This window comes from Xyrauchen texanus, chromosome 46 (genome assembly GCF_025860055.1).
Source record: "Xyrauchen texanus isolate HMW12.3.18 chromosome 46, RBS_HiC_50CHRs, whole genome shotgun sequence".
In the NCBI taxonomy this organism is placed as follows: domain Eukaryota; kingdom Metazoa; phylum Chordata; class Actinopteri; order Cypriniformes; family Catostomidae; genus Xyrauchen; species Xyrauchen texanus.
This window is the reverse complement of record NC_068321.1, coordinates 24,654,259-24,798,437: the sequence shown is the minus strand read 5'-3', so window position 1 is coordinate 24,798,437 and position 144,179 is coordinate 24,654,259. Positions and strand designations below refer to the sequence as shown.

The following is a 144,179-nucleotide window of genomic DNA, read 5'->3' as shown; positions in this document are numbered from 1 at the left end:
AATGTCAGTTTTAAGACACTTGTGCAGAGAGAGAGAGAGACAAAGAGAGGGAGAGACAGATAGCGTTACTTGAACCCCAGCAGTCACTTTAGGACAACGGTTTACATGACGTCATGTGTGTGAACGTGTGCTCGGGGGCCAGAGGCTTACAGAGGACTTGAATGTTGTCTTTTAAAAGTTACATATTACAATTTGGTGTTGTTCTTCGCAGTGCAGATGACTTTTTTTTTTTTTTACACATTATGCCATTCACTGTCAGGGTAGACATATGTGTCACGAATACTTTGTCGACTTGGTCTCAGAATCGCGTTACTGTACATACATTATTGCAAAATGATTTTTCACGTTACTTGTTGTACGTATTGCGGCAGTTTCCTGGTGAAATGAACACAAGAACCGCTACAACAACAATTACTTTCATTCACTTTCATAAAAATTGGTTTATCAGTTCATGAATGCATATTTTTTGCCATCATACAATCATGTCTTATGACATCATAAACACTTTTACTATAGCCTTTGTATTATATAATCAACTACAAGCTTTAGTGTGATCAAATAGCGAGCACGTGAGTCAACATGTGAGTCGAAGGTGTCATAGAAGCACCACAAAATGAAATGGTTGTGTTTTACATCTCACATTTTCTTTTTTCGACTCTACTGTTTAGGTTAAGGTTTAAGGTTTAGGGTAGGGTGTAGGGCTGGGTGTTGATACAGGCAGATTCACAAGCTCTCGATTCGGTTCATATTCATTTGGTACATTTCTGTACATAATGTCCATTTTGCTTACGTATAAAAGAAATGATCTCTCAGCTAATGCTCTTAATTATAAAGGAACCTTCTAGGCAACCCTTCTAGGTACAATTCGAAAATATTAATTTTACAAATTAGCTTTTCATCAAACTGGTCTCATTTTAGCTTTAGAAAATTCCATTAATTAAAGGGATAGCGCACCCAAAAATGAAAATTCTCTCATCATTTACTCGTCCTTATGACATCACAGGTGTGACCGGAAGTACTTTGGAAGTTTGAACTATTTACATGTATTAACATTGATATATAGAACATGTACTTAATCAATAGTGTCTTTTTAAGACTAACGGCATCAGCCTGTAAGCGCGTATAATGAGAGAAGACATGCATGGTTTCGTTAGCCCATCCATGTGTGATTAGAATTAAACGTCTATTTTTGTGTTGTTTTTAATCAACAACTGACTGTAAAATACAGATACATTATGCAATAACATATGGATCCATGAATCTCATCTTTGGACACACAGAACGAGTTAAACCAAACTTTCAATCTCATTACTCACACAACACCTTTGTGCTAATAACCTCTCTACTATACTACTCAATCACATGTGAGTGAAATCTGAACATATACAAGGCAGTGGCTAATCATAGACATTTTTAGTCACATAGTGTGAGATTTGGTTGCAGATGCGAGTGATTTGCATTATAGAGGGTTGCAAATCGAACTTGTACGACTAAAAGACGTTAGTCTGAATGAATACCTCAGTCATAATTCACTTTGACTGGATCTTTTTTCCACACAATGAAAGCAGGGGCGGTTCTAGGGTCAGTGAATATTCAGGACTGGGCTCAGAACTGTAAGAATTTAAATTTTTGTGTGAACTATCACTTTAAATCAGGTGAAGTATGAATTTATGAATCATCATTGTTGACCTGAAATCGCTCTCTGTGGTGTGAGGGTGGAGTTCGACTCGTGAAATGTTAAGCTCTCTCTCGTTGCGAGCTGTCGACATGTTGCGAAGCGTTTGGAGTAAATGTCAGGCATGAATAACTCATGTGCACAGCTCGACTTTCACAAAGACACCCACGGAGCGAATGCCCCACGCTTCTGTTAGATCTCCCTCCATCCAACAGGAAGAGAGGAAAAGAGTGTGAAGAAGACTTCCTGGTGAGATAGAGACAGGCATAGAGAGATAGACTGTAACAAAGAGAGAGAGAGAGAGAGAGAGAGAGATAGCTAATTGGAGGATGAGCAGGGATGATGGGGGTGTTGGAGAATGTAACGCTGATATCTGATCCCGTAAAGCAGCTGATAAGAACATGTGCTCATTTAGAGGTAATGATTAGCTCTGGTCACTTAACTTGAGAGACTCCAACAGGGTGATGATCCCCTATCTCTCTATCTCCCTCTGTCTCTGAATTAAATTTGAGTTTAGTGGGCTTTTTTGGCAGATAAAAACCTGTCTTAGTATTGCCAAAAATAGGTAACAACCTGCCCTATCATGACATAAGAACACTATTCAACTTTTAAAATCTAGCTTCATTTTATAGTTGACCCTTGCTTTGATTTATGTCAGAGTGGTTTTATTGTGTTTTATTGTGTTCACTTGTACACTCAACAGCTATCACATTATATGATAATATTGGAGTTTTGATACAGAGCATAGAATTCTACACAGTAATAAAATACTACTCATCAAGGGCACTGCAACACTGCTGCTATCCCAAACGAATGATTCTTGAGTTGGTTCTTTTGAATCTATATTGAAAAACATACAGCGTGACCAGTGTAGTCAGATTCCCAAATGAATGATTCTTGAGTTGGTTCTTTTGAATCTACAGCAAAAAACATACAGCGTGACCAGTGTAGTCAGATTCCCAAATGAATGATTCTTGAGTCGGTTCTTTTGAATCTACATTGAAAAACATACAGTGTGACCAGTGTAGTCTGATTCCCAAATGAATGATTCTTTAGTCAGTTCTTTTGAATCTACATTGAAAAACATACAGTGTGACCAGTGTAGTCTGATTCCCAAATGAATGATTCTTGAGTTGGTTCTTTTGAATCTATATTGAAAAACATACAGTGTGACCAGTGTAGTCTGATTCCCAAATGAATGATTCTTTAGTCAGTTCTTTTGAATCTACATTGAAAAACATACAGTGTGACCAGTGTAGTCTGATTCCCAAATGAATGATTCTTTAGTCAGTTCTTTTGAATCTACATTGAAAAACATACAGTGTGACCAGTGTAGTCTGATTCCCAAATGAATGATTCTTGAGTTGGTTCTTTTGAATCTATATTGAAAAACATACAGCGTGACCAGTGTAGTCAGATTCCCAAATGAATGATTCTTGAGTTGGTTCTTTTGAATCTACATTGAAAAACATACAGTGTGACCAGTGTAGTCCGATTCCCAAATGAATGATTGTTGAGTCGGTTCTTTTGAATCTACATAAAAAAACATACAGTGTGACCAGTGTAGTCCGATTCACAAACTAATGATTCTTGAGTCGGTTCTTTTGAATCTACAGCAAAAAACATACAGAGTGACCAGTGTAGTCAGATTCCCAAACGAATGATTCTTGAGTCGGTTCTTTTGAATCTACATTGAAAAACATACAGTGTGACCAGTGTAGTCTGATTCCCAAATGAATGATTCTTGAGTCGGTTCTTTTGAATCTACATAAAAAAACATACAGAGTGACCAGTGTAGTCTGATTCCCAAATGAATGATTCTTGAGTCGGTTCTTTTGAATCTACATTGAAAAACATACAGTGTGACCAGTGTAGTCTGATTCCCAAATGAATGATTCTTGAGTCGGTTCTTTTGAATCTACAGCAAAAAACATACAGTGTGACCAGTGTAGTCTGATTCCCAAATGAATGATTCTTGAGTCGGTTCTTTTGAATCTACATAAAAAAACATACAGTGTGACCAGTGTAGTCCGATTCACAAACTAATGATTCTTGAGTCGGTTCTTTTGAATCTACATAAAAAAACATACAGTGTGACCAGTGTAGTCCGATTCCCAAACAAATGATTCTTGAGTCGGTTCTTTTGAATCTACAGCAAAAAACATACAGAGTGACCAGTGTAGTCCGATTCCCAAACGAATGATTCTTGAGTCGGTTCTTTTGAATCTACAGCAAAAAACATACAGAGTGACCAGTGTAGTCTGATTCCCAAACAAATGATTCTTGAGTCGGTTCTTTTGAATCTACAGCAAAAAACAAACAGCGTGACCAGTGTAGTCCGATTCCCAAACGAATGATTCTTGAGTCGGTTCTTTTGAATCTACATTGAAAAACATACAGTGTGACCAGTGTAGTCCGATTCACAAACTAATGATTCTTGAGTCGGTTCTTTTGAATCTACATTGAAAAACATACAGTGTGACCAGTGTAGTCTGATTCCCAAATGAATGCTTCTTGAGTCAAATCTTTTGAATCTACATTGACAAACATACAGTGTGACCAGTGTAGTCCGATTCACAAACTAATGATTCTTGAGTCGGTTCTTTTGAATCTACAGCAAAAAACATACAGAGTGACCAGTGTAGTCCGATTCCCAAATGAATGCTTCTTGAGTCAAATCTTTTGAATCCACATTGACAAACATACAGTGTGACCAGTGTAGTCCGATTCACGAATGAATGACTCATGAGTCGGTCCTGTTGAATCTTCACAGCAAATCATATAGAGCTATATCCTGAATGAATGACACTTATCAGCAGATTCTTTTTAGTGAACAGCTTTTAGAACAGCTAGTCATGATCATTTCACGACCTGAAATGACCCAAGAATTGTTACTGTGTATAAAATATCTTAATTACTCTGTGTAAACACCTTTGCAAAAATTTGTTCTGATAAAAATATCAAAACATCTCATTATTTGGTAATTGCCAAATATCTATTTCCAAATATAAATGGAACCATTAAGGAGCCAGAATCATTAAATTCCTTACGATTCCCATGGATTCATCATCACCATGACAACATTCCATTCATCCATTGCATTACTGCTTATGCAACCTTTTTAAACATAACATTGTGACCTTGTTATCAGTATTCTCATGGCCGAGCCATAACCAGAAAACTGTAAACATACTTAAATGCAAAAAAAAATGTTTCCTAGAGAGAATCGCCTTTGATAAAGCCGTTTACCCTTGAACTCAACTTAATATGGCTGTAAAACTACTTTTATAGCTTATAGGTGACTCTGAGGGGCTAAACATCACAAATTAGATCTATTTAATGTTTAAATTATTTCTCCTAGACAGCAAGAAGATTAAACGAAGAGCAAAGGCTTCTCAGACCTTTTCTAGAGTTTCAGGAGATCTCAACAACATCTGAAACTATACTCCGATTCGCCAAGATACCGAAGTCTGCGATTTAAAGTTTATTATATGAACACTCAATACTCTTACTGTATGTCAACAACTGTCTTATTAAGGAATTTTAGGAGAAACATCTTAAAGACAAAGTCGATACTTACGATGAAACATAATGAAATCTCTTGAGGTATGAAAGAGAAACCTCTGAGCAATAAAATCTGGGTGAAAAACAAATACGTTGAGTTGTTTTGTCTCAGCTAAAGCGAAGTCAGTAGTGGTTCTAGCTTGTTTGGCGTCCAGGGCGAAACCCGCATCAACACGCCCCCAAAGTTGTTGACCGGGAGGGGGGTGGGCCCCCACAAGATGGCTCCACAAGATGGCTTAGATGTCAAAATCCGCCACTGTGTGAAGTCGATGGTTTTCTGAAACATGCAACACAAAACTGATTTATAGTGCTGTTGTAAAACACACAGTTATATGATATTGAAGTCACAGATGGGGGAAGAAGGCTTTTAGTGAGTGTAACACAGTTTGATCTTTGACCTCAGATAAAAGTGACAGGTGAATCACAATTCCAGCCTGTCAGAACATTTCCTGTTTGCAAGTCCGTCAGTGCGCAGCGTTGCTGCTGAGAGAGACCATGGAGGTTTTTAACACAGATGTATAGACAAGACTTTAATTCCTCTTCGGTTTGAAGGGTAAGACAAAGAGTTTTTACCACTGAAGTAGCAAGTTTAAGGTTGTAAAATCATGGATTCTCTTTAGACTTTGAATCTTAAACCACATTGAACTGGCTTGTTTAGTGCTGCCTTTTGCTACCTGTATTGAAGCGTTGTTTGTTTTTGATATTTATAATGTTTACGTTGACTGGTATTTCATGTTTTCTTCTGTTTGTATGCATGAAACTTTTCTCTCAAGTGACCTAGCCTGTCCTCTAACGCCAAAATGTGGCACTACTCAGGTTAGTGCGTGTGAATCTGTTGTTTGTGTCTGTTTGTTTGTAATGTTTGTCTACACGTTCAATGTAAGACTTAATTTTATATCTTCTTCGTGAAAATATGGACGCTTGGATATAATGACATAACTCAGACCACATCCACTAAACTCAGTTTTCAGTTTCCTTATGTCATTGTTTTCCAAAGTACACGTTAATGGAGAGCGTTTTCGGAAGTCTCCAAACTATGTAATCAGTACATTTTCCAACGAAAACGTGTTCTTGTGGACGTGGCCTTAGGAACGTTAAAACGTTTGAGCTCTGTAAGTGCGTCCTGTGTGTTCATGTTTCTTTCCCACGCCATTTACAATTTGTTTTTTGTTTTGTTTCTCAGAACAACGCAAGAAATACTCAAACTCAAATGTCATCATGCAAGAGACGTCACAGTACCATGTTCAGGTAAGTTGATGCAGAAGTCTTTAAATTATTTTTCATCGCTCTCTGATTAGCTGATTCTTACTGGCATGCATGTGGTTTAATATTTAACATGATTCATCTGATGACTTGATATTGTAATAAAGCAATCAGGTCACTTGATCACAGCAGAGATTTATCAAGGCAGGAGTTTGCCAGCGACTCCATTGGAATGGTTATTTAACTGAGATAACACAATCTGTGTGCTACAACCTGTATTAGCTCAATGGTCCTTCTGAATGGAGAAATAAACGTTTACTCATTGCAACCCAAACAGAACTTATTTAGGCACGTGAAAGTATGTCATTTCTACATTAGCTTCAAATCTGACAGCACTTTGATCCACTCTTGACTCGAGTCTAATCTAGATCCATAATTTTCCTCCCTCTTTTTCTGACTATCACATTTCACTTATTGTAAAGACTATATTGTCTCTTATCTCGCTCTCTCATACTCTTGCATACATCAAATTGATAATACACTCACGCCAGCTGCAGTTGTATCAGGTCTCGAATACTTACACCGACTCTAGGTCATGGCCTAATGCCATGTGTGCCATGCATGTAAGACTTGATAATACCAAATAAATTTAATTTAATTTATTTGCATTTTTAATGCATTTTTGCTTTAATCAGCCCAGATAAAAAAAGCGCCAACCCCCAAGTCCCTATGATCTTATTGGGGGTCCCTTTAAACATTAATAATTATGTTATGGCTTTCAATGTTTTTTTTGGTTCAGCAATGTGTTTTAAGGAACCCAGAAACCACATTTCTTATCTGAAGAACCTTATATCAGCTTTATATTAATCTCCGAAGATCCATATAGCAATTCAAGAACCCATCCTGGTTTTGGCAAGGCGAAATGAACACTAGAGGCGCTACAACAACAATGGCTTTTATTCACTTTCACACAAATCACAAGTAAAACTGCACATTTATAAACACTTTCTTTGCGCCCTGTTCCTCATCTTATGACATCTAAACCCTTTCACTATAGCAAATTACATATTTTAACATTTGCATTACATACCCAACTACATTGACAAGCTTGCTTAAGTGTGATGAAATTGTGCGGTAGCTCGACTGATAGTAAGTCGACACGTGAGCCGAAAGCGTCATAGAAGCACCAGAAAATGATGTGATTGTGTTTTTCATCTCACATTTGCTTCTTCTGACACTATCGGTTAGGTTTAGGTTAAACCTTTAGGTTAAAAGGTTAGGGAGATCAGTTTTGTTGATTTAAAACTTCTAGAAAGCTTCAAATAATATATTTTCTGTCTCATTCTATGAACACAATCCACAAACGATCAGAAAAGGACGTGGTTGTGTTCACTCTGTGGGGTTTTGAAGTTTGGAGCAGCAGAAATAGTTAACTTTGTGTAAATTGTCATGTGAGCATTTAGCTTTATGCTAAGCCAAAATGCTATTTCTTGCCTTTACATGCAGCTGTTACCAGGCGTGATTATATTTTATAATGAATTATGTTAAGAAAATTCCCTTTAGAGCATCTTACCATTTCTCTGGCAAAACCTTTGATATTAGAGCAAATATGTACTGCAAAAAATTTATTCGTAATGAGAATTTAAATATTGTCTTTCTGGAAAAAATATAAAAAACAAGATCAATTTACTTGAGTAGCAAAACTGCATTAGATATTTAAGCTTTTTTTCAGAGAATGTATTTTTACTTTATAGTCAAAACAAGTGAAAATATCTGGCAGTGCTGAAAAACATCAAAAGTATTTAAGAGTAATCTAACGTAATATATTGCAAATTATGTATATGTATTCTGTAATCTATAGCGAAATACTTTATTAAAGTAACCCTCCCAACCCTGTGTGTATACTGTATGTATATATATATAATTTCATTAAGAAAGCCTATTTTAGTAGGACCAGTAAGATTTTATTCATAACAATTGCATCCAAATGTTTTACTTTTGAGTTTTTCAGTAAATTAGTTTCTCTAATTATTCTCAATAGTGATTCTCATTAGATTCTTATTTATTTCTTACAGTATTTTTCATAAATACTTTAATACAACATTTTTGGGTGTAGATCAGCATAAATGTACAACAAAGAGTACCATTATGTACACACAAGTAATATATCATAATCATTTCACATTACAGTAATGATAATTAGATGTTTATGAATTATGCTTAAATATTATGAGAATCTTAATGACCCTAAAAATGTGCTTAATTTTCAAAATGCAAAAATAAAAAAAACATGTTTTGGCAGGTTTCATGAGATTGAACTCTGATCAGACGTGTCAATAAACGTGTTTGTGGTTGGATTATGCGTTTAATCCACAGCGCCCATGCTGAGATCACCTACCTTTATACAATCTGTCACATCTTAATCTGCTTATGAATCATGCATGATGCTCTAAATAATATGTCTCTTTGATGCGTGTAAATTTGTATTGGGGATCACTCTTTGACACATAGTATTGTGTGTGTTATGACACTAACCAATACACACACACACACACACACACACACACACACACACACACACACACACACACACACATAAACACACAAGGACTGAAGTGGATATAAAAATATTATAGGGAGGTGTGTGCCTGGATTACTCATTGTTTTAAAATGACAATCATTCATTTAAGATGTTGGTACAGAGTTGCAACATCTTTGTCTCTATATACAAAAAAACAATGGAGAAAATACAAAGGTGTGTTTCAGAAAATGAGAACATTTGTGTGCTGTCCTATAGGGCAATTTACCATACAATGGCCTGCTTTGACATCTTAGTTTCCACCACAGAAAAATATCTCGATAATCTCAATATTAACTCCTAGACCTGCATCTTATTTCCTGACCACCTGCAATTTAGTTTAAGCATGCACACTGAGCTCCGTGTCTTTAAAAAGTATTTAAAATACCTTGCCTGATCTGCATAATGCCTTTAGTAAACCGGGTGCAGACAGGCACATAAAAAGGTGCTTTTACAAGGCGCAGTTAACTCTTAGTGAAGTATTTGTGTGTTTGCAGCATCTCTCCACATTCATCATGGATAAGACAGAATCCATCGCGACGGTGGACGATGCCATTAAGAAACTAATCCTGCTCGACTCCAAAGACAAAATCTGGACGCAGGATATGCTGCTGCAGGTGACGGACAAATCCATCAAACTGCTCGACTGTGAGACCAAGGTGAGTGCGCACGAGATAAACAAAATATCAAACCAAAGTCTCATCTGCAAACAAATGATGCATGCTTTTTATTTTTAGAACTAACTTCACTTTTCCAGCCATTTTTGTTGATAAAGGACAGACTTATTAGTCGTTTTGTCTACTCGAGTAATCAGTCCACCACTTTTGTGGGCTGTCTGATGAATTAGACTTTTTCACGTTTGTGTATAGTTGGTACTGCATTGCGATCGGCACGAAACGTTTAGAAGTTCAAAAAGAGTCTTGCCACACAATTATTGTGATTTCTTGATACTCAAGATAATTTTGAGTGATTGTAAGACGTCAGTTCCCCTCAAGTTCACACATGTTTCTTAGCAGATTGGTACATTTTCCAATTCCATAGAGAGCTAAAATGCACCACAGATTGTGAAAACATGAGTGACATACATATGCATGTTCCACACCTTTGTCCAAATAACAAAGCCTGCTTTGACCCAGATGATTAATGCATTCTGATCTGCCGGAATAACTGGATGGGGAGAGTTCCATATGTGTGAATCATTGCATTACTCAAATTGAATAAATGGTTTGTATATCAAATTTGGCAAAGAAGTTTATCTCTTTTTATTGAATTAATGTTCCTCGGTTCATCGATCACACATCTTTTTTCCAATCAGGTTTGTTTATGTGTTTCCAGACTAGAGTAGCATTCATTTTTAAGGACATTATAATCGATGTGAAACGGCATTCGCAAACCCAGAAATGTCCCGTACTTCTGAAACAAAATATTTAACGAGACAAAAACTTTTATCTATTGTCAAGTCATTTGTCAAGTCATTTTTATTTGTATAGGGCCTTTCACAACACACATTGTTTCAAAGCAGCTTTACAGAAGATTATGCATTAACAGAAGATAAAAATGTAATATCTATAATGTCTTAGAGTCATCATTGTGTAGTTTGATAAAATACGATTGCGAATAGTGTTTAAAAATAAGCAATTAAATAATAATTAGAATAAATATAAATCTAAATGTATAATCTAGAATAACTGCAGAAGTTCACATAGATGCATTTGTCTTTGTTAGTTGGCTGATGAACTGTTTTGTTGGGAATTAATTGATAGTCTATATATTCCATTTCAAGAGTGTAGTCCATCATTAGACCGACGTGATGCAGGCAGAGATCAGTGAGGTGCAGTTCAATCTGGACAGTATTTGTGGTGAGGTCTGTCCTAAGTCCAAGGTTCAGGCAGTGGCATATGAAGTATCCCTTGTCTTATGGTTGGAGTTGGCATCAGTCCATCCTCTGAAGTCCATCGTAATAGACTGAAGTGATGTTTGGCTAGCACCGGCTGCTATTAGTCGTCATCATTCAGAGACATGTAGCCTCGGAGTCTGACACGAAGCAGGAATAGAGCTGGACCAGCCGGTTCTGGTGACCTCAGGATAGGAGTCCCGAGGTTGAGACAGGGAAACAAATAGCATAATATCAGCAAAAATGCTATTCATTTTATTGCATAAATAAATGACTGTTTCTGGCTCCAGCAGACCTAAATAAAGCAGCCTAATTGTGGGTTGATGGATAAATTAGGTGTATGCCTTGCTAAATAAATGAGTCTGTAGTCTAGACTTAAACTGAGTGAGTGTGTCTGCATCTAGAACAGTGTAAGGGAGACTATTCCATAGTTTAGGAGCAAAATAGGTAAAGGATCTACCTCCTTTTGTGGATTTTGATATTCTAGGAACTATTAACAGACCAGAATTTTGCGATCAAATTGAACGTGATGGAATATAGTGTGGTAGAAGGTCACTTAAGTACTGCAGAGCTAGACCATTCAAAGCTTTGTAAGTAGATTACAGAATTAAAAAAATCATATGAAATTTAACAGGTAGCCAATGTAACAATGATAAAATGGGGCTAATATGATCTTGAGAATTGGGAATCTAATGCAGTGTGAAAGTCCATACTGGAGCCTGACCTGAATGCAAGTAGGCACCCATTGGTTGAAACTTAAAGGGATAGTTCACCCAAAAATGTAATTCCTGTCATCATGACATACCAAACCTACACAAGAGTGAACGGTGAATGAAGGTGTCAGTTCCTAACATTCTGCTCAACAGCTCATTTTGTGTGCAAGTCTTATATAAGGATGAGTAAACAATGACAACATTTCCATATTTGGGTGAACTATCCTTTTCAGCCACCACGGTGTGACATCAGCCATAAAGAAAAGTCATTTCAGGGGTTATTACATTTAGCGTTTGTTATTCTTTGTAAAAATGTGCACTGATTAATCGTTTGCACAAAGACCAGGAAGGTGTAGGAAGATAAAGTACTGTAGCATCTGCTAGATATTGTTTCTGTCTATTTGTATTATACTATATTGTATTTGTTTCAGAATCCTCTTGATCACTGTTTCTCTCTCTTTCTCTCAGGAGGATCTTGAGGTGTTTCCGGTGAATACAGTCCAGCACTGTCAGACGCTGCTGAATCAGACGCGATACCCCTCCGTCCTGCTGCTCGTTTGTCAAGACAATGAACAGCACAAGCCAGACATTCACTTCTTTTACTGCGACGAGGTGGAGGTGAGATACACGCACAGTACCAGCATACTGCTTACAGCATACTGTGTGTGTACTGTCTACTATTATTAAAAATAGTAAACAGATTTGATTTTTAAAGAAATAGTTTGGGTTCAATACATGTTAAGCTCAATCGACAGCATTTGTGGCATATTGTTTATTACCACAAAAAAAAAAATTTCAACTCGTCCTTCCTTTTCTTTAAAAAAGCTTAAAATGAGGTTAGCGTAAGGCACTTAAAATGGAAGTCAATGGGGCCAATTTCTGGAGGGTTTAAAAGCAGAAATGTGAAACTTATAATTTTTATAAAAGCACTTGCATCAATTCTTCTGTAAAGTCTGACATATGAAAGAATTGTCAGAAAATGCAAATGATTTGACATTAAGCTGTTTTAGTACCATAAGATAAACTACATATGATATTATATGTATCATATTTAAAGGTGATTATCCCAGTAATTAATTTGTGTGTAGGACATTTGTTATTGAAGTTTTTGTACAGTGGTAAATCTTGGGGTATTGTCAGAGGACTCTCTGGGCTTTTCAGAGATACCAAATTTTTGAGAGTTTGACAACTTCCTTTCCGTAGTCTATAAATATGGATTAAAATGTATCACAGTTCAATTCAGGACATGAAATAAAATATGAATAATAATGAATGTATAAGAATAAGCAGAGCTAAACAGACTAGCAAGCTACAAACACTCGTGATAAACACAATCATGAGTTGCCTTCTGTCTGTGTTTTTGTGTGTTTAGGCAGAGATGGTGCACGCTGACATTGATAGCGCTCTGGGAGACAATAAACGCGGCAAGAAAACGCGACCACAGACGCTAAAGTGAGTTCCAGCCCTGAGAGACACAAAAAAGCTTCATCACTACTGTAACTGTTTTTAAAGGGATAGTTTGCTCCAAAATTTAAATTCAGTCATCATAAAACAAAATACATGTTGTTCAAAAGCTGTATGACACAGAAAAGGAGAAGCTTAGCATAATGTTGATTATGTCAACATGTCAGGACGTGTCAATCCAGGTTTGGCATCAAATGGCATTAAAATGACATTATTCCTCGCATTTCTTGTGATCGTGGAAGATTATCAGTGAATAATGACATAAAATAAGTCTGTTCGTCAAACTATTAAAATCATATGGCTTCAAAAGTATAGGAATATAGCGCACAAGTTGTATGGAATACTTTTATGGTGCGTTTTTACCCTTTTTTTTAGCTTGACATCTGGTCACTGTGTACTTTCATTATAAGGAAAGGAGCTGTGTGAACATTCTGCAAAATCTCCTTTTGTTCTTCATTGAGGACATGAAGTCATACGTGTTTAGGACAACTTTAGGTTGAGTAAATGATGACAGAATTTTCTTCCCCCCTGTTTTGAACCTCTGTTACGACATCGAGCAGTCCTAACCACAAGTAACTGGATAAGTGGATAGTAAAGGCACATTTACCCTGAGGTTGCTCTGATCTTGTGTGTAATAGTTGTTCATTTATTTACGGATGCTATCGGTGCTTGGGTTGGGTTACATGCAGACTAGTGGTTTGGAACCAGTGTGATATTCTTCCTGAAAAACCAGTTACAGTGTCATCAGAGATAGTGCGCTGTACAGCTATTCGCACACCAGCACACTAAGGATGCCTTAAAACGTTGCCTACTTAGGCAGCTCACTTGTTTTTTGCCTTTCCTCCATCAGAATGAACCAAGAAAAGATGAGACGCCATAGAGAAACCATCATCCCGCCTTCTGAGCCTAAAAGCCCCAACAATGGGGTCAAAGGTCGTGTGGCAGCTACAGAAATAAAAGGTAATACACATATTGTGTGCACACTCTGTGTATTATCACTCTGAGTTACAGTAAAAGCATTGATACTTAATACTCTCTCTTTGTGTATGTGTCAAAGATGAGATATTGCCGCTGGATCCTGAGTCCAGTATTAAACTCGCCCAGCGCATTGAGAAGGATGTGGTGAGTGCTTATGTCTCGCCGTAACATTGGATATCACACAAACACACACATCTAAAACACACTGAAGCATTGAGTGTACCAGATAAGTGGTTTCATCAATCGAGACATAACTCAGGCCGTGTGTATTCACTCAGTGTGTGTTACTTGTTTACCTGGCTATAAATTGAGTTCAGATTTGCTCCCAGAAGTGAACTAAATCTGACAAAACTCTGGGGATATTCTTAATCTGACTCATAGGAAAGACAAAGCACAAATGAGAACATTAATATCGCAGTTGTTTCTTCTAGACAGCAACAAGTTTACATGTTGAAAAAACTGTGAAAAAACACCTGTCATTTCACACATCTTTGCTAAGAGTTTTAGAAGAGATCTCAACAATGTTTCAAACTGCGCTAAGATTCCCCAAGATACCAAAGTCTGCCATCAAATGTGAAAGACCTCAAAATGAACTCAAACATTTCTCACCAATTTCTTCCAAGACCAATTATCTTAGCTATGTTATCCACACAACACACTTACTTTATTTCAACAATTGAATTTTTATTTTCTATTTTTTATTTCTTGTAAGGCATTTTAGGAGAAACATCTGAGACAAAATCGATAATTTTTTTGTGGGGGTGAGGTTGGGGTGATTATTCATAAATAATAATTATAAATCATATTTAATTATAAGAATGATTATAAATATAATAAATATAATTATTACATTATAATAATGCAAATTATTATATATTACACACATACATAATTATATATATAATATCATATTATATATATATATATAAATGAATACTATTATATTATAAATACATAACTGTCTGTCTGTCATATATATATATTGTAATAATTATAAAAACATTATAATAATTAAATTATAATAATACCATTATTATCTATAAAGTATTTAAATATATATTACATATAATACTACGTGTGTATATATATATATAATTGATTTTAATCTATTATATTTATATTATCTAACTGTATATCTATCTTTAATATATAATTATAATTACTATAAATATTGTGTCTGTCTGTCTGTCTGTCTGTCTGTCTATCTATCTATCTATCGAGAAGTTTTCTATTAAGAATAGGGTTAACCTGTAGTAAATATGGTTAGTTTTATATACAAACAATAGACATCTGTGGTTTATCCTCATTTAGATAGCAAAGTAAATGTGTTTGTGTCCCTTAGCAAATCCTGAACTGTTCTTTGGATGACATTGAGCTTTTCGTGTCACGTCTTCATAAAGCAGCTGAAGCTTTCGCTCAACTCAACCAGCGCAACAGGAGCAAGAAAAACAAGAAGAGAGGACCAGCAGGTACAGCACATATTCACTGGCTGCTAAGAAAGGGATGAACTATGATCATTTACCACCCCCTCATTTTGGTCCAAACTTTTCTGTGGAACACAAATGGAGATGTTAGGCAGAATGTTTGTCTCAGTCACCATTCACTTTCATTGCATCTCTTTTCCATACAATGAAAGTGAATGGTGACTAAGGATAAGCATCTGCCAAATCACATTCATGCACTTAAGCTCTTATTTTATTGGAAGAAGTCTGATGGTATATTTATACATTTAAATGCTTTGATACTCAAACATGATTCTCATGAGGCTTGTGTGTTTCAGAGGGGATGTTGACTCTACGAGCCAAGCCTCCTTCAGAAGCCGAGTTTATTGACTGTCTTCAGAAGCTGAAACTTTCTTTCAACCTGCTGGTGGGTTTATAATTTCACTCACTAATATCCCACTCTGTCCCTAAACTTAAAACTAAATTATTTTCATTTTAGTTTTAGTTTTTTTGCAACAAACATTGATTTGGTCTAAGTGGTTTGAAATTAAATTTAACAAAATTAACAAAAATAATTTTGTTGACTTTGTGCGCCCTCTACAGGCCAAACTGAAGAAGCACATTCAGAACCCCACTGCTTCAGAGCTTGTACACTTCCTGTTTGGACCCCTTGAAATGGTGAGGAAATGTAGAAATAAATACATTTCACCTGCCACTCTGCTGATTGTGTGAAGAGCACAAAAAATAACTTCAACAAGTTTACCTTTACAGTCATTTAGCAGATGCTTTTATCCAAAGCGACTGCAGTATAGGACTGGCAAGTTCTCACAGTGGCTGATGTAGTAAAGATGCTCGCACAGAAGAAAGACAGACAAGGATTTATTTTATTTATTTTTTTTTTACATTAAGTGCATGTTAAGTGCATGTTAAGTGCAGTGGTAAGTGCATTTAGTGTGGATTGGTTAAGTGCTCATTGAACAGATGTGTTTTCAGCTGGTTCTTGAATGTAGAGAAGGTAACAGCAGACTGTGTGGAGGTTGGAAGTTCATTCCATCACAGAGGAGCAGAGAAAGTGAACGATTGTGACAGAGACTTTGAGGCTCTATGTGATGGGACCACTAGGCGTCACTTGTTTGTAGAGCGCAGAGAGCAAGTTGGAGCATAGACCAGAAGAATTGGATTGAAGCAAGAGAGTGCTTCTCCGGGCTGTTCTGGTTGGTGTTAGTGTAGTTGAACCAAGATGAATAAGTGAGGTTGTGGTCAACAGATGGGTTGGCTGGGATCATGAGGAGTTCTGTCTTGGCAAGGTTGAGCTGAAGGTGTCGTTCCTTCATCCAGGACGAAATGTCTGAGAGGCAGGCAGAGATACGAGCTGAGACAGTAGGGTAAATAGGCTGGAACGACAGTTAGAGCTGCGTATCATCTGTGTAGCAGTGGTAGGAGAAGCCATGTGCTTCAATGGCTGGTCCGAGTGATGTTGTGTACGTCGAGAAGAGGAGGGGTCCAAACACTGATCCTTGAGGTACCCCAGTGATCAGCTGGTGTGTCTTGGACACCACTACTCTCCAGGAGACCTTGAACGATCTACAAGTGAGAGATTACTCAAACCATCCAAGCGTAATTTCTGTGATGCCCAGGTCAGAGAGGGTGAACAGGAGGATCTTGTGGTTCACTGTGTCGAAGGCAGCAGACAAGTCAAGGAGGATGAGGGCGGATGATTTGGAGTTAGCTATCGTCAGTCGCAGGGTTTCAGCTACAGACAAGAGGGCAGTCTCTAGACAAGTTGACCAGTTATATAAGTGGTGAAAATGTATTATGTGTGTTGTGTTTGTGAATTCAGATCCTGCAGAATTGCGGCAGTCCCGATCTTATGCGTGCAGTCATCTCTCCTCATCTATCCCGGGACACAGTGGACTTCCTGAGAGGACATCTGACTCCTAAAGAAATTACCATTTTTGAGCTGCTCGGAGATGGATGGACACGACCCAGGTACTGTTGTGAATTTTTGTTTATTTTATTAATTTGCTTGTTGGTCATTATTCAATTTATTTTCAGGGTATATTGTGTTTGGAGTAAATATTGTTTGAATAATATATCACACAACTAGTGAAAAATGCTTTTTTACAATTTTGCTTGCATTTCATTAGTGATATTACTTATACAAAAGCTCAGTTGTATGTCTAATTCTGTTTGGAGTATTATTCGGATTTGGAGTATAATGTTCCCTTCTGTGCCTTAGAGCCGACTGGCCGAAAGATCAGTGCGCTCCTCTCTATGTCCCAAAGTTCCGGAACGGTTGGGAGCCGCCAGTGGAACTGTTCCGCACGTCACCATGGGAGACGGAATGCATGGGGATGCCGAGGTCCCCAGTGCAATCAGAATACAGGAAAGAAGAGGTGAGAGAGAGACATGTGTGTTTGTTGATTTATGTCACTGTACATAATTTATTATTCTGTAAACCACACATTCATGGACATCACATTTTTCCCTCTTTTTTCTCTGTCAGTTCTTTGGATCACAACCATCACCCTTGTCAAACGGGTGAGCTTGTCCTACTCTCCTGACAAAGAAGGACCTTGAAAATCCCAATAAGAACCACTAAACCAAAAATAAGATTTGGTCTATAGCACAGGACTTTTAACTGTAAAAAAGCCTGAAATACCAGGGACTCTTATTTTGAAAAGTCTGCCAGCTCAGGCAAAAACATAAAGGAAACAAAACACTCACTCTTAAATCATCTACAATGTATTACAATATAAACACTATAAAGTAAACATGAATATGTTGGCTAATAATGAATGTATGAGCAGTAATTCATCAATAGTAGATTATCAGCAGAAAATATTTATTTATTTTCTCTATGGACACCGTCAGTCAAAATAACATGGACTTTTAACATGAACTTATGATTAATATATATATCTACTTAACAACAAAACCTATTCAGAGTGCTCGTTTATTATAATCTTATAAAAGGAATAATAATAAAATATATATATATATATATATATATAAGTTACTATTGGCTTAATCAAGATAATCAATAGTACTAAAAATAACCATCGGCCCCGATATATTGCTAATATCGGTCGACCTGTAGTTAAGACGTTAGCGGGATTGCCATTGGATAATAACCACAAATATAGTGTAAACTAAGTGTTAATTTACTCATTCACTCTCAGTAAATTGTATTCAATCATATACACTGAGATTATATCAGCAATTGGCAACCCTGTTCTTTAAATATTGTCATTGGCCATTGGAAATCCTATATTGGTATAAAATGTGTAAAATTGTTATAAAAATTGCTTATTCATAAAACTGATCCTGGAAGCTGACTGGTTGATACAACACTTCATTGTTCAATATTAATAAATTACATATCATTTTAATGACAATTTGTTTTTGAATATGCCTATAATGTATTATTAATAGGGCTGTCTTACTGAATTAATTACCTGACATGGCGATAATTAGATGAATTAATTGCAATTCATTGCATATAATTTATTTTTATAAGAAAGGCCCTTAGATAACAATAATTATGTAATGATTCAGTACTGTAATTATAAATATATCATATATGTTATAAAATAATTATTCAGATAATTAAAATGCATAGAAGTCAACTTATTATTTATTTTCATAAGATTAAGCATAAGACAATCATTGGCCTACAATCCACAGCAATCCATTTTGTAATGGAATTCATCAATCTGTCCGAGATAGATTTATATAAGGGCTTTTCTACTGTTGCATCAATACACATGTGTCATACGGATGCATCTCACTTTTGCTGCATCATAAACACAACGTTTTTAGGTCACTGAGTCAAGTTAAACTTAGTTTGAAACTTAGAAAAACACATTTGGAGATCCCTGCATTCAGAATTAAGCTCTGCCCAGTGTGTTGCGTGTACAGCTGGAGTTTCGCTTACTGCCCCCTGATGAAAACAGGTGGTACTTCAAGCTTGAATTTTTTTCTGATGGTAGGAATATTCCTTATAAATTAATTGCATACATTTTTTTAATGCATAATGAAAAAAAAAAATGATATGTATATAAATATCGCAATTAATTAATACATTAAATGGAGTAAATTAAATAAAAAAAAAAGTAATGCATAATTTTAAAAATATATAAGTATATGTGTGTATATTTATATATATCACAATTAATTAATGCATTAAATCGACATCCCTAATTATTAAACATTAAATAAAATATTTGATTATGTTGTAACCATTTCTAAAAGCAGTCAATTTGATATGTGAATATATTTACAATATTAGACGGCCTCAAGTGCCTTGTTGCTTAAATATGATCTAAAGATTTCTCCCTGACCGGCTCTCACTTTTTCAGTTCTTACTCATCGACTCCTGCTGCTCGCAAGTACGCAAAGATCCGCTACCACTTTGTGGCACGTAACGCCAACGAGCTTTCAGTGCTACAGGAAGAAATTCTAGAGGTATGATGATTGTGATTTACAGTATGTGCTGTTTTTACCTATGCTGAAGCTGTGTGCTGTCTTACGAAAGATGTAATAATGTGTATCTTTGTGTTAAGGTGTTGGAGGATGATAAACAGTGGTGGAAGTTGCGGAACAGAAGCGGTCAGTCGGGTTACGTGCCCTATAACATCCTGGATGTTGTGAAACTAGAGGATCCTCAAGCAATGGATGACCCTCCCTACAGTCCGGTAACAGCTGCACAGATACACACACTAAAACGGCAGAGAGTTTGATTAAAAGGAACATTATCCATCCCTGCAAATGCTTATTTATTTTTCTCTCTTGTTGTCACACAGTCATACAGAGGACAGTCACCCTCAAGTTCACTGGGTAGTGAGAAAGACGGTGAGTTATTAACATAATTCATCATTTTTCACAACAAACATGGAAAGAGCTTTATCGAAATGGTAAAATCTAATCCAATCTGACGGGCTTTACGCTGTTTTTACAAGCTCCCAAGAATTTGTTTGGGAAGTTCATGGTGTTAAATGTGGTTTTGAGGAATATAGTTGCAAACAAAGGAGCACGACGATGTATTCTGCATTGTTTTTGGAAGTATATGCAATTTCAGATTTACCCTATTGTGTCACGTCAACAGTGTTCATTTTTACACCGTTTTTTGTTTGAGTCGTACTTTTAGTATTTTGACAAAAATGCCCTTCAGAATTTTGTCATATTCATTAACTTAAGTCAGTTTTACTCTGATTAAAATTACATATAATTTTAGTCAATGAAAAAAGTAATTTTGTAACAGACCAACCAGTTTTTTATTTGATCAAACATATAAAGATACAAAAACACACAACTGTCCTTGTTGTGAAAACCTGAGCTCTTGAAATAAAATTATTCAGGCTTTAGAGGCCGTGTAATATTAAGCCAATTTTGGAAATTGCATTGCGTGTGGCAGGTTTTAAATGAAATTCACAATGCAAGTTCAACTTAGTTCAAGTTCACCCATTCATTCGCTTCATTGTCTGTGCAGATGTAAGTTGTAATATACCTTATACAGTACTGTGCAAAAGTCTTAAACACATAAGATGTTTCACAAAAGCATTTGTCTTAAGATGGATATTTATATCTTCAGTTTTAGTGTGTCAAAAGGAAATATAAATGTTAGACTCTCAAACATGACTTTTGCAAATAGAAATGATTAGAATAGAAGAACAGGGAGCCCTGCAACAGATGTCATGACCCCCACAGAGACCCCCACTGGACATCGAGTCAGTCTCAGATTACATAAAGAGACAGAAGCAATTGAGACAGCCGAAATAGACAGAAGAACTGTGATGAATTCTCCAAGAAGCTTGAAACAACCAAGATAAACTGTGTCCAGGTGTAAGTAGGGGAATTGGGGCTGTTAAAGGCAAAAGTGGCCACACCGAATATTGATTTAGCTTTTTTATGTTTACTAGACTTTGTTTGATGTTAACTGATAGATGAAGACTATTTATGTCATTATTTTTGAAGACGTCCTCAATATGCAACATTTTTCACAAGTGCCTCAAACCTTTGCTCAGTGCTGTATGAGCCAAAACATTATGACCACCTGCTTAATATGCTGTCGGTCCTCCGAGTGCCCCCAAACAAGTTCATATTTTGCATTTAAGTTAAAATGATCGTCATGATGCGTATTTTTTGTTTCGTCTTCATTAGCATTGATAAAATAAAAAAACACTTTGTCTGTGTAAGTGGGCAGTTTTTGGTCAGAATAAGCTGCAAAGTCATTCAGACTTTATGTTGAATGTCAAAAGTCTGGCTACATGAGCATTATTGTTCTGTCTCAGGTCACACTCACCAGATGGATAAAGTCAATGATGAGCTGCTAATGTTGATCACCAGCAACAAGGTTAATCCGGCCACGAGGAACTTCAAGGTGGAGCGACAATCTAGCTCCTCCATCCCGCTGTCCTTCGACTCCAGTCCCGACCAGGTCACCACCTGGCTCAATTCCAAGGGCTTCTCAAAACCGTAAGTCTTAATAAAACGTGCGGTTATGTGTGGAGGTTTAATCAGCTTTACTCATGAGACAAAATTGTTTCTAGAAGTTAGTCATATCTGACCAAACCTCCGCTTGGGGATATTCTGGTAAATAAAAAGATATTTATAAATGAACAAAGTAATGTTTTTATTTGATTTAATTCAGGGTTAATGTGTTGGCATTATATTTAGCCTTATATATTATTCACTGTCACTCTCTGTTAGTACGGTGGACCGTCTGGGCATTCTGACAGGTGCTCAGATCTTCTCTCTGAATAAAGATCATCTGAAGGCCGTCTGTGGAGATGAAGGCTCTCGAGTCTACAGTCAGATCACTGTACAGAAAGCACAACTAGAGGTCAGCAACACAAACCAAAATATCAGCTTTAATACATTTTCGAAGCGAAGCAAAAATGCAACACTGGGCAATATGTTTTCCTAGATTTACACAATGGAGACTAGTAATCATAGTTGTTTACTGTACTCATGGTAGACTTAGTCAACTATATGACACAGAGATGGGTGTTTTTTTATTATTTTGATTATACCAGCAAATATACAGTGTCATCAATATCAATAGTCCTTATTAGTTTTAGCCTGTTTAACTCTGCGAGTCCAAAAGGGGGCGCTATGTCAAAAAGTTTACGCTTAAAATGTTCAAGTCTGGCATATGTGGTATCGTTTGAAAGATTAGAATCTGACATTTTCAGAGATAACAATCACTTCTGCATTCATGTTATATAAAATAACAAAATAAGGCCTGAAAACAGTTGTGTCGCAAATCAGCGCCACCTAGAGGTCATGTGGTAGAAATATTAATATAAATGTAAAAGTCTTTCAGATAGCACAACAAATCGTATATCTAACGAAAGCTTTCATTGTCAGGAGTGCGACTGTTCTGTTTATTTTGTTGCCCGAATACCACAGTTTGAAAGATGATATCTCCAAGTCATCAAAAACAAACATCACTGAAAAAACAACCCCGATCACTGCTTCTGTAAGCCCCAAAGAGCCAAACACTTTCAATTTACTTTTTAATTTTGGAATGCCCAATTCCCACTACATACTAGGTCCTCGTGGTGGCGCGGTTACTCACTGTGGACAAGTCTCGGTTGCCTCCGCTTCTGAGGCCGTCAATCCGCACATCTTATCACGTGACTCATTGTGCATGACATCGCAGAGACTCACAGCATGTGGAGGCTCATGCTACTCTCCACGATCCACGCACAACTCACCACACGCCCCATTGAGAGCGAGAACCACTAATCACCACCACAAGGAGGTTGCCCCATGCGACTCTACCTACCCTAGCAACCGGGCCAATTTGGTTGCTCAGGAGACCTGGCTGGAGTCACTCAGCACACCCTGGATTTGAACTCGTGACTCCAGGGGTGGTAGTCAGCATCAATACTCGCTGAGTTACCCAGGCCCCACCTTAGACAGTTTTCTAAACAAATTGCCATTTTTTTATTGTCCAGAACAAAATATGCAGCCAGCAAGACAAGCTTGCTAAACAAGTCATTGAAAACATGTTATCGACTATTGATGATAAAAGGGGAGGATCTCAGCTTTTTAATGACAGTTAGATTGAGCTTCTAGTCCACTCAGAGGCCGAGATATTCAATAAAATTGAAACGGAAAATTAGACCAAATGTCTACTGATGTGGGGGCTAAAATCCACCTACATTTCAGATCCTCATTTTGTGAATGGAAGGTGATAAAGGAGAAATATTTTTTTCTAGTACTTACCTTTTGGCAGTTAGTCCACAGTATGTCTGAACGTTGAGCTTTTAAATTTGAGTGTGAAAAATTGCAGACGGCAGCCCAAAAATGCCCCAGGAAGAGGTTAAACAGTCAAAATTTGCTTCCATTTTGCTTCCTGCTTGTAATAAATTATTTTACACATACTTTTGTTGAATTAGGTTGTGAATTAAAAACTCACGGTCTAACAGTGGTGAATTTTTGACCAGCATAGAAATTTTGCTAAATTTTTCCGAAATTCACCCCAAAACAAAATATGCATAAAAATCATTGGCTGTGACCATGGAAATGTCCTAATATCTTTTCTTTGCCTTCTTTATCTCCATCAGAAGAGTCGAGGAGACTCAGAATTGCAGGAAATCATGAAGAAACGGCAAGAGAAAATCGAATCTTCCGCCAACTGAGTGCGCTCACGAGGATTGTCAGTCCAATATTCACCTGGTAACAGTAACGACTAGACCCTCTGAAAATAATGAACTTAGATGACATGCTGTAGATTCAGCCACGCTGCCGACCAAATGCTGACCTAATCCAATATATTTATACAATTGTATATTTTTTGTTGCCGTTTTTTATTATCAGTGTATGTACGGACCTTACTGTAATTTATCCACAGAAATTATTGCATTTTATTCATGCTGGAAAACTCTTGTAAGCTTATCAACTCTTTTATCGTATGAAAGCAAAGTATGGGTGAATCTCGTCATCTCAGCCAAAAAAAACAAATTTTTTGATGACATTATTTTCATTGCAATTAAGCAATTGTGCGTCATTCCTGTAATATACAATGATTTGACTTGATATATCATATTTGTTTTCAAAGTTCTGAGATTTTGGTGAGAAATGTGCTTAATTGTCATGAAAATGTCACAATGCAAACAAAATTAATGGTTCTAAAAAACTTTAATCAAAATATAATTAAATTGTTTTTCCTTTTGAGGTTTGGGGTGAAATATGATCTGGACGTGTTCTTGACAGGTTCACAAACCTGCAAAACACACAGAATTTGTGTCCATAAGGGGAGAGTGAATGTTGTATAGGGGTTTTGATGCATGTGTCTCTTTCCAAAAGAAATATGTCGCACTGCATATGTAAATAACATGCTTAATCTAGTCTTTACATGCATGTTCTAATGCTGATCATTATCACAAATGAATGACGCGAGAACAGTAAATTTATCTACTGGATTTGTGTGCATCTTTTTTCCTCTTGAAAATGAGTTTTTAATCTGTTTTATAAAGAGCAAACAACAACGGCAAAACAACAAAACATTTTGTAATCTTTATTTTTGTCATGTTTTCCAGTGAAGCTTATAAGCTTGGATGGGCCCTACGGCGGGGCGGGCCCGCGAGACAAAGATGAATTATCAAACTATTACTACAGTCTTGATGAACACAAAATAGGTGTTGTTTGAAAGTTTAGAAGCTCTTCTTTCCAATGCATGTAAGCATTATGACCAAAACTGAACAAGTGCTTTAAAATGGTCCGTTTTTATCATTTATTTAAAAGAAATTGCTCTGCACATTTTATTGTAATCTGTAAAAACATCAGACTGATCAAAAAGCCATGTGTCATATGTTGTTAGAAAGCTCTCGAAGAGTAGAATACAACCAGCCTATTTGTTTACCCACAGACAAAAACACACTTGAGTAATAGCTAAGTATGTCTTTGACACACGTTACATGTAAACATGTGTTGCTAATTTGCTGCGTTTTCGCTTATAACTTTACGAAACAGATCTTAAAATCACAATTATTTAGAGGAGGTGATTATCTTTAAAACGAGATGTAATTGGATGCATAGATCATTAGAGAATCCACACGAAGCACAGTTTGCACACATGCACATAATATGCTATCTGGCTATAAACACGTTAACATTCCTGGATCAAATAACTTAATCGGAAATGATGTAGTATTTTGTCTAGCATCATGGAACACTAAACCAATCGTATTAGGATTCAGATTGCTGCAAACAGACTTGGAAGTCATCCAGATATGGGCAGAGAGGATCGCTCACTGTAATTACATATGGTCACCACTAGATGGCGCCACTTACATGATATAGACTCAATGATGACTCAAATGACACAGAATGATACTCATTCTGTGAAATCTCATTAAAATCATGTCCGAATTCTTTTGAGAGAGAGCAAACCTTTAGTTATTGTTGTATTTGCATGTGTAATTACTTCTTATGTACAAGTTTTGGGTTTATTTGTTTGGATAGGCATTTTGATTGCTTTGTCGTATCAACACAAAATTGATACTCATGTACAGGTGACATGATTGGGAACAAAACAAAAGCAGTTTTTTCGGAGCCACCTTATTTACACCCTGAGATTTCAGAAAAATATGGGGAAAAAAAAGGTAAATTTTTGGCTCAGTTTTTTTTTGTTGTTGTTGTGATTTTTCAGTAGTTTCTTAGGCTGAGAGTCTGAGAATGTATAATCTGTATCACTAAAAAATGTGAAAAGTTTTCTTTACAACAATACCAAACACTTAAACCTCCTAGTTTTCTTTTACATTTACGCATTTGGCAGACGCTTTTATCCAAAGTGACTTACAGAGCCCTTATTACAGGGACAATCCCCCCGGAGCAACCTGGAGTTAAGTGCCTTGCTCAAGGACACAATGGTGGTGGCTGTGGGGATCAAACCAGCAACCTTCTGATTACCAGTTTACCAGTTATGTGGTTTAGACCACTACACCACCACCACTCATTGTTGTTGTTTTTTTGTCGAGTTATACGCCTTTAATTTTGGGTATCCCACAGAAACTGGAAATCTTTAAAAACCTTCAGAGCTTAAAGGGTTAAAATAAGATATATTATCTTGAAGCAATATTAAGATAACATTTTTTGGTTTTTAATTTTTTTAAGCATAGACCTCACTAATTTGTTAAATTCTTACAAATTTTAAATATGGTATGAGAAAAGCTTAATTCGAGACAAATTCTCTGAAAACAAGTCTTCTATCTTGAATTAGGTTTATTGTACTTACCTCTTTGGCAAATTGTATTTTCTTTTTTTAACATACGCCTCACAAATGTCTTTTTAATCAAATTTATGCTTAAAAAATGTCCGGTGTGCTAGACAAAATGTACTTAATTCAAGATACATTCTCTGAAAACAAGTCTTAATGTTAGCAAGTTAATTCATCTTGTTTTATTGATGTATTTTATTGGAAAACATGACAAACAACACTATGGTAATGATGGTCAGTACATTTATGGAGAATAGATATTTGGTTGCACAAAATAGTTAACTTTCACGAGGTTAATCAGAACGGAGATGCTTTTAAAAAAAGAGACTTGGGGCGAGTTCAGCGTTAATGCACAGATTAGATTTAATCAGAAATCCTCTCAAGTAGCGAGAAGTCATTAATATTCACATTAAACCTAAAGTACAATTAGAGGAAAGTTTAGTAGTTTTTGTCAAAAATGTTTGTTTTTTTCCAAAAAAATCATTGTATTGCAAATTTGAGAAATACTCAATTACTACTGACTAAAAGCCAAAAAAATTATACAAAATATTCAGTGTATCTACTGTAGCAACTACACAAATATATAATGCAGCAATTGTAATCCAGTAATCACGTGACTTTCGTGGACCTTCGCATACACGTACATTTAACCAAGCTTTATCAAGAATGATGCACATCTCTGATTACTCCCAAGAAACACATTCAAAGTGCCACAATTGCGCTTCAATCTCAGACTTCAAATAAGGTGCTAACAATCATTTTAGAGAACCGATTGACTCTTTTAGTACGATAATTCCTGATGTCTAGTGAACTAACCAATCACAGCCAGTCTCCTCGAAACGCCTCTGAAATGCTCACTCTGATTGGTGGATAACCTTCTGCTTCTAACTAGAGGAAGATGTTTTAATATGAAAGTGAGATGTTATTTGTGGAGGTAAGCGTCCAGCCAAAGCTCTCCGGATTTCTCCAGTGACCTGCCAAGAGAAGAACGGTTAGTTAGAGTTAGTGGAGAAGCATCTGCCGAATCTTATGCATTTAATTATTCATTTTGACTGTATATGTATCAGTTTGAAATTTCAGGCATGCGTCAATACCTGACAACATCTGCAAAGGCCCGGAACAAGGTCTTCTCCTGGTACTTAACGCCATATTTGTCACATAAAGCACGTACGTGAGGTGCGGCACGCCAGTAATTGTGCCGGGGCATTGTGGGGAAGAGACTGGTGGGAGAAAACAGGCCACAGTTCACAAAATTGCATAGCACAAATACTCACAGAACATCTACACCATTAAGGCCTGTTCACATACAGTAGATCTCAAATAATTGCCATGACGACATGCTAAAATGAAAGCGGGAAAAGTTGCCCTACAATGATGCAACGTTATTTTAGACACAAATTTAAAATTTTTTCTTTCTCTCGCCAACCAATAAGATATAAGGGTCATTGATAAATAAGGTTGTCGAGATGATAAAAATCTAGTTTAAAACACACGTGTCAAGTTCATAGATTTTTGTTTATATATTTGCTTCCATGTTGGTTTCATACATTTAAAAAATTGAATGACTTAATGACTAAATTGATTTTAAAATGTGGTGTAACCACCAAGTATGAGGTATTAAAATACTCACCTTGATCCTTAAATACACATGTATTGTACATCTTAATCATTTAGTAAAAAAAAAAAGATTTCAAACACATTCTTCTATATATATATATATACACACACACACACACACACACACACACACACACACACACACACACACACAGTGGCAGGAATTAGCTGGTTTTCTGCATTAATTGCTCATAAAATGTGATCACACAAGTATAGACAACCCCAATGTGCTTATGCTAACAACACACAAGCAATTATATTTCATATCTTATTAGAACACATCCCGTTAAACATTCATAGTGCTGTGGAAAAAGTAAGTGAACCCCATAGGCTAAAGAAAACAACTAAAGCTAATTAGAGTCAGGAGTTGGCAAACCTGGCATCCAATTAAGGAACGAGACTGGAGGTGTGGGTTTGAGCTACTTTGACATATAAAAAGCACTCAAACATTTTGAGTTTGCTATTCACTAAAAGCATTTTCTGACGTGGACCATGCCTCTCTCAAAAAGATCTCAGAAGACCTACAATCAAGATTTGTCGCTTTGCATAAGGTGGAAAGGGTTACAAAGTTATCTTGAAGAGATTAGATATTCATCTGTCCACAGTTACACAAACTGTCTATAAATGGAGACGATTTAGTACTATAGGTGCTCTCACTAGAAGTGGCCGTGTAGCCAAGATGACTTAAAGGGCACAACGCAGAATGATCAGTGAGGTAAAAACCCAAGAGTGACAGATAAAGACTTGAAGGAGTTAACATCTCTGTTCATGAGTCTACTATACAGAAAACATGAAACAGGCATGGTGTCCATGGCAGGACATCACGAAGGAAGCCGCTGCTGTCCAACAAAATCATTGCGGCACACCTGAAGTTTGACAAAGACCATCTTGACACTCCACAACGCTACTGGGAAAATGTTTGTGGACTGATGAAACAGGTCGAATTGTTTTGGAAGAACATGCAGCACTACGTATAGCATAAAAAGGGCACCGCATACCAACGTGAAAACATCATCCCAATGGTGAAGTACGGTGGAAGGAGCATCATGATTTGGGGCTGCTTTACTGCTTCAGGACCTGGATCGCTTGCCATCATCGAGGGAAAAATGAATTCCCAAGTTTATCAAGATATCCTACAGAATAATGTCAGGGTGGCTGTGCGCCAGCTGAAGTTCAGTAAAAGTTGTGTCATGCAGCAGGACAGTGAATCTAAACATCAAATAAATCCACAACAGAATGACTTTTGGAGTGTCTCATTCAGAGCCCAGACCTTAACCCAATATAGATGCTGTGGAATGACCTCAAGAGAGCCGTTCACACCAGATGTCCTAAAAATATGATTCCTTCTGAACATTGAGCAGGTTTAATCCGCAGCTACCGGAAACACTTGCCTGAGGTTATTGCTGCCAAACGAGGATCGACCAGTTATTAGATTCATGGGTTCACTTACTTTTTCCACAGCACTGTGAATGTTTAATGGGATGTGATCAATAAAGACATGAAAGATTATAATTGTTTGTGTGTTGTTAGCTTAAGCACATCTTGTTTGTCTATACGTGTGACTTTGAAACGGCTAATTCCAAAGGGTTCACATAATTTTTCCTTTATTTTTTGCTTTGCTTTTTTGGAAACATGACAACAGAATGGCAGAATGTGCCTGTGCTTTACATCAACTGACTTTGATTTAGGTGACAAATGTTTTTTTGCTTTACTTACTGGTGCTCGATCTGATAGTTGAGGTGTCCGCTGAACCAGTCGTTAAAGAAGGACGGTTCAATGTTGCAGGTCGCTTCCAGCTGAACGAAAGAAAACAAGTTACTGTAAAGCACACCAGAGCCATTTTTGGGTGAAATATCCCTTTAAGTGTTTGATCAAGGGCACATTGTTCACAGTTCATTGATTGTCCCTTTCAATTACCGGTCCGGACCTTTTTATAAATATTAGTGAGGAAGTACCTGCATATTCAACCAGTCGTGGTGTTTCTCGTAGTCGATGTTCATGGGGATGTGGCTCATCTGGGTCACCCACACAAACCAGTGACTCTCCAAGAACCTGCAGGACAAAGCAAACACAGGAAATATTCAGCTGATGGCTGTCATGTGGACTTTGTCCAAGCAACATCATGGTAATACTATGGCACCTTTTGTAAGTGAGTGAGTATATTTGCATATCAAGTGAATGAGGGGTGGTACAGCGATGTATCAGATGCTATGGCACATGTTCGGAAAAACAAAAAACATGGTATTACCTCCCTTCCACATCACACACACACACACACACACACACACACACACACACACACACACACACACACACACACACACACACAAAGACAAAGATCCCCCATTTAGCCTTAACAGACTGTAGGGGCAAGTGCTGTTAGCGAGCACCTATGAAGGCCGGAACGGTACACAAGGGGGTGGCCAGCACCACACCCGACCACCTTTGTCTCCCCAGTGGCGATGTTTTACACACCGCACCAGGTACTCATTTTAGGCTGAGTCAACCAAGGGGAGGCCCGGGACCGGTTCAGATAATCGTCACTGGTGCTGGCCATGAGCGGGAATCGAACTCGGGTTGCCAGGTTCGCACTAACCGCTACACTACTGCCACACACACACACACACACACACACACACACACACACACACACACACACACACACACACACACACACACACACACACACACACACACACACACACACACACACACACACACACACACACACACACACACACATATGTTGTGTTTCCATGTTTTATGGGGACTTTCCATAGACATAATGGTTTTTATACTGTACAAACTTTATATTCTATCCCCTAAACCTAACCCAACCCCTAAACCTAACCCTCACAGAAAACATTCTGCATTTTTACATTTTCAAAAACATAATTTAGTATGATTTATAAGCTGTTTTCCTCATGGGGACCGACAAAATGTCCCCACAAGGTCAAAAATTTCGGGTTTTACTATCCTTATGGGGACATTTGGTCCCCACAAAGTGATAAATACACGCTCACACACACACACACACACACACACACACACACACACACACACACACACACACACACACGCTCACACACATACATACACACACACACACACACACACACACACACACACACACACACACACACACACACACACACACACACACACAACAGGGTATTAGCATGGTAAATGCCTGAATAAAATATGGTATTACAGCAGTAAATGTCCTAAAAAAACATGGCATTTGCATGGTAAAAGCCCCAAAACCATGCAAAACGTCCAAAAACAAATGGTGTACACAACAACAACAACATGGTTTTACCATGGTAAATACCCCCTCTGCCACTACATGCCCAAAACAACATGTCAGAACAAAACCCCCATAGTATTACAATGGTAAATGCCCAAAAAACATGGTACATATCTGAATATAAACACATGGTATTACCACAGTAATTACCTAAAAACATGGTATTACCTTCCCTCCACACACACACACACACACACACACACACACACACACACACACACACACACACAACATGGTAAATGCCCCCAAAACACTAAACATGTCCAGAAAAAAGCATGGTACATGTCTGAATAAAACATCCATATTACCATGGAAAATGCCCTAAGCAAACATGGTATTACTACAGTAAATACCCCAACCCCCCAACCCACCCACACACACACACACAAACAACATTTCAAATATTTCCAAAAAATAATAATATTACCATGATATCAAGTATATCTGGAAAATAAATTGTATTATCACAGTAAATGTTCTTATAATGTCTCAAAGGATTACATGAAACACAGTACATGTCCAAAAAGTCATGGTAATACTATGGGATTTTTATAAGTGTAAAGATGTTTTTTCCCCAACAAATGAATAAAATGTCCTTGAAATGAAGCGATATATCTGTAATATCACATCTACAATAAAAAAACAATGTAGTAAATGATCTTTTGTACCTGATGGCATTAAACAGCAGCACTGCTCCAAACAACCCATAAAACTGTGTGAAACACAGCAGGTATCGAATGTAATAACTAACACACCACAAAAAGTCCTAAAAAAAGACAAAAGAAAGGAAAAAGTTAGAAAAACATTTACACCCATTATAGAGCCCACACCTCTCATTTCAACGTCACGGCAACCTACCACCCAAAGACCATGTGCGATCATATTTTGAATTATCTGGAATTGGAAATAGACCGGAATAAGGAGAGGTGGTCCGACTGAGAGAGAGAGAGAGAGAGAGAGGCGTTCAACATCAACACAACACATGTACATTTTGACCAATAGCAGCCGCTGTCACATGTACCGACTTACTGAAGAAGAAGTATTTGTGCTGATAATTGTAGGGCAGATTCTTGATCTTTTTAATCCCGTACTGTGATAAAGAAAGAGAGATGAATGTGTCATGTCAGATTAGAGAAAGAGTTTCTTTCTATCTGAATGGTCTGTCATTACCTCCACAGGCTGCACATCTCCCAAAACAAATGCATTGAGCATGTTGACGTCTGGGTCTTTTTTGAACACGTTTGGTTTAGCGTGATGCTGGAAGTGACGATGGTTCCACCAGCCCGCCGACGCGCCCTGTGAACAAACACACAAAAGCATGTTTGAAACATATACCAGTTGAACTGACTACTGAACTACAGTACTGTCATTTACTTGGTGGGTTATTTATATATTAGTAAAGCATCACTCTTACTATTGCTCATATGTGGTATAAACACTGTAACAGTTTCTAGTGGCTGATTGCTGTTAATGCATTGGATATTGCAGAAGAAAGACTGAAGTATATGTTTGTTGGTACCTTCAGGTGTCCGATGACAAATTTGTGCACCAGGTGATTCCATCGAGAGGTTTTAAACACAGAGAGATGACCAAAGTCATGCTGCAACCATCCAGCCTGGGACTAGAGAGAGAATAAAGAAAATAACATCTATTTTCATATTTTTTTATAAATATTTTTAACAGTATAAAATAATTATATATATATATATATAAATGATATGTTCATATTTATTTAGCTCATATATATAGTTCAAAATAATGTACAAATTTTTTGGATAAAAACAATATTATTTTTAAATATATATATATATATAATTAAAATTGTACAAACATAATTTAACTTTTTATAAATATAAATTTGTATTTATATCGTTTGTGTATATAGTTAATATTTTTAATAATAATAATATTTTTTAAATATATATTTTAATATAAATTGGTAAATAATTGATATTATTTTTAACTATGTATATATATTTAAAAAATATATTTGTAATTTAAAAACTTTTATATATATGTACACTGGCAGCCAAAAGTTTGGAATAATGGACAGATTTTGCTCTTATGGAAATAAATGGGTACTTTTATTCACCAAAGTGGCCTTCAACTGATCACAATGTTTGTCAGGACATTAATAACATGAAAAATTACTTTTATAATTTGAACAAAATGTTCAGATCTTCTTAAACTACTTCAAAGAGTTCTCATCAAAAATCCTCCATGTGCAGCAATGACAGATTTGCAGATCTTTTGTCATTCTAGCTGTCAGTTTGTCCAGATACTCAGGTGACCTTTCACCCCACACTTCCTGTAGCACTTGACCTTTCACCCCACACTTCCTGTAGCACTTGACCTTTCACCCCACACTTCCTGTAGCACTTGACCTTTCACCCCACACTTCCTGCAGCACTTGTCATAGATGTGACTGTCCTGTCGGGCACTTCTCACGCACCTTACAGTCTAGCTGATCCCACAGAAGCTCAATGAGGTTCAGATCCATAACACTCTTTTCCAATTATCTGTTGTCCAATGTCTGTGTTTCTGTGTCCTCAAAACAACGATTAACTGACGAGTTTCTAGAGAAAGCTGTTTCTGTTTTTGCCTTTTTTGACCTATTATTGACCTTAAGACATGCCAGTCTATTGCATACTGTGGCAACACAAAGACGATATTAAGCTTCATTTAACGATGCGGAGGGGCGTTCTGTTCTGTACTTTTCCACCACCTTAGTTATCGGTATAGTCAAAATACACTATCTGTTGAATATATACAGTATAGTTAAAAAGTGTGCTGCTCTTTTCATCAGGACTTAATGATAAATGATTATATCAAACCAAAGTGAGTCTGTGATACTGTACCTGTGCGGTGGCCAGTAAAACAGCAACAATGGCAGTGTTCATCCAACCGGTTCCCAGGTACCACACCATCAGCAGAGCAACAGCCTCCAGGAGCAGGATGTGAGCCAGGTGTAAGATGAAAAATAGAGGTTGTGTTTTGAAACAGCCCTCAGCCTCCATACGCTCACGCAGGGCTCGGAAATCCTCCACAAGGGCAGCCTGAGAGAGAGACACATGGGTTTAAATAATGAGCGGTTTGCTTCCACTTTATACCCCTTTCATAGCCCTGAAAACATAACAGATGCTTGTAAGTGTGTTTTTGCTGAGGATCAGGGTCAGGGGTCACACTCACATTTTTCTGCCGGTCTTGACTGGGTTCAGACGCCTCCAGCTCCCCGATTAACAACGGCTTCATGTATTTCCTCACCAGCTGAAGGTCTGGATGAAATGCAGTATACGCCTCCTATCACACAAGATTAAACACACATAAACTCTATTTTATTCTTATCTGAATCTATTACAATCACATTGTTTTTAAACTCTTTCGATGCATCTCATAACCTAGTAAGCTGCCAACCTAGACAGGAATTTTGGGCATCATATCATTGTGCAGGATTTACATAATGCCCAAAAATGCTGTACAATATGCATTATATTAGATATATTCTTCCCAATGCGCTCTAAGTCCTCATGGTGGAGTAGAGCTCAATCCGGGTATCGGAGGACGAATCTTAGTTACTCCGCGTCTGAGACCGGCAATCCGCGCATCTTATCACGTGACTTGTTGAGCGCGTTACCGCTGAGACGTAGCGTGTGTGGAGGCTTCACGCTATTCTCCGCGGCATCCACGCACAACTCACCACACGCCCCACTGAGAGCGAGAGCCACATTATAGCGACCACGAGGAGGTTACCCCATGTGACTCTACCCTCCCTAGCAACCAGACCAACTTGGTTGCTTAGGAGACCTGACTGGAGTCACTCAGCACGCCCTTGATTCAAACTCGCGACTCCAGGTGTGGTAGTCAGCATCAATACTCGCTAAGCTACCCAGACCCCCAATTTGATATTTTCTTTTTTATAACATACAGTATGTTACCTAATGATGCTGTCTAGGTAGGCAGCTCATTCAGTTTGGAGACACAGCCTTTGCATTATGTTATTCTATACAGTCTATATAATATTTATAGTGTTGCATTTTTATACCACAAAACAAAGTCTGTGCCTCAAAACCAAGTAAGTAGTTATGCCATTATTATGTGTCATTGCCCCCAAATAATGTAATAATATGGGCTAAATCTTATATAGACTATATTTCTGCAAAGGTTGCATCTAAAACCTAGTGAACTTCCTACCTAGACAGCATTCTTAAAGGGACAGTTCACCCAAAAGTGAAAATTCTCTCATCATTTACTCACCCTCATGCCATCTCTGAACACAAACAACGATTTTTATACTATTCCAGCTCTGTTGGTCCATACAATGCAAGTGAATGGTGGTCAGAAATTTGAAGCTAAAAAAAAAGAAAGAAAAGCACATAAAGGCATCTTAAAAGTAATCCAAAAGTGATTTAATCCATGTCTTCAGACAAGATATGATAGGTGTGGGTGAGAAACAGATCAATATTTATATCTATATATTTTTTATACCATAAATGTGAAAGTGAAAGTGGAGATTTATAGTAAAACAACACTTCAATATTGATCTGTTTCTCAACCACACCTATCATGTTACTTCTGAAGACATGGATGAAACAACTTGAGTCATATGGATTACTTGTATGCTGCCTTTATGTGCTTTTTTAAGCTTCAAAGTTCTGACCATCATTCACTTGAATTGCATGGACCAACAGAGCTGAGATATTCTTTTGTGTTCTACTGATACACATCTGGAGTAGGATGAGGGAATTTTCATTTTTGGGTGAAATATCCCTTTAAGCATGATGATGCCCAGCGATGCTGTCTAGGTAGGCAGGTCACTAGGGTTTGAGACACAGCCTTTGTTTTGCGGTAGACTGTAAAAGTTATTCCAGATTCGGTGTTTTACCGTCGCATCTTCTCCAGCATAGTGTCCGATGATCCTCAATCCTCCGGGATGTCGTTTCACCCACTGGCTCACATTATAAACCTTCCTGTCCACCACGATCCACTGATCGCCGTTCTTCGTGTGTTTCTGCACCTCCTCCCAGGTGTAAGTGCCGAACCTCCGATCGGTACCGGAGATTTGCTCCGTCTGCTGTCCTCCGCCGCCCATCACGGATCAAACTCTGGCTGCAAGCGTTTATTCCACTGCAAGACCTTTAATAACACCACACCTTAAAATAACAATAAAATAACAATTCTCAATATTTAATATAAATTCACATATTTTAGAAAAGTTGCAACTATGTAATTCAATTTTCATTCCTGCCCTTAAATATAGTCTTTCAAATATATTTAACTATAAAACTGTGCAATCATGATAGATAAAGATGCATACTATAGGCCTAATAATTTAAATTACATTTAGATAAATATAATAAATCAACCAGATTACAGTAGACTATTTTCATGCTCAAGCAATCTTTGTCTAGGAATGAGACAATGCACGCTTACGTAATCTCATTAATTATGCACAAGAAACCCGTATGAACTCGGCTCGTGCTGAAGTACACCTACTGAAAGATATTTCCTTATTTTGCATTTGTCACATCAGTCATCAGTTTTTACTTTGCATGACAAAATAACATGCATACAGGGATGCAGGCCCTAGTTTGCTTCTTTTTTTACATTCCAAATGAACAATAGTCGAGTAATACAATTAAATATTCGACAAAACTTTACATAAAATCAGATATATTTTTACTATTTAATTAAAATAACTTTAGTGATGTCAATACGCATCCTTTGTGTCACATTAGGCTATTATTAAGTAGAATACAAAGTGCACCTAGTTTGATGTTAAATAATTCACTCACCCTCTCGGCAGGTGTTTTAATCACACATACATTCAGTTTGTGTGAGATGAGAAAGAGAAGCTGAAAACAGGCGCAAACTGTCTTATACAGTCTCTCTTCATCACTTGTACTGCTGCTGAATTCCGAACAGATCATTCGAGCGCCACCGGCCAATCAGAGTGAACTCCGCGTCACTCTCAGGAACGACCAGCCAATGGGAAGCGAGAACGAAGTTTGGTGGGCGGGGCATAGATGGAGTTACTCTAGTTCGAGCCGGCAAACCACAATCAGGCTGTTACATATTTACGGGAAACAATAATGCTACGATATAATAAAATGCAACAATTAAGTATGAATTATTTTTAAAGTGACAATATAGGTTATATTTAACAAGTAAAAAGTACTCACATTAAATATTGCTAAAAGTGTTTTTGTATTAAATATGAGTCATAATTGACTGGGAAAATCTGCAAAAAAAAAAAAAAAAAAAAAAACAGTAATGCATTCACTTTTTCAGTAAAATAGTTACATTTGTTTTTAAAAATGTGTAAGTAAATAATATAGCCTACCTTATAATTTATGGTGACACCCCAAGTCCTGATACACGACACCATGAATTCTCAGTACACATTTCCAGCAATATTATGCAAAATTTCACAGGAAAAGAATCTGTTACTAGTTTATTTTTAATCAAAACATTTAAAAGTTCAGAAGGGAATCACTAGGCTGCTGACTTGACTGATAAACAACATATAAGATAAAGAAAAATACGAACTTTGGACTTTTCTTTGCAAAGAAAACTCAACAGAGATTTTGGATTTGAGATTATTTCTATAGCTGCTTTTTTGTCATCCGTATAATTACAATACACTATAATGTGTATTGTAATTTTTTTTTCTTTCTCTGATAAAGCTCATAATTGCAAATGATAAGACAATTAGATGCTCATAAATGTAGATGAAGGTACAAAGATAAAGCACATTATTTATTGTAGCTGGATCATTAATTCACAGTTTATTAAATGTGGAAAATTAGCAAAAATTAAAACTAGCTATACTTTAAAATATAATAATGATCTGGGAAATTCAAAATAATAAACATGTGCTCTTACTCATACTGTTGTAGCTTTTAAAATAATAATTTAGGACACAGTCATATAGCTCGCATTTGAACAGAAATAATAATAAAAAATAATGAATTCATTAACATTTTCAATAAACATGTCATCCTGACCTGAAACAGATTTCATAAAGACTCTGGCCTTCATCAGAGATGTGTAATGATCTGAAAACATTATACATCTTATCTATTTGGCTTATGAATATTAAATAGATCATAAATGTTTTGCTAAACAGCAGAAAAGCGGGAATAACCGGAAACTAATCATGATGTTTAGGGAGGCAAATCTTTTTTTTTTATTATTATTATTTATTTTTTTTTTTTTGGGATATTCAGTTAGTGCTACTGGATGAGCGTTGCGTCACTCAATTAATATTCATGAGCAAGCCTATTATTTGACGGTTGGTATCCCTGAAAGAACGTGATATGGACTGAAAGTAAACTACATTTTGGCTTCTAAAACCTCACGAAAGTTAACCCAGTGAAGTCTTCAGTCCTTTTGACTAATAAATCAGTAAATACCCAGATGTCTGCGCCTGTCTACTCACACGTGATCAACGGGTCTATGACGTCAACTGGCCGCTAGATGGGGCGTTTTGCTGTGACACCGTGGAACACAAACACTGAACTTTGATGCATCACACAAACTGCAGAGTTTGCAATACTTATCAGCGCGTGAAGATCTTACAGATATGTACTTAGTATTTTAAGAGGTTAAAGCATTTATAATATTTTTTATTTATCAATAAACATTATATAACCCAGATGAACAGAAAATTATTACATAATAATAATAATAACAATCATCATCATCACTATTCTCTGCATGTTGGTCCATAATGTTTTTAATGGTAATTTCAGAGCAGAACAGCTAAGAGTGGATAAATGTGGCCTACACCTTTAAATTATATATTTTTTATGAATTAATGTAATCTTTTTTTTTTTTTAAGTTTGTTAAAAAAAACATTCACTTGATTTGCTAACTCCAACAACTGTTTTTACTACAGTATTTCTACACTATATTATTTTATTGTCTTTTAAATTACACTACATTTGCAATCTCTTTATTTCAGATGTTTCTTTTTGCACTTTTTCACATTCATCCATTAAAAATAAAAATCGCATATCAAATTATTTTACACATTTGATCTCCCTTTATTATTTCTATCAGGTATACCATACATAAATGTGATATGTGGCCATACATGAATATGTATAAAAGTACATATATTTACATATTTAACATATATTTACATAATACATTTTCACAAGTATTTGAAAAAAAAAGTTTCAGGACAATTATTGAAGTATTCTGAAATATGCCAGTTTTTATATTAGTGAAAATCATATATGAACATACAGTATATATAAAATATATGTTTTAATATATTGCCATGCATCACATTTTTTAATGAGGAATAATTTAAGTTTATTTATATTTAATTCAATTGATACGCAAATTAAATAATTAATATTTAATATATTTATTGAAAAAACATAATTAAAAAATGAAAGTACATATATTTACATATTAAACATACATTTACATATTCAAATTCCAAAAGTATTTGAAATAAAATCTATGTTACACAGTCAATTTATATCTATTTTGAAATATGCCACTTTTTATATGAGTGAAAATCATATATGAACATGTGCTTTGAATATATTGCCATGCATCATATTTTTAATGAGGAATTATTTAAGTATATTCATATTTAATACATTGATACACATATTAAATAATTCATAGTTCATATATTTATTGATACAACAATTTAATGACGTTTTTCATGTAAAAAAAAAAATTTAAGTACCTATATTTACATATTTAACATATATTTATATATTCAACTTTCACAAGTATTTGAAAAATATTATGTTACATGGCCATTATTGAAGTATTCTGAAATATATCACTTTTTAATATTAGTGAAAATCATATATAAAATATAGTACATTTAAAATTATAATTGATATTTAATATACTTATTGAAACAACATCATTTAAATATATATATTTTTTTCCACTGCAAAAGAAGAACTTGGTATTTTGGAACTTGACCCCCCCTCTCTCTCTCTCTCTCTCTCTCTCTCTCTCTCTCTCTCTCTCTCTCTCTCTCTCTCTCTCTCTCTCTCTCTCCCAGACCACGTGATAAGAGTGTGCAACTCTAATGTCCTGTTTCGGTTACTAGGGAGGAGAGACGGTCCATGGCAACGATTCACTCAAACTCCAACCGAGCACGAGAGAGAAACGCGAGACGAGGTTTGATCGCACAACGGTGGAAAAAACGAGATACGAGTCAAGAAACCGAACCGAACACTGCTGGAAACTTTAAACAGATGTATCTGAGGCTTTTCCCCGCCTGATTGAGGACTGCGCGTTTCATGCAAGCCGGAGTTATGACAGTTTGACATCATCGGTTCGGTTCACATTGCCGCCGGCCAGGTCACTGCGAGAGAGTATGCGACCGGGATTCACAGACCGCGCGGGCGGGACAAGCGCTTCGTGTGTCCGCAGAAAGACGCCCAACACCAGCGTTCACACATTGGGACCACAGGCTGTTTCTGAAACGCTCCGGGAAAGTTTGTGACTGTGATACGAGTCCCCAAAGGCTTTACAAAAATAATATACTTAAATTATTAACTATTAAGAGGGAAGCAAATTATATTGGAAGCTATTCAGACAACCATTTTTTTTACTTCTAGTCTAGATTACTAAGAATTAAGATTTATTCCTGTAATAATTCTAACTATTTCTACAAATACTATTACTTATATTACTATTATTATTACAACCTGTTCCAAAGCTTGTAATTTTTAAAAGATATTCTGAACCATTTCAGTTGAATTAAGCTAAAGTCTCACAATGCCTCTTTGCTGGCATCACCACCATATTTGCTGACATTGGACCTTGTATTGGAACTGAAAAGAAGCTGTCTCGTAGTCAGAGCACCATGTGTTGCTATACTGGCTCTGTTACAGCCGGGTCAATCTTACAGAGTGAAACTGACACGGGGAGAGAAGGCCAACCCCACAGAACGCCTTACCGTCTGACCCCGTCCTGAAACACACACTCTTGGTGCAAGCGGCGGGCTAGGCGGTGGAGGGTATGGGCAACTCGTCTCGAAAAGAGGGAGAAGAAGAAGGCGGCGAGGAAAAGGAAAACGAAAAGGGAGATGAGGAGGAAGTAGCCGAGACAGAGGAGGAAGAAGAGGTGGTCGTTGAGGATGAAGAGCTGCCGCTCGGAGTTGACGAACTCTTGGCAAGTGGAGACCCGGTGTTGGACTTGAGTTACTACAAGTTCCGCCGGCTTCCTCGTCAAGTCCTGGATCTGCATCATCTGGAGAAGCTCTACCTATGTGGAAACCGCCTTCGGGACGTCCCCAAACGTATCGTGCAGCTGCAGGGATTGCGTACCCTGGCACTCGATTTCAACAAGCTTTGTGACCTCCCGTTGTCGGTGTGCAAGCTGACCAATATCACCTGTCTCTACCTGGGCAGCAACCGGTTGATGGGTTTGCCTCCAGAAATTAGTAACCTTCATAGCTTACGCTGCCTTTGGGTTGAGAGCAACTACTTCCATCGATTCCCCAAGCAGTTATATGACCTTCCCCGTCTACGCTCATTGCAAATTGGGGACAACCGTCTACGCACCCTGCCTTCGGACTTATGGCGCATGGAGTCCCTGCGAGGACTCTGGCTCTACGGAAACCGCTTCCAGGAGTTTCCACGTGTTCTCCTCAAGATGGAGCAACTTGAGATCCTGGATTTGGACCGTAATCGGATATCAGATTTCCCCAACTTGCATCATCTTCCGGCGCTGCAGCTCTTCTCCTACGACCACAACCCTGTCAAGGAGCCGCCACGTGTTGGGAAGGAGGTGTTTCTTGTTGGCGAAGGCGCTGAGGAGGTCCTGCAGACTAGAGAAAGAAGGAAAGAGGCGAAAGAGCGTGCGGAGAAGGAAGCGGAGGAGGCGGCAGCCGCGGCTGAAGCAGCGGCTAACCCCGTTATTCACGGAATACTCAAGAAACTTCGAATGAGCTCCGCTCTTAACCTGGCAGCCGCCAAGGAGAAAGCAACAAACGGTGGAGTTCCATCATCAGCCACAGAGGGCGATGAAGATGAACCACAAAGTAAAGATGAAGAGGTGGATTCTGAGAGACAAGGTGTGGAGCTTGATGAGGCAGAGCTTGAGTATGAGGATGAGGATCTAGGGTATGAAAGGGAGGAGCTAATATATGAGGGGGAAGACTATGAAGGGTACGGAGGGGCGGGATTGGAGTATGAAAGAGCGGAAATGGACTATGAATATGAAGGGGAGGAGCTGGAGGAAAATGCGCAAGGGGGAGGAGCTTGATATTTGCACGCCTTCAATGGATTATTACAGTTTACTGTTTAGCAATCTGGACTGTTAGCGCAAAGGTTGCAGGTTCAACCCCAAGTTGAGATGAACTGGAGAGTGGCACTTAAAAGAATAGTTCACCCAGTTTTTTTGCACTAAATTCAACACAATGTGACAAGTTTTGCCTCTAAATTTGGATGCTATGCATTTGAACGACTGTTTATTAGTAATATAACTTCTCAAATACTCATTAAGTCTGTAAGTTCTGAAATGGCATCACTCAAATCCCACAAATGAAAGATGAAGTGTGTAATTTCTACACCGCAAGCCACACCAAGTGAAATTGCAATCTGTTCGTTTGAGTGGGCCGACTGGGACAATCTGTTTTTCCCAACGATGGCAAACGAGGGAAATGTTTGAAAATCATTTGAAACAGTAAATATTATTGCAATTTTTTGGGTGCCACTTGTGAGGTAGAAATGATAAATTTCACCTTTAAATTTTGAGTTTGCTACAAAAATATGCAGCAGTTTTTGCTTCACAGAAGCCAGTGTGGCTATTATTAGAAAGCACTTATTGTTGGATAGACCCGGCTGTGATCCTCAAACACAGGGCTTTCTTCAGTAATTGCGGGGTTTAACGATTTAAGAATTCTCATTCTGAACAATCAACTGTGAAGACCTGTGAAACTGCACAACTTTGATGGATCAAAACTTTGTTACTGTGTGCCGTGTACTTCTATTTAAGAGCAGGGCTCTGACTTTTTTGTTTTTAAGCGTGTGTGTGTGTGTGTGTGTGTGTGTGTAACTCTACCCCTAAATTGGGTGTACTGTTTATCAGAAACTTGATACTGCAATTGCATCCATGTGTTTTGGTGAAACTAAATATTCTATTATTAAATAAGCAATGAGTTTGACAAACATGTTTCAATGATTCATGTCTTGTGAGAAGATTTGATACTGGCTTTGACAAAAGCTGAGCGATATAGCTAAAACAGTTACATTTCAATATTTTCCAGCCTTTCGAGAATATTCAATATAAACTGTAACTTGATATTTATGTATTTGTATTGAAATGGTTTGAAGGGGGATTTTGTTCAATCCGAGGAACCATCATTTTAACCAGACAGTTATTTTTGGTTAAAATCATGGTTCCTTGGATTGAACAAAATCACACTTTAAACCATTTCAATACAAATACTGTACATACACAGAGAGATATAAATATATATTTAATATGAAATTATTTAACTGTTATGAACAACTAAAACCATGTCCTCATTTGTTCATTCCTTCCTTCCAATATTAAAATTCCATTTAACTACTTTCTAATTCCAGTGAAATATGCCAGCTCTCTTACACTAGTCAAGAAGTGTTTTCATTGCCCTCTCCTTTTTCTTATTCTTCCTTCATCCATCATTGTGCTGTTTAAACTCTCTCTCCATCTTCTGTCAGCTCTCATCTCTCCCCGAAAGAGTCTCAAATCCCATCTGTTAAAATATTTACGTAACGTTACGAGCCTGTCATTAATGCTAGGAAGAATCTGAAATGAGCGATTTGGCAAAACCTGTGACAGGAAGTGGAGAGAAGTGTGTCTCCGCCCCAATGTCCATGCCAGAGTCAACACAACCCATTGAACGCAAACACACATGCAAATGTGCACGGCTCAGGTGTCTTTCAACTAGCCAAGTCTCAATTTCCCAAAATATTCCTTTATTCACATCTGCAAACTCTTGAGTTATCTTGCCTTGCTGAAACTGTGTATTACACGTGAGCCATCTAAATAACATACTTGGCTAATTATTGACCAGTTTTCAAATACTTGTTAGCAAATACAGTTAGTTCAGGTCCAGTATTTGGAAAGGACAAACAGTCTATCAGTCATCCAGCTAGGAATGCCCAAGCAAACTTGCCAGAATACCCTAGTAACCACCTAGCAAAACCCTAGCAACCAGCCTTATTGACTGTCTGACTGTAAAGCTCAAAACGTATTTACTTATGTAAGCATACGGTCCATTTGAACATGCTTAAAGGAATATTCTGTGTTCATGTTTTAACAGAAGAATTATTGTAAGTGTTTTTATAAAATTAAAAGCTTCACATTTCTGCATTTAAACCCTCCAAAAATGGTCCCATTCACTTCCATTGTAAAGGCCCGTGTAACCTCGATTTTTGCTTTTTTTTTTAAAGAAAACGAGAGATGAGTCGAAATTCATTTTTGTGGTAATCAATGTTATGCCACAAATGCTGTCGATTGAGCTTAACTAGCATGGAACCCAGAATATTCATTTAACGTGCGTTCTTGTGCTACTGTGGCGGTAACAAACCTCAGTACTCAAGGGGGCAATAGAGCTACCTTCAAATTCATAATCAATGTATGCATCTGGCCGGTCCATGTGTTTAAATGGTTTAAATGTTGCAAAGGTTTCAGGAACGTTTTTGCAGCTTAGTTAAATAAACAGTCGTTTTGAACTGGGCAGTGAGTTTTGAGTTCTGAAAGCTCAAGTGGTGGTGGGGTAGTGGGCTAAAGCGCTAAACTGTTAAGCAGAAGGTTGTCGGTTCGATCCCAACAGCCACCACCATTGTGTCCTTGAGCAAGACACTTAACTCCAGGTTGCTCTGGGGGATTATCCCTGTAATAAGTGCACTGTACGTCGCTTTGGATAAAAGCATCTGCCAAATGCGTAAATGTAAATGAAAGCTACAGTAATCTATGTTTACATTGTACCATCAACTCTTTTCTTTCTAAAAGATCCAAGAAAATGTAGATTTCTCATTATACAGTAAGTCTGCTGCTGGGAGAGATTTTGGCATAGCCGTCAGTCCTGGATTCTTAGGCGCCAAGTGTCGAGTATCTGTGGTGTGGCTGAGCATTCTGACATAGTCCAGGCCTGGTGAGGAGAACATAGACTCTGTCCTTAATCATTTAGAGTGCTTACTTCTAGTTTACACGAGCGCCATTCTCTCAAGGTCAGCCACATTGCAAGCTAGCACAAAGCCGTGAATGAGTAGTGGATTGAGTCTGCACTGCTCAAAACTTCATACTTTTCTTTAAGACTGCATTATATCAAAAATAGTGTTTCGCATCTTTTAGTGCACCATGACAAAATTCACTTCTAGCATATATCGGCGTTTCATCATCATCCAACACTTTTAACACGTGGACTTCTAGAAACTAAACTCTCGTTAAAATATTTTTGACACTCTCTCAAGTTTATTTATTTTATTGGTAACACTTTACAATAAGGTTCTATTAGTTGACGTTAGTTAATGCATTAGGTATCACTAAAAAAACAAGTAACAATATATTATTTACATCATTTATTAACCTTTGTTAATGTAGGTTAATAAAATACTTTTGTTCATTGTTATTGCATGTGAGTTCATAATGCCATTAAAGGTGCTATAAGCGATTTGTTAATTTGTTCCTACTGCCTGAAAGATATCACTGAAATAAGTGTCGTGAGATATCTCACCGGTCTCGGTGACAGCCCTAGACTCTGTAAACAGCAAACAAAAATGTGTCCACAGGACGCGGTCTCTGACACTTTCAACCTGTCAATCATTTTGCGTGTTCTCATAGTATTGTAGTTGCAGCGAATTATTGAGGATTACTGCCATTTTTATGCCATGTTGTTCATAACAGTTGTCGGTTGAGGGCGCTATTTTGCTGCTGTTGTTTTTCTGTCTCAATAAAGCTCATTTGGTATCTTTGATGTGCGGGTTTTGGAAAGAGGGGTGTGGCTAATCCAGCGGCTCAGTCTTGTGGAAGTAGAACAGCTAAAATCGCTTAAAGCACCTTTAACTAATGTCAACTAATACAGCTTTTGATTTAAAACATGTATAACAATAGCAATATTCGCTGAGCTACCCAGGCCCCAATAATTTGTATTTATATAATAGATTTTCAAAGTTTAATATTGAACAGTAAAATCTATACATAAAAGGCATTTGAAAAGTATAAAAAATAAATAATGAAGGTCTTCAGGTCAGTTTAAATGTGACGTCCGGATCACAAAAATAAAAAAGTTGAAATCAAGTTGCAAGTTTAACATGCAATTAATATCAACAAAGGACAGAAAACTATGCTTGTCAAGCAATTTCATGGGGTTTTTAAAGCCACTCACAGTAATATGTTTCTCACTGCCAGTTCTTAACAGAAGTGATCTGGTGTCTGAAATATCATCCAAGTCATTGTGAGAGGAGATCACGATCCAGTGCTTATGATTTTGCTCATGATAAGTAGGGCATGTTTGCATGCTTTATATGCCAGTTGGTGGTTTTGACACTGTAAGCCGGTAAAAGTGTTATCTCAAGGCTAGAAAACTGCAGTGTGAAAGCTAGATACATTTCTTAAGAAAATGTGGTGGATGCCAGTGCAAACTCACTGCCACAACGTTTACAGAACCATTGATTTAGGATCTTTTGGATTTTTAACAATGTTATTGGGACATTAATTAGCAAATTCATGTTCGTAGCACAACCGTGCAGGATTAGTTGCATGCCAAAGTTGAAATACTTTGGATTCGGGGTTTGTTCATTTCCCTAACCCCAAAAAAAAAAAAAAAAAAAAAATTCCCCCTGTAAAAATATCCAAACATTCTTAAAATAAGACAAATTTACATGAGAAGCTAAAAATATTTAATATTATGCTTAAAATAAGAAAAAACTATGTGACACATTATTAACCCTTGTGCTGTGTTCGTTTTGTGCTAACACATTTTGTGTTCCTGGACAAAAATGACCGGCGCCCTAAGATTATTTATAAATCTCATTTTGCATGTATGATAAGACATTGCATTACATCTTATCAACTACTTTTTTAGTAATTATGAAGGGTTTTTAACCTATTTTAAAATATATAATGTATGTTTCTTTATTGATAGAAGGTTTAATTGAAATGAGCTCATACTGGACTAGTGGCGGCATATGAAAAATATACAATAATTACATAATAAATTATTACCACTTGCATGATCTGAACAAAATAGGTGTAATTTTAAAGTTGATGAGATGTTCATCACACATAGAATTCCCACAGACACATAGAAATATAATAAAACAGTGTCTTTTTGTCACGTTTTTCCTTATTACGTCCTGAAACCTACATATGACATAGACAATTACATATTGTAACTTACAACAGACTATCCCGATTCAAAAATTAAGACTAGACCCTTCAAGACCCAGAACAAGACTAGACCCTTCAAGACCAAGACCTATCGGTTCAAGAACCAGACAGTACATTTTAACGAGCCAAGATGCTGAATTTATATTTGAAGAACCTTCTTTAAAGATTTCAAATGCAAATTTGACCACTGCAGGCCTTGACATTTTCCAGACAGCTATATATATAGAAAACAGTCCAGTTTTACAAGATGCCTTCGTAACCCAAATGCCCCAGGTGTCACAAAGCAGTTTATTCTTCTACCGTAATAAAATTAGGATAAAAAAGTGGCATACATAGCTCTGTATTACAGGAATCATTTTTAAAAAGAAGAAAAATATCCTAAAAGGAATGCTAATAGATTGTTAATGAAATAATAAAATGACAATTTACCCATTAGGATCTTAATATCTTCTTAGTGGATACTCATCTGATTGCTTAAGGAATGGTTAAAAATAATGAAGAATTCCTTCAAGACTTTTTTAATTATAAATGAACTCTCAAAACACAGATGGCTGATTCACATGCTAACATTAAATGCCAAATTCATCTTTGTTAATCAAAGTTTAACCAAGAGATGGAAACTTAATTGAAAACTATTGTTGGAAAATTAAACTAGTAAAACAACTATGCTTAAACAGAATGTTCTCCACTGACAATAACACTGATCATCTCTGGTCGAAATAAAGAAAGACAGATGCTGATGTAAAACAATCCCAAAAATTGAAAAGGACAGTTTGAAAGAATTGATTCACGGAAATAAGTCGGACTTCCCAAAACCATGGGTAACTGACCCATGTTTTATATGCATTATTAACATAACAAAATATATTATTTTATTTTTCAAATATCACAGACATATCTGTTGAGGGCATGAATGCAACGCGAATAATGTCATGGCCTCTACATGGCAGTTATAACCATAAATCACTAATGATTACTTTGTGTTGTTAGACCATAGCTCTTGCATTTACATCCATATGATAAGCTAGACTTGTTGAACCATGCATGATGACAGAGTTAGAAATACTTGCAAATTCTCTGTAATGGTGAAGTTGCCACGCTAACTAGTGGTTGAAATAATTATCACATTTAGTGCACTTGTAATGCAATGCTGTCTTGACTAAGACATAAGCCGAGACCCAGAGCCAGACCAAGACTTTATAGACCACAATCTCAAGACTACTCCAATTCTGTACCATATGTGAACAAAGTCAAGGAATTTTATTCCACTTGGATTACGAAAAAAAATTAAATAAAAAAAATCTTCGTCTGGGTCAAAATTACCAGAACACAACATAAGGGTTAAAAAGGGAAAACAAGTTTATTTGTCTTACCCATTGGCAAATAGATTTTCCTTTTTTTATGTATAAACCCCACCAAATTGTGACTTAATATCTTATGCCATTCCGCTTCAAGTATGTATGTTTATCTTGTTTTAAGGATGTTTAAGGTTCTTTAAACTGTCTGATGTACAGGAACACTTCAGCAACCATCGAACCACTTATGGACTTTTTTGAGCCATTATTGAATCGCAGCCACAACTGAAAGAGGTCTTGCTCATGTCTGCTACCGTTGCCAGTTTTAAGCACAGGATAAAAAGATCAATGGTTTTATTCCAAGAGAATGTCTCATTTATTCAAGCCTGTTCACCCTTTCGCATTAAAGATTAAGAATGATGAACTATCTGACTGTGTGGGAGAGGGAACTGTTGGAGATATAAGAGAGAGAAGCTCTCCTTCACACACATACACAAACCTAAGTGGGCACCATAACTGTGCCCATATGCCAACCAGCTGAGCATTCAGTTGGTGCCACTCCTCTCTCTGCATGCATAGAGGCTTTTGTACATATGTGCGCACATATGTGTGTACATGTTTTAAATGTGTAGTTCACCCAAAAATGAAAATTCTGTCATTATTTACTCACTATCATGTTGTTCCAAACCTGTACGACTTTCTTTTGACTGTGGAACACAAAAGGAGATGTCAAGCAGAATGACGTATGATGTAATATCTCCTTTTGCGTGTTTTTAATTTTAAATTTTAGGAAGAAAGACAGTCATATGGTTTTGAAAACACATGAGGGTGAGTAAAAGATGACAGAATATTCATTTGTTTGATGAGCTATCCCTTTAAAGCGTGCATGTATGAGTGTAAATCCCTCTCTCTGCACTATTTGGTGTTCATGTTTCATGTATAATGTATGAGGTGTTTAATTAACCGATCCCTGATCCATTACATTCTGCCTGAGGTCAATAATTCTGTTGCTCATCCCTTTTTAAATGGCTTACTGTTAAAATGCTTTTAAGCCATATTCAAAATCCAATCAAGAGTAATTAGCTTATGTAATGGATTGGTGATTACTAAGTCTTTAGAGTATTTTCCAACTACATTTTAAAATTTTCGGAGGCTTACAAGTTAGCTGTCTAAAATTATTCATTTAAGTTGAGTTGCATTAAAACTTAGATCAGTCTAATTTAAAGCCAAACTCCTAGGCAAAATTTTGTTTACATTCTATGTTGACATGGAAAATAACTGTCAGCTAAGCTAGAGGTTGAAGTTGAGACTTTGTAGAAGATAAAACCATGCACTGTGTCATAGTATGTACTGTATTTGATGAAGGACGCACTTCTCGTCCGGGAAAAACAGTTCATTCTGAAGGTATGCATGCAAATAGTATGAATAGATTTCAGACATACTTCATGCTGGGATATGGGTATTGACCCATGACCTGAATACATGATATAAGAACAACAACCACAGAAACATTCTGCTCTGGTTTTGATAAACAAGCACCATTTAAGGACAAGGAACAACTTTCTTTGTATACACCGATGAGCCAAAACATTATGACCACCTGCCTAATATGCTGTTGGTCCTCCATGTGCTGCCAAAACCGACCCACCGAGTCATGGACTCTACAAGACCTCTGAAGGTTCAAGCCCAGTAAGTTGCGAGCTGGAGCCACCATGGATCGGACTTGTTGATCCAGCACATTTCACAAATGCTCAATCAAATTGAGGTCTGGGGAATTTGGAGGCGAGGGCAACACCATGAACACTTCATCATGTTCCTCAAACCATTCCCGAACAATATGTGCAGTGTGGCAGGGCGCAATATCCTGCTGAATGAGGCCACTGCCATCAGGATATACCATTGCCATGAAGGGGTGTACCTGCTCTGTAATGATGTTTTTGGTAGGTGGGACGTGTCAAATTGACGTCCACATGAATGGCCGGACCCAGGGTTTACCAGCAGAACATTGCCCAGAGCATCACACAGCCTCCACTGGCTTGTCGTCTTCCCATAGTGCATCCTAGTGCCATCACTTCGCACACGTACACGGCCGTCCATGGGACTCATCTGACTATACAACCTTCTTCCACTGCTCCAAGATCCAGTTCTGACACTCGTGTGTCCATTGTAGGCACTTTCGATGGTAGACAGGGGTCATCATGGGCACTCTGACTGGTCTGCGGCTACGCAGCCCCATATGCAGCAGGGTGCGATGCACCGTGTGTTGTGACACATTCCTCCCGTAACCACCATTTCTGTGACTTGTGCCACAGTAGACCCTCTGTCAGTTCAGACCAGATGGAGGGACTTCATTGCCCTCACGCATTGATGACCCTTGGTAGCCCAACACCCTGTTGCCAGTTTGTGGACCACTGTCGGTTGGTACTCACCACTGCTGACTGGGAGCACCCCACAAGCCTTGCCGTTTCAGAGATGCTTTTGATCTTGTCAAAGTCCCTCAGGTCTTTACTCCTGCCCATTTCTCCTGCATTCAACACATTGACTACGAGAACTGATTTTTTGCTCACCATCTAATCTATCCAGACCTTGACATGTGGCCATGTGATTAAGATGATCAACGTTATTCGCTTCACCTGTGAGTGGTCATAATGTTTGGGTACATCACTTACAGTTGAAATGAGCCATCTGACTCGTGGTACACCAGCATATTTTAAAATCCAACGTTTTGAACATGACGTTGTTTTAGCACACGAGGGATTATGGGATCGTTAAGTGTCCAGTCGATCCGCACTTTAGAATCTCGTCGGAAATAGCAGGTCATCTGTGTATGTCTTGCTTAATGAATACTGAGGATTCGGATAGACTACTCCATTGACATACTATACCAGTAGTAGGGAAGTATGAATGTTAGGACACAGCGTATGATGATGGTATCGAAATTCCTTGTGTTTTTTACCATTCGCATTAAAATCACTAAAATTGCTCATTATAATTGATTTTGAAGCATTGTATTCTTCTAATATGCAAATATTTTCAATGAAGAAAACCTCTGTTGAGTGCCCGCTGTCACCCATCTTGTTTGAAGTTGTTCAGTGTCTTACTTTTCCCAAAACTTTCCCACAAAAGTCACAAGTCTGGTCGCATAGAAAAGTAATAGCTCTCCTCATCAAGTCAGACGATTTGAGGTATTCTTTCATTCATAGCACAAATGGCATGGGATAAATTACGCACCAAATTTTAATACCTAGTATGAGCAACAGTGCTCGCCCACTTTTTCAGCCATATTGGTTCTGGAAGTATTTTTTTTTAAATACATTTTTTCCATAGAGATTTCATAAAATCCTTTATAAAAGAGTTGTAATCCATGAACCAAACCAAACAGCTCTGAGGTGAATCACAACATTACAAACGTTGATTTGATGCCAAAAAAAAAAATCGGACAAAAAAGACACAAGACTGTGTACTTAACGTCTTTCATGAGGCAATGAACTACAGTCCCATGAAGCATCGTCAACTAATTAATCAAAATATTAAAATATTGATTTTAAGTTGTTGATTATTAGTAACAGTGTATTTAAATTATATTACAAAATATTCAGGTATATACAAGAAGTTTGAGAGTGTAGGGAGTGTGATTTGATTGCGTCATTCACAGTGCATCATGGAAGTGGGCGGTCACTGCAGAGCTCTTTTGGCGCACTTTGTTTGCCGCCATTCTCTGATTGGTGAATTGAGAAAATGAATGGGATTTTAACTTCCGGAACCAGACTGTTGGACTTTATATAGTGATGCTTGCCTTAGCAAACACAGCTAAATATATAAATACATAATTTAACCTGGAAATGATCAGGTTAGATTATGCAGAGAAACACAGCGGTATTAAAATTGAATAAATTTTCAGGTTTATTGTGAAGCCAAGATGTTATTTCAACTCAAAATTAACCTGTGTGAGAGAGACAGAAAGACTTTATTAACATGTGTTCAGATGTATGTCACTAACAGGTGTACATGTTTGTGTTTATGTGAGAGCATATGTACCTGTCTGTGTCTCGTCCACTGTAACCACTCTTTCTTTGTCTCTGTATGCCCCCTCTCACCCAGTTTGCTCTCTGCTGCTTACAAAATCTGAATGCAGCAATTATATAAGGCTGAAACTGTCTTTTATACCAATCAGAATACACACAAAGTTTCACTTGATCCTAACAAAACCTTGTGTCATTCATGTCTACATGGCACAAAAACACTAATTTTAAATAAAAGAGCAATCAATGTTACCAGTCAAGTACCAATACACACAGACAGACGTGACTCACTTGCTTTGGTAGTGTGTGAGGAAGTGTTGCGGATAGGCTGGCGTGTGTGAAAGGCTTGCAATGTTGGGGGCGTTCAGAATGAATCCTGATGAGCTCTGTTGAATACAGAATGCACAGTAGAGCAAAACATTCCAGAAATCCCTCTTAAAGCAGAGGCACATACAAAATATTTCATGGTTTGAATTCTATTTTGAGTGCCATTGTAACATTCACACGTCTCTTATATAGGAATGGAATTTTGCAATTTATAATAGCTACAGTACTATAAATAACTTGTTCTTCAAGGAGGGTACATCTTGGTTATTACCTAATGGATATTTGGCAAATGAGGAAATAATTGAAAATATAGTTTTATTTTACTGATTATGTTTTAACTGTAAAAAAAATACTTTTTGACATTATGTGCCATTTTTTAATGTACAGTATGCAAACGCAATTTAAATTTGAGAGCTACGGTGGAAGGGAAGATTTTCAGTCTGATTACATTTCAGTCTATTCCTGACTCAACGCTAGTGTATAACTTCAGAAGACTTGGCATATACCCCAAAATATGTATGGAGTATTTTTATTTTTTGTAATTGTTGGATTTGAAACAATGTCTGTAGAATATGGAGGAAAAATTTGATATGCAAAAAGTTGATGGAAAAATGCCGAACGATAATCCTATGATGACATCATCGTAGCGTGGACAATCAGAACCCCCACTGCCCAAATAAAGTTTACTAGAATAAAAAAGGACCATCTATACCAGAGATCACAAACATAGTTCTATTTTGTTCCAAATTGAGCATAGAATGCTTATAGTATGTACAGTTGTACCATTAGCTATGTAGCAGATATTACAATTTGAATTGTTTGTATTTTTTTGCAAAAAGCATATGAATATAAAGTTGATTTCACAATATTCTGGGATATCCTAAAATAACCTTTGTTGTAAAATATTTTATATTATCACTGTAATTCATGTTCGTATTAATGTATTCATTAAATGTGGGACTTTTATTTTGAAAAATTATGTCCAGTAGCTGAACTTGAGACTGAGAGGAATGATTTACTGGACAATACATTCATTGAAACCAATCCATTGATATATCCACGCAGACCACAGCAGCCAGTAAACAAGCCAAGTTTGAGTTTGTATACTAGCATCTGGTCTCATTATTATCTGCACACACAACTCAAGAGTGAAAGCACAGGACAGTGCCAGTTAGCTGCATATGCAAAATATTTGATATGCTTCATCATTTGAGTAAGCGCCTATACACACTGCATGCACACACACCAAGTGACAACTGTACACTCAGTCTATTCTCTGCTATCTGCATTGCCTTGAACGTTACTGTATTAAAATGATTACGTTATCGCAAGCTTTTGCGATATGCAAATCACGAAAGGGTACATTTCCGATAAATTTAAGACAACGTGCAGCCCAATTTGGAACTACATGATGACACTATTTTCATTTTTGGGTGAAATATCTCTTTAAATATACATTTAAATGTCACGTACAAACAAAATATTGATACTTCTGATACTAATGTTGTAACAAGGTGATCATTCCTCAAAAAAAACAAATAACAATAGACTAATAAAAGCTTTTCCTAAACTATTTTATTTAAAATTTTCAATGAAAATCACTGTTTCACAAGATTCAATGTAACAAAAAATTAAGTGAACTATACAAGCAAATAGTGTCATGATTGTATTTATTTCTTCGTCCGCTCATCTTAACAATGGAAATGCTGAATGACACAAGCAATCATTTATTGTATTGGTATCGGTATCAGCGATATTTGCCTTCACAGTAATTGGCATCGGATCGGAAAGAAAACAAGTGGTATCACCCATCCCTAGTATAAACAAAAAAGTACAGTTTTCATGGTTTACTAATCATGGGGTCAATGAAAGAAAAGTCAGTTTTACCGTCGGCCCAGCGGACCATCTAGCTACGGCAGGTCTGATCTTCAGTTTGCAGTCCTCATTTGAGTTACTCAGGACAGAGGCCTGTGGGCAGAACATAGAAATGCTGATCGCAGGTCAGACAACTTGCTGTAGTCTTAGTTTTAGAACACTGATCTTGACAGAAAGAGAGAGAGAGAGAGAGAGATACTCACTGAACTGGCCAGAGGCTTTTGTGTGTCTCTTGTGTAGCCAGTTTCTCGAAGTGCACGAGAAGCAAGTTTTGGTAATGCTCCATTGCCCTGATACACACAAAAACACATGCAAATGCCCATTAACCCATTTAACCCCATGTGCATGTGAAGTCTCAACCATTGTTTTAAAATACCACTCTTTTTCCCATAGATATTTTCAAAACAAGCGGTGTTCAAGAAGATATATTTTGAAAGAGCTTTTGACAACTTGATGGATAGTGTGTTATTCAGAGTGTTTAATTTTACTGCCATTTCTTTGTGTTTACTTAGAAATGTACTCGGCAGCTTAAGCTGTCAGAGGGAACACAACCAACTTTGCATAGACTTTTTATAGGAGATTCTATATAGGGGAAGAAGGGGAAAAAAAGAGCTATATCTCAGTAACGATAAGATTTTGAGTCAAAAGTCCAATTACACAAATGTGTGTTTCTCTAACATCTAGTTCAAAACTCTGTAAATTTAGAAAGATTTTTGTGAATTCTACCCTCCAAAAGTAAATTTTCACTATCATCATATTTTTTATTTAGCTTGAGTAAGACAAGAATCAACCATATTATGTAAGCAGATTTTTACTGACAGGTTTAAATGTGCTCTCAGGACAAATGTAATTTTAATTTTAATTGGGGTATGTTGTCACATGTGTTTTAAATCTCATAAATGTATGCAATTTATGAATTACAATATTTGTTGTCCAAATCTTTTCCAATCTTGTTGTATTAACAATTTTGTGCTTCATAATTGTTTTACTCTAACTTCTGCTGAAAAACTTTAGTGCATGTATAGATTGCAGGAGAGGTGTACATTTTGTTTTGGTGGTTATGATGGTGGGGACTTTCCCTGTAACCCCCCAATATTCACTTAAAACCTACACCTAAAGCTTTTATTTGTAGCCAAGACTTCAAGATATTTCAACTTATAATAAACCTACCCTGAGAAATATTCACAGGAGTAAAAAGTGTTACAACTTGCACCGTTCTCCCCTATAGATGTGTGCCCACCGGTCACTAAAACATGTACAAGTATCACGTGTTACGTTATCAGATTGCTTTTTCAATTAACGAGTAAAGTATAGCGATATCTTTTCTTTTAGACCATAATATCAGAGTTAATTTTTAAATAAAGTAACGTTGTTGCTTTTGTACACCTCTACTTTTCCTGTATTGTGAAAAATCAGGAGTAAATGTGTGCAAACTTGGGGGAGGGGACGAGGTGCATGATGGGCATTGTAGTTCTATAGAGTGTGAGGCCAGAGATTATTTAGCAGAGATGAGTCACTTCTATTTAAATGAATGGGAGAAATTGGAACGCTCAACCAAGAAGCTCTAGCACCCAACAGTCAATGGTTGTAGAAAGGAAGTCCCACCTTGCAGGTAAAAGAGTTAATCACATTTTAGATACAGACATCGCCTGTCCATCAACTCGCTAATGCACATAAGCAGTAGCTATACAAGCAGGGAAAATTGCGTGTTTTAGCATAAAATGAGGTAAACATTCGGTCGAGTGAAACGCGATTGATTCATATGTTAATACACACTGCATTAAAAAATGTGTAAATGCGTTTAAGCAGAGGGAATAAAAGAATAGTCTTCCACTGGCCATGACATGATACACAGGGTGAAATACTCGCTCAGTTCACTGACTTATGCAGCAGAACTGCTCCATGTTACAGCTCACCGTAACTGGGAGAATGGGATGAGAAAAGCTGATTCTGGATCAGAGGTTTTGTGCACATCGATTGTGCATGAATAGAAAATGTATTAGTTTCTATTTAATATTCTATTTTTGTTTTATAATAAACAAGTAATTTGGTTCATTAAACAAAACATTTTTATGACATTTTGGTAGCACTAAAAAGATTCCATTCAAGTTGTATCAACATATGCCTTTGAAATTATGGCGTCTGTTTTACCGTGGATCAACCCAAAACAAGCGAGCACTGAGATGACTTAAGTGAAAAATATTAATTTATTCATCAGACTTATTACTTGAACATGTTAGGCTGGCATTCCCCACTGAATTTTATCCTCACTTTTGAAAAACATCATAAGGTGACTCTGGCATTGTCGATGGGCACAGCACATGATGACAGATATGATACAGGTTCAAGTGTTGAACTTTGCTGCTTTAGGTAAGACAGTGGTTATTCTTCATTATTCATTTTGGCTGCCATGTTGATGGAAAAACAAATCATGCATATTCGTGTTATTGATTCTTTATTATAAATATGATGTGAAGCCCTACTTTCTAAATATCTATTTGTTTACTATGTTGTTTTGGCATGAGTGTTGTACAGTAGCTAGCATGTCCTGTAATGCCTCTTATATGCAATGCATGGCTTATTTGTATGGAATGTATAGCATAGCAGAAGAGTGAGTGGTTGTGAGAAAAAAAGTATGAATAATGGTGATATTGAAGGATAGAGTAATAGCAAACAGGGCAAAAGAAACCAGGGACTACCTGTAGGAAAGATCTGGGCAGGAAGTCAGTCCTCATCACACTTTCCTGTGTCCTACGAGCGTCGTCCTGACAACCATGAACACCCAATTTGAGCAGAGAGTCAGCATTGGAAAAAGGATTTGATTGTGACTATGTCATGACTAGTCCAACAGATTCTGTGCACATACACACACCATGTTAATGTTTTGAGGTAGGAAAGTGTTTAGCTGCAGACTGGTTCCCTCGGTGTATCCACTCTCCTCTCTGGGTCCAACTAAATACAAAGTATTTTAACAGCGAATAAATTGCATACTTCACCTTCAGACTAACACCGGTCACCATTTACTTACCTAAAACTCTGAGATGGTGAGGAATGTAAGTGCCTTTATATTCTGTTTGAAAGGATCCTGCCCTCTATGAGAGAAAAAGAAAGAGTACCAGAACAATGACACCAAGGTAACGTGACATGGTACAAGCTCTCGAAACCTGCTGTATTTCTATAAGCGAGTTTGGCTCTTACAGGTCTTGGCTGAGGGTCGGGTTGCAAATATCCACTCTTTCTGTTTCTGGACCCAAAGCAGGCCAAAGACTCTGTCCCATTAGACAGAACCAGATTCTGATAATGACGCTTAGACTGAGACTCAAAACGGTCCATCAATGAGTGGCTAAGACAAAAGGAAAGAATAATAAAAGTATCTAAAATGTTTAGTGGAGGGCAAAGATGTTTTGGAATGAATATGTGGTTTACACTTGAAGTAAAATAGCTTTCTTGTGTAGCGTGTCATACCCAAACTGTGGATTATCATAGCGATCCAAACTGGAGCTGTAGTACAGAACAGGACGGTGGTTTGAAGAGTAACCCGTCCAAGAGCGATGACCTAGACATGACTGAAATAACTCCTGACCTGGAAAAAAGAGGATACAATTAATGATAGACACAACAACAACTTTTAAAACCAGATTGTGAACATGTATTTAACTACATATATTCATTAATTAATCACAAGAATTTCACCTACTGTTGCACTTGTGTACATGGTAGTGTGACAATAATGTGATTTGATTTGATTAAAGGGATAGTTCACACAAACATAAAAATTATCTCAAGTGTTTTCTCACCCTCATGCCGTCCCATATGTGTATGAATTTCTGTCTTCTGCTGAACACAAATGAAGATTTTTGGAAGAATATTTCAGCTCCGTAGGAATGTTGGCCAGAACATTGAAGCTCCAAAATGACATAAAGGCCACGTAAAAGCAATCCATGAGACTCCAGTGGTTTAATCCATATTTTCAGAAGCAATATGATAGGTGTGGGAGAGAGACAGGTCAATATTTAAATCCTTTTTACAAAAAATCCTCCTCCTTGCCCTGTAGGTGGCGATATGCACAAAGAATGCGAACTGCCAAAAACAAAAGAAAATTAGAAAGTGGACATTTATAGTGAAAAAGGACTAAAAAAATTATCTGTTTCTCACCCACACCTATCATATCACTTCTGAAGACATGGATTAAACCACTGGATTTCATTTACGTGGCCTTTATGTAATTTTTTGGGCTTCTAAGTTCTGACCACCATTCACTAGTATAGAATGAACCTACAGTAATGAGATATTCTGCTAAGAATCTATATTTGTGTTCAACAAGAAGAAAAATCATCTGGGATGGCATGATGATGAATACATGAATTTTCTTGTTTGGGTGAACTATCCCTTTAAGTACAATATAACTCAGTAACACTTCTCGGTTCATTTCAAGTTGGATATGAAACAAATAAGCTACTGTATGATTGTCAGCCTCCATTATTGGCTTAATCAGACATATTCTGGTAAAGAAGAAAGCTAATATTGGCTAAAATACCAATATGCACCAATAGAGTCTGCAATATACTGTGCATTTGTTGTCTACAACCTTTGTTGATTGTTGACCCTGGAATTTATGTTGTTTAAAAAAAATGGTCAAAATATAGTTGGAATTAAAGTTATACTAAAAGTAAGGTGAGTGTTCTCACCATAAGACTGTCTGTAGGTGGTGCAGTATTGGTCAAGACCGGTGTTAGTCAGGCGGACTCCTGGTCTGCCCATTTCAAGCGAAAGATTGGCTGTGTCCAAGGGTCCAACCATCTGTGACTAACCCAAAAATGAACCCTAACAATCGAACACATACTGTGACATAATTATCCCAAATTATTGCACTCAAAACAGGAACATGTCAGTTTAAATCTCATATTTTGACACACCTAAGGATTTGCCCGTTTACCTTAATTTGACATAATTTAAATACGGACCTGAGGGTTCTTTGAACAACAAACAAAATATTTGTGTTAATTTTATTTTTGTTTCTTTAAGTATTAATAAATGTATTTGCAATCAACAATTTAACCGAATTCAATCGTTTAGATAAAAACAAACAGACCGATTCGACCGTTACCTGTCACTCATCAGAGCGCCAAAACAGCATTTCTGTGCGCGCGAAGAGTCGTTTTTTGTCCTCGCGCTCTCCAGGGAACCGTTACCAGGACAAACAAAGACGGGATAGTCACGCGCCTCAGTATTGTGTGGCACGACGCGGGAAAGTGAGGTGACGACAGTTTTAAACAATATTCTCATAAAAACTGAGGCGAATCTGGTGGAGATTAAAGGTAAGAGACTCTAAAGCAAAAACGGCCGTGCACGTTGGAAAACACCTTTACAAGACGAGTGTGAAAAGGTCGTTCCTTTAAATTATGGCCCCTTTTATTTATTTATAAGTTTATTTAACAGGGACAATGCAGAAACTGCTACAATTTCAATCATCCGATGCTCCACATACAAGCTTCTAGCCAAAGGCTAATTTGCAGCCCAAATCCCTTTCGGGTTTGAAACTTTTGAAAAATGAAACATACTTTTATAGATATCTTTAAGTTTTTCATTAAGGGGACATTTGAAATATTTTACAATCATATAGTCATGATTTAATTAACAAATTCAAATGTTCATTGGGTTAGGTGGACATTCAGTTGGTTAAATTAGCTTCTAAATAGTCTGTGAAAAATATTAAGCTAACTATTTGCAGACTTATTATACAGTGAATCCGGAAAGTATTCACAGCGCTTAACTTTTTCCAAAAAATTTTTTATGTTAAAGCCTTATTCCAAAATGGATTAAATTCATTATTTTCCTCAAAATTCTACAAACAATACCCCATAATGACAACATGAAAGAAGTTTGTTTGAAATCTTTGCAAATTAAAAAAAAATAAAAAATGAAAAAAATCACATGTACATAAGTATTCACAGCTTTTGCTCAATACTTTGTTGAAGCACCTTTGGCACCAATTACAGCCTCAAGTCTTTTTTGTGTATGATGCTACAAGCTTGGCACACCTATTTTTGGACAGTTTCTCCCATTCTTCTTTACAGGACCTCTCAAGCTCCATCAGGTTGGATGGGGAGCATCGGTGCACTGCCATTTTCAGATCTCTCCTGAGATGTTCAATCTGGTTTAAGTCTGGGCTCTGGCTGGGCCACTCAAGGACATTCACAGAGTTGTCCCGTAGCCACTCCTTTGTTATCTTGGCTGTATGCTAAGGGTCGTTGTCCTGTTGGAAGATGAACCTTCACCCCAGTCTGAGGTCCAGAGCGCTCTGGAGCAGGTTTTCAAGGATGTCTCTGTGCATTGCTGCATTCATCTTTCCCTCAATCCTGACTAGTCTCCCAGTTCCTGCTGCTGAAAAACATCCCCACAGCATGATGCTGCCACCACCATGCTTTACTCTACGGATGGTATTGGCCAGGTGATGAGTGGTTCCTGGTTTCCTCCAGACATGATGCTTCCCATTCAAGCCAAAGAGTCCAAGCTTTGTTTCATCAGACCAGAGAATTTTGTTTCCCATGGTCTGAGAGTCCTTCAGGTGCCTTTTGGCAAACTCCAGGCGGGCTATCATGTGCCTTTTACTGAGGACAGGCCTGATTGGTGTAGTGCTGCATTGATTGTTGTTCTTCTGGAAGGTTCTCCTCTCTCCACAGAGAAATGCTGGAGCTCTGTCAGAGTGACCATCGGGTTCTTGGTCACCTCCCTGACTAAGGCCCTTCTCTACTATTAATACATTTGCAAAGATTTCAAACAAACTTTTTTCACATTGTCATTATAGGGTATTGTTTGTAGAATTTTTAGGAAAATAATTGAGGAAAAAGTGAAGCACTGTGAATACTTTCCGGATGCACTGTATATAGTATATGTATAGTATATTCAGTGATGCAAACTACTCACCTTCCAGCTAAAGTCACCTTTTCTGAAGCTAATTTGCCCAAATTGTTTGGTAGAGTTTTCATCATTTTACTATATAACCCTTGTGCATAAATTAAAAAAAGTTACTCAGAGGTCCTTAGAGGACAAAAATGCCTGCGTCAAAAAACTGCCATAAAAATATTATATATTAATATTATTTTCCACTTTCACTGACTTATAATATTGCAGTTTTAATGTGGACATTTTTGTCCTAAAGGTCCTGAGTGTAACTATTTTGTATACAAAGTGTCAAAATTCCCCAAAGTGCCTTTGGCAAAATGTATGCCGTTGGCATTAATACAGCCAAAATGATCGAAAAAACAAAAATGAAAAATACAAAAATGTCCCGAAGGTCGCACATGTGTTAAAATCACTTTAAAGGGTTACTATAAGCTTAAATACTTGAAAAAAGCTTTAAATACAACAAACAAATTGACTGAAAATATAGCCTACACCTGGAACACCTGCTTACTTGCTCACCTTTTTCTCCTCTCATGAGTTTGCGTCCCTGTATATTGATTATTATATTTCTGTTAACATAAATGTATTGGCATTTTAAATTACATTGAATTTATTCATATAACAGGGTGGACATTTAATGCTTGGCAACATATGACTAGCATCACAAAATAAAGGAAAACAGAAATAAAACAGAAGAGTTACACACTCCAAACAACCTCAAAAGTGTGACATTATAAAATACATCTGAAATTAATGGCCACAGTTTTATGACAAGAGGTGGACAATCAAATCAAGGGACACACAACAAACCTCCGCTGTCAGTGTTAAAATTACACATTTAAAACAAAAGAATACATTGCTAATGAGATAATATACACTAAACAATTAAAAGTATGGGAAACAAATGTACACTCACTGAGCACTTTATTAGGAACATAATAAAGTGCCCGATGTGGTCTTCTGCTGCCCATCTGCCCAAAGGTTCGACATGTTCATATCAGAATGAACAGACTGGTTTTAGCTGACAGAAAGTCTTCGGTAACTCAGATAACCACTCTGTACAATTGTGGGGATATCTGAGTTACTGAAGACTTTCTGTCAGCTCAAACCAGTCTGGCCATTCTCTATTGACCTTTATTCTAAATTTTGTTTTGTTTTGTTTTTGACACCATTCGGAGTAAATTCTAGAGACTGTTGTGTGTAAAAATCCCAGGAGATCAGCATTTACAGAAATTCTCAAATCAGCCCATCTGGCACCAACAATCATGCCACAGTCCAAATAACTGAAATCACATTTTATCCCCATTCTGATGGTTGATGTGAACATTAACTGAAGCTCCTGACCCGGATCTGCATGATTTTATGCAGCGCACTGCTGCCACATGATTGGCTGATTAGATAATTGAGTAAGTAGGTGTACAGGTGTACCTACTAAAGTTCTAAGTTAGTGTAGAAATTCAACGGAGTAACAGTTTATTTTCGTCAAACATGTTTTAGATGCAGTTTAGGTGAAATTATGAAATGACACTTGTAAATTATTGAATTTATTAAGAATTTGACTTTAGGCCCAAAGCAGTGTGTAACATTATAAATGATCTTTATTCTACAGGTGAAACTCGAAAAATTAGAATATCGGGCAAAAGTTCATTAATTTCAGTAATTCAACTTAAAAGGTGAAACTAATTTATTATATAGACTCATTACAAGCAAAGTAAGATATTTCAAGCCTTTATTTGATATAATTTTGATGATTATGGCTTACAGCTTATGAAAACCCCAAATTCAGAATCTCAGAAAATTAGAATATTGTGAAAAGGTTCAGTATTGTAGCTCAAAGTGTCACACTCTAATCAGCTAAACACCTGCAAAGGGTTCCTGAGCCTTTAAATGGTCTCTCAGTCTGGTTCAGTTGAATTCACAATCATGGGGAAGACTGCTGACCTGACAGTTGTGCAGAAAACCATCATTGACACCCTCCACAAGGAGGGAAAGCCTCAAAAGGTCATTGCAAAAGAAGTTGGATGTTCTCAAAGTGCTGTATCAAAGCACATTAATAGAAAGTTAAGTGGAAGGGAAAAGTGTGGAAGAAAAAGGTGCACAAGCAGCAGGGATGACCGTAGCCTGGAGAGGATTGTCAGGAAAAGGCCATTCAAATGTGTGGGGAGCTTCACAAGGAGTGGACTGAGGCTGGAGTTACTGCATCAAGAGCCACCACACACAGACGGGTCCTGGACATGGGCTTCAAATGTCAAACGTCTTACCTGGGCTAAAGAAAAAAGAACTGGTCTGTTGCTCAGTGGTCCAAAGTCCTCTTTTCTGATGAGAGCAAATTTTGCATCTCATTTGGAAACCAAGGTCCCAGAGTCTGGAGGAAGAATGGAGAGGCACACGATCCAAGATGCTTGAAGTCCAGTGTGAAGTTTCCACAGTCTGTGTTGGTTTGGGGAGCCATGTCATCGGCTGGTGTTGGTCCACTGTGCTTTATTAAGTCCAGAGTCAACGCAGCCGTCTACCGGGACATTTTAGAGCACTTCATGCTTCCTTCAGCAGACAAGCTTTATGGAGATGCTGACTTAATTTTCCAGCAGGACTTGGCACCTGCCCACACTGCCAAAAGTACCAAAACCTGGTTCAGTGACCATGGTATTACTGTGCTTGATTGGCCAGCAAACTCGCCTGACCTGAACCCATAGAGAATCTATGGGGCATTGCCAAGAGAAAGATAAGAGACATGAGACCAAACAATGCAGAAGAGCTGAAGGCCGCTATTGAAGCATCTTGGTCTTCCATAACACCTCAGCAGTGCCACAGGCTGATAGCATCCATGCCACGCCGCATTGAGGCAGTAATTAATGCAAAAGGGGCCCAAACCAAGTACTGAGTACATATGCATGATTATACTTTTCAGAGGGCCGACATTTCTGTATTTAAAATCCTTTTTTTTATTGATTTCATGTAATATTCTAATTTTCTGAGATTCTGAATTTGGGGTTTTCATAAGCTGTAAGCCATAATCATCAAAATTATATCAAATAAAGGCTTGAAATATCTTACTTTGCTTGTAATGAGTCTATATAATATATTAGTTTCACCTTTTAAGTTGAATTACTGAAATTAATGAACTTTTGCACAATATTCTAATTTTTCGAGTTTCACCTGTATTTAATAAGCCTATTCAAATGGTTAACAAGTAAATTAACCATCATAAATACCATAACTCTTAAAACTAAAAAAGGCACCAAATGACCCAATATCCTATGACTGACTGTTGACTATAGATAAATAGTATTTAAAATTCAACACAGTGTGTCCAAAACAGTTATGGATGAGGAGTTGGCCTAGCTAACAAATAATCATAAACATAATTATTAAAAATGCTAATAATCCCATATCAGTCAAAAATGTCATTATAATGAGTTTAAGTCTCTTAAAAACAAGGCCGCTTTGAGACTGTCCGCCTGCTCTCAACATTTCATAATTGCTTTAATCTATTTTTTTTATGCCTCTTGAGAATTTGTGTGAGATGTTCATCATATATAATCCTCTGACGTCACATAAACAGATGGCGATTGGCAAATATAAGAGACTTTAAAGTGGATCAGTCCTACAGGTCTAAGCAACTGCATGTATGTGTCCACAGGGTGGCAATGTTGATCTTTTAAAATGGAAAAGCAGACTTGTGTCTGCAGTCTTGCCCCTTGTTTCATGGTGTCATATATCCCATACTGTTCATATGACTTTTATGAAATATCTACTGTCTGGAGAGAGTGTGTATGGGAGAGTTAATGTATTGTTATGAAGGCAGTCATAGACATTTTGAATAACTGTTTACAGTCTGTATGGCCTTGTCCATGTCACACATCAAGTAGTCCTCATAATCACCATGGCACCTGCTGTGTGTAAAGCGTGTCACGGCATTGAAATTACTCTCCAGTTTAGAAGGATCAAGTCCATCATTTTAACCGCCCCTCTGTCTAAAGCTCCACTCTTCACCATAATGATATCCCCAAAACTCCAACACAACAGAAACTCTTCTAAATCTCTTCATAAATCATTGAACACTAACAAGTATACCACTTTATCTTCATCTTGCACAAAACATAGCTGCAAGCAGCATTTAAAGGGGTTCAAGCATTTAAGGGGCCTTAAGTACATATGCAACAGCTATTAAGTATTAATTAGATAGTCTGTTGGCACCTAAAACAATTATAAAGTGCCTTAATTTTCAGAATCATCAGGTTAGGTAGCACAGAGATATGGCATTTCTTATATTCCTAACTGTTATAGCACCACCAAAAGGCCGATGTGTGAAATGTTTAGCATGTGTCCTCAGATTGACCTCCTACATAAGTGTCCTAATTTGGTGATAATATCTCTTTCCATTCAAGAGTTATAACAATTTAAGTAAAATTGGCCACGGTCACTTCATGCCTTTTGGTGTACCATTACGATGAAGAATCAAAAGTTGAAACTTTTTATTGATAATTATAGATATTGGGACTATAAAGACTCTTTCTGTGCTGTTTGGTTTCAATCAGCTGAATGGCATAGGACTAGTTAGAAAAATACGTTTTTTTAAAGAATCTTTAATAATTAACATACGATTTGATTCACACCAATTGCTCTTGAGACAAAGTTGTTCAAAATGAGGAGATCTATCAATTGATATGAATAACGTGTGTCTGTGTGAAACACCGCAGTGTATGCAACCATTCACATGCATTTTTTTTTCACATTTTGCACAGACCTTCTGGGCCAAGAGACAAATAGGCCTACCACGTTTCGTTCAGATTGGCATTTTTTAACCTTATCTAATAGCTGCTAAAATTTGATTGGTTAATGGTTGCCGTGTTTTTCAAGATATGCGACTGTCTTCATAGACCTTGATGGCACCTTGGACAATGACTCTGCATGCAAAACTTCTAGTAGGCTGGACAAACGGTTTCCGTGGTTAGAGATGTTTTAACCTTTGTCATTGGTATAGTGCCACCAAGTGGCTGAGGTGCACAATTTTTCATGTGTCCTCATTGATCTTTTACATGTGTCTTTTGTGAAAATGTCTCATTCCGTTCAAGGGTAGAAGTGGCCACACTCGCTTCGTACGTTTTGGTGTCCCATTCTGACGATGAATCGAAAGTTCACATTTTTTGGACAATTATTGACAATGGGGAATCTAGAAAATCTTTCTGCACTTGTTTGTTCTGATCAGGCAAATGGGCTAGGACTAGTTCGAAAAAGTGGGTTTTGCAAAAAATCCAAAATGGCGGAAACATTTTTGAGATGATATCGACTAGAGCCAAGGATTCTAAAGATATAAGGTACTTAAGTCTGTGACATACGGTTCAGGAGTTATGGCCCAAAATGTCTTTAGCTTTATCATAGCGCCCATCTTCGTGCTTGAAACCCCTAATAACACTCAATTTTAAAATTGAAATGGAAATCCCCTGCCCAGTTTCATCAATTCTACATTAGCACCACAAAAAGTATTCATGTAGTCCCAACACATATGGATTAAGTAAACTTTCATTTTACAAATTTAAATAGATAGAATGCAATGAAATCAAGTTGTGACAAAATGTTCTTTAATTATGTTGCTTTGGTTAATTAATTAATTAAGTAAATTGAACAAGCATGTGACGTGAGGCAAGTTCAGATAAGTCAAGCCTCTTTGGATATTATCGTGTTTGAATGACAAACAAATATGTGTATTTATCCGCAATTATAAACATATTAGTATAGTTATATTATACTATCTATCTATCTATCTATCTATCTATCTATCTATCTATCTATCTATCTATCTATCTATCTATCTATCTATCTATCTATCTTAGTATAATATATTGTGAAAGGTGACCCGTTGTGAAAGGTTAACCCCTAATTAATTTGTATTTATTTGTAACATTTTTAACAAAAACTGCGAGACGTGGTACAACACCCAAAGATGTCTGTCTAGTGCATGTTTACATGGGAAAACAATTGAAAACAGCACAGATGGAAGTGTAAACGGCCCCTTATGGCACCAGATTGGAGTTTTTGTGGTGTATAATAAAAATTGTTTGCTTGTGAGAGTGTGTTGACTTAACACATTTTTGGCTTGTTGTCAGGGCTACATTTTATGTCCCCCAGCAAACTGAGGGCAGAGTTTTGAATTTTAAACTTAATCCTAATGTGGGATTTCTGTCATATTCAGTCTTACTCAAAATCTGTACACGCAGAACTAATCCAAACTTCACAGAATTTCACCAGTTCCTGGTGCATTTTTTATAGCTTGGTTTAAAGATGGTGTAAGCTCTGTCAGCCATTTTTCCCAGTGAATTACACATTACACCGTCTTTGCAAAAACCCTGTTTGAGTGCCCCCTTTGAGGTTGATTCGGTGCCTCCTTTTGTGCGGAGCCACATCAACGGGTTGCATATGCAGCATACCCCATTTTTGCACCACTGCAGCTTCCATTTGATCCTGGTCGTATCCAGAAAAGTGTAGACTGCAGACAGAATGTCACACTCAGTTCTGGATGGGAACACTATGTTCCAGTCATTGGCCCAGAAGCCATTTGCCTTTACCTTGTCATAGATGATCTCTGTGGTTGAGACTGGCACATATGACTGACATCTGCCTCAAACAATTCATCTTTGACATTTTCAACCTATTTAAGAAAAATCACAGATGACTTAGAATATAAAAACAGTGCCTGAGAAGTGACAAGATTGTTTTCCCTCCCCAAGCCCTGCATATTGCCACATAAATCACAATTTCTCGCTGATTTCCAAGCCACAACCGAAAATGGCATATAGAGGTTTGGTTTTGTGATTAGAGGTGACAGTGGACTCTATAAGCTGCATCTCTTTAATAAAAATGTTCAGTCTTTTGAAAACAAAATTAATAAAAATAAAAACCGATAATGACTCCTAAAGCAGGTATGAGACTCATGAAACCTATCAAAACCATGTACAGGTCAGATTTCACCATCAAATCAAAAGCAATAATAATTTTTCTGTTACAATTTTGTTTTTTAGGACAATCAATATTTTTACATAGTGACAATATTTTCATGAAATCTCACATGCAAAAAAATGTCATTTTAATTTCTGTAATTTGAAAAATAAATAAATACACAATTAAAATGTAATTCATAAGGGCTGTCAATCAAATGCAGATTTTAATCGAATTACATACGAATTAATTAAATCGCAATTAATCACATATATTGATATTTGCTGAAAAATGCCCCCAAATATATTTTAATAAAATACAATTAAAAACAAAAAAAATGGCATAATATTTTTTATGTGGTATATATATATATATATATATATATATATATATATATATATATATATATATATAATTTCATTAAATGAATGTATTAAAATGACAGTCCTAGTATTTATACATTAAGGTAGTATTTATTGCACTGCCTTTAATTTATGGCGATTTAAATAATAATAATAAAAAATATATTTTTTCATATTGTAATACAGAAAAAAAATACTGTAATAAAGAAAATATCGTAATGACAGGAAGTCATACCTGTTAAGACGAAACCTGCGGCAGCAAAATTTGATACCAATCATGTCAGATTTTACTAGAGATTAATAGTGTACAGTAGTACTGAAGTTTAACGAACAGTCTAGGAGATTTCGGTCTCCCAATTTGATGAGAGGTAAACTGGACTGCCATGAAAAGAACTACCTGGTGTTAGAAACATAGACACAAACACACATGTTTGTAACACTTAAGGGAAGTAAAAGTGGGCATGTAAAGTGTGAAATAACTATTTCTAAAGATAAAAAAGATGCAACAAAATACCATGTCTCAAACACAATATTGTTCTGAACTTCAGCAATAACTGTGCTCAGATTTTTACATTTCTGTTACATTTTTGTTTTCTGTTAGTGTGTGTGTGGTGTGTTGTGTATGTTAGTGAAAGTAATCTCCAGTTTAAAGCCATTTCTTTCATGGTAGATCAATCATGGTGTGTTTGTTTTGCTTGAGGCTCATCAGAAATAATTCCTTCTGTTGCATGGCCTCTTTCTTTCTCTTTCCATCTTACTCTCCTTCCCATCTATTTCTTAAACATTCTTAAACCTCTCATTTCTAATTACATTTTAGCATCTTTCGTGTAAAACAAAAGGCGACTGTGTACAACACAAAATATACCAGATACTCATTTTATCTCCCTGTTTGACAGAAATGCATTTCTTTCTCCGCTTCTAATCTATTTCTTCAGTCTTCACTCTTTCCATCTCTGGAGTGCAAGTCTTTCAGCACCTCGTCTCTCGTCTGCAAACGCTCACATTTTCACACTCATATCCCATCCGTCTTTCATTGTCTCACCCTGTCTCCCCCTATCTCTCTCTTTCTCTCTCTCCATCTGTCCTTAGGGGGCTGCTGGTACTTGCAGTGTGTCTGGACTCTCAGTTTCCAGGAAATATCATTTCTGAACAGAGAATGCTTGTGTCCTTCGCAGCATACAATACAATGTGAGTAAGACAGATGGAGAAAGGAAGAGAGAAACATGTAGAGGTTTGGCTCAGGAATTTAAAAAGATGCCTCTATTCAGGTGCCACAGAGAGGAAGAAGATAAAAGGGAAATAAAGGAATTCTTAGATAGAATACATTTACACAGTTTTTGGGAGTCACAACCATATTTATTTAAGTCAATCCTCTCTTTAATTTCCAGGCAACTGGTTTCCTACATATTTGTAGATCAATATTTAATGTCCCTTTAGTAGATTAGGTATGTCCATTTATTATACAGTTCAATAGGTGGGTTATTCAACCAGTGATTATCGCTAAGCAGATAGTGATATATGGATGTTTCTTCAACTTTGTGCTCTTTTAACTCCGTGGACTTCCAGAAAGACTTGTTAAAAATGTTTTACACTCAATATTTGTTTTTGGTCCACTAACAATGTTCAATAATCTATGTACATGCAGCACAGGAGATTTATGTCATTTTATGTCATGAAAATTCCCACCATCTTAAATTCTGTATTGTGTTTAATTGAATTCTGTGCTAGAAATGACGCTGATGGAAATTAAATTTGTAACATTTTTGACTCCTTTGCCTTGCTCAGGCTAATTTCATAGCTAACATTTTATGTATCCTAAACAAACACAATTAAATATAATTTAGCATATTTTTGGTAACAATCTGCTCACAAGTGATATTTATCTTAAATTATCACTTGTCACATTGATGATCATAGTAATCCTTTTTTATTTATATAATGGATTTTCATAGTTTTAATACTGAAAATCTGGCTCTGGGACAAGGCTAAAACAGTCAAATCTGTACATAAAGGCATTCGTAAAGCACAAAAAGTAAATAAAGAAGGTCTGGAAAAAAATTTCCAAGCCAGTTTTAATAAGACCGTCATATAGACCAGTACCATTGTTTGCAAAAATGTCAGGGTGTGCACAGTGGTGGCAGAAAGACAACAAACTGTTGTGTTAGATTTGACTGATTAGACGATAAAACGATTATTACCTGAAATAATGTTCGCTATAAATGCTTGCTGCAAAGCCGTGAGTTTAAATGATCTCTTCAGTCCAGTCTGCCCTGCTGATGGCTTGAAGCCAGAGCCGTCTACTAGAGCACTCGAAGTCATTTTTCAACCATAGAATCCAATAAAAGTTTTTTGTTTGCGCACGGTTCCGGTGTTGCCAAAGGATTGATCTATAACATAAAGAAAAAAAATGTAATCTGTTCGTTTTTATGAAAATTAACCCCTGGGAAATGAAAGTGCCCAAAGTTGAAGAAACATCCACACCTTTCACATTACATATATCATACTGTCTTTTGAAATAATAGTGCCTTACAAAAGCCCAGTGAGCAAACCAAAAGGTCACAGTGACAAAAACAAATTCCCTAAGATGCTAAGGGAGAACAAATCTATTTAGGAACCATAGTTAGTACTCCAAACAGGACTGACAACCATATTGTACTGCTGTGTGAACGTAGCTAGAGAAAAAAAAAGACGGTAGAAACAACAGAGGGAATTGGAGAGACAGATGGAGAGAAAGATAAAGGTGTGGATGAAGTGTGTCTAATATTAGTCCTCAGTGATGTCATAATCGAGCTCCTGCCGAACCGGGTGGGTTTGGATGCGTGCTATGATTCAAAAAGGGATGAGTGCTCAGCATGTAGTCTGCAGGACCTTGGAACACTGTGTTTTGCGTGCATGCTTTATTCACCTTTAGCCTCCCTTTCTATTTATATACTTCTCATCCGTGACTCTCTTTGACTGTCCCATCCTGCTTCTCTTGCATTCTTTGTCTGCTCCTCCTCTCTTTTTCCCCCACACTGTCTGTCGTACAGATGTTTTGACAAATCTTAGCTTGATAATTGCAGGACCAACTGTTTTGCTGAGCATCGCCTGACTTAATTCAAACAAACACACTCACGCTTTTCTGATTGTAAGCAAAAATCGAGTTCTTTTGAATTCAGGAATTGCATAATAAAAAATAGAAAAAATACTGAAACTAATTGCTTTTTGTGACATGTTCTGTAATGGTTCTGGAATGCAATCTAATAAGATGAAGATGAATTACTGTAATACAATCTGCAATTAAATGCTGCATAATTTTTTATTTAATTACGAACTAATGACTTTAGGTCCCCGTCTCAAAATTGTGTTTTTGATATATATTTTTTACTGGTGAAAGATATACATAAATGATAATCAAAATATTAACCCTTTAACATATTCAGAGCTTTGCAGATGTATATTTCGCACTGAAGAGCCACATGTATCGCTTATTCTTAAAAATAGTTAATTTTTTGACTCTCGAAAATCAAGATCTTTATCTTTATATCAAGTGTCCCACATTTGGTATTCAACCAGTGAAAATGTGTAAAATTATGCATGGAGCCACACTGAGAGCCCCATATCTCTGGGATTTAACCATACAGGGCCTTTGAAATTACAATGCAAAAAGCGAAGTTTGTTCAGAACCAAAATCTAAAAGGATATTTAGATATCTTTAATACTTCGGAAGTTATAGGCACTCCAACTTTGGAAAAAACAACACAAAAAAGTGATTTTCCCATATTTGGACTATTTGCATGTAATGCAATAAGGGTAGTTGATGTACTATGTTTTTTAGAACATAGTTCAAAAATAAAATAAAGATGCTGACACCTTTATAAAGTTATTATTTTGACCTGTAGTCTTGCTACAGAATTATAATGGAATAACCCATTTTTAATATTTACATTTAATCAAATAATTCTGATGCAGCATTCACATCAGAGCTGTTGTCTTAACAATAATGTGCATCTTTTCTTGTTTTTTTCTTCAAAAAGACTAATATAATCATGACCAGAACCATTAAGGAATGAGAATTAATAAGATAAATCAAAGCCAGAATCATTAAATTCCTTATAATTCCCATCCCTAGCGGCAAAGCTATTTGTTTACAGAAATCTACAGCATGCACACACACAGACAGTGTTTTACTGTGGCAAATGCATATCCCATGCTAAAATTAATAACACACTCTATCTCAATATTACTTGAGCATGACACATTATTTCACATGCATTACATTGCATGTTGATAAATTCAGCAATATTTGTCTTGCAAATGATTCATTGTACTCCATTTATAGACAATTACACAATTAAGATTACAAAACCATATTATTTCACATCCAGATATGAATTAAATAGATGAATAATGCATGTGAAAATGATAAATGACCAGGATATGCATTAAGCCAATTTTCGATAAAATACTAGAAACAGGGAAAAAGTAACATTGAATAAAGTCTCCACGCCAGAAGGTGTACAAATTATTTTCTCTAGTTTATTATGGAACATAGTAAGAACTGTGCTCCTTAGCTCCGCCCACCCTCACATCCAATCACATGGAAGGGTATGGGTAGGGCAGAAAAAACAAAGAAACAAAAAAACATCCAATAAGATCACAGTCCGCTCGGCCAAAAAAACAGGAGAGGCTACAAATTGGGAACGCTTTACAGTCATCTTGCTGGGCAAACATCTCAGACACCTCCAACTCAAGCCCCCATAAACCCCAATAAACTCTCTACCGCCCCCTTTAGGAACAAATTCCCAAACATCCGCTGCATGCTTTTTAGTCGCTATAACACGCCACAAGACGCATGATGGGAAACAACCTTCTTTAATTCTCTGTTACAATTCTACACAAGGGTGTACATGTAAAATATCTGGATATTTGACCAAATACTGGCAAAAGTTGCGCGTCGTACGACAAGTAACCCATTCAAGAACCTTTGTTCACGCATTGTACACACATATGCTACGCTTAAGACTCTACGGTGGCGTTCTGTAATACCAATCATGGAATGTTTGAAGTTTTTTTGAAAAGTATGAGGAAAAGAAAGGGCTTAAGGAATAGTGAGGCATCTGGAATGCTAGCCCAGCTTCGACACTTCTTAAAGACACACATATATAGCATTTTAATGGATAAACATACACTTATATAAACAGACGCGTACATACTAAACACTGATTTGCACATTGCCGTTATCTGTCACAGTTAAAAAACAAAACGACAGATTGCTAGCCATCTGTTAGTCTAGGTTTGTTAACAATGCCTCTGTTTAGATGACATGTAAGAAATGTTATCAGTCAAACTATCTGTACCCCCACCTGTGTTTATGGTGAGAAGCAGGAGAGAATAGGAAAGCTAAAAATGGTACATGAGTGGTACAAATCTAACACAGGACACACATATAGACAAGGACAAGTGAGTTTGATCCTACGTAAGTATAACTGACATACTAATGTATTACGAACTCTTGATCATCAGAGAAAAGATGGACGCAAATTCTTCGCCATCTCCGCTCTGCGTTCCCAAAGCACTCTCCCGGGCGCTTGAACCTTGCTGTGTTTGTCAACAAATGAACAACTAATAGAAAGTAAACAACACACCTTACAATGCCACTAGGTAAACCTAAACAGAAATGACAACGAGGAAAGAAAGCAAGAATATAAAAACGTCATGTGGCATCCTTCGGTTTCACAGAAAGCATGTTTAACTGGCTTTAGATCAAATCTATGCTGTTAACCTCTATCGACACTATTCTGTGACTCTTTCACAGGCAGCTAAATCTATACAGTACTGTTATTTTTCATAGATTTATAGTTTTTTTTACACTGTACAAAGTTGGCAAAAAATACATGAATAAATACATTGAGTCAGACTGTACACATTAAGTGTGTGTTGAGACTTCAAGGGTACTTCGCCGTGGAAAAATGTGTCAGGGAGAGTGAAAGAGCCCCTCCAGACAGCAAAATAATGATCTGTTAATATTCTCCTGTCTATTCTGAACAAATATACGTTTTATTAGTCTGAGAGAGTTTCATTACTCGAGCTCTTTCATTGGGTCAGCACTCCTCCATCCAACATAATCAACGCAGTGCAGTAGAACCCAGTAATTAAAATCTGTGTTTGCATTTTAGAAGTGGCTTCAGGGCAATGATGTGTGTTAAACTCAAAGTGCTGAGCTGAAGGAAAACAGATATTATTGCCTATACATTACCATAATATGTTGTAACTAAATTTAGAGTGGTGCTTGCTTGTGAAAAACTCGTGCCGTAATGTTGGAGCTTAAAAACTTTTTCCATACCTTCCAATGTCACATTTGATATTCTTGTGCCAGTATGGATTTTTTCGGCTGCTTTATTGTCCGCCACGTCATCATAAATCATAAGAAAATTAATAGAACACACTTCCTCAACATGTCGCATGATTTGAGGTATCATTTATGTCCGTACGTGATTTGAGGGACAGGTTATGCTCTACAATTGAATACTTAAGGCCTGGATATACTGGCCGACCGCAGTGCCTTCCAAAGTATACTTTTCTGACTGCAAGCGAATACGAACGCATTCAACGCATTCACGCTACAATGGTTTGTGATACTCCGAGTTCAGTCAATGGCCGGCACATGTGCTGACAATAAGCACAGACAAGGAATGCGTCTGCAGGTCAAGGAAATCTGTATGAGGTAAATAGGTAAATAAATAATGTTTAACGTGATAATTCAGTATAGACACCGATAAATCATGTTCAATTATAAAATATATCTTAATGCTGTTAAACCAACAAAGAAACACCTCTTGCACACCTGGGTGTTGCGGGCAGGTGCGTACGACACAAAATACAAAAAGTCTTGCACACTATCACAAATCTTTATTAGATTACAATTTAAATGTATGCATTTTGTAAATTTAGTCCTGTCATGTCGTATGGGCATCAGTTATGATAATTGTGAATGAACATGCATATATGTACGCCCAATTTACAAATGTTTGGAATAACTAAAATACTTTTAACAAACAAATCTTGGGTGTACGCAACGTTTGCCTATCATCAATTACGTGCCAATTACTCCCAGTTTAATGAATGAGGACATAAACTTTGACTTTCTTGCTCCGCAATATTCTCTTCAAACCTTTGCTCCACAAGACATTATTTGGCTTGAAAGAGAAAACCCGTTGGGTATGCAACGTGTGCTTGTCTGGTGCATTTTGTAACAAAATTACATGCAAAATGGAGCGTCTGCATTCACATTCTTGCGTCCTTAATTATGAGCAATAGTAATAGCTTGCCTTAGCAAACAGCAATAATAAGAGCCAACTCATAAGAACAGAACAGCTGTGTATGAACAGACTTTGATTTGGTGAGAATTACGCCAGAGGGTTCTGGTTTTTAGGTTTTGTGCTGTAATTTTCTAGAGCGAGTGGATGAAATCGATAAGCCTCACCAAGCACACCAGGCAGCAGCATATGGGAAAAATACAGTGTGTGTACTTGTTCCACACATGCTGGACTAAAGCGAGTGTGTCTAGCTCAGCTGGTTGTCATCATGGTGTTTTGACTCGGCTCTTGAGCAGTATCTAAGCTAATATTTGAAAGCAGATACAACCTGCATCAAACTCACAAACTTGCTCCCATTATGTCATCTCAACACCTACTGTATGCTATTTTTAGACCGCACGTCTTCACCCATTGTGCGATTGTCTGGGGCGATATTAATTTGTGTCTGGACACTTAGTAATAAATTCTTTCACTTCTAAATTAAAAGAATTTTCCACTTCAAAAACTACTTAAAGGGATAGTTTGCCCAAAAAATAAAATTCTGTCATCATTTACTCACCCTCACATTAATCCAAACTAGTGTGACTTTCTGTCTTTTGTGGAACACAAAGAGATGTTAGGCCTCAGTCACCATTCAGTTTTATTGTATGAAAAAAAATCAGAGGAAGCAAATGGTGACAGGCTCTTCTGCCTACTTGGATGTGTTCCACTGAAGATTTTCAATTTTAGGTGAACTATCTCTTTAAGATGCTTAAGATGTATGCTGTTGATTAACACAGACAACAAGAAACCGGTTGACAAATTCATATGCCATGTTCCTAGGCCAGAAGTTTTATAACGTAATCGTTTTCCAAAATATGCAGTAATAAAGCATTTTAAAAACACTGTTTTTGGTGGAAGAAAATGTCATTCTAGTGTGGATGAGAGGCATAAAAAATAGCTAAAGCTAAAGTATTAGTATGGACATTGTAAGGAGGGCTGGGTGAAGATATATTGATTTTCCAATTAATCACGATCTTCATCAAAGGTTGTCCACATTAATCCGGATACATTTGAAAATGCCATTTTATCAAGCTTTTTCCATAAGTTGCTCGTCCACACTAAAACGCAAGAAAACCCTTAAATTCCCTTACTGCTCATGCAAAGAAATTGTTGTTCTGTGAAGCAGCTGAATTGCAATTGTCCTAGTGTTTCGTTGCCGGACAGCATTTCCAAGTAAACTTTGCGTTGCGTTTGAAGGAATGCAATGTATAGGTTGCACAAAGTTACATTTATTTTTAAAATCTTTAACGCTCTCAAAATGAATAACAGGCACATTAGCGCCGCTACAACATTGGCCGCCATCTTTTTTTTTTTTTTTACTCAAATGACAACAAATACCTCAATAGGTGTGTTCGACTTTATGCTGCGTTGCGCAGACTGATTAGCGCCGTACTTGAAGCAATGCATGTCAGTTAGAAATTTTGCCCGTCACCGGCGTGTCATCATGACGTATGCCATCAAAGTACCGCAAGTGCGATTTGAGAGCAGCCATCTGGTGCTGCCGGAACAGTATCTCCAGAATGGCTGCACAAACTCTGATGACAACATTAGCTTATTCACGATTAGCCAGGCTCACAACGTGACAACGGTGTTTCATGGGCTGCGTTCGCAATGGTATGCTTCATATACTACTCTTACTACTTCTGCTATGTCAGTCTGCTATGCTGTTATCAAGGTCACTTTAAAGACATCCAGTTCTGTGAAAACTCACAAATCTGTGTTTTTATAACTGTACAATCTCGCCGATTGGTAAATCGAGAAGTTGAACAAACCTATTGTTTTCAGATATCTTCATCTTCCACATCCATACTACAATGCAAAGAGCATTTTTAAATTGATCCACTTGGGAGAGCGTTTTCGAAAAATTATGTTTTTGCTGCCAAAAACGCTGTCTCAGTGTTGACGGAAGGCCAAAATATAGAGAAACAAATGCGCTTGCAAACAAAAACGTATTAGTGTCAGTGGCCAAAATCTGTTTAGAATCCCAGCCCTTATTGTAAAAATGTACAGTAACTGTTTGGCTGTGATTTTGTCACGTCACTTTCAGTGACTACAGAAAAATGTGTTCGAAGTGTTACTAAGCCTGATTAAGTCAAAGTCTGGAGGGCATCAGGAGGAATTGTGGGTAATTAATAAACTGGGTTTGGCAGTGGTGTCATAAAATGTATAGGATGTTTTTTTTCTTGCTCTTTCATTCCCCCTCGACCACATTTCTCCTCGGCAAGAATAAAACAGACATCAAAATCCCTCGGTTGGATCAAATCCGTCATCAACACACTGTTATTCAGGAATATCAGTACAAGTGACAAACAAAAACAAGTATAATTTTCTTCAATTTTTGCTCAATTATTTACAAAAAAGTTTTTCAAAACATGAAATCAGGAGACTTCTCCCATTTTTCACATTTATGATAAAGAAACAAACAAACAAACAAAAATATACACCAAACACACACATACAGACACACAGAAAGAGAAGAAGAATTATTACTTTTAAGCGTTGTTTTTAACTTCATTCAGAATAATTCACACTAAAACCCTGACAGGGAGGAGTCACGCTGACCTGACGGACAGCTCTTTAAACCAATTAAGAGAAGCGCATGCAGGAAGCTGGAACTGGAATGACTGATCTAAGCTGAAAGAGAGAAAGACGAGAGATAAATAAAAGATTGAGATACTGACAGATGCAATTTGGCTGACAATCTGTCAAAAGACAGAGACTATCTCACAATCAGACTCTATGACTGACCGCCACATACACATACACACACATATTGCGGCAATTACGAGGTGAAATGTCCACTGTGTGGCGCTAAAAGCGAGTTACATGTTCTCCCAAACAGATGAGGTTTTTAAGGTTAATGCGTTATCGAGATTTAAATCAACAAAACTGACCTCTCTACCCTAAACCTTAAACCTAAACCTAACTTATAGTGCCATAAAAAGAAAATGTGAGATGAAAAACATCCACGTCATTTTGTGGTGCTTCTATGACGCTTTCGGCTCACGTGTCGACTCACGCGCTCTTCAGGACTCATACCCCGGTTCTTTACATCACAAGTGCAACGCTCTCAGTTGAGCAACCACACAATTAAATCGCACTTAAACAAGCTTGTAAATGTAGTTGGTTATGTAATGCAAACGTTCAAATGTATCACTTGTGCTATAGTAAAAGTGTTTAGATATCACAAGATAGCATTTTGTGATGAACAGGGCAAAAGTAAGTGTTTATGAACTGTTAATCTGCCATTTTACTTGTGAAAGCCTCTAGTGGTCATTTCACCAGGAGACTGCTGTGATACATACAACAAGCCTCATAAAAAAAAAAGGTTTTTGAGGAGAATCGCCTGAAACAAAGTTGATACTAAAAAGAAACATATACGAAAACTACATTACATCTCCTGATCTATGAAGAAGCAATCTCTGAGCAATAAAATGCACACTTTAACATCTGCTAAATAAAACGGCTACGACTTTAAGCAGCTTCAGCTGAGGCCTGCATGATGCAATCAACTGCTAAGCATGAACATCAACGCATTTATCACTCTTTATTTCTCGCTCTCTTCTCTGGAGAGCAGCTCATTGGACAGGAGGAGTGACTGATGCACTCCACCAGTGTCTCAGCATGTGACGAGTCTGTCTGTTGTGTGTGTAGGAGAACGCAGCAATTGTGAACATATGTGATGGAGACCCGTGACATGTTCATAAACGCGGATAAATTGTTTTAAAACAATAATTTGGTAACTTAAATTATTGTTGCTGGTTAATGAGCTGGTAAACGACTGCATGTGTTTGTGATTCTTCACATGAGCTGTGTGCAAGTGTATGTGTGAGCTTTAGATTAGATTTTCCACCAAAAACGACCCGAAAAGCCCATGAAGAGAATTATTTAGAGTGACAATGACTGCCCCAACAGCATTATTTCTCTATAATACACACACATAGGTGTACACACACTCATTCACACTCAAAAACACCGGATCAAAGGTGCTGGTCAGCACAAAGGTAACGAAGTTGTAAAGTGTAAAAGATTAGTAACAGTGCGATTTTATAACATTAAAATTATGTTAAAACTAGTGTTTTCAGTCCATTTAAAAAAAACTAAAACAAAAAAAAGCGTGATTAATTGCATTATTTCTTTGAAGTTAATTGTGATTAATTGCAGATTTTGAAAGTGCTGAAATTTGACCATATATCCACCTCTAGAAAAAATTAAGAGACCACTGCAAAATGATCAGTTTCTCTGGATTTATTATTCTTAGGTATGTGGTTGAGTAAAATGAACATTTGTTTTATTCTGTGAAGTACTGACAGTATTTCTCCCAAATTCGAAATAAGAATAATTTAGAACATTTATTTGCAGAAAATGACAACTGGTCAAAATAGCAAAAAAGTTGCCATGTTTTCAGACCTCAAATAATGCAAAGAAAACCATTTCATATTCATTTTTAAACAACACAATACTAATGTTTTATCTTAGGAAGAGTTCAGAAATCAATATTGGGTGGAATAACCCTAATTTTCAAATCACAGCTTTCATGCGTCCTGACGCAAACAGCTCGGCATTGTTTGATGGCTTGTGGCTTGATTCATGTGTCCTTCACAAAGATGAATCTGCCCTGTTCCAGGCTTGCTGAAGCACCCCGAGATCATCGCCGATTCTCCACCTGGTCATCTAATGGTTAGACCGAGTCCTGGAGAGGCCTACAAGCCACAGTATGTTCAATGTTAAAGTTAAAACATTAGTATTATGTTGTTTATATATGAATATGCACGTGCATTAACACATTAATTCTGACAGCTCTAGTTAAAATGCATATTGTTTATGTCTTGTGTCTATACTTTTGAAACAGTATTTTAACGTTTACAGATTGGCCCACTGATTTATATTATAAGTGCCTCACTGTAACCTCAATTTCTGCTATTTTAGAGAGATGAGAAAAGGAGGGAAGAGTCAAAATAATTTTTAGTGGTAATCAATATTATACCACAAATGCTGTCGATTGAGCTTAACTTGTATTGAACCGGAAATATTCCTTTAAAGGATTTTAACATAAAAAAAATTACTTTACCTCTAAGATCTGTTTCTTTTCATTTCTTTTTTTGGCAGATGTGATAACGAGAGAGTGTGCATCTGGTGTGCAGATGCTTCACACACACGCATGCATGCACAAACACACGTACAGCGGTCATCCGGTTCGATCGGAGAAGCAAAGAGCAAGGTGACCTCGACAGCACCTGTTTACATGTGATTACACACACTGAGTGCTCAAACTGTGCTCTCTCACACACACACAAACACACACACACACACACACACACACACACACACACACACACACACACACACACACACACACACACACACACACACACACACACACAGATGATGTTGCATATTGTGTATTCTACAGGGTAAGCTATGGAGGTGAACACACACTCAATTTAAGCTGTTTTCTTATCTGATTACATCGAGCGCTTTATTAAATGCTCCAGTGATCTGAAATGGCTCTTGGCTGAAAGCTGATGTACTGTGGACTCTTAAATACAGTCTGGAAGTGCTGCCTCACTGCTTGCGATCTGCTAAAGATCTGCTTCAGCACAGACACACAGGCAGCCCGACGTCAGGGAGTCATTACTCAGCCTTCAGGTGTTTTTGTACATACAGCTTGAGTTTAGCGATTTCAGGTTCGGGTTGGGTTCAAGCTTAAAATCTGACGGTAACGTTAGGATCGGGTCACACGGTCTCAGGTATGGGTCGGGTTCGTGACCTCTAGTTTCACTTGTAGATATTTCACTTGAGCGTCATAAATAAATTGCTGCATTGAAAGATTGTTTACGCCAAAATTTCTTCAGAACATTGAGCAGGTTTAATCCGCAGCTACCGGAAACACTTGATTGAGGTTATTGCTGCCAAAGGAGGATCGAGCAATTATTAAATCCAAGGGTTCAGTTACTTTTTCCACAGCACTGTGAATGTTTAATGGGATGTGATCAATAAAGACATTAAAAATTGTGTTGTTAGCTTAAGCACATTGTGTTTGTCTATACGTGTGACTTTAATGAAGTTGAAAACACATTTTATGACCAGAATTGGATTTGCAGAATTAAATAATATCATCCAATTGTTAGATATCTAAAAATATTTTCTTCTTTAAATAGCTTCAAAGAAATTAGATACTTTATTTGTAGCTTATAGTGTAGCTAACGACTCTTTTAAAACTATTTTAAGTTATGAGAGACTGGCTACAGAATGAAAAATGGTGGTGTAGTGGGCTAAAGCCAGAGCATGTGAGCGAAGCGGAGCGGTGTGACGCTCAGCTCAATATTCCGCTCTATGCGCGTGCGCTCCACTCAGTCGCTCGCGTCCCAAGCGAACGCTCCACTGATGAATCGCTCACGCTCACCGGTAAAACAAATCCCGCTCAGATCCCGCTCAGACATATGTCTCTGTAGGCTACTTGCTTTCTGTTTGTACTTTGCAATGAATATCTGGAATACATGTATAAATTACAGTAGCTAAGATTGTAAATAGAAGTTATTTCGGGGTGATTCTGAATAAAAGTCTGTTCTTTTTATTCATTTAAATGCATTAAATTAACTTAATTATAAAACATGTCTAGCCCTTTGGCAAACTTGCCTATTAAATGCAATAACTGAAAAGGTATATTTGATTTTCGTTATTTTATTTCCGTGAACATAACTGCAGTTGCAAAACAGGCATATTAAAACGCACACACACACAAACAAGATGAAATGCATGTAGAACTTCACAAAACACATCTGGACTATCATGCTCATAAAAGCACACACAGGTTAAATGCACTTAACTACATCTTATCAAAGCACACCTGGATGATTTACTGGCATTAGTAAAAGAAACGCGCTTTCTAAAGTTTAAATATAACTGCGGGTAATTGCGGTCTATTTAAAAACCTCTCAATCTTTACATCACTTTAGAATTTACTTTTAGAAACATTAGCTTGGACAAAGTATTAGGTTTCAGGCTCATGCGGTGTGCCCGGGACAGTAATCCATTGGCGGAAAACACATGCTCAGAACTGGGGAGTCTGGGGACGCAGGAGAGGAAATAAATGATTTATCTCCCTTTGATTGGTAGCAGTTTTTTTCTGTAAAAACTAATTTGCGTACATTATAATAGCGTACAGTACATTTTCTGTTGCCTAGGCCTACATCTAAATTATAGGCCTACCTAATTATTCGGGTCAGTTTTTTTTTAAATTTAAATTTAACAAGTGGTTCAATAACTTCTGTCTAATTTCAACTTAAAAATAGGCTACATCAACTACAATTATGTAGGCTAATTCATATTGTGAGTTGGCTATAGGTTATTTTTAGTTGCACTGATATGATGATTGCATAACGAATTAACAATTCGTTCCAACCTGACGTCAGCATGTTTTAATAATTAATTTCCTAATTTTATTTAAATCGTACAAAATTAACAATATAATATTTCGATCCATGGTTTAGTAAATCGTGACCACGTTGTAATAATTTGTTTCCTTGTTTTAATAAAACGAGAGTAGCCTACTGAATTAGTTCAACATGGCCACGATTTACTAAACTCAGGAACGATTTAAGAATTTGTAGAAACGAATTTAATTTGTGGCCACCCTAAATGAGAGAACGAATTCTTAATTCATGGGAAGTTGGGAACGAAATGTTAATTTGTATATTACAATATATTTTTGTCTGCATGTCATGAGAGGGGCTCAGTACAACAGCCTACCTTACCCATTTATCTATTAATTTATTTTCGAATGGTATAGGCTATAGCTCACCTTTTGCTGCACTACCATGTTTATGTAGCACATCCTCCTGCTTTCTGGCAATGTGACGCTTTATATTCCAATATGAATCTTTGCTAACTCTCACAGTCTCTCCACACTCCCTTTCAATTTCTCCTCCCTGCTCGTTCTTAATTGTGATTTTTACTGTGCATTTATGCATAAGGCTCGCAACTTCCTTAAAACAATATTTGAACTCCATAACCAACCCACTATTGCTTTAGCTAATTCACCGATTCTCGAACTAGCAAATCACAATAGGGCATTCCGGGTAGAGCGAGCGGCGCCGAGCGGACGGAGCGAGCGGAGCGGAATCTTCAGAAAGGCGCTCTCCGCTCAGGAGGAAGTATTACCGCTCCGCTCCCCGCTACGCTCACGCTCTGTACGCTCACATGCTCTGGCTAAAGCACATATCTGTTAATCAGAAGGTCACTGGTTCGAGCCCCACAGCCACCACCATTGTGTCCTTGAGCAAGTCACTTAACTCCAGGTTGCTCCGGGGGGATTGTCCCAGTAATAATTGCACTGTAAGTCGCTTTGGATAAAAGCATCTGCCAAATGCATAAATGTAAATGTAAATAATCTCATAAGTAGTTCTTACTGTTATGCAAGAGTCTTGTTTATGCATACTAGTATTACTGCTTTTTCTACACACTCAGCTTAGAAAAAGAAAAGTTTTACAAATATATCAGGTCTTTTAGTTAGTTATTCTTGAGTAGGAGTGTATGGATGGAAAGGCATCCTCTGCTACTGTGCATCGATGTCACGCTGAGTGTCTCTACCCATCTGTCCTCATATCTGAACCTATGGCAATAGCAATCCTTACGAAAACACCACACCTCACGCTAACACATGCCTCGCTTATCTGACATGATCTTTACAAATACACACATACACACCAATCACATATAAACACACAAAGACTTGACTAATGCTGACAAATCAGAGAAAGAAAATCTGTCTTGACCAGTCCAGCCTTCCTGAACGTGCTGCTTTCTCTTTAAAATGCTCCTCCCTTAAAATACAAAAGCTAACTATTATTGTATTAACAATTACTATTATTATTCTCAGTGTTACACCATTAAAAAGTGCAGATCACATTTCTTCTGCTCCTTTTTCAAAGGAGAAAAGAGAAAAAGTCTCGTAAGAAGACCAGAGGAAGCCATGAGAAAATAGAACAGGATATTTACACACCACTTTTGATTATTTTTAACATCCATGAAGATAAACATTAATGCTGCAATACACACATGAGTGAATCTCATCTCAGAAAACCTGTCAAGTACATGGCCAAGTCATATTTCACCCCAAAATCATAAGACAATACATTTTGTTTAAAGATTTTTGACATTGTGACATTATTATTTATATATAAGAACATTTCTGCCACACTGTCCATTATTGTAATGTGAAAAAAAAAATAATTTAATATTATTTAAATCTTTAAGTATTTTTTTTTTTTTACATCATGGTAGTAAGCGTTGTTCTACCTTTTATTGCCAATAATATAAAAACATTATTGTAGTATAGTCATTTTGACTGTATTTTTTTGTCATGTAAAACTAAAAAAATATGTAATAATCAAATTCTCATTACCGTAATGTAAAAAACAAAATAAAACTATATATTATTTTAATCATTAAGTATTTATAGAATTTGTTGTACTGTTTTTAATTTCCACTCATTGAAATTTAAATAATTATTGTAGAACACTAACAAAAATGCAAAAAAAAAAAAAAAATAATAATCTCATTCTGGTCATTTGAAAAAAAAAAAGAAATAAAACAATATATAATTTAAATTGTCAAGTATTTATAAAGCATGGTAGTATTTGTTGTGCTGTTTTTAATTTTCACTAATTTAAATAATAATTATTGAAGTACAGTAATTTTTACTGTATTTTTATTGTACTGCAAAACATATCAATAAATTATAATTGTATTCTCATTCCCATTATGTGAATTTTTTTTAATATATTATATAAATTGTCAAGTATTTTTATAGCATGGTAGTATTTGTTGTACTGCCTTTAATTTGCACTTATTTAAAAACAATTAAGAATTACTGCAGTACTGTAATTTGTACTTTATATTTATTATTATTTTCACAAAAAATTGGAAAGTAATAATTAACAAATGTGTAGATTTATTACTGTAATATGTATTTTGGGGGTCAAAATGCAAAATAAATCAACAAATAAGCTTCATTCTCATTCTTATTTCAAATTAACAAACTATTATTTTTTCTTTTGATTTAGGGGTGAAAAACGTCACGGACATGTTTTTCTGAAATGTGCCCACATACTACCTCTGATACAGTCTCATACGCACACATACACGGGTAAAGGCAGGTTTTTTCCATTAATGGGAGGATTTTTCAAAAGATGATCCCCTATAAGCGCACACAAAAAACACATCACAAGAGCAAGGTGTGGCGAGAACTATCCGGCGCACTTGCAGCAACAAACTTTTTGCTCCTATTTTTCACTGTCTGGAAGAACATTTTTGATTGGTTCCTTCAAATGTCTTTTTAATGAAAAAAGAGGACATCAAGTTATTTCATTTTTTTCCCCCTCTTCCACCTGAAATTCCATACTTTTCTCCAAAAGTCCCAGAAGACCTGGAACGATCCTTCGAGGAAGTTTTTTTCCCGCCCCTGATGGTTAATATTTTTTACATTATTTCTAGATTTACGACACGTCACTCACGGAACACGGACAACAAGGGATCCCAAGAAAAGGATTTCACTATTATTGTGCCAGTGATAAACCACAGAGAAAAAAAGATGGTGAAGTCCATTTGCTGTCTGTACATTTCCAGATGGAGAGCCGATGAAGAGATAAGATCTGTTCCAAAACCAAGTGAGCTGCCTAGCTGCCTCCATATACAGCAGGCTCCTAATGCCAGAAACATACTTCACGTAAGTACATGAATGCAGATGCGAGCGCTTGGCCATCGCACGGCCATCGTGCAATTCTGTTTAACATATCTTCAAAAGTCAGAAATTTTCTTCAAACTGTTGCACCGCCATGATAGTAGTTAATGTGAAAGAGAAACTCACTGTAGAAGTGGACAGTTGAAATGAATATCAGCTACAGTGCCCCTGGTGGCAACGTTGAGAATGCAACGCATACTTGCGTTGTGTTATGAATTGCAGTTTGACACATTTTGTAATGCAACTACGCAACAAAATTGAACTTGCGTAGCTAGAAGTGTCTGCGTTCATGCAATGGCATTTAGTATGTTTCAGTCTTAAGGAAGCATTCTAACGAAATTAAACTAACTCATATTGTAAGTGAATTGGTAACGTTCTCGACTCTAACGCTTTAATGTTGCAATACTCTTAATAAGCATTCAAATTCATCGCGCACACACATATTGTGTATAGTACATTTGTAACTAAACGGTTAAAAATAGAAGTCGTTTTTAATCAATAACAGTTTTATTGATCATTTTTAGTACTGAATGAAATGTACAATAATTTTTCTTAGACATTTCTCGTGCCTCGTCAATAACGTTCATCACAATGCTTTCTTTGATTGCTTTCCTCTTGAAGGATACATGTGATGCTGATTCATTTAGCCAAAACGAGATATCTTAGGAGGCACCGTGATTAAGTCGCCTACCTTTTGTAACTGCCTTTGTATCCGAAGTATGCCTATGATGCCTTAAAATGCGGCCTATGTAGGTTGCTCACTAGGTTTTGGAAGCAGTAGACAGAAATAAAGGCCTTTGAGGGAACAAAGACACGGAAAATCAGGTCAAGTGGGAAAGACATGGAAAAAGGCTCGAAAAGGTCAGGGACTTTGAGAAAAACAACTATAAATGGCGATATGTGTAAGAATATGAGAGACTGTTAATGGAAAGAGGGCCTGTAATTTTCCCTCATGGCTTTAATTACACGGGACCTCCGGGGCCCTGAGACTCGAGCCCTGGAAAAATACAACTCCCAGAGTTCCTGTGACTTATTCCGTTTCTGCAGTGGCCAATTTAAAGGCTGTCAAATGAGCTCCCGAGAGCACCTGGGTCTAGACGAGTAGTTGATCTTATATGATGAGGGAAAGATTCAAGATCAGAGAGTTGTAAGACCTCTCCAACCTGGGCACACAAGGAAATTATGGGTAAATAAACAGGAAAGGAAGGAAAAACATGTAATGTGTAGTTCAGAGCATTTTTAAATGTCTCCATTGTATTTGCTTGCTGTAAAAACAGCTTAAACTAGCCTAGTGTGATGGTCTTAGCTGGTCTTCTAGCCTGGCCAAGCTGGTCCTCAGATGGTGCTTAGTCCACATGGTTGGGAGGCCGGCTAAGACCAGCAAACCAGCTTCTATTAACCAATGTTATTAATACAGCTAAATGTTTTCTTAATACACAGGCCTTTACACTACATGTTACCGGTGTCAAATAAAGAAAAACAAGACAAACAGATAATGACAAATAGATGTGAAATCGAGTGAGAGAAAGGAGAAAGATTGAAGGTTGAAGCCTCGAAGGTTAAAGGTTACAAGGGAGGATGGCTAAAAGTACCCGTGTTGTGCCGTCTGGCAGCAAGTTAGTCTTGTGCATAAGGACGGGGTTCGGGTCAAAGGTCAAATGGGTAATGGGAAATGGTGAGCGCCAATCAGGCTTTGAGGGCGTGCCACTGCGCCACATTAGTGCGTGGCCGACTCAACATGTCCTTCCAGTGTTTGACTTCAGCTGGACCACTCTTCCATGACAAGTAGATCTGAGAAAGAAAAAAAAGAATTTTTAATGAGAATGGGATTCGTAAGGAATTTAATGATTCAAATTCCGTTGAACAATTCTGGATCCTTAACAATTACATTATTAATCATTTTAGTACTTTTAAAGAACTGATTAAGTAAGTCAGTGTGGTTCAAAAGTCCTATTTAAACTGGAAACTCATGAATCAGATCTATGAGACTGTTTAATTCATTAAAAGGAACCATGTCAAAAGAATAAGTTGTTTGTGAATCTGACTAAACTAGTCGTGGTTTAACTGTGGTGTAACTGTTTTTGAGTGAAATCTGCAAGGACATCGCCATCGTCCTGGGCTGCGTTTCCCAAAAGCATCGTAAGCCTATGTAGATCGTAGAAACCATTGGTGCCAATGGTCTCTACAATCAACTTAAGCTTGCAATGCTTTTGGGAAATACAGCCCTGGACCAGTGTTGTTACTCTCTAAAACAACAAAAAAACTGTTGTAACTTCGCAGCCATTTGAGTGACAAAGTTCAAATTAAATATGCATCTTCTTTGGTTCAATTGCTGACATATTCAATAAAAATCAATCCAAAATCGGCCAATCAAACATCAGCACTTAATAACTTGTATTGGGAATGGCTGACCATCATGAAACTTACTGTACACAAGCAGGGTGTTTACACGAAGCGGTATATACGTTTTTGTGACAATCTGCCACATGGTGGTGCTATAATGAGCTAATTCACATTTTTGCATATATCTCCAGAACTGTACATGCTAGAATTAAATTCTAAAGCTTTTCTGAATCCATCAGTGCTCCCAAATTATATGGCCACATTCATTTTCATTTCGCACCAAACATTTTCTACGAAAAACATACTTTATGCTGATAGTTAAAAGTACTGCTCTGTAGCGCCCCCTTTAAAATGGGTGTGTAAGAAGGCCTCTGTACCACCCCCATTTTCACCTACAGTCACCAAAATTGGTACATTTATAGTTCTCATCAATCCGGACAACTTTCATAATTTTAGTCATTAGGTCTGCCCAACAGGAAGTCTGCCATTTTTGATTTTTTTAATATTGCAGTCTCTGAACTTTTAAATAGATCTGAACTAGGTTCATGTGACTGTCACCTCATTTAGACAACATTATGCCAAGACAATGAAGACGCTAAATTGCGAATAGATTTTGATTTATTTAGTGTCATTTTAAGTTCATCTTTTTTTTATGCTGTCACTCTAATTGAGATTCTCATTCAGATTGAGAAAAAACATGTATCATCAAATAGTTATGTATTTGAAAAGATATGAACTCTTGAGATAGGAATGGGAAGTATGTTTCCTCACCTTTCCAATGACATCATTGCGGCTCAATCGATCTTTATCCATGACGGTGATGATGATGGTGGTTTCTCTGAGAACATGTGCGGGCACGTCAAAAGGGAAGGATTCATTAAAAACAGGGTTCAGGCAGCGCTTTATGGTCACTGTCTTCTTCTTCTCCACACGCTTGTCCTTGTGCATTAGCCATACTTTTACATAGGGGTCTAAAGCCAATCAGAGAAAAAATGGTCATGGTTTATGTAAATTAGTTCTGCAATGTTCCAACTGTGCAACACATTTCAGCAAATTGCAGCTACATATTCTTGTATGTCATACATACACGAATATGTAGCTCTTGGGTTTGTAAACTGTATTAAATACAGAAGTGTAAATGCATTTTTACAAAAATAAGTATGTGTATTTATTCCTGGTCTCAGTGTGTCTATAACTGTGTGTGTGTGTGTGTGTGTGTGTGTGTGTGTGTGTGTGTATACCTGAGGTGCCCCCAATGTCCATGGCTTTAAGATTGCGTGCTTTTATTATATTAACAGTGATGATGTTGGTAGTGGGGTTATAACACAAAGACACCAGCAAATCTCCACGACTTCCCTAAAACACAAAACATGCACCACAAACTAATAATCACCCAATAAGAATGGACTGCAATTGTAAATGTCACATATACTGTTTTCTCCCATCAAGATCCATAAGGAGTGCCCCAAGGCTCCAGCTTTTGAGTTTTACTGTCTTCAAAGGTACTATACAATAGAACTATATATTGAGAGACCTCAAATATCATCAAATTCATTTTAAGAGTACAATCTCTTTCACTTAATTATTAGCAAATGTAAACATTTGCTAATAATCGCCACCTCTCAAATATCATGCATACTTGCATTCAATTGAAATATTGACAAGTGGTTTGAAGTCTGTATCTCTTAAACAATGATTAACAACATAAAACCAGGCCGGACCAGCCCCTCATCTCCACTATGATCTTCCTAAAGCCTTTGAAATCTAAAGTTCACTTACGCTGCCATCACTGCAAGGTTTAAGATCCTTCCAGAATGATTTTAATTGTCCGAGCTCCACTTTATTCAGAGGAATGGAGACTTCACCGATCGGGTCGTTACGGCTGAACCGATCGTAGTCCAACACCTGGAGATAAAGGGTTCTTTCCCGAACCTTCTCATACGGGAATCCTGAGAGGAGTGAGAGATGTGAGGATTATCGCCTGACTTGTTTTATCAGGTGTATGCATAATTATTGCAATTGGGTCATCCAAAACTCACCCTCAAATAGAAAAGTTTCGTTCCAGTGAGGATTTAGGTTCTTTCTCTTTACTTTGGTCTCGAGTTTGTGCTTTCTATCGGGGAGTAGGTAGATTTTGACGAAGGGGTCAGAGGTCCCAGAGAAGTCTTTTGCAGGCAAGTCCTGACCTTTGAGTATTTTCACCGTTAGGGTGGTGTCTTGGAAACTGTAGCCCAAGCTGAACTGAATCCTGCCCAGTTTCTCGCTAATAGGACCTTCGTGGTCGTCGTCTTCTGACCCTGGAGACAACTGGAGAGGGGCAAAGAGAGAGATGTTTAGAATTGAATATATTAGCTTGCTTACTTGAATACTGTGCAGTAGATACTGTAAACGACTTACTTTGGTAGGTAATGATGAAATATGACAATTTTTTATTTAGTATGTGAAATAGTATGCAAAGATAAAGATTTAAGAAAGTGGTATGCTACATTGTTGTGATATGACCCCACTATGTTGCATGTAACTGGCATCCATTTGGAAATGAATGGTTATTTAAACCATATTCAGTGCAAACCCCAATTTTGTCATTACTGGGAAAATCAAGTTGTCTTAATTAAACATTACTTGAAATGTCAAGTTGAACTTATTTTTCTTAAAAATCCATAGACTTAATATTTTAAGTGTTAATAACTCAAACTATTGAGTACAAAATTACCCACAATGCCTTGTGCTTGAATTAATAAATTATGTTTCTTTGGTCAAAGGGAACATATATTGAACTATTTACTATTAATTAGAAGTATTTATCTTTTTAAATAGTTGTTTTGAAGAATTCATAGAGGTTTTAGCTCTTGTAGTTTTGTTTATGTTTATTTTTGTGTCAAAACATGTTGGACCCTGTTAACACTAGCTCAGTTACCCTTGTGCATGTGTAACTGAAGTACAGGCATATACAGTATGCACTTCTGTGAAGAAATACGTTTATTGAATAATTCAAATCTTCATTATTAAACTGTTATTGCATGACCTAAATTTGATTCCATTCAACTTAAATTATAAAGTTGAAACAACAATATTTAAATAGCAAATATGTGTCTACTGCATCTAGTCACATTTACTTAAATAGTTACGTTTATTCTATATAAAAATCAAGTCAAGTAAACTTAATTACACAAGTGTTGGAGACACCATTACTCAATAAAACTGAGTAAACGAGTTTACTCAATCAACTGAGTAAAGTCAACTTATTAGGGTTTTTAAGTGTACTGCAGAAATAGTAAGACTAGTATGTTAGTATGCTAATCAAAACACATCTCTGTGATTCAAAATCTGACTTTTGTTTTCTATGTTGTTTTAATAAAACAATTCAGAGAGGTCTGCGGTTATTCCAGTATTGATCGAGAAACACGCACACAGACACGCGGATATCCCTTAAGCCTCCTTGATGCTGTTGAGACAGATAAGAGACTTTAAGCATTAGGTGCACAAACTTCAGCCCTTGTGGTTATGACTCAGCATTACACATGGAGAGATCGCAAACACGCATACAGACACACAAAACAAACTCTAATTATTCAGGATTGAGTCTCTGACGGGCATGCCAAGAGACCGTCTGATGAATATTGCATACAAAAATGACAAGAGCTTTCTCAAAACACTAAGCTCCAATCTGATTGATTGTCATTGCACAATTTGTTTTATCAGTTTGATAGGGGAAATGGATAGTGGCATTAAATCATAAAAACAGGTGGCGCTTTGCTTTGGTTTCGAACACATTTGAACAGATGAGCATATACGAGCCCAATATGGTCAAATGTGCTATTGAATCCTGTTTTTGCCCGTTTAAACATTAGCATCGTACTGTTTCAAACAGACCGCTAAAACGCATCTTAAAATTCGGAGTAAATGTGTGGGATTCTCATGTAATGTGCACCAGACTTTGTGCTGATAGTCAAAGTACAAAAGACTATTCATAACCTAAGCGTACACAACAAACACGCTGTCCTACCATCACCATATCTCCAGTGAGTGAGTTGGCAAGGTCCGACACTGACGAATGCCCGTCTGCGTCTGGCGGCTGACCCTTAGGACTGTTAGCTGGCTTAGTCCCCATATTCCTACTGTACGGAGAGAGATGGATGGAGAGAAATAGAGAGAAAGAGAGATTAATAAATATACCGGTGTTGTTTACTTACATGGGTCTCATTTTTCACTGCATCCCATTTGTGTTCTTCTAGCATTCAGCCACTGAATCGAACAAATTCAAACCCACATGACCTTTTGACCCTGAAAAGCACAAGTCTTACTTTTGACCGACTTTTGCAAATTTTGGAAATGGACAAGAATATGAACACAATTCAATAACAGGCATAAGAATTAATTTTACCTTTCATTGCTTGATCAAAAAAAGCCACAACAGATAAAAACAATAAAAACAAACCTTCTTGTTATAAAACATATAGCCATTATGGGTCAAAGTGCATCTTCAGTTTATAAAATCCCAAAATTGGACACAAACAGATGAACAATCGATGCAAAAGATACAGTGAGCTGCCAAATAAATCTCTCAGCAAACCTCTGTCAAAACTCATCATGTCACGTAGCGATCCGTTTCGTTTTCCAGCCGTGGTGTTCGAAGTGGGGTGGTTGGCCTAAACTGGAAAATCTACTTAAAGGAATGTTCCGGGTTCAAAAAAAGTTAATGTCCATCGACAACGTTTGCGGTATAATGTCGATTACTACAAAAAAATTATTGTGACCAGTGTTGGGTGTCTAATCTAATTACAAAGTAATTAAATACTGTAATTCTTTTAGGTTACACTTTATTTTAGTGTCCCTGTTACAGTGTAATTATATATAATTTCTCATTATTACTAATTAACAACATGTACTTACTATAGGTTTAGTGTTAGTTGCTTGTAATTATGCATAATTGACTTTTATTACTATAGTTGATATATGTAATATGTGTAACAAGGACACTGTAAAATAAAGTGTTACTTTTAATTACTTTTCAGTATAAAAAGTAGTGTCGCGCAATACATTTCAAATTCTTGTAATCAGATTACAGTTACTGACTTTCAATAAAGTTAATACATTTTAATTACTATAATTACTAACTTACTTTTAATTAATTACTTTACTACAGTGACACATATTTGAAAAATAATGTTATATATGTAAAATACATTTAAACGTTAATAGCGTTAATATGCACATCTGTTTGACTGTTGGCTGGAGGGCTTATGCCCCCTAACGAGTCAATAAACAAAGAGAAAAATAAACATTATTTTTAATAAGTTGAGCGGAATAAACAGAAAAGTGTTTTAAAAAGAATCATAAAAGTAATTTGTAATGTGATTACTTTTCCGGTAAAGTAACAAGTTAGTAATCTGATTACAATTTAGAGTAGTAATTAGTGATATATTACTTTTTGTGTAACTTACCTAACGCTGTGGAAGTGTTCCAGAAATGTGAAACTTGCACTTTTGTTTAAGCACTCATGAACACATCAGTAAAAAACATGTCCAATTCATCCTCATTGTGTGGGGACTAAATTTACTGGGTTTCCAGCATCATTGCATTGAACATAGACAAGGTCAATAAGCGATTATTTCTATACTGTTTAAAGTCTTGTGGCTATACTTTTGAATCCGTGTGCAATTTAATGTTAACTGTTAATTTTACTGTGGTAATCAACTTTATGCCACAAATGCTGTTGATCTTAACTTGTGCTGAACCGGAAACATTCCTTAAATGATTTGACTAAACTACTGTACTAGTTGACAGGACCAAACTAAACCAGAGCAAAGGCCAAAAGGACAGAAAGAGAGATAAAGGGACAGTGAGACAGAGGTGAAAAAGAGAAAGACAAATGCTGATATTAGAATGAGACTGAGTGATCGAGACACAATTAAAAGGAAACAGACGATTAGTATACACACATAGAGAGACAAGACAACTATGAACATTGAAAAGCGATGAAGGTGCCACACAAACACAGATTAGGACTGAGAGACAAGTTACAGCTGAAGGGAGAAAGACAAAAAGACAGTAAAAAAGGAAGAGAGACATTTTATTCTGTGATGGTAGGGCAGAAAATTATTTGCATGACTAGAGTCCAACAAAACCATGAGAGAGACGTCAACCAAACCAGCACAGCTGCAAAAGAGAGAGAAAGCGAGAGACAGACGCCTGGAAAGACAAGAAACCCTTGAGTCTGGTCAGTCAGAGAGAAAGAGAGAAACGAAAGTTAAACAAAAGCACACACAGAGCTAGAAACGTTCTAGATTAGTTCTATGGAAAAAAGAAAACAAAAGACATAGAGACCAGGAGAAGCATTTGTTTCCGGAGAGAGGTGAAGCTTTGAAGAGAAAGAGAGGAAATGAAAGCTGGAAAGAGAAAAGAGAGAGAACATGTAAACAAATAGTGTAAAGGAACACAGCAATGGTAACACAGCAGAACACAGAACAGAAGGGAAAGAGAGACACGGAAGAAGATCAGACTGTCTTTAGACTGGTAGGGAGATTTCATTAATGTGATGGTTTTGGGACTTTTTGTGCTTAAAGGGACAGTTCACCCAAAAATGAAAATTCCCTCATCATTTACTCACCCTCATGCATCGCAGATATGTATGACTTTCTTTCTTCTGCTGAACAGGAACAAAGATTTTTAGAAGAATATCTCAGCTCTGTAGGTCCATACAATGCAAGTGAATGGTGACCAGAACTTTGAAGCTCCAAAAGCACATAAAGGCAGCATAAAAGTAATCCAAATGACTCAAGTGGTTAAATCCATGTCTTCAGAAGTGTTACAATCATCTGATTTGAAATGACTGTACATTTTCAAAAAAAATAATAACATTCACAAAAATAATAACATCCTATAATGTGTAGTTGTAGTGCTTACAATATAGCAAGGGGAGAATACAATTTACAAATCACTCCTTTTAGTTTTTATTAGCCTTTTTCATACTGTCCCAACTTTTTCAGGATTGGGGTTTTACTATGAATCTCCACTTCCACGTTTTCTTTTGTTTTTGGCAATTCTCATTCTTTGTGCATATCGCCACCTACTGGGCACGGAGGACAATTTATAAATAAAATGGCTTAAATATTGATGTGTTTCTCGCCCACACCTATCATATCACTTTTGAAGATAGAGTTTTAACCACTGGAGTCATATGGATTACTTTTATGCTGCCTTTATGTGCTTTTTTAGCTTAAAAATTCTGTCCACCTTTCACTTGCACTATGAGGACCTACAGAGCTGAGATAGTCTTCTAAAAATCTTAATATGTGTTCAGCAGAAGAAAGTAAGTCATACATATCTGAGATGGCATGAGGGTGAGTAAATGAGATTAAAGAGATTAGAAATACTTTTTCATTTACTTTGTTCCAAGCCTGTTTGTTTTTTTCTTCTTCTGTAGAACACAAAATACCTCCTTCCCAGACCTATAAGTATTTTCTATACAGTGAATGTGGATGGTGACTATGGTTGTCAAGCTCCAAAAAGGAAAACAGCACCATAAAAGTAGGCCATATCACTTGTGTGCTACAGTGCATTCAGAAAGTATTCAGAGCCTTTCATTTCCAGAACCTTATGCTAAAACATTCACAACAATCTAAACTCCATACCCCATAATGACAAAGCAAAAACCAGATTTTTGATAACTTTGCACATTTATAAAAAGAAAAAACTGAAATATCACATTGACATTAGTATTCAGACGCTTTGCTATGACACTTGAAATTTAGCTCAGGTGCATCCCATTTCTCTGGATCATCTTTGAGATGTTTCTACACTTTGATTGGAGTCCACCTGTGGAAAATTCAATTGATTGGACATGATTTGGAAAGGCACACACCCGTCTATATAAGGTCTCACAGCTGTAAATGCATATCAGAGCAAAAAGCAAGCCATGAGGTCAAAGGAACTGCCTCCAGAGCTCAGGGACAGGATTGTGTCAAGGCACAGATCTGGGGAAGGCTACAACATTTTTTGGCTGCATTGAACATTCCCAAGAGCACAGTGGCCTCCGTAATTCATAAATGGAAGAAGTTTGGAACAACTAGGACTCTTCGTAGAGCTGGCCGCCCGGCCAAACTGAGCAATAGGGGGAGAAAGGCCTTGGTAAGAGAGGTGACCAAGAGCCCGACGGTCACTCTGGTTGAGCTCCAGGGATAATGTGTGGAGATGGGAGAAACTTGCAGAAGAACAACCATCACTGCAACACTCCACCGATCTGGGCTTTATGGCAGAGTGGCCAGACTGAAACCTCTCCTCAGTGCAAGACACCTAAAGGACTCTCAGACTGTGAAAAACAAGATTCTTTGTTCTGATGAAACGAAAATGGAACTGTTTGGCCTCAATTCCAAGCGTCATGTCTGGAGGAAACCATGTACCACTCATCACCTGCACAATACCATCCCAATGGTGAAGCATGGTGGTGGTAGCATCGTGCTGTGGGGGTGTTTTTCAGCGGCAGGGACTTGGGGACTGGTCAGGGTTGTAGGAAAGCTGAACGCAGGAATATACAGAGATATCCTTAATGAAAACCTGGTCCAGAGCGCTCAGGACCTCAGAAAAGTCCGAAGGTTCACCTTCCAACAGGACAATGATTATAAGCACACAGCCAAGACAACGTAAGTGTGTCTTAGGGACAACTCTGTGAATGTCCTTGAGTGGCCCAGCCAGAGCCCAGACTTGAACCCAATCGAACATCAGAGACCTGAAAATGTATGTCCACTGAGAGTCCCCATCCAACCCGACGGAGCTTGAGAGGATCCGCAGAGAAGAATGCCAGAAAATCATCAAATCCAGGTGTGCAAAGCTTGTCGCATCATACCCAAAAAGCCTAGAGGCTGTAATCGCTGCCAAAGGTGCTTCAACTAAGTACTGAGTTAAGGGTCTGAATACTTATGTCAATGTGATACTTCAGTTTTTCCTTTTTAATACATTTGCAACGTTGTCATTATGGGGTATGGAGTGTAGATGTAATATAAATATATATATTTAAAGGATTTTATCATAAGGATGTAATATAACAAAATGTGAGTGCTCTGAATACTTTCTGAACGCACTATATATTCCAAGTATTTTGAACTTGTATGGAAACAAAAAAGCAGCTTGGATATTGCTACACATCCCCTTTTGTGTCCCACAGAAGTTTTATTTTTGAGTGAACTACGCCTTTAAATATATAACAGTCACAGCTGGATCCCCACCAGTCTAAGGAGAGCGAAGGAGGTCCAGGAGAACAGAGCTAGCTCGGGCGGGGAGGTTTACGCACAAACCATAAAGTGTCTGTCTGTCAACACATCTGTTTCGGGACAACAGCCTCTCAATTGTGTCACTTTGTAAATTCACTCAAATCGCACCAAGCTGATGGTGGAAACACGGCTGTAATGTTGAAGACACACAGACATAGCCAGAGCACACACAAGAACATATAAAGCAGGCAAGACAGACAGACAGACAAATACAGTTCAAGGTTGGTTCAGGATTCAAAGGGAGGGGAGAGAGGTAGGGGTTTAAAATCTTTAAATATCATCCATGATCTATGGATGCTCAGTCAGTAATTGGTTAATTGTAAACTTAATGCAACACTGATTGGCTCAATCTGTTATTGGGTTAGTTTACTTGTTAGTTTTTTGTATTATTTGGTTGCACTTGTTTTCGAACCCACACACAATTAGCTGCCGCAGATATGATGTGAAAAATGAAGAAATTAGGAACAGAAGGAATTAGAATGAGCATGAATGAACGAGACCACACAAAACAAATGTATAAGAACAACAAAAATGTTGGGGGTCTTAAAAAGTTGTAGAATTACAATTTTAAAAACAACGTTTTAGTAACAAAATTAGTTTGAATACACCTTAGATCGCAAATGTTTACATAAGCAGGTAACCATAGCAAGAGCTGACCACTCGAGCGCTTTCCATTAGGATAGTTTTAGACGATATATTGACAAAAAAGTACTGTAATTATTTTATCACTTCAAGAAAGATTACATTTCCCAAGTTTACTTTCGTTAGCCACAAAAGTTTGATTCATAGCGCGTATTTTCACCTTCCGCCAAATAGACGCTAGTGAATATAATTCATGTTTGTTTGAAGAGTTAATCATGCAACACACAGCTCTGGTGCTTTTCTGTTGAATCAGGATCGGATGATAAAACAAATAGTGAACTAAACAGTTTAATATTCCACATATTACATTATAATCTACATTATAATAGCCTGATGGCACCAGTTTACTTGCATTATTTGGACATACAGAGCTGAAATGTGCTTATAAAGATCTTCACTTTGGATCTGCTCAAGAAGGAAAGTCATACTCATCTGAGATGGCTTAAAGGTGAGTAAATCATGAGAGGATTTTCATTTTTAGGTCTCTGTGACAGCGCTGGTCTCTAGTCTTTATAAACAGTGAGGGGAAATGGGGCCTGGTTAGCTCAGTGAGTATTGACGCTGACTACACCCCTGAAGTCGTGAGTTTGAATCCAGGGTGTGCTGAGTGACTCCAACCAGGTCTCCTAAGCAACCAAATTGGCCCGGTTGCTAGGGAGGGTAGTCACATGGGGTAACCTCCACATGCCCTATGTCTCCGCGGTAACACGTAGTGACTCGCCTCAATCTGGGTGGCGGAGGACGAATCTCAATTGCCTCCGCATCTTATCATACGGCTTGTTGAGCGTGTTACCGTGGAGACATAGCGGTATGAGCTACCCAGTCCCCACTTCCCCTCACTGTTTATAAAGACTAGAGACTAGCGCTGTCACAGAGACCTAAAAATGAAAATCCTCTCATGATTTACTCACCTTTAAGCCATCTCAGATGAGTATGACTTTCCTTCTTGAGCAGATCCAAAGTGAAGATCTTTATAAGCACATTTCAGCTCTGTATGTCCAAATAATGCAAGTAAACGGGTGCCATCAGGCTATTATAATGTAGATTATAATGTAATATGTGGAATATTAAACTGTTTTATCATCCGATACTGATTCAACAGAAAAGCACCTGAGTGGTGTGTTGCATGATTAACTCTTCAAACAAACGTGAATTATATTTGAATTGCTGATCGCTCCATGTTCAATTGCGTCATCAGCACAGCTGCGTGGCTTGACCACGCGCTGCCTAGATTTTCTTGACTCTGTGCATGTGCTGGCCATTGACTGTATTAAAAGAGTGTCACAAAGCAGTTGTAGTGTGCACGCGTCGAACGTGTTCCTATTCATTCGCTGTCAGAAAAGTAAAGGCAACACGGTGGGCCGGGCGCGATCAGTTCCTTAACTCGCATAAACAAAGGGCCTTAAGTTTGAGAATGCTATTTTGACACCATTGCTGAGATTTACAACATAACATTTCAGTGACGACAAAAGTTGGCGTAAGTCTGAGCGTGCATTTGCCACCAAAAAGACACTCGCTGCCAGAGGTCATATTCTTCTGAGGAGGTAACCATAGCAACAAATGACCGCTGAGGCTGGAGTGCTGTCCGTTAGGAGCAGTATCGGATGATACAACGATAAAATTAGTTACTATAATTTTTTTACTACTTTAATTGCACTTTATCTATCATAAGTATTTCACAAAGCTTTACATTTTTGTTGAAGTAGTCGTTTAGTGAGTTGATGTTTGACAAACTGTGATAAGGGGGGTAAAAGTCAATTTGGGTTGCTTGAGACACATACAAAATACACTCTGAACATTCTGAGAATGGAGTGGGGCGTAATGAATGAACAGGTGAAATGAGGACCGAAAGAACACAATGACCATCATTTTTTCTGTATCTCTCTGTCTATATCTTTGTCTTTTCCCCTCGCTATCGATCGAGGACAGATAAAGGACATGTAGACGCTTCTCTAAGATCTGAATAATTCATTTAAAGCCTGTAGACGTGAGACTCAATGTAAGGTTACTTAGACGTTTGGCTGATAACACCACATTAACAATTTCCATGTATTTTCTGTTCCTGATTTGTTGAGTTTGAAAAAATATAAAAAGATTATTATCTATAGCACTCACAGAGTACAATGTCTAGCTAGGAAAAAAAGTATATTCACCACAGACTTTTCCCAGATAGCAAACGTACATCTCCAAGATGTCTGTTTTTAGATCTTTTCATCAGGAAACCATCAAGAATCTAATAAACATCTGCTAAACATCTTAAAAAGATCAGATTTGCAAACATAAACACCTAAACACAATAAACACCTCAGATACATCTGCAAAATGTCTTATTGACATCCGATACATATTTATTGACATACATCTTACAGTACGTATTGCAGATGAGCAAACGACAGTAAAAATGTGTCTTCTAGATGTTAACACACACATCAAATAGACGTCTTGGTGATGTATGTGTGCTATCAGTGTTAAGATTATATTCATTACTGTGATATTTCCAGGTTGTCCATGATCCTGTTTATCAATAAATAATCGATTCTACTTAATATTTCCATTGTATTTAATTTGATTACTTTTCCGACTCTAAAATATGATTGGATAAGCCTTGTTTGAATTAAGCTGTTGTAAAAACAATTAATTAATACAGAGTCACTGGCAGGGGCAATAGATTCGGGGTAGATGGGGGGGAGGTTACCCCCCCCCAATAATCAAAAGAAGCAAGTACAACCCAAATCTACACTCTTGGTCACTGGCATTTCAGACAAAAAATGACCAGCTATTTTGTTCATATTTGCTTGGCCAACCAAAATAATTCCAAAAGAAGCCAAAGTATGATCAAGTGAAAGTTCTGTTTGTATTCCCGCAGTGACTTGAGGATGGCAAGAGGGGGTAAAATTGATAGATGGAGATGTGAGAAAGTGACATCTCTTGAGTATATGAGCAGTTCACCGAAATTGAGTTGATGCTTTTTTATGATATGTTTATGATGAGTTCGGGGATTTTATTTTATATGGTAATGAAGCTCGATTATGTATCGGCCCTGATGAGGAGGTGCAGTCGGCAGCCTGCAGGTGTGTGGAGTCACCAGTAGGGGGCAGAAAGAACCCAAATTCCCCCTGACATCTGGAATCTGCTCTTCCAAGCACTCTCACCTCGAAAGTGGGCTGTTGGCATAGCAACCAAGGGGTGGTGGACACAGGGAGTGTGAGAGTGTGTGCACGGTGTGTTTGAGGGATGTTGGGGGGGGAGCAAACAGGAGACCACGGTGCAAACACAGCAGACGAGGAGGAGGATATATGACAGGTACAGGTGAGCGCCTAACACACACACACACACATAAACATACACCATCAAACACACACACACACACTCAGAGGCGGGTAGTTTTGGGGTTCACCATGACCTGTTATACTATCCTCGTTACCTGCCCCGGGACCAACGCACGCACCTCTCTCTTGTCACGGAGTAAACACACGACATGTCCAGGCTGAAGAGAGATGCCAAACATACAGCCATCCACCCCTCCCTCCCTCTCCATATAGCTTCCCATAAGAAACACACAACACAAACACAAATCATGCAGGAAGTATCATACACTCACACTTCTCAACACATCCACGCTTCAGAATGTACTAGAGATCATTATATAACCAACCCACTCTGCACAGCGCTGCGAGCCCATGTGCGTTTCCACGCGCCCGTTTCTGCCAATAACTCATTATTTTTTTGAAGTGTGTGAGATAAAACAGGCCTTTCGAGACAAAGTCAAAGGCTGTCCAGTAGAGGAAGTGCACACGTGTGTGTGTGTGTTAGCACACCCTGCTGTTAGCTCATTCATTTCATTCAAAGCATGGCATAATTTCTTAGACAGCAGCCCTCTACACTGAACACACAAACACAAGATACGCACACATCTGTAAATACACAGGCACACAGTCCATCCCAGATCTAATCTTCGCTCATGCACGGCAGAACAGCTCAATTAAAATCTGATGCTCTTGGGCAAGACAGACAGCCCCAAGACAAAGTTTCCCATAAAAATCCTTCATTTACACACATGAACTCACACGATTCACACAAAAAACATTTGTAGTGTAAGTACATCATGTTGTTGATGCAGCATTGTTGAGGGTTTATTTAGGTTGTGTGATGTTCATTGGCTGTCTGTTGCTATCACACAAATATTGCTAGTACTTTAGTGCAATGTAGTGTTCACGAAGTACAAGGCTGCTACACTGAGTGCTTTTGAGAAAGAACGAGGAGTTGCCAAGACTTGCCAGGTTCGTGGCTTTGAATCTTTGCAATCTACTCAGTTTTCTTTAAGGCACTTGGTAGCAAGTACACTAGATCCACAAGAATTATAGAATCCGCTTTGTCCTTCTACGCTGATCTATTACTGAAATATGATGGATTTCAGATTTACTTGGCTCTAATCGGCATGCAGAAACGTAAAAAAACAAACAAACAAAAAAATGGTGGCTATACATCAGTATTCCTGTCTAAGTGGGTCGTTTTTGGCCTGAAAAGTGGACCAGATTGTATGTAATAATCCAGCTACATTAGACAGAAAAACTAGAATGATGACATACCCAGACAGAATGATAGCTAGATCGAATGACTGACAGAGAGACGGATAGATAGAACGACAGACGGAGTCAGACAGATAAAGTAGACAGACAGGTAAATAGATAGACTGACAGAATGATAGACAGACAGACAGAGAGAATGACCGACAGACAGAGCAGACATATAGGAATATAGACAGATAGATACAGTAGACAGACAGATAGATAGAACGACAGATGGAGACAGACAGATAGGAATATAGACAGACAGATAGACTGACAGACAGATAGGAAGTAGACAGATAGATAGATGGAGACAGACAGACAGAAAGATAGATAGACAGAGAGAATGACCGACACACACAGACTGACAGACATATAGGAAGATAGACAGACCGACACACAGATGGAGACAGACAGATAGATACAGTAGACAGACAGACAGAAAGATAGACTGACAGACGGAGACAGACATATAGGAAGATCGACAGATAGAGAGAATAACCGACAGACAGACAGAATGACAAAACGACAGACAGATAGGAAGATAGACAGACAGATGGAGACAGACAGACAGAGAGAGTGACCGACAGACAGAGATAGGAAGATAGACAGATAGATACAGTAGATAGACAGACAGACAGATAGGAGTGTAGACAGACAGGGAGAATAACCGACAGAAAGACAGATGGAGACAGACAGATAGAGAGAATAAGAGAGACTGAATGACAAAACGACAGACAGATAGGAAGATAGACAGATACAGTAGACAGACAGACAGGGAGAATGACCAACAGAAAGACAGACAGACAGAGATAGGAATATAGACAGATAGATACTGTAGATAGACAGACAGACTGACCGAGCGACAGATGGAGACAGACAGACAGGAGTGTAGACAGATAGATACAGTAGAAAGACAGACAGGGAGAATGACCGACAGAAAGAGATAGGAAGATAGACAGATAGATACAGTAGACAGACAGACAGATAGATGTACTAACACAGTTTGAACACCACGGACAGCTCCATTATTCTCTAGCAGCTGACATGAGGAAGACCTGTATGTGTGTCTAATCTAGTATGTGCTGTAATATTAAGTTTAAACTTTCAAGCCATGTTCACAAGACAAAATTACATTTTTATGCAATTCTTCACTGATGCTGATGTAGCTTATTTTTAAATTGTCCTGCATAAAGAACCTCCTTACGTAATCATTTAAATTATATGCATTTTTATGCAAGCGAGGGCTCGTAACAATACATGTATTCATGGACACAAACCACGGCATCCTGTTATCTGAAAAAGCTAAACAAATGTGGGCATGAGTGTACACACAACCCACCCACCCACTCTGTGCGTGTGAGTGTGTGTAAGTTAAACAGTCAATAAAGGAACAAGCTTTTGTCACGGGGGGGTTTAATTCCTGCTGATACTATAATCCACTGAAGGATACGGCCCACTGAGAATACAGAGATGTGGAGCAAAGTGTGTAATTGTGTCTTGGGTTTCATGGCTTTGTTTAAAGTTTTTTTTTTTAATCATACTATATTTAATCCTTCACAAGCATACATACCCTGATCAGCCACAACATTAAAACCACCTGCCTAATACTGTATTCTTAAAAATGGCAGTACACAATATATAGTACACAGTAGGGGTTGCACGACTAGTCGATTAGTCGGTAAGTTTTGCCACTAGTTGATGCGTTGCTGAGAACTTGTGGATCACATGATTTAATTTCCGCTTGTCTTTCAGTTCCACATAAAAATTCTCAGTCTACAAATAAATTTTCATATATATCCAAATATATCAGAAATTACGCTTAAGTGTGAATAAGGTCAACATGGAGCACTTTGCGTTTCAGAGAGTGAAGCCGCACATACAGAACAACACTACTGGACAGTAAGTGCTAATATTCCACGAAAATAGCCAATATGTCAAAAATGACATGAATGAGTTTTATTCACAGACTCTCACTAACATTGAGTATAAAGAGAGAGAGAGAGAGAGAGAGAGATGACCCCCTAAGGCTGGGTTTAAATCAGAAAGATCCCCCTCTTACATAACAGTCATGAGTTTTACAGCAAGCCATTTAACTGTGCGCACGCGTGTGTGTGCTCTCCCATTCATTCTAAATGCCATGATCACAGTGGGAGCTTCAGCCCAAATCCAGAGCAAAGCCTCCTTATAAAGGTGCAGCACGCTTGAATCAACAGCAAAATGGCAGAGAAAAGCTGCGCGCGTGTGTGTGTGTGTATGACGAATCTTTACATGACAAAAATACATCTCTCTCTCTCCACACAAATCGTGTGAATCTCACGAAAAGTTCAAGACCATATTCGGGTCAAATTTCAGAACGTCTATAATAAATAATTGTGCATAAAGGAAAAGAAGCCAATTTTGAGGACCATAACAGGGACATTATTCCATCTTGAACACAAGTTAAGCTCAATCGACACCATTTGTGGCAGAATGTTGATTACCACAAAAATTGGTTTCGTCTCGTCCTTAATTTTCTTTCCAGTGAGGCACTTACAATGGAAGTCAATGGGGCCAATCTGTAAACATTGAAATATTCACTGTTTCAAAAGTATAGCCACAAGACGTAAACAATATGTGTTAACATGATTTTAGTGTCATTAAATTGCTTATTAACCTTTTCTGTGTAAAGTTACAGACTTAGTTGCCATTAAGAAAAGCCATAAACATTAAGCCATAAAACGGCCATAATAATGACTATTTAAACAACTTTACAGCTCAAACAATTCATGAGTCTCTACAGCAGAATTATTGTACCGTAAGTGCTTCTATAAAATTATAAGCTTCACATTTCTGCCTTTAAACCCTCCAAAAATGTACCCCATTGACTTCAATTGTAAGTGCCTCACTGGAACACAGATTGTTTGCTTGTTTAAAGGAAAGGAGGGACGTGTTGAAATTATTTTTGTGGTTATCAACATCATGCCACAAATGCTGTCGATTGAGTTTAACTTGTGTTGAATATTCCTTTACGACTTTTGCCATAAATGTGATATTAAAAATGTAATTCTCAATACTGCAATTCATTTTTATTGTAAATTTCAATGATAAATGATAAATTAAATTATAATGATAATTAATAAATTAAAAGTGTAGTTTTTTCTATTTTAAAATACTTATTATACTATATTAAAATCTCCTATTCCAGCTTAAAATGCAGAACAACTTTGAGTAAAACATTTGTAGGTTGATTTCTGACAAAAATGTAATATTCTGTCTCTTTGAAACTATCCAAACTTTAGGAACTATTTGACCATTTCTGTAATTCTGTTTTGTACTGTAAGTGACTTTATCTAAACACAAAAACTTGGTCCATTTTCTTTATGCAAAATATAATTTTTATCTTTACATTTGGGGTGAAATATGACCCCGAACATCTTGCTAAAGCTGCTTCAAGAACTCCATAAAGATACAAACATCAGATATGACATCAAAGCTTGTGCGCATATATTATCTCATCCCATTATGTCATCCTCTTAGAGTTCAGTCTTAAAGTAAAAAAAAACATTTGCTGCTTTAGTATTTGCGTGCCGTTACACTGGTACTCCCATGCTGAGCACTTCCTGTTTGATTCCTATTCAAACAGCAATCTGTGTAATCACAAACCATCATGAGCGGCCAATGGGCCAGGAGACGCTGCCAACAGCTAGAAGGCTTGGCCATTCAAACTCAATCTCTCTCTCACTTGCGCTTTCTCCTTATTAGCCTGTTAGTTCTTGCAGGCTGAGTTAATTGCATGTGTGTGTGTGTATCTGAGAATGTGTATGTGTGTATTCGGCAGGGCCTAAATTTGACTCCAGCCCTAATTAACCAGAGAATGAGAGAAAAGAAAAAGTCAGAGAGAAATGCAAAAATGAACAAACTAAACATCTTAAAGATACAGAACAACTCCAAAAAATATGTTACTGTATTACAGGTGAAACTCGAAAAATTAGAATATCGTGCAAAAGTTCATTAATTTCAGTAATTCAACTTAAAAGGTGAAACTAATATATTATATAGACTCATTACAAGCAAAGTAAGATATTTCAAGCCTTTATTTGATATAATTTTGATGATTATGGCTTACAGCTTATGAAAACCCCAAATTCAGAATCTCAGAAAATTAGAATATTACATGAAATCAATAAAAAAAAGGATTTTAAATACAGAAATGTCAGCCCTCTGAAAAGTATAATCATGCATATGTACTCAGTACTTGGTTTGGGCCCCTTTTGCATTAATTACTGCCTCAATGCGGCGTGGCATGGATGCTATCAGCCTGTGGCACTGCTGAGGTGTTATGGAAGACCAAGATGCTTCAATAGCGGCCTTCAGCTCTTCTGCATTGTTTGGTCTCATGTCTCTCATCTTTCTCTTAGCAATGCCCCATAGATTCTCTATGGGGTTCAGGTCAGGCGAGTTTGCTGGCCAATCAAGCACAGTAATACCATGGTCACTGAACCAGGTTTTGGTACTTTTGGCAGTGTGGGCAGGTGCCAAGTCCTGCTGGAAAATGAAGTCAGCATCTCCATAAAGCTTGTCTGCTGAAGGAAGCATGAAGTGCTCTAAAATGTCCCAGTAGACGGCTGCGTTGTCTCTGGACTTAATAAAGCACAGTGGACCAACACCAGCCGATGACATGGCTCCCCAAACCAACACAGACTGTGGAAACTTCACACTGGACTTCAAGCATCTTGGATTGTGTGCCTCTCCATTCTTCCTCCAGACTCTGGGACCTTGGTTTCCAAATGAGATGCAAAATTTGCTCTCATCAGAAAAGAGGACTTTGGACCACTGAGCAACAGACCAGTTCTTTTTTCTTTAGCCCAGGTAAGACGTTTGACATTTTTAGCCCATGTCCAGGACCCGTCTGTGTGTGGTGGCTCTTGATGCAGTAACTCCAGCCTCAGTCCACTCCTTGTGAAGCTCCCCCACACATTTGAATGGCCTTTTCCTGACAATCCTCTCCAGGCTACGGTCATCCCTGCTGCTTGTGCACCTTTTTCTTCCACACTTTTCCCTTCCACTTAATTTTCTATTAATGTGCTTTGATACAGCACTTTGAGAACATCCAACTTCTTTTGCAATTACCTTTTGAGGCTTTCCCTCCTTGTGGAGGGTGTCAATGATGGTTTTCTGCACAACTGTCAGGTCAGCAGTCTTCCCCATGATTGTGAATTCAACTGAACCAGACTGAGAGACCATTTAAAGGCTCAGGAACCCTTTGCAGGTGTTTAGCTGATTAGAGTGTGACACTTTGAGCTACAATACTGAACCTTTTCACAATATTCTAATTTTCTGAGATTCTGAATTTGGGGTTTTCATAAGCTGTAAGCCATAATCATCAAAATGATATCAAATAAAGGCTTGAAATATCTTACTTTGCTTGTAATGACTCTATATAATATATTAGTTTCACCTTTTAAGTTGAATTACTGAAATTAATGAACTTTTGCACGATATTCTAATTTTTCGAGTTTCACCTGTATACTGTATATCAGTTTGGGGAATCAACTTTGAAACTGTAGTTTTCACGTTATAAGCAACTCATAAATTAGTTAAACTACAGCCAATCTATGCTTTTGAAATGGTAATTAGCTACATTACAAGCTAAAAAATTATTGTCCTTTTTAGCCAGTCTGGCTAGTAACAACCAGACCATCCATTTCCATTGTGTTTTTGTTTTCAGCTGGGACTGCATACTTTTCTCCCGTATTTGGAATGCCCAATTCCCAATGCGCTCTAAGTCCTCCTGGTGGTAGTGATTCACCCCAATCCGGGTGGCGGAGAACGAATCTCAGTTTCCTCCACGTCTGAGACCGTCAATCCACGCAACTTATCACGTGGCTTGTTGAGCGCGTTACCACAGAGACATAGCATGTGTAGAGGCTTCACGCCATCCACGCACATCTCACCACGCGCCCCACCGAGAACCACATTATAGTGACCACGAGGAGGTTACCCCATGTGACTCCACCCTCCCTAGCAACCGGGCCAATTTGGTTGCTTAGGAGACCTGGCTGGATTCACTCAGCATGTCAACATGTTTTTTAAAGTAGGTAGTATACAGTATAAAGTGCATAGTATGCACACTAATATTCCATTCCGAACATAACCTGATTGAGGTATGCAAAGATTTCTAGCAAGTTAGTCCACTGTCGGGCATCTTTGGAACGCTCTCGGGAGGCTATATCCAGTAATGCCAGCACAGCTCCTACTTATTTGTAGCTCTGTTCCAAAACCCAGTGTTCTGCCTACCTGGACAGCTATATTATGATAACCCCCCCCCCCCAAAGTCCTTTGCCAGAATGCATTGATTATGATACTGATTTTTTTGTTAAATATAGTATCAATAAATATAAGTTTACTATTTTATATAATATTTGTGAGTGCTATATGCATTCTTTATTGTGTCGTTACTTTAGTAACATGCTAACATCAAACTATATTGGAAATATTTGAGCCACATTTGTCCTGTGGTTCTTGTGATGCTGTTTAGCAACACGCTAACGTCAAATAATTTGAATCATGTTTGTCTTAGCGGCGTTGTTGCGATGCTTTTGTCATGCCAGTCTCCTGTCCGGACCCTTGAGCTGTTAGAGATTAATATATTGAATGCTGTTTAAGCTTTTATTTTCCTAATTTGGCATAAGTGTTTCATTATGTTCTTTCCATGATGTTCATGCATTTTGAGGAGTATATAATCGAACACACACTCACGGCGAAATCGTCAGGATTCGTACGGCTTTTCTGAATTCAAATTCGTATGATATCTTGCGACTGCACTCGTTTGAATTCATACGACTTTCACTACAGCAAAGGACGTCGCTGGAAAAAGTTTCCATCTAATATGCGACAATTACTTGCTTCTGTCATACACAATGGCTTCCTGTCATGTTTACACACTACTGATTGGTTTAGTTTAGATAAGGGCTTTGGTGTGAACAGGCCTTAATGCTATTTAGCGACACATTAATGTCAAACTATTGGAATTATTTGAGTTGTATTTCTCTTTCGGATCTTGCGAGTAAATCTATTTAGCAACACGTTAACGTGATACGACTGAAATTATTTTAATCACATTTATTTAGCAAGTAATGCTATTTAACAATATGTTAACAATATTACAATATTTTACAATATGTTAACGTCAAATTATTTGAGTAATGTTTCTCTTGCGGATCTTGCGAGTAATGCTATTTCGCTACATGCTAACGTCAAACTCTTTGGGAATTGTTTGAGTAATGTTTCTCTTGCGGATCTTACGAGTAATGCTATTTAGCAACATGTTAACATCAAACTATTTGATTAATGTTTCTCTTGCGGATCTTGCGAGTAATGCTATTTCGCTACATGCTAACGTCAAACTCTATGGGAATTATTTGAGTAATGTTTCTCTTGCGGATCTTGCGAGTAATGCTATTTCGCTACATGCTAACGTCAAACTCTATGGGAATTATTTGAATAATGTTTCTCTTGCGGATCTTGCGAGTAATGCTATTTTGCTACATGCTAACGTCAAACTCTATGGGAATTATTTGAATAATGTTTCTCTTGCGGATCTTGCGAGTAATGCAATTTCGCTACATGCTAACGTCAAACTCTATGGGAATTATTTGAGTAATGTTTCTTTTGCGGATCTTGCGAGTAATGCAATTTCGCTACATGCTAACGTCAAACTCTATGGGAATTATTTGAATAATGTTTCTCTTGCGGATCTTGCGAGTAATGCAATTTCGCTACATGCTAACGTCAAACTCTATGGGAATTATTTGAGTAATGTTTCTCTTGCGGATCTTGCGAGTAATGCAATTTTGCTACATGCTAACGTCAAACTCTATGGGAATTATTTGAGTAATGTTTCTCTTGCGGATCTTGCGAGTAATGCAATTTCGCTACATGCTAACGTCAAACTCTATGGGAATTATTTGAGTAATGTTTCTCTTGCGGATCTTGCGAGTAATGCTATTTCGCTACATGCTAACGTCAAACTCTATGGGAATTATTTGAGTAATGTTTCTCTTGCGGATCTTGCGAGTAATGCTATTTCGCTACATGCTAACGTCAAACTCTATGGGAATTATTTGAATAATGTTTCTCTTGCGGATCTTGCGAGTAATGCAATTTCGCTACATGCTAACGTCAAACTCTATGGGAATTATTTGAGTAATGTTTCTCTTGCGGATCTTGCGAGTAATGCTATTTCGCTACATGCTAACGTCAAACTCTATGGGAATTATTTGAATAATGTTTCTCTTGCGGATCTTGCGAGTAATGCTATTTCGCTACATGCTAACGTCAAACTCTTGTTTCTCTTGACGAACTTGATAAGCTGTTTTGCAACACATAAACTTTGAACTAGTGGAATCAATTAAGAATCACATCTCTCCAACACGGTTAACACTGTTTTGTAGTACTATTATGCATTAATACTGAAAAGTGTCAATAAAATAGTTATTTAATATTATATATTTACATATTATTGTATGAATACTACTAAATTGTATCAATACAGCAAAGTATCCATAAAAATAGCTGTCTACTTTAGTTGACTATTTCAACCAATATTTGTGTATGCTATAACACCAAACTCTATTGGAACCAATAGAAAGTTGCATCTATATTTCAGTTCTCGTGGGTTCGCATGCCATGCAGAGTTTCTGCCTACGAAGTGTGTTGCAAATCAGTCATTTATAAGGTTTAATTTCAGTTGCTGCCTCAGATGGTAGCTGCCTATGGCAGTAAACAGGAAGTTCTCTCATTACGACATGAAAGAGAGAGCTGTGCACTGCTGCATCTGAATCTTCCACCCCAGAGCTTGTGGCAGATCCACGCTGTGCTGGTATTACCCAAAATGCAATGTTGACTGGCAAAAGTGCAGAGAGTGGTCTGTGGTGCTCAAGCGCTTGCTGTGGGTTGGTCAAACATGTAATACATCTCTCCATACTTGCACACGTTACAACATGCCTAATGGCTCAAACTCCCATGGTTAATATTACCCTTAGCACACAAACATACACACACACACACACACACACACACACACGTTCTGACAGATACCTCTTGTCCGGGGTGGTTTCTTGACTGGGCGGTTCCTCCTGTAGGTCTGGCAGATTGGCAAAGTCGTCCTGCTCAGCCAATCCAATCGCTAGAGAGAGAACAACCATTTTCCCTTCCCTTCACCATGAAAACAACACACAAAACACAGAAAGAAGAGAAAGAGAGAGCAGTAAAGTACAGAGAGAAAGGAGAGAATAAGAGGAAACAAACAGAATGGGAGACAGTTAGTAGGCAGCAGGTATTATTCATTGAGTGTTGGGTTTGGATATCACCCCCATTCCTCCGACTGCAAGGATACGGCAGATATTGCGTTTTGTTTTAGAACCAACGATTTGCTTAACTTGCATTTAAGCACATAAATGTGTTTGGCTCGCATTCAGGTATGCTACTTTTTCTTAAGAGTCTGACAAAAATTTGTGTCACGCTTGGTGTGAATCATTTTGATGCTGGTAATTCCCAATCGCTTTGTTCTTGGTGTGAACAGGCCTGTAAACACTCCACACAAACAGTGTCACACATCACAATTTGATTTGCTGTCCATTTCATCAACACATCGTCCGAATCCTCTTGTTGCCACCTGTCCCGCTCTCTCCATCTTTTTAATGGTGTTTTCATCCTTCTCTCTCTCTCTCTCTCTCTTTTCTCATCTCCCTCTCTCTGCAGCCTTAATTGAGGCCCGTTAGAGAGATCTGGACTAATTGCTTCTATTTGAGAGTGGAGTGTTTGTGAGGTGTCAGGCTTTCTGGGTCACTGCGCACCCATCTTCTTTCCCGTATTTCTTACATTCTTTATTTTCTCTTTCCTAAAAAATGCTCCGCATCTCTGAGCTTAAACTTCTCTCTAATATCCTGCTATTCTTACATCTTCAACAGTTTTTGAAAGCCATCATCTCTCCATTCTCCCTCTCTTCTTATCTTAAAGGAATAGTTCGGTAATTGTCTCATTATTTACTCACCACCATGCTGTTCCAAACCTGTATTATGGTTATTTTTTTCAAGAATCTTTCAAGAATACCCATAAAACAATTTTCCATGCAACGCAGCATTCACGCACCAAAGAAGACCGTAAGACACAATAAAAGTCATGACTTATGTGTATGTGAGAAACAGACCAAAATTTAGTTGTTATTAACGGAAAACCTTCCCCTCCACTGCAGCTCGCAAGTCTAATTCTTCATTCCACATATTTGAACTGGCGTTCAATTTTGGGGTAAATTATGTCAAACGTGGCGCATCAAGCCTAGGCACCATTTTTTAATCTGAACGCAAGCACAAATGAGATTCCAGAGCTTTAGCGGAGGGAAGATTATCAGTGAATAACTTCTTACATTTCGGCCTGTTCCTTACACGAGGCTATCAGAAGACTTAAAGCTGAAGTATGTAACTTTTACGGTGTTCAAATATTTTCTCATATCCCAGCTTAATATGCAAAGACAACTACGAGTACCATTCATAGGTTCGTTTTCTTCAAAGTGTAAACACAGTGTCTATGTGGCATTTATTTGCGGTTTGGAACAACACAAGCATGAGTACATTTTCAGAATTTTCATTTTTGATTGAAATATTCCTATAAATCCTAACCTCTTCTCCTTTACACATTGTACATGGTATTATAATCTCCCATCCTAAATGTCCTTTCTTTCACTCTCTTCTCTTTTGGTTTTTATACGCTTCTCATCCTACTTCTCTCTCTCTCTCACTGTAAACCCATCCGTGTCTTCATATTCTCCTGGGTTTCCTTCCATTTTGGCACACTCTGGCTATTTTTAACTTTCAGAATTTAATGGCTGCAAAAAATAGCTCCTGGTGCAACTACACACACACACACACACACACACACACACACACACACACACACACACTCATATAACACACTCTTTGGCTCTCGCACAAACACAACAGACAGGATTCGTTATTGTCAAAGCAATAAAATGAGGCACTTTTCCAGTGAGAGCCGGACGATATCTGTTCAGGGATGTTCGCAGGACTGTTGCTGACCACTGATAACACACAAACAACCCTCAATTACACCATTCTGCTTCCTCTCTACCTCTCTCTCTCTCTCTCTCCCTCTCTCTCTCTCTCTCTCTCCCCCTCTCTCTTTCTCTCCCACCCTTTCTTGTTCTTTTTTTCCTGTGTCTCTATGTCAGACCCAAGGCCATGCATGTGTGTCAATGACATCCCCTTTAAAGCAACTGAGATGAAACATTAAGTCCACCCAGCTTAAACTGAACAAAGGCATGTTCAGAATGGCATATTGCCACTCTACTTGCAGTATTCAGTATATATATGCAGTATATGCTCTCTGGGAATCAAACCCATGACCTTGACGTTGCATGCGCAATAGCTGAGTTACAGAAACATTTACAAATACTACAAAATTATGTGTGGATGTTTTCACATAGAGATTATGCTTAATCAGGTTACTAGGTACACAACCTGTAAGTGACCCTAAAATAAATCAAATTTATGTGCATACACACCTGTTTTCCTCACACATAAACATTTTGCACATGAGACATTGCATATTAAATATGCAACATAAAGAGATTACTTAAAAAAAAAAAACATTGTAGGATTTTCTCCCCGGTTTGGAATGCCCAATTCCCAATGCACTCTAAGTCCTCGTGGTGGCGTAGTGACTCGCCTCAATCTGAGTGTCAAGAGGACGAATCTCAGTTGCCTCCGCGTCTGAGACCGTCATTCCACGCATTTTTATCACGTGGCTTGTTGAGCACGTCCACGCACAACTCACCACATGCCCCACCGAGAACCACATTATAGCAACCACGAGGAGGTTACCCCATATGACTCTACCCTCCCTAGCAACCGGGCCAATTTGGTTGCTTAGGAGACCTGACTGGAGTCACTCAGCATGCCCTGGATTCAAACCCATGACTCCAGGTGTCGTAGTCAGCGTCTTTACTCACTGAGCTACCCAGGGCCACCGTGTTCGCACTATTCTTGAAACTTTTGTTGCACACTTTTTTAAACATTATATGCATAACGTATGCAATATACTGTATTGTGTACTACTTTAGGTGTATTATATGTTTAACAAATGTGTGAACCAGTATGCAACAAAAGTTACAATTTTCTTGCATATATGATAGTATTTCATTCTGAACATATCCCAAGTGTCATACAAAACCCCATTTCTTTCTTTTTCTATTTTTCTTTCTTACTCTTTCTTTCTTTCTTTCTTTCTTTTTCTTTCTTATTCACCATCTCCCGTAACATGGTAACAATCCATTTAGAGAGTAATGATTCTGTGGACAGATAATCAATGCTTCAGGGTTAACATGAATCTCTAGCCAACAGTTTAACCTCAACACCGGCCTTTATAAACACACACACGCATAAACATACAAACTTAACTTAAACTTCTGTCATCATTTACTCCCTCTCTTGCTGTTCCAAACCCATATGACTACTTGACCAGTGACAGTCAAGCTCTAAAAATTACATAAAAGAAGTTAAGTATCATAAATGTAGTCATCTAGTGTGTGATACTCCAAGTCTTCCGAAGTCATACAATTGCTTTGTGTGAAGAACAGACCAAAATTGAAATTGTTACTCACTGTAAATCTTGCCCTCCGCCTTGGCACTCAAATCTCTTTCGCTCCTTCCTTCACATATGCCAACTTTCTTTGTGATCGATTTCATGATAACCAGAGAACCGACAGTTCAAATAGAAATTGTTGACGTCAAACATGCCATGAATGTTTTAAAATACATAAACAAGAATGAGATTTGAGAGCTGCGGCAGAAGGGAAGATTTTCAGTGAATAAAGACTGAAATTTTAGTTAGTTGCTCACACAAAGCAATCGGTCATATGTCATATGGACAACTGTTATGATACTTTTATAGTGCTTTTTTGTCCTTTTGGAGATTGTTCGCGTTCGTCCCCAATCGCTTTTATTGAATGAAAAATTGCAGTGTGTATATTCTGCTAAACATCGCCCATATATGGGTTTGGATTGGAACGACATGACGGTAAATAATGTCAGATTTTTCCCTTTTTTTATTAACTATTTGTTTAAAGGAAAATTTGCTGATAATTTATCCTCAAGCCATCCAAGATGTATCTGACCTTCTTTGTTCATCAGAACAGGATTTAAGATTTTTAGGGAAGTATCCCAGGGAAGTTTTAGCGGTTTGTTTTTCACACAAGCGCATCGATTAACTTCAGAAGACATTACTTGATCGGCTGGAGTCGTGTGGATTACTTCTTGCTGATTAAGTGTGCTTTTTGGATGTCAAAAATTGGTTCCCTTGCATTGGAGGATGCTTAAAACCTGGGATACTTCCCTAAAAATCTTAAATCCTGTTCTGATGAGCAAAGAAGGTCAGATACATCTTGGATGGCCTGAGGGATACCCAATTCCCAATGCACTCTAGGTCATTTAGTGACTCAATCCGGGTGGCAGAGGACGAATCTCAGTTGCCTCCGCGTCTGAGACCATCAACCCACGGATCTTATCACGTGGCTTGTTGAGCGCGTTACAGCGGAGACATAGCGCATGTGGAGTCCCACGCCATCCACCGCGGCATCTACGCTCAACTCACCACGTACCCCCACCGAGAGCGAGAACCACATTATAGCAACCACAAGAAGGTTACCCCATGTGACTCTACCCTCCCTAGCAACCGGGCCAATTTGGTTGCTTAGGAGACCTGACTGCATCACTCAGCACGCCCTGGATTCAAACTCACGACTCCAGTTGTGGTAGTCAGCGTCTTTAACCACTGAGCTACCCAAGCCCTTTGAACTATTCCTTTAATCTTTGAACAAAATGGATAACCGAGAGAATGGTAAATAGCAGAACAGAAAGGCAGTCACAGGAAGAAAAACATGTATCAAATAAATACAGTGAATCTGAAAAATGAGGATGTAAAGATCGCATGGCACAGGTTTCACTGCCGTAATGGCATTCATAGAAAATTTTCCGTGGCCTTTGAGGGGATGTTATTTTGTAGCCTGTAGTAAAAGCTGTTGACCTAGCAGCGTATGAAGACACCTAGCTATTTGCCAATGAATAGCTGCGTTTAAATGTGAAAATTACAGCCCTTCACTCGCACCGACCCCATTCAGAAAGTGTCTATTCTAATTCAATTAAATGCGTCACAACAGAGTCAAACGTCGCATATGCAGAACAGAGACAGGCTTACAAATTCAACCATGTTACATCACTTGAGAACCATAAAATCCATCATATCACGGTGATTTGATGTTTGTTCGCCTGTGGATAATCTTAGGAAATTAGATGATGTAACAGTCGTGTTAATTGTCATTTGAGCTAAGACCTGACCCCCCTCTTCTACAGGTCAGGCGGTAGCAGGCGGAGAGATTTACAGAGGCCGAGTTAAATGCTATTATCTAAAAGCAACCAGAGCATCTATTGACGACCTGTGACCTCTGTCATCCTGTCGTTATGTTCCGCACCCGGTTGATAGTCTGCAGTCCTGTGCGCTCTATAACTGGTATAAAAAGGTTTGTTTTAGCCACCCTGTCGAGTAAACGGCCCCGTTTAGAAATAAAAGTGTAAAAACAACTGGAGGAAGACAAACAGTAAATGATTAAAGGAATGGTTCACATTTACTCACCCTCATTTCACTCCAAACCTGCATGACTTGGAACAAAAAGGAGATGTTTTGAAGATTCTACAAGCTGCTCTTTTCTGTACAATGAAAGCATATAGCGATTTATTGGGACTCAAGAGCACCATAGAAGAACCATAAATTTAGTCAACTTGTGTGCTGCATTGAAAGAAAAGACTAGTAAGATTTACATCATTTTTATTTAGCACGTTTTTGCACACCGCAAATCTTTAACGTATGAAATTAAGTAAAATCTACTTAAATTCATGGTATAATATTGATTAAAACGAGTGTGTAAATTGAATAAACATTTCCAGTTAATACAGTCTTACAATCTGATGTACTTAAACAAATAACATTTTATAAAAACATTTCACATTTTGAACTTTCATTTTAAGCACATGTTTAATCATGTAACAAATGACATGTGAAATCTATGAGACAACATCGACTCGATGAACACTTGGTGCACAAATCACTGTAACGGTAACAATCAACAGATTAAAAAAAATAATTTTAATCATGAACGGGTCATTTTGAGTAGAACATTTATTTCAGAAGTTACCAAACGTAACAACAAAATCAACAATATAAACGGTGTAAATAATCTTGCAAACAGTGAAACCATACAAGCTCATTAATTATTTAAGCCCCGGTGCATGCTGGGAGCACCAGCTTTGAAAAGTTACGTTTAATTTACTTATTTTATTTACTTGTGAAATTCATTTAATTAGCGAATATATATATGACAAGGTTTTCTAGTTTAGGATTGAGACATGAGGCCGATAGTGGATTTTTGCCGATACCGATAACTAAGGTGGCGAGAGAGGCCGATAACTGATTAATCGGCTGATTTAGTTTTTAAAATGTAATTAAAGAATGTAAAATAAAATTCTAATTCGTTTTCATTCTTTATTATGGCGGGCAAAGACGAAGAGTTCAAAATTAATAAAATTCCAGATACGCTTTTTTATTCAAACGAAACGCTAATAATAACTAGAAAAATGTAAGATTTGTTTCATAACGTAGACTTTTAAGTATAAACAATCCCGAAACACACCGGAGACTCTTATTTTGAAATGAGTAAATTATGAAAAAACTATCGGCAACTATTGATAGATATTTTCAGATAAACGATCGTTCCAAAAAGCAACTATCGGCACCGATTAATCGGTAAACCCGAAATATCGGTCTATCTCTAACCGATACATGAAGAAGCATTGTAAAGATTACAAGCAGTCATTAATAATATTTACTTTTTAAGCTAGAGCATTGATTGTTACATGTTTGAATTGAGTACAAATGTAGAATATACTTAATATTTTCTGGTTTATGCTTAAACTAACTTATTCAATATAGTACTTTTCTGCTATATTTACTTCACTACACATTTTAGTTTTTTTCCAGTGTACATTCCAAGATTTCTGAAGTTGTACGAAAGTAATTTCAAGGTTTTTCCCGCATTGAAAATTTCCCGGCTAAATTTCAGCACGTATAAACGTGCGTTTGAAGCCTGATTTCACGTGTCGCATACGCCACCAGACAAAATCACTTGCGCAATTTTGATATCACGGCACAAACCACAAAACTTACGTGACTCATTTTAATTTAAGACTTTAACAAACTATGATGCAATTGACGTTTTTGTAACCTAACGGGTGGTGACAAGTTTGAACGTGCATGTGCTAATGAGATTTGAGAGCTGCGACAGAGGGGAAGATTTTCAGCAAATAACAACTTAAATTTTGGTCTGTTTCTAACACAAAACAATCACAAAAAACTAACAGTGCAGGAGTCGTATGGACTACTTTTATGGTACTTTTTGGTCAAAACACTTTTTCACAGAAGCAAGAAAGTCATATGGGTTTGGAACAACATGACAATGAATAAATTATGACAGAATTTGAAGTTTTAAAATGTCCTTTAACACAAAGGAGAGTCAAACAAGCATGTGCAGTGTTATTATCATCAACATATTACTGGTTATTTTATTTTGTCGATAATAACGAAGACACAATACATGTTTTTTGTCATTTCGCACATTTCCGTCAACTAAAATATACATGCCACTTTAGTCAGAGTAAACTTTTCTCAACTTAATAAATGTGACATTATAAAATATCAACTAAATATAAATTATATAAAACAAAAGCTGTATAAAAATGAACCCTGAACACGTACAAGCATTCATGAACATACACACACACTCAAACACACGCAAGTGCTGACACACACATGCATAATGCACATCCTGTTACCACATCTCCAGGAGTCCTCTGGGGTCCCGAAATGTGGCACATTTAAACCAGCTGAGACAGGCAGCACAAGAGGCAATATTCAGCTGCGATCAAACCCACATACTGTAATACAGCAGATCAGTGCAGAACAATGAGGGAGGGGGTGATATCCCGCTGCGGGGCTGAAATATAGTGTGACATACAGAACGAGGGTCTGACAGGGGCTGGAGATAGATGAGTGAGGAAAGAGACAGAGGTGCAGGAAACAGAGACGAGGACAGAGCAAGAGGAGGCACGCAGAACATTTTCAGATTTAGTGTGTTGTAAGAGCTCTATTATTAGAATGGACTGAAATGGCTGGGCTAGTGTTCATAAATACAAGAAAGATGCAATACTGGGCCTGTGCAGCTTGAGATATTTCACTAATAATGCATAGATTTAAATGCTTTTGGAGGCACTTAAAGCAAGTTTACACTAAAATGAAAGTTATGCCGTCATTTGCAAGATGTTACAAACCGCATGACTTTCTTTCTTTGGTGTAACTCATGATTGTTGACATGATGTTGCTCTTTTACTTACAATGGAAGTGAATTGGCCCAATACATAAACATTAAAATACACAAGTTTCAAGGATAGCCACAAGTTGTAAACATTATAAATGAACATGTTTTTAGTGTAATAAATCACTTAGCAACCATTTCTGTGTAATGTTATATTCAATATAATAACACAAAATCATGTAAACATAAATAATGTTTGTGTCTTGTAGCTATACGTTTGAAACTCTCTGTATTTTAAAGCAGACAGGAAGATCTTTAGTGAACAGGGGCTTAAATTTTGGTCTGTACCTCACACAAATCTATCACGTAGCTTAACAAGATTTAGAGTCAAACAAACTACTTTTATGATATTATTACATCAAATTTGTCATTTTTGGAGCTTGACACACCATAGTCACTGTACGCTTTCACTGAAGGAAGTAAGCAACGTCAAGGTTACGTTAAACTTCTCATTTTATATATCACAGAAAAAAGAAAGTCATACAGGTTTGGTGCGACATGAGGGGAGAGTAAACGATAGCAGAATTTTGGGGTAAACTAAACCTAAGCCCTATATTACTGAAAGTAAGCACACGTTAACCTCAATCTCGTCCCTCGTATATATAAAAAAACAAGCAAAATAGACAAAATATACCACACACAGGAAGTGACTTACAGGAAGGACTTCACGTCCAGGCCTCGTTTCTTCACCTGACCCATCATGTGATCCACACTGCCAGGGTTCCCTCTTATGGCCCGTGCCCCGGTACCTCCCGACCTATAGCGTGAAGCACCTCCACCTGCCGGACTGCCCCTGGAAGTGCGTGAGCCAGCTCCGCCTCCAGCCCCACCCCCTGGCCCAGCACCCCCACCCCCTTCCGCACCATTCCCTGGCTGGGTGTGCAGCTGACCCAAACTCTGGGATATGGGCGGTCTGCTGGCCAAATTTGGAGCTGGAGCATGGAGCAATGGCTGCTGGAGGCTCTGCTGGCGTAGCAATGTCCGGGGCCGCGCCATCGGCCCAGAGGAAGATAAATGGTCCATGGTCGCGGTCGAGGAGAGCCCGTGGTCGGCCAAACTTTGTGGGCAGAGCAGGAGGGTAGGCAGGGAGCGAGAAGAGGATTGGTGAGAGTGACAGAGGGAGGGGCGAGGGAGCAGGAGGAGCGAAGGCGGGACCAGAACAAAAGGGTTGGGCGAGGTAGAGGAATGGCGAGGAGAACGATTGGAGGAAGATTTGGATGAGGGAGGAGAAGGTGTAGGAGATGGAGAAGGGCATGGAGGCAGAGTCGAGGACAAGTTGAAAGAAAAGAGGGAATTGGTTGAAAAGAGGAGAGGCGAAAATTGAGAGGAAGTGGAGGTGAGATTCAAAGATGGATGGGGGCAGAATGGAACAGCCAGAGATGAATAGGACAACGGAAAGAAATCATTGAAAAGGATGTCGTCAGATGGAGGAGGGGAAGGAGGAGGGGAAACAGGTGGAGCCGGACGAGATGTGGGCGGGGAGAGGAGGAGAAGCAGAAAAAAGGAGAGAAGCGTCAGACAAAGACAGTAGCCACTGTAACAAAGGTAGCAGAAGACACCGCGGCCGCCCTGGTCTGTATGCGTCTGCAGATGTGCGTGTCCATTCACGGTCCGAGCGAGACTGCCTTGTGCGGATGGCGAGCGGTGAGCGTGCGTGTGTGTCTGGGAGGCGTGTTTGCTGCCTGCCGCTGTGCGCGACTGACTGGATCGCGACGTGTGTCCAGAACGACTAGAACGACGTGGTGTGTGTGGCTTAAGTCGTCCGCCACTGGTTCTTCCAGGTGACTGTTTTTTGGTCTGCTGAGAGCCCCCCATCTCTCGAGTGTCCTTCGCTTCTACATTCGTCTACTCTTTCCTCTCCGTTCTTTTGTGTCTTAACTTTGCTCGCCTTTAAGTGATACCACGGCCCCCTGTGTTCCTTCAACAGCCAACCAAGTACGTTGTCTTCATCTGTCATGCTTTTATCCTCCCCTCCCCTCCCTTCGCAATTACATCTTTCTCTCTCATTAGCCTTGTTTCGCTCCTCCTGATCTCAAAACTGTGTCAAATCCACCTCTGAAACTTCATCTCGAGTTTCGCCTGAGCTGCTAACATGACTCACACCCAGTAAACATTTCCCCAGATATTCTTAAACCTTTTAAGCTTGTCGGATCCCAGCAGCAGGCCAGAGTCAGTAAACATTAAAAAAAAAGTCAATATTTAGAGTAGCATTTCAAAAAAGAAGTTCAGTAGTTAATCCAATAATTTTGCTCAAATCCTGATGTTTAAGTCAACACATAAAATGCCAATCACACCACTTTTTACTTTAGTAATGTGACAGAGTTCAGTTGAATAAGATATTGAAAAGATTTGTAGGGCAGGGCTTGATTTCACTGATCAGGAATCAATAGGATCAGGAAAAGTGAGTGTTTTTGGCTATTGGCTATAGGCCGCACGGACATGGGTGATTCTCATGAAACCTTTCAAGGAAAAATAATCTGGTCATATTAAACCCCATATCAATACAACAAATATGTAATTATATTTTGCATCAAGAGAATGAAGCCTACATTCAAGGAATATTCTGAGTTCAATGCAGGCTCAATCGACCGCATTTGTAGCATAATATTGATTACCACAAAAAATGTATTTCGACTCATCCCTCCTTTAATAAAAAGTGCAAAAAGTTAGGTTACAGCCAGGCACCTACATTGGAAGTGAATGGGGCCAATTGTTGGAGGGTTTAAAGGCAGAAATGTGAATTTTATAAAAGCACTTCTGTTATAACGTGAGTATTATTTGAGCTGTAAAGTTGTTTAAATGGTCATGTTTACATTCCTTTTGGGGTTTTAGGATTTGTTGACATTACTACATCTTTACGCAGAAAAGATTAGTAAATGTAAGCACAGCGTAGTTCTAGCGGGAAGACTAGCAGCTGTAGATCATCGCACCATTAGCTAGGTAACTCCCAGCCAATCACATGTAAGCCATTACTTTATAAGTCTGCTCACAATCTATCTTGAGTCCCGTCCTGCATGGGGGTAGGCTCCTCGCCCCTGCCTCCTATCTCCGGCAGGATAGGCCGGTTCCGAGTACAACTTCTTCGGACCACCAGATGGGGCCTACGCTAAAGAGAGACATTACCTTTCTGTTTTATATTCATCAAATAAATGTCATCTTAAATTTCACTCAAGTCTGTGAGTCTTTAAGGGAGGAACCAGTCAAAATTTATTTTTGTGGTAATCAACATTATGCAACAAATGCTGTCAATTGAGCTTAACTTGTATTGAACCCGGAATATTCCTTTAATTTTAATAATATATAATCTTTTTAAGTTGCTGCAATGAGAATTGGAGGGTAAAATGTCATGAAAATTATTTCACAATGTAAAAAATCTTGATGGTCATAATATAATTTCTTATATGTTTCTTTTGATTTTGGAGTAAAATAGAACCAGATCAGCCGAAAAAGAAAGACGTTTCAGAAGCGGAGCAAGTTTTTACATTTTATGAAAGGACACACCTTACTCCCCTTTAGAATAATCATGCACAATAAGACCAGAAATGTCTATTAAGAAGGTAAATGTGATCCATTTTTATTTTATGTTGACTTTAATGAGCTGAGCTAGCACTGGCACAACTGGTTGCTAGTTAAGGGCATCAGGAAGTTGCACGACTAACACCAGGAGGCATGAACAAGCATGGAGGAGAATGTTAGATATAGGCATGAAAGCGAGACACAGAAAGAGAGAGACAGGAAAAAGGGGGTGTGAGACATAAACACAAGAGACAGACACATATAGCTGTCTGAAAATAGAATCCAATTACTGATGAAGAAAAATGGAGGTTGTGCTGAAAGAGAGAGAGAGAGAGAGAGAGAGAAGATCAAGGACTGGTGGTATGGATGGAGTGTGAGAAGAGAGATGTGAGACAGAGTGAGAATATGTGAGGTGGTGGAGGAAAGAAGGTGTTAGCTGGGGTGTGTGAACAAAGCTTAAATCAAGCCCCTTGTGTGTTTGTATGAGCAACACTCGTTTGGATGTCTTCCATTCAAGTCTACACACAAACCACAAACAGATACAGGATTGGTTTTACGGATCTGGTTGTTTTGTTTGGTTATGTCATGTCCTTTAATTTGAAGTTTGGTTGCTTGTACATGTCATGTCTTTGTTTATTTTTTCCCTCCCTGATTGTTTACCACTGTCTTGTTAATTGGTCCTGTTTTAGTCAACATGAAATCAAAATTGACCCCAAGTTCTTTCTTAAAGGTAAAAGGTCAGAATTTTTGCAGAGCCATTGTTTAGCCATTGTTATATTCATAGTTTTCTCTGCGTTTTAAGCTGGGATAGGAAAAAATTCCTGTAATTACGAGATTCCGACTTGTAAAAAGCGTTCATGTCTCCATAGAACTCGTTGAAGATTACAAGTTGTAAACTTGTATGAAAGTTGCGACTTGTGAGTCGTGACATCATGCAAAAATAACTAATATGGCAAAAGACTCAATAACCCTATATCGCCGCCTGTATCACATTTGATTTGCTATTTTATAAAGCCGGTGCATAATTAAAATAATCAAAACTTTGCAGAAACATGTATGAGATGTTTGATGCCAAATGTTGGTGCACATTTTTGGGCCTTTCTTGATGGAAAAATATTTGTACACATTTTCCAAAAATGTCCGCCTTTGGATTGCATGCACTTGTGTTTTTGATGTGCAATCTTTGCTGATTTTAATAAAGTAAAAGTGACAGTAATTATTATATTGTTACTGATATTTTAAAATGAGTATTTGTTGAATATAAGCAACTTGTGCTTGGTTAAAGATTTTTATATTATTTTATTGAAAAAGGTTATTGAAATCCATGTACCAAATATGATACAACAGACTTTTGAGGTATATCTGCAATTATTTTTTTAGATGTATTTAAAAAAAAAAAATCTATTTTAGAATAAATCTTATGGACGGATGAAAAAAAATTTACAGTCCCAACCAAATGGGTTCAAAAGTCTCCAAATATCTGTACGACCAAGATTTCTACACATCCTGTGAAGCATCAATGTTGCTGTATGGGCCTTGCACACTTATACTTCACAATGATCAAGGACTGAGTCCATCAATGGATTAAAGTCTCCTCCCAAAACTATATCATGAGGGGTGCCAGCGGTTTGCAACATCCCTTCAAGATCTAAGTCCTGATCATCAGCTTCAGGTGTGTAAATATTAGCTAAAATCAAACTTTGCCCCAGAATTTCTGCTAAAACAACAATGACTCTTCCAAATGTATCTTTAGTCCATTTGAGACATTTGAATTGCAGATGTTTACTTATCAATGTAACGACTCCCCTGCTCTTACTTGAGCCAGCAATAAATAAAACATTATAACAATATAGCATATTTCTTAGGTTAAAGAAAATAAATAACCTTCCTTCTTTTTATGGGGTGCCCCAACCCATTCATATTCCACATGGAGAGAGACAATCCACTCAAAATAACATTTGACATTTTGACCTATTAGAAAAAATAGATTATGCATCAAAAATAAAATTATAACGACCACATTCCAACATTAGTTCAACAATCTAACCCCGAACTTCCCCCAGAACCAAACAAACAGAAAAAAGAAAAACGTACACATAGCCCCACGCACGACAGCGCCAATGGCGTCCAAACCTCTGAACTCAAACAGTCCATGTACGCCTACGAGAGCCCCCGCGACAACTTTGCCGATGCTTCTATACAAATTTTTGTGACAGAATTACACAGAAAATATGCTCAGAAAATACAAGCTCAGTATCAACAACACGTCTGTATAACTCACTTCAGTTGAACGTTTGACGTTCTAAGAGGAAATTATTTGACTATGTAATGATACTTTCCGTTTATTTTCAGTTTTTGCAAATATCTCATTTGTTCTGTATTAGTTAGACTATAAAAGGACGTGCTAGTTCTTTTATTTTGACAGATCTGGGTTGCCGCTACCGGAAATGCTTCTGGGCCAGACTAATTCCTTTGTTATTGTTTACGTCCTTAAAATGGTTTAAAAGCATGCTGCGTTCCTTTCAACTTGAAAAGTCTTCCTACTTGGAAAAGTAACAGAAAGCCACTTACTATCCAGCCGGACTTCCATCTTAGAAAATCATGATGTCATGAGAGCAACGCAGCACCCGAGGACATGTACAAACACAATGACAAACATTAAAGTAATAGTTTACCCAAAAATGAAAATTCGGTCAGCATTTACTCACCCTCGTTACTCAATTACTTTCTTCTGTGGAACACAAAAGGAGTTGTTAGGTAGAATGTTACCCTCAGTCACCATTCAGGTTCATTGCATCTTATTTCCATACAGTGAAAGTGAATAGTAACAAAGTTGAACATTCTTACTAAAATCTCCTTATGTGTTCCATAGAGGAAAGGAACAACATGAGGGTGAATAATTGATGACAGAATGTTCATGGTTGGGCGAACTATCCCTTTAAGGATTAAGTAAAAGAAATACATGGACATGATAAATTTGCTTTTTATGCAATCAAAGCATAGCATGACTCCTGTGTATTTGGTAACAACTGAACATCTGCAAAACAAATACTAGCATTGCAATTGGCTTTTTTTGATACATCATCTTCCGAGTGTCAGGGAATGGATGCCTTCATTATTAAAAATCAAACATTTCGAGTAGTAATATCCCACATCTGACTTTAGACACTGAAAAAACAAACCTGGTTTTGTCTTTTCTCTTTCCTAAAACTAAACCAACTTGACCACACGGACGTTCTGCGTAACGTTGCACAACTGACAAATACATATTACGGTTCCCTAAAATATTAAGCACATTTATAGGACGTTTAATGTATGAATATTTTGTTCTACACTCTTTCACCCGCCGTTGATTAGGATGGACATTTGTTTAATATCCTCCAGCTATCTCTCATGTCTCTGAAATTACTTCTATTAAACTTTAACCGTGAGCTGACGCTTTCGAAACATATATTATGAAAATGGCTGTCTGACATACTGTTCTCTCCTTAAACGGATGGATCAACCAAACATTAAATTTCTCTCATCAGTTACTCACCCTCAAGTTTTTCCAAACTCATGGAACACAGAAGTAGATGTTAGGCTGAATGTTAGTCACCATTTACTTCTATTGCATGGAAAAAATATGCAAAGAAAGTGAATAGTGACTGTGGCTAACACTGTGCATTTCCTTTTGTGCTCCAAGAAAGAAAGTCTTAAGGGTTTGGAATATTATGAGGGTGAGTAAATGTTTTCATTTTCATTTTTGGACCGAACTAGGCCTTTTTAAAGTAAAAGCATGGCCTTTTAAGCATGGCATTTGTCATTGGAAAACATCTTATTCGTTAAATAGTGTGACAAACGTATAATGTGTAGCCTGAGAAAATGAATAGGGTACTTTGATTTCATATTCATATTGAAAAATCAGTTTGTCCATTTATTGATTTATTTGCCAAGTATAAGCAGGATAATGTACAGTCAATGGTCATTATAACAAATAAACCCCTGTGTGGTGATACAAAACTCTCTTAGGGGTTATTTAACAATAGTGACGGGATGACTGTAGATTATCCCTTATGTATTATATTTATCGGATGAATCAGGTGCATAATATCCACAGTTATGCAGCCTTTTAAGTCATTACTGTGGCTGATATGTTTTATAATGGTGTAAATGAGTTATTACTGAGTTGGTGTTAAGACTCATGCTATTAATAGACAGCAGGGCGGCCTGAAATCTCTGCAAATTTAAAGACCCACACAAAGTAATTTTTAACTTTCTTAAAAATCTCGCATACACACACACACACACACACACACACACACACACACACACACACACACACACACACACACACACACACACAGCCCTCTCAATCTCTCTTTCATGTCCCCTGTGGGTTTGACTCACTTGCCATTCTTGAAGTCTCCTGACTGTAGGCAGCTTTGTACTGTCTGCCACCTGCCGGCTTTAATGCCCCCCGTCACCATGCTCCTCATGCTGTCACTGCGCGACGGCCCCCCTCCGTCCCCCAATCCACCCCCCATTGCCCCTTTCTGGCCCCCGGGCACTGCCCCACTGACCAGGTCGGGCCAGAAAGAAAGCAGTGGGAGAAAGAAAGAACGAAAGAAAGAAAGAGAGGACAAACATTGGGAGAAAAGAAATGGTTACAGGTTTGGATAAATAATATTTATCCAATTAGTCTGTTCGTTTGTGTGTTTAAACAGGTAAACCAAGCGTGTTTAGTACAGGGTTCCCACACTTTTTGACCAGTTAATTTCCATAATCTTTTCAGTTAAATTGCTATTTATTTAACAGGTATTATAATCAACCAAACTGAAGTCAAATTTAATTCATAAGATCATTCTTGCTCTATAATTGATATGACTTTTCCAGGCCTGAAAACAAAACTTTAAATTTCCCTAATATATCTAGGTTTGCCATGATTGTGGGAACCCTGTTTGTTGGTGTACAGTGGGAAAGAGGTCAGTAGGTTGGGTCCGTCAGTGTCTAGACGTGTCATGTCCCATAATATGCATGAACAGCAACAGAACGTCCTGTGCCCTGGGGTTTTAAAATGCAGTGCCTTTTTTGTGCTGTAAAGCTCTTGGAATAGCTTGACTTTTCTGGTAATACAACAAAAGTGCAGCTTAGCCTCTAGAGGGCCTACCAGAGCCTGTTTTCTTTGGCAGGAAACAGTGTGGTTTTTATCAGGAACTGCGAGTAAGTCCTCTCAGTAGGTGACTTATTCTCAGCTTAGTTTACATAAAAATGGATTTACAACAAGAAAGATGCTTAAAATATCCACATTGGCACCCCAATCATTTTTTATGAATTGCTTTACATTACAGACACCCAAAAATATGTTTAAGATCTCATATATACACATAAAATATTTTAAAAGGATTATTTAAAAAAAAGAATTGTATCAATACTTAATAGTGTAATCGGTCACCAGTTTACAAACCTTGTGAAAGTCATCATGCAGTTGTCAAGGGATTCAAGTAACACAGCTGCAGGGTTCAAACACTGACAATACAACAACACCACAACAAAATAACAGCAAAAAAATTAAATAAATAAAAGCTTTGACGTAATGAGACTGGCAGCCGCAGATTGGCACCAAACCAGGCGAGAAAATGTGGTCCCTTTTGACCTCTCCACTTCAAGACTTCATAAGAAAAAAATATCATGGCAGGTTGGGGTGCAGTAACCCCACAAAATGACAATTCTGTCATCATTTACTCACCCTCATGTCATTCCAACCTCTCTCTTCCGTGAAACACAAAAGGAGGTGTTAGGCAGCATGTCCGAGCTTCTTTTTCTATACAACAAAAGTGAATTGTGATTCATCCTTCTAAGCTCAAAAAAGGACAAAATGCACAATAAGGCACCATTAAATTACAGGGCACAATTCGTGTGTTTTTCAAGCCTTCTGAAGCCAAATAATAGCTTTAATAAAGCTCTGAAATCTCAATTGCAAGAAGTCCAAAACTTACATCTTAGGATGTGTCGTGCCAGGTTTGACATCATCAACGGCCAAAATTATTGGTTTTTGTGTGTCACATGATGAGTTCAAGTCCAAAAATGTGGCTACTATAAAATTTTAGAGCGACATTCTGCTCAAGATCTCATTTTGTGTTTCATGGAAGAAAATAGTACTGGGGCTGAAAAAACATGCCAGTGAGTAAGTGTTATATTTTTGGGTGAACTATTCCTTTAACTTGTGAAGAACGAATGTCACACAGGATTTAATAATCAGACTAAACAAAGGCAACCTAAATTGATCAGGCTTGCAATCACAGGGCAAATCCAGCACACTAGGAAGATCTGTCATGGACACATATTCTCTTACAAAACATCCCTTTCAACTCTAGTGCCTCTAGTGCTGCAGAGTTGAGGTTATATAGTCTAATTAAAGGTTAAATATGGCAAACACTTCAATGGTTTTGTATTCTTACTTTGCTACAAGTGCAACAAAAACTGTCTGTTACAAGAGACACAGCAAATCAATAGTTTGCTTTCACCATCGGTTTTGGTGTAATCTACGGCTTTCGTCTGAAATAGGAGAGCTTATTGGGCAACAGTCTGCATATACCCCACATCTTTTTAATCCAACAGGTTTGATAGCCCTACGAGGGCACTATTAAAGACCACTGGCCTCTAGACTGATCGGTGTGCTCATTTGAGAGAGAGGAAAATTGAACCACCTGAGCCACCGTGGCTAACATGTTTATTTCATTTTTAATTTTCTAGACAGTCCAGCCCATCTGGATCCCTCTGTACTTCTGGACCGAAAGCCAATGTGTTGGATTTGATGGACAAAAGTGTTTAAAGACCCCACGGAATGGCTCGACAAGCACAATTAACTGTCCTGTGTTGGCGTATTTCCTATTGAAACAAAGTTTGGGCATATCGATGGGCTTGTTCCTTTTTGTGTTTAAAAGCAAATATTTTTCAGTTAAGTAACGTCACAGCCATGAACTATTAGTTGCTACTTGTCGGCTGCAGATAGGACATTGTCATTCTAGAGGTCATTTGATTGGACAAAAAACTGTAGTGCGCATAGTTTAATTTGCACTCATTTGCCCCATCACAAACATGCACATGATGGAGAACACAATGCGGGTCACTATATTTGTGTTATTTTTAATTTGGAGCCATTATGTACACCATAGTGAATGACATTTGCGCCTCTGTGCGGTGCATTCCATAATTCAGCAGATGTGCAGGTCTAGGAGAAGGCGACAATATCTGATGCTCACAAATTGTCTTTTTTTAGGAGACAGCTGGTTGCGTGCAATTATTTGCAGTGCTGCTTTTGTTCCCCTGCCACTCATGGTGCACGTGTGTGAGTTTTTGAGCAACTGATGATGGCATGCTAAAAACCCGAGTACAGGTTTCTTACTCACTCATGCGAACCATGACACAGTTCCATTGCAACCGAACTCAGACTGCTGACCAATATATGTAGTCTCGTGTTCGCTACCACAATTCCCATTCTAAAAAAAATATATATACAGTATTTCAAACCGTTTCGGACTAACCAAAACCTTTACACAGTGAAGCTGATGTCTTCTTGAGTTGTTACTTAGTTCTAGTGGTAAACAGCTGCCACCTGGTCTCATGTTGATGATGCAATCGAATCACGGTTTAGACCCAAATAATAAGATGTGAACAGAGACCAGCTGGGGTAGCGAGAGTGGGGAGGAATTGAACCTGAGTTCGGACCATGCAATTGAACCAAGAGGGAAAGCATTTACATTAATACATTTGGCAGATGCTTTTATCCAAAGCGACTTACAAAAGAGGAAAAACATACGCAAATCATCTTAAGGAGACAGTGGTATGAAAAGTGCCATATTACAGTTTCACTAGCATCAGAATAGTAATCAAAACTGATTAAAATAAATATTAGTGACTGGTTAAGTGCTCTTGGAAAAGATGTGTTTTTAGCCATTTTTTTGAAGACAGAGAGTGAGTCAGCTTCACGGATTGAGTTGGGAAAATCATTCCACCAACGTGGTATGATGAAGCTGAAAATCCGGGAAAGTGTTTTGGTGCCTCTTTGTTTTGGTACAACAAGGCGACATTCCTTAGCCGACCACAGGCTTCTAGTATGCTGGAGCAAACCCAGTGACTGTTCTGAATGCCGGTATCAGAGCCTTGAATTTAATACAAAGACAAAGAGTGGTGTAACATGTGCTCTCTTTGGTTCATTAAAGACCAGATGTGCTGCTGCATTCTGGATCATTTGCAGAGGTCTAACAGCACATGCAGGGAGGCCTGCAATGAGAGCATTACAGTAGTCCAGTCTAGTTATGACAAGTGACTGAACAAGCAGTTGTGTGGCATGTTTAGATAGGAAGGGTCGTATCTTCCTGATATTGTAGAGTGTAAATCTACATGATCTTGTGGTATTTGAGATGTCTAAGAGAAAGCAAGATCTGCTATTTTACACATCTGAAAGCCACAATTCTCAGAAGACTACGTAAGTAGATCAGCTTGAATCTTTTTTTGCTTGTGCAATCAAGATTGCACGATTACCCTCAAACCTTTAGTGAATCAGGGCGAAACAGAAGGGGCCGGTACATGGCGATGCTGGCCCGATAAAACAATTGTAATTAATGATGAATGTGGCAACTAGTGAAGCTTGTGTGAAGTCAGCGTCTTGCAAAAGTGAGTTCATTGCTTTACCATCACCCTATGCTGTGTGAATATGTGTTATTTGAGATATAACTTTTGGACTGAGGTTGGCTAATGCGCTAAAGCTAGCTACAATACATGCATTTGAAATGTCGGTGCATTTGAAATGTCACTTCCATTAGCTGAAAAACAAGAAATGCTTTCATGTAGTGATCCATTGGAGAATGTATACTCTAGATTGCGCAGTGTATAGTGCGTCATTTGGGAATAAACTCCAAAAACACTCATTTTGACTTCATGGGGTCTTTAAACAATTTATTTCTCCTCAAAGGGGTAAAGGAAAACTCCCCTTGTGTATTTGGCTCTATAACCAAAAGGACTGGATCAAAGTAAATCCTGGTTCGATTAAAGAGGTGAGGGTTTACTTGGCAGATACTGCTGTGGATACAGACTTGAAGGACCAGGAATGCTAGGAGGATACATTTAAAATGAGCCCAAGAAAGGCAGATAGGTGAAGAGTAGATAGCACAAAGGCAAACAACACATTTTATAACAACGTGTCAAACATACAGCCAACGGGGGTTACCATACTAGAATCTTACTGTAACGGTCAACCCTCAAAGGGGAAAGTACAAAAATGAGGGTTAGCAATGAGCAACAGGTTTGAAGAGCGTATTTAAAAAAATAAAAATAATTGTCAACTGTTATTGTTGTTGTTTGATGTTCACTGGATAGCTGAAGCTGGAGGGTTGTCCGTTTCCATGGTAACACCCCATGGGGGGGGGAAAGGGGAGGTGAGGCAAAAGGTTAAAGGTTATACAATATGGTAGGAAAAGACAGGCAGGGCTGTAGGAAGCAAAGGACATTTAGCAGTCCGCTTTTGCCATGTCATGTTTTTGGTAAAACAAAATAGATTCGAAAAGGAGTGCAGAATTAACCTAAGGGTTTTGAATAAGCAGCAAACTATACTAAATAAACGCAATCCACTGTGACAAACATGTTTGACAGGAAGCAGCCAGACATCTGGTCGAGTGTTCAAGGCTGTTGCTACTTTGATTACCCAAGGAACTGAACTGTCCAATAGGTTGATAATGTCCCTAAAGTCCTGCAAAGTTTTGAGAGCAACAATGTCACAAACTGCATCATGACTTTCATTCACATCACAAGCTTAAAGGGACAGTTCACCCAAAAAATTAAATTCTGTCATTTACTCATCCTCATGTTGTTTCTAACCTGTAAACGTTGCGTATCAAATATTAAAACACATTAGCGTGAACTTGGCACAACATCTAATTTTGTGTGCAATGGAAGAAAAAGCCAAAATGAGGGAGATTAAATTACAGAATTTCCATTTTTGGGTAAACTATCCCTTAAAAGGTGAAGTGTGTAATTTATGTGCCACTAGAGGCAATTAATGAAACTGCATAAACATCGTTTTCAAACTTGGTTGTGCTGATTTTGTAATGTCTGACCCAGTCGGGGCCACTTAAACAGATTGCAATTCCATTTGGTGCCACTAGTGGCACATAAAATATACACTTTTGCTTTTTACTCATTTTTATATGATCTTGTTATCTTGGATGGGGATAATGATGAGTCTGTAAATAGCCTAAGATAACATCGCAATCCGAACTAGGTTACAAGCATTTTGTCATTATGCACTCACTGCCGTATCATAAAATGTTTTGGTGCCTCACCAATACAGCCCTGCCAGAGAAAATGGTTTTTATGATGTAAAGTTGGTAAGGGTTCAGATGGGATATGGTTAGGCATGGGTTGTTTTGGGATGAGGTATGGTTAGGGATTAAACAGGGAAGGGTTGGGTAAAAATTGTGTTGGGGTAAGGTTAGTCTCAGCCTCAGACACATGACTATTACAGACCATTAGATGCATACGGTAGCAAAAAATGTCAAGGCTAACAAAAGTAATTCCAATCTGATTGGTTGGCACAAGTTGATACAAGTGTGTAGATTCAGGGTTTGGATGGGAGAAGGTAACCCCCTCAATAACCAAATCAAGCAAGTACAACCCCCCATTATTTATCTATACCATGTGCTGCTTGTTTGCAATGTAGATGTAAATACACTGTCAATGAGCAACGCAACAGCTTAATTTATAACGGGAGCATTCCCGAGAGTGCAGAACTCTGTTCGGAGCTAATATATTACCGTTGCTTGATTTATGTGTACAACTTATTAAAAAATGAAATAACAGTTTATTTTTGTCTTGCTACTTAGAGGGCCAATGTGAAGCTGATTTACTGATGTTATAAACACCAATTAAGTAATTCAGTTCAACCGTTCTGTGTAGCATACATAAAGAATTTGGGCCCTATTTTAAGAGTGTTAGCGATAAGCGCAAAGTCAATGAAGTTTTGGTATTTTCATACAAGCATGCGCAAAGTCTAGGCGCAAGTGGGTTTGGTGAAATAGAGTAGGCAAGGTGCTGATTGGCTGGGTCAAGTGCAATTTAATTCGGAGGTTCTTCGGTTATTACATCATCTGTTTCCTATTATATAGTCCATTCCCTCAAGCACCAGCAATATAAACAAAGAAAGCACATTGATAAAAAGTTGGAAGTGTAAATGGACTGTATGCAATGAATGAGAATAATAGAAATATGGACTTGCATTATTTAGTGCATTAACTGCGTCCTTGTTAAATGGGACACACTCCTTTTATACACATGGTTTAGGATATGGATATAGGCTCCGTTAAATTATAAAGAACGTAAGCATTTTTTTAATCATTTTCTTCTACTGACAAATCATGGCTAGTATTAACAGTTGTTGTATCGGACCACACTTCACTTCTACCGGTCCATTTTGATTTTGAAAAATTACATTATTTTAACAAGAATAAATTAAACCAAAAATATTTCAAAATTCTAATTACACTCAGAATGAAATGAAAATATAATCAAAATATTGAAAAGGTTAAAAAAAAAAACATACCAAATCCAAACATTTTACCCTCTCCAACTAGTCCACAACAACAGGTGAAAAAATACCAATAGAAATTAGATCCATTTATTAATAATAATTGAAAAATAAATCACAACCATATAGTTTAATACAGTTTTTGAACAGTGATATTTTCTGAGTTTGGACGTGAACTTTATTAACACCTATTGGTAGAATCTCCAAACTGCAAAAGCAGGAACTGAAGTTGGACAGACGTGGCATGTAAACGTCTTAGTGCAATAACCTATTTCTCAGGAAAATAGCAAATTGCACTTTCCACCACTTCATTTACATATAATACACCCACAGTTGGCACACCTACACCCACTGTAGCGCAAACACACCCACCCTTGCCCACTTGTGCAAGCTCGAAATTGCACTTGGAATAGCGCTCTTATGAAAATTGGATAAGAAGTAGCAAAAGGTTGTAGTGCTGCGATTTGCACGCTTATGAAAACAGAGCCCTAAATGTCATGAAGTTTAACAAATAAACATTTGATCTAATAATCGTTAAGGGAAACAATTGGCTTTTTTTCGTCACAGTCATGCAGCCCTTATAAAACTATATGTGAACAAAATGTAAAAAAACAAAACACACTGGTCAGTTTACGGGTCAGTCAGATGGTGCTCTATGCCGAGAGTCAAAAGTCTAGTCAATAAAACTGGGATGAGATTGGTAAGGGTTTTGGATGAGCTTGGGTTGGATGAAATAAGGTTGGGTCGGGGTTAGTTCGGGAAGGGGACGGATGAGGTAGGGAAGAGTATGGTAATGTTGGAAAGGGTGGGTTTGGATGGGTTAGGGTTGGGTCGTTGGTTCAGGGGTGGTGTCTCTTACCAGCCTGAACAGAGACTCACTTGAGTGTAAGGCGTTGATCTCCATAAGGGGCATAAGGAGAAATGTTTAGTACAAACTCCTTGGGTGGGTATGAACTCCAGCGCTGCTGTACTGAACTGTTGTCATTGTTATTCCAAAAGTCTCTGTCTAGATCGCTGAGGACCACAGAGAGACACACATACATGTCAGTTGAACACAGGGTTATATATCCATTTCATTCTTCCATCCATCCAGCTATCTACACACAGAAAAGCTCTGGTCATTGCCCATCATGGGTCTCCAGATGCCAGGATCCAACATTAGATGCTCCTTAGGTCTTCTCTCTTCATTTGGAGAAGCAAGAGCAAGCATAGGATAGGATGTGGTTGACAATGAGGAGGAAAAAGCAAAGTTTCATTCGCCATTCTTTAGATGCTGGGAAGGAGATTTCAGAGGTGCATAGAAGCTTTTATGAGAAAACAGGGAAATAGACAACAAACCCAAAGAGTCCTTGAGGCAGCAGAGCAGAAAGATGTAAGATTATACCTGTACATTCATTAAAGTATCATTAAAGATTAAAAAGGAGGGATAGAAAGAGAGAGGCAATAAGCTGTAAGGGTCCATACTAATTCTATCATTAGTTTGGGCAGTACTGGAAACACAAATAGCCACAACAAACACAAAACCACAAATTACGTACAGTACATGGATGGAAAGAAATATAGACTGCTTTCTTTACCCATAAACCATTAACAACCATTTTGCTGATTGATAGAATAAACATTTGAAGGATAAACAGCAAAAGAGAACAACAAATAGAACAGAAGAACATCGAGAAACCTCAGAGGTTAAAAAGCAGAGGTCAGAGGTCAAATAGATGCAGGGGTCAGCAGGCACAATGCATGTAGGATGAACACAACCTGGTTTTAGGGGGGAAGTTTTTTATTGTAAGTTATGTTATTCAGAAAGACAAAAATGCTATTCGCAGTCTCTGAAAATGCACATCCAACACAGAAATCAACTCATTTTTGAGTTTTTCCTCAAAAATACAGATTTCACAAAAACCTGAAAGCTAACAAATTCAGCATTCTCATTAGCCCAAAACAGCAGCTTCAATTTCACGTACCACAAAACACAAGTGAGACATCAAAGCAGCTTTTTACCATAAACAGGCATCTCATAAACAAGAAGGCATGCGAACATCTGAAGAGGAAAACAATCACAACGCCATCCTGCTATCGATGCGTCTATGCATGGCTTATCCATTTACTAACCTCAGATTCCCCATCTCATTCAAACACATGCACTTCAGCAAAAGACGTGGCATTCAAAGTCACTATCAGTCAAAGAGCCAGAATTGCTCGGAGAGCTCTGAGTGGATGCGTTCTGAATAAATGCGATCAGTCAAGACTGGCACATTCATTATGAATGCAGTTAATTGGACTCATACGTCAGTCTTTTTTCCAGCAAGTCTAGACTCTTTTAATTCAGTAAGTGAAAACTAAATGAGAATCATAATTTGTATTACTTCTGAAATGTTTTCTGTTGTTTCAAATCACATGTGAGGAAATTCACTATGCATTAATTGCATCAATCAATAGCGAAGTTTATTTGCATTGTTTTATCGGCAGATTCAAGAATTATGTGAATCAGGTAATGGCGCAAACACGGACTAAATGTTGACCGCACGAATTCGAATGACGTTAATGATGTAAAAATTTAAAACTATGGATTTAAAGTTGCTGACTGTAAGTATAGAAACAGTACAGTATATATATAGTACAGTGAATTGCAAAATATTCAGACATATTCTAATTTGTATAAATAGTTTAAGAGTGTTGCGAGACATTTGGGGGTGCTTTGTTTGCGTCAATTCTCCAATGGGTGGCTCGTTTCCCTTCAGGACAGGGCTGGATTGGAAATCTGACATACCTGGCATTTTCCCATTGGGCCGACTAGAGGACGACTGGACCCCCCTCCCGCTCAACAGATTCTGGGCCATTTTTTATAAAAAATCCCAGGCCAATTTCTCTTCCCAGTCCACCCCTGCTTCAGGATCATGGGTAGGGTAGTTGTTCACCACAAATTTAGCTATTAAACGCAAGTTGACAATATGGACTGATTTCAGCAGAAGCATCAATTAACAACCTCAGAGCTCACGGTAGGTCTTTCTTTAAAGTAGGGCTGTTGATTTAATGCGTTAATTCAGTATGATTAATCATATAAAAAAATAACGCAATTAATCATGTCCACGGAACGTAATAAGGAATATTCCTACCATCGGAGCGATTCATGCTTGAAGTACCACCTGTGGAGTGGTGGTAGCATAGTGGGCTAAAGCACATAACTGTTAATCAGAAGGTCGCTGGTTCGAGCCCCACAGCCACCACTATTGTGTCCTTGAGTAAGGCACTTAACTCCAGGTTGCTCTGGGGGGATTGTCCCTGTAATAAGTGCACTGTAAGTCGCTTTGGATAAAAGTGTCTGCCAAATGCATAAATGTAAATAGTAATGTTTTCAGCAGGGGGCAGTAAGCAAAACTCCAGCTGTACAGGCAACACACAATTTTAAATTATGTTTACCTTGACACAGCGACTTAAAACCATTTTTGATGCATCACAACTAAAGTGAGACACTCTAAAAGCATCCATCTGATGCATGTGTACATTGACGTGTGACGAATTAAAATGCAGAATGGATTTCTGTGGACTGTAGCAATTGAAAGCCTTATGTTCAGTAATATGGAAATAAACAATATGTTGCCTTCCAAAGACATTTTTTGTATTGTCTCATCAATGCTTCACTTGTCTGCAATGCATTTTAATAATTTTAAATCACATTAATATTATATATTATAGTTATAATTCTTTAAATAACATTTTCTAATAATTATACTTATATTGAATTATTGTTATTTTGAGGGGCTTTCTATGCAAACATTTATATTTGCAATTAATTTGATTAATTAATCTATATATCATGATATGTTGACAGCCCTACTTAAAGGGTTTACAAGTTAATTATCAATTCCCAATTGGAGAAAATAAATGGGATTTTTACTTCCAAATGGTTGCGCAAATATTGTAAAAATGGCAAAAGTGCATGCATCTGCATCATCCAAACATCTCTTAAAAAATACTGTTTACTACAGAATTTACCATAGTTGTACGCGAGCAGTAACAGCTCTCTTTGCTTGGGTAATTAAAGCTCCGCTGAGATTTGTAAACAATGTCTGGAATAAGGAATTGTGTTTGTGCTAATATGAATGACGGTTACTAAAGACACTGGCTGGTTAATCTGAATAAGATGCAACCGTTTAGTGAATTCTCTCCATGTGATGGTTGTCTATGAAGATAACAACAATGTTGCTATGACCGTAAAGTTAAGTCTGCATGTCCAGCTTTCGTCAAGCACAGCAATCCTATAGGATCACCCAAAAAACTAAATGAATTTCCCAGCACCTACTTTATGGCTTTTTTCTCTCCTCCTCTTCCTCTTCCTGAATCGGGAGACCCCACGGACTCCACTCCTGGTTTATTCCTCTTCCCCTGAGGAAAAAGATAAAGGTTATTTCCAAGTCTCCTAATTGATCCAGGCCTTCTCCACCTCCAACTTTTGTACATCTACCATTATCCTCTCTTCCTCCTTCCCTCTCCCAGCCTCTCTCTTTCACTCTCCTCTTCCCTCATGCTTCGTTCTGATTGCTCAAATCACATGGTCCGTTCTTAGTCATCTCCATAGTAATTAAACCACACACAAGCCTCATATTTACATGGAAATAGCCAATTTAGCTTTCGACAGCATCACAGGCTACCAGAGACAGAGATAGCGAGCAAGTGGGAGAAACAGAAAGACAGCATGACAGAAAGTGTCTTCTGAGGAGTAGGTGGCATTGTAGAAACCCTCCATAGAAGTCACGGCTGTCCGCCTCTCTGCTCTTATAAAGAACATGATGGAGGGGGTTTGTGACACAACATAACATTCATTTTGGATTTAAGGAGAGAAAGACCAGTGTTACAAGTGTTATGTAATCCGATTACTTTTGGAAGTAAAACGCTAACGATTGTTTTTTTGAATTAACAAAATATTACTTTTTCAAATACTGACTGTGTAACGTGTTCAAATGTAATTTACTTACCAATGCATTTGAAAAAAATCTTCTTCCCCATTAAAAAGTAACTAATTAGTAATTAAGTAGTAGGCCTCCGCAGGGTCTACACTGCACAAGAGCACCATGATGCAAAACTAGATTGGACTCATTATAACCAAGCCGACTCACATTTACACAGGAATCACAGATGAAAGATGATTGTTGAAACTTTGGTAAAGTAGAAAGAAAACAGCTCATACAGATTGTCATGGCAATGCGCAAATGCTTCATTTATGACTCACATCCATTTGGAAAACGACATCAGGAAACTGAAAACAGATTATTGTGGATTTGGCTTCAAAGTAACAGAAAAATACGAGTAACTACTAATGCGCTAAATAATGCAATTAACTCCTTTTTTTAAGAGTATGTAAAGAGATTAATGGAAAGGAGGAGGCGAGAACTGGCTTGACAATATACGAAGAACAAACCAAAAAGACAAACACACAAATGTGTCGGACAGCTGCCCGTAAATCTCTGTGTCTGTCCAACTGTAGTCTCCAGTCAGGCTTTATCCCTCTCTGAGGCTTGATTAGCCCGATTAGGGGCCGGATGTGTAGCATCACGACCCGGCCCCGCTCTCCGCCCGGTCACATTCCTCCCTCGTTCTCTCATGACGTACAACCCCTCCCTTTCCCTGGGGAGGGGCATGCTTAACGCTCCGTCTGCCGGCAGGTCATCCTCGTCTACCAGGATGAAGGAGGGGACAAGGGGAAGGAAACAAAAAAAAAAGGTGGCACCTACACGCCATAACGGCGATCGTGACAAATTAACAAAAACATTTTTAAAAAAGAGAGGGAAAGGACAACACGGAGTGGCAGTGGGGGAGAGAGAGAGCCGGTTCTCCAATATGCCATAGCTTGGTCTTCGGCCACTCCTCCTACCTCCAACGGACGACAGCCGTGCCTCCCCGGACGGATCGGAGGCAATCTTCCAGCCACTGGCGAACGGAACGCCCCGCCACGTTCTCGGGAAACAGAAGGGGTCTCCCCCGCCCCTGGCAGCTGTTCTCCCACTCCAGGTGCCAGGAGCCCCTCCCTGCTTGCGGTCGGCGGTCTCATACCCCGCAGCGTTTCAGCAAATGGTAGGGGCCTCTTCCGCCCCTGGCAGTGGCCTTGACCGCTCCAGGCAGTCGGTTAGGAGCCCCTTCTCCCTTCGCGGTCGGCGGTTGTTCGTCCGCTCTCAGGCGGCCGGGCTCCTCCGTTATCCAGACGGACGGTAGTGGCGAGGACTCTACTATGGCACATCCCTCCTCCTTCCCGGGTTTTGGCACCAGTCTAAGGGGGTTTAGATTGGCAAGGAGGAGGCGAGAACCGGCATAACAATATAAACAATATTTAATTAACTAAAAAGACAAACACAAACACATAGCTGCCCGTAATTCTCTCTCTCTCAAACTGTCGACAACAGCCGCCTTTATCCCTCGCTCGCCCCATCAGGCGGATTGGGGACCGGGCGTGCATCATTCCAGCCCAGCCCCGACCCTCCTCCGCTCTACAGAGTAACACAATAATGTAACTTTACCACATACTTTACCGTATATATACTCCCATTACTGCATACTTTGGAAAACAATGACATCTGGAAACTGAAAACAGATTATTGTGGATTTGGCCTGAAAGTAAGAGAGTAACGCAAGTAACTACTTATGTTCTTATTTCCATGAAAAGTCAAATTAACTAAATTAGCTCCTTTTTACTTTGAAAACGATGACATTGGAAAACTGAAATCTGAGTTTTCAAAGGAAAACAGATTAGTGTCGACATGGCCAGAAGGTTAAAGAGTAACATAAATAACCACTAATGTGCACAGTCACACTCCTTCACTCTCATGCAGGACTCGTCTGTGTGCAGTGGTTACCGTGGAGACGGGCGTAACGCTTTTAAATACTCCTCAGAGCAAGATCATTCCCAGACCGCTTGCTGTCTCATCCTATATCATTTCTTTCCCCCCATCAGCTATAATCTAAGGAGG

General features: G+C 37.9%; 5 protein-coding genes across 7 annotated transcripts in view; 2 read left to right on the top strand and 3 right to left on the bottom strand.

Moving 5' to 3' along the window:
* eps8l2 (EPS8 like 2) overlaps positions 1–25,030 on the top strand; it is a 52,389-nt gene extending 27,359 nt beyond the window's left edge. Inside the window, exons 1-19 of one of the 2 annotated variants that reach the window (XM_052119434.1) lie at positions 6,025–6,055; positions 6,423–6,487; positions 9,518–9,679; positions 12,096–12,245; positions 13,000–13,079; positions 13,942–14,051; positions 14,149–14,213; positions 15,412–15,538; positions 15,850–15,938; positions 16,115–16,189; positions 17,352–17,500; positions 17,751–17,907; positions 18,018–18,052; positions 19,873–19,978; positions 20,077–20,208; positions 20,317–20,365; positions 21,805–21,988; positions 22,223–22,355; positions 24,088–25,030. In XM_052119434.1, the coding sequence (XP_051975394.1) occupies positions 6,040–6,055; positions 6,423–6,487; positions 9,518–9,679; positions 12,096–12,245; positions 13,000–13,079; positions 13,942–14,051; positions 14,149–14,213; positions 15,412–15,538; positions 15,850–15,938; positions 16,115–16,189; positions 17,352–17,500; positions 17,751–17,907; positions 18,018–18,052; positions 19,873–19,978; positions 20,077–20,208; positions 20,317–20,365; positions 21,805–21,988; positions 22,223–22,355; positions 24,088–24,162 (1,959 nt within the window). In that variant the 5' untranslated portion in view covers positions 6,025–6,039 and the 3' untranslated portion in view covers positions 24,163–25,030. Of the gene's footprint in view, positions 1–6,024; positions 6,056–6,422; positions 6,488–9,517; positions 9,680–12,095; positions 12,246–12,999; positions 13,080–13,941; positions 14,052–14,148; positions 14,214–15,411; positions 15,539–15,849; positions 15,939–16,114; positions 16,190–17,351; positions 17,501–17,750; positions 17,908–18,017; positions 18,053–19,872; positions 19,979–20,076; positions 20,209–20,316; positions 20,366–21,804; positions 21,989–22,222; positions 22,356–24,087 lie in introns of those variants that run through there. The other variant, XM_052119433.1, reaches the window with a different exon arrangement.
* A 2,049-nt stretch (positions 25,031–27,079) lies between these two features.
* On the bottom strand, positions 27,080–37,601 carry fads2 (fatty acid desaturase 2). 2 transcript variants are annotated; one of them, XM_052119435.1, is made up of 13 exons: positions 37,458–37,601; positions 36,548–36,815; positions 34,855–34,965; positions 34,524–34,721; positions 33,185–33,286; positions 32,836–32,961; positions 32,695–32,755; positions 32,524–32,600; positions 32,334–32,431; positions 30,314–30,410; positions 30,075–30,154; positions 27,836–27,961; positions 27,080–27,715 (listed from the first exon to the last, which is right to left on the bottom strand). In XM_052119435.1, the coding sequence occupies exons 2-13, from the start codon at positions 36,752–36,754 to the stop codon at positions 27,664–27,666; spliced, it is 1,335 nt and encodes a 444-aa protein (XP_051975395.1). In that variant the 5' UTR covers positions 36,755–36,815; positions 37,458–37,601; the 3' UTR covers positions 27,080–27,663. The 2 variants fall into 2 exon arrangements, with proteins under 2 accessions (XP_051975395.1, XP_051975396.1); XM_052119436.1 differs by having other exon boundaries at positions 36,548–36,798; positions 37,458–37,598.
* A 2,994-nt stretch (positions 37,602–40,595) lies between these two features.
* On the top strand, positions 40,596–44,637 carry LOC127638480 (leucine-rich repeat-containing protein 10B). Its single transcript, XM_052120026.1, has one exon. The coding sequence runs from the start codon at positions 41,668–41,670 to the stop codon at positions 42,913–42,915; it is 1,248 nt and encodes a 415-aa protein (XP_051975986.1). The 5' UTR covers positions 40,596–41,667; the 3' UTR covers positions 42,916–44,637.
* Positions 44,638–53,228: 8,591 nt separating this feature from the next.
* ppp1r32 (protein phosphatase 1, regulatory subunit 32) lies at positions 53,229–60,796 on the bottom strand. Its single transcript, XM_052120277.1, is given in 12 exon segments — positions 53,229–53,268; positions 53,364–53,450; positions 53,639–53,733; positions 55,562–55,642; positions 55,753–55,839; positions 58,249–58,314; positions 58,422–58,501; positions 58,554–58,641; positions 58,748–58,892; positions 59,015–59,132; positions 60,238–60,355; positions 60,657–60,796. Coding segments are annotated over 11 exon segments (975 nt in total). The 5' UTR covers positions 60,350–60,355; positions 60,657–60,796; the 3' UTR covers positions 53,229–53,252.
* Positions 60,797–81,228: 20,432 nt separating this feature from the next.
* LOC127638289 (uncharacterized) lies at positions 81,229–123,953 on the bottom strand. The gene is made up of 9 exons (XM_052119761.1): positions 122,794–123,953; positions 113,741–113,857; positions 94,187–94,295; positions 92,220–92,487; positions 91,960–92,129; positions 91,422–91,536; positions 90,952–91,151; positions 89,430–89,628; positions 81,229–81,796 (listed from the first exon to the last, which is right to left on the bottom strand). The coding sequence occupies exons 1-8, from the start codon at positions 123,951–123,953 to the stop codon at positions 89,524–89,526; spliced, it is 2,244 nt and encodes a 747-aa protein (XP_051975721.1). The 3' UTR covers positions 81,229–81,796; positions 89,430–89,523.
* Between the last annotated feature and the right edge of the window lie 20,226 nt (positions 123,954–144,179).

Coding starts and splice junctions, on each gene's coding strand:
- LOC127638289 (XM_052119761.1), bottom strand. CDS start 123,953: ATGGGGGGCTCTCAGCAGACCAAAAAACAGTCACCTGGAAGAACCAGT. Junction 92,130..92,219: donor CGAAACTTTTCTATTTGAGG/GTGAGTTTTGGA, acceptor CACTCCTCTCAG/GATTCCCGTATGAGAAGGTT. Junction 89,629..90,951: donor GCAATGATGTCATTGGAAAG/GTGAGGAAACAT, acceptor TTTCTTTCTCAG/ATCTACTTGTCATGGAAGAG.
- LOC127638480 (XM_052120026.1), top strand. CDS start 41,668: ATGGGCAACTCGTCTCGAAAAGAGGGAGAAGAAGAAGGCGGCGAGGAA.
- fads2 (XM_052119435.1), bottom strand. CDS start 36,754: ATGGGCGGCGGAGGACAGCAGACGGAGCAAATCTCCGGTACCGATCGG. Junction 34,722..34,854: donor GTCAAGACCGGCAGAAAAAT/GTGAGTGTGACC, acceptor TCTCTCTCTCAG/GCTGCCCTTGTGGAGGATTT. Junction 27,716..27,835: donor GCCTTTGCAGATGTTGTCAG/GTATTGACGCAT, acceptor TTCTCTTGGCAG/GTCACTGGAGAAATCCGGAG.